This window comes from Oxyura jamaicensis, chromosome 4 (genome assembly GCF_011077185.1).
Source record: "Oxyura jamaicensis isolate SHBP4307 breed ruddy duck chromosome 4, BPBGC_Ojam_1.0, whole genome shotgun sequence".
In the NCBI taxonomy this organism is placed as follows: domain Eukaryota; kingdom Metazoa; phylum Chordata; class Aves; order Anseriformes; family Anatidae; genus Oxyura; species Oxyura jamaicensis.
In genome coordinates this window covers 61,568,366-61,712,544 of record NC_048896.1, presented here as the reverse complement: position 1 = coordinate 61,712,544, position 144,179 = coordinate 61,568,366, and the positions used below count along the sequence as shown (strand labels likewise).

The 144,179-nt window shown below is 38.4% G+C and overlaps 1 protein-coding gene and 1 long non-coding RNA gene across 2 annotated transcripts in view; both read left to right on the top strand.

Moving 5' to 3' along the window:
• Positions 1 to 30,735, top strand: part of FAT4 (FAT atypical cadherin 4) — a 144,026-nt gene extending 113,291 nt beyond the window's left edge. Inside the window, exons 9-17 of the mRNA XM_035325202.1 lie at positions 1 to 767; positions 9,359 to 9,463; positions 10,693 to 11,000; positions 14,361 to 14,446; positions 15,827 to 16,006; positions 16,888 to 17,012; positions 18,145 to 18,362; positions 22,908 to 23,169; positions 27,295 to 30,735. The exon at positions 1 to 767 is cut by the window's left edge and continues 3,583 nt beyond it. Coding sequence (XP_035181093.1) covers positions 1 to 767; positions 9,359 to 9,463; positions 10,693 to 11,000; positions 14,361 to 14,446; positions 15,827 to 16,006; positions 16,888 to 17,012; positions 18,145 to 18,362; positions 22,908 to 23,169; positions 27,295 to 29,165 — 3,922 coding nt within the window. The 3' untranslated portion in view covers positions 29,166 to 30,735. The remainder of the gene's footprint in view (positions 768 to 9,358; positions 9,464 to 10,692; positions 11,001 to 14,360; positions 14,447 to 15,826; positions 16,007 to 16,887; positions 17,013 to 18,144; positions 18,363 to 22,907; positions 23,170 to 27,294) is intronic.
• A 63,691-nt stretch (positions 30,736 to 94,426) lies between these two features.
• On the top strand, positions 94,427 to 120,004 carry LOC118165407. The gene is made up of 2 exons (XR_004750033.1): positions 94,427 to 94,485; positions 119,401 to 120,004. It is a non-coding gene; the product is annotated as an uncharacterized LOC118165407 (long non-coding RNA).
• The last annotated feature ends 24,175 nt before the right edge of the window (positions 120,005 to 144,179 follow it).

The following is a 144,179-nucleotide window of genomic DNA, read 5'->3' as shown; positions in this document are numbered from 1 at the left end:
CGGCGTGTTTGACCTGGCTGTCCTCAGCAATGATGGGTTGCACGGCGCCGTCACGAGCAGCGTCCGGATTTTCTTTGCAGGCTTCAGTAACACCACCATTGACAACAGCATCCTCCTCCGCTTGAGCATCCACACTGTGCGGGATTTCCTGACGAACCACTATCTGCACTTCCTGCGAATCGCCAGCTCACAGCTGACGGGGCTGGGCACGGCTGTGCAGCTCTACGGGCTGTACGAGGAGAGCAACCAGACCTTCCTCATGGCGGCCGTCAAACGCAGCGGCAACCAGTATGTGAATCCCAGCGGTGTGGCCACCTTCTTCGAGAGCATCAAAGACATCCTCTTCCGCCAGAGCGGGGTGCGGATCGAGTCTGTGGATCACGACTCATGCCTGCAGAACCCGTGCCAGAACGGAGGGAGCTGTGCGAGGAGGCTGGCTGTGAGCCCAGCTCTGAGGACCCACGAGAGTGTCCCCGTCATCATCGTAGCCAACGAGCCCCTCCGGTCCTTTGTGTGCAGGTGCATGCCGGGATATGAGGGGAGCCTGTGCGAGACCGACATCAACGAGTGCCTCCCGTCCCCCTGCCACAATGATGGGACTTGCCACAATTTGGTGGGGGGCTTCTCGTGCAGTTGCCCAGAGGGTTTCACCGGCATGGCCTGCGAGAGGGATGTCAACGAGTGCCTTTCCAACCCGTGCAAAAACGGTGCTGCCTGCCAGAACTTCCCCGGAAGCTTCAATTGCGTTTGCAAAACTGGGTATACAGGTACACTTTCACTTCTCTTCATCTTATAGTGAAGAATAATTAGAAAAAGGGCAGAAACGTTACTTTTTAGTCCATGATAAATTCCAGCTGCAATTATCTGAATATGTGCATTTCCAATAGGTGAAGAGGTCATGCAGAAGAAAATATTTGTAGTTATGAAAACTGAGAAGACGAGGTGCCTGTAGTATTATTTCTTCACTGAAAGGGGTTGTGAAGTATTGGAACAGGCTGCCCAGAAAAGTAGTTAAGTCACCATCCCTAGAGGTCTTCAAAAATGTGTAGATGTAAAGCTTAGTGACATGGTTTAATGATGGAGTAGGCAGTGCTAGGTTAAAGGTTGGACCAGATGATGTTAGAGGTCTTTTCCAATCTAAATGATTCTATGATTATTTCATTTTAGCTCTGTCCTCCAGGAAATCTCACTTACCTGATTTGTATTAGAGCAGAAGGATTTTTCAAGAGCTATTTTAATTTATTAAATATGTAGAAATCATTTCCAATGCTTAAGTATGACTTTTTCTGTTCTTGTTATTGTTATGCATACTGTAGTAGTATTTTGAGTCTGTTAGGAGTGTTCCAAGCAAGAAAATCACCCTCTGCCCCAAATTGTTTACAGTTGTACAAGACAGAAAACAGATGAAGGATATGGGAAAGAAAACAAAACTCAAGCAAAATGATCAAACATATATATATATATATATATATATATATATATACATTTATAACAGAGATGGCTTCAGCATTCCTACCTCTTCTGAGTATGTTTTCTCTAATATTTGTTAGATATTATTCCTAGAAAAGCAGACTTGGCTTTCATGGTAACAAGGCTCTAGTGTATAGTGTCATGTGGAAACTACGTGTATTTCATTTGCAGTCATCAAAGGGCACATTTATTAATTAAATTATATTAAATTAAATTTCTGGCTCCTCATGTAAGGGTTCTGGATGCTTTCAGTTATTTTAAGATAAGTATCAACAGATTGCAATTGTAAATTCTCTTAAACCACTACAGTCGCTGTAACATATATAGTGTTAGGGGATGGATGAAAATACAGAGTCCTTTTCTAGCAGAAGAAAACTACTTGGTTGTCATGACTAATTACACCATCAGAACTTTGGCGTGCTGAATTTGCCTACTTGACATTATTCTAGCATGACTGCCTTCCAGCCTTAGTCTTTATTTATTGCTTAGGGTGAGATTTGGGAAAACAGCCCTATGCCAAGTTAAACTTAAGTTCATATACATATACATTTTTTTTTTTTTTTTTTTCTGGCATAATCTTTGTCTGCTTGGGTCTTCCTCCATCTGCGGTTCCTGTGTGTATTAGAAAGTTGTGCAATACGTTATTATTAGCACTGAATGTGAGGCACATTCAAGAAAACAAAAAATAAAACTCAAATGTGTTTACTATGGTGAATCATATATACTTTCTCTAGGAAAATTATCACTTTATAAGCTGATACAGTCTGTCATATATTCTGATATATTCTGGTGCCATTCCCCTCACCAGCCTTCAGGTGTCTGAGCCATGTTAGCAGGTGGCTATGGCTGTGGGATTGGCACATAGGTTCCCGCTATAGTTGGTGATCTCTCTTCTGTCAACAGAACTTCAAGAGAAATTCAGATCACCCTCAAAAAAAATTTATCAGGGGATGAACTCCCAGTCTGTAATTATAATTGCTGAATGACAGTTTCTCAAACCAAAAAGAGACAGGAACTTTGCAATTGGATCTTGGTGCAAGGTTGCATCTAGCCTGTCTTACTGCTGCAGTGAAGCACCCCAGTTGCAAAATGGGTGTACTACTGCAAGGCTTCAGCCTTTTTGTGCATAACCTTTGGATAAAATGCAGGTTGTAGCATGGTCTTTCTATCATCTGTTCATTGTGTGCATAGAAAACAGACACAAATAGAAAACACAATTTACAATTAAACTTTATTTAGGTACAGGGTCACCTCATTCAGACATTCCTGTCATGCTTAGAGCACCCTAAGCAAATAACGGAAAAAGAAATTAAAACATTTTTGTCTGAGTATGTTCTTTAAGAAAGGTCTGAACAATTTTAATTGTTGATTATGGCCAATTTTTAGAGACATAATAAAGAGCCTAACTAGAGAAGATACAATAAGGCTTCCATTACCTCTTCTAAGGTGTATTTCTGTATAGATGCCCTGGGGCAGCCCAGGTTACAACAGCTGTGCTCATTACAGTGTAGATATTTGGGCTTGCCACTATTGCCCCCAAACTTGTCTGTAACCAGTGGAGCCATTAGGGGATTGTTTTTTTTGTTTTGTTTTTGTTTTGTTTTGCTTTTTTCTTAAGCCAGATTAGTACAGGAGATATCTACTTCATTGCAAAGAAGATTAATCTATTTCAAACAAAGGCATGACTATGTCATTTAAGGCACAGCTACAGCAGTTGATACGTGTTCAATGTGAAAGGTCTTATGATGTAGAGGATGCTGATGTGATCTTTTGTGTGAACCTTACAAATGTACTACTGAGCCTCAGGCCAGGAGCAATTGTTGTTAATTGTCAAGCAGTTCTAGTTAAGTTACCGATCCAGAAGTTTATTTTACGTTGTATTAGTACATCCAATTATTTGCCAGGAGCATTGCAAAATAATTCTAGGGCGCCTATCCTCTGTAACTCTTTAGGTCATTAGGACCAGAGGTTAAATGGACATATGTTTGGTATTGCAACTAAGCAAAACACTTCATTAACTCTAGCAGCATACTGTAATATATGCTTCTATCCTACAATTTGAAGCATTAAAGAAATGTCCAGGTCATTTTTTTTTCTGGTATTAAACCTTAATGTTCACCCCTTATGTCAGCTAAAAATAAAGCTCTACATGTGACAAACACTTGAAGAAAAAAAAAAAAATTAACTAAGAAAATGTGATGAGAGACTCTTACAATTTGAAGTGTTCGATTTCTTTCATGGTATGAATTAAATCTGGCATCTGATATGAGCTTCCTATAACTACTTGTCAGCACAAATAATTTTGAAATAGAGTACTACGGAGGCAGCTGTTTATATTTGGGAGTCAGATCTTTTTAAAATCAGTTGGTCATTGCAGAATCAAGAATTATTTAAGTGTCTTGGGATTAATTGGTCAAGACAGAAAACAAATGGCACCAAAGTGTGTAATTAAAAACCAAAATATCTTTGTAGTTGAATATCAGTAGAGCTTATCTAATAAGATCACAATTAATATTGAGTATATTTAGACATCTTATGTCTGCAGAAATGTATTTGATATGCTGCAAATTTAATATTCAATGGGTTCTGCAAATATCAGTATACAGATTGAGAATGTTTGTCAGAGAGAATGTTATGTCATTATTATACTACCAACAGAAAAATTTCACAGCTGTTTGGGATTTTAATAATGATTCGTATATGATTAAAGATAGCTATAGTGAATGTAATAATAAAGCTAGGAACTGTTTCTTTATGAATATAATCCCTGAATGCCTCAACAAAAAAAGAGACAGCCAAAATAGCAGATTTTTAATTCAGTATATCATATACATAGCTTTGCTGCTTCTCTTGGAATGAAAAAAGTCTCATAATTGATTTTGCATGTTCTGTAAAAAAAAAAAATAAAAAAAAAAATACATGGTGTTACATACAATTAGAAATTAGTATTTTCTGAGATAGACTTTGTTCACTGTAAATTTGAGTACATGAGCTATAGACCCTATAACGGCTTACCTGAAAATTGAGAGTTTCTTTACTTGATTTATTATGTTTTGTCAGCTGCATTTCACTTCATCACACTGCAAAGGTAATTTAGTTCATTTCACTGAACAGGATTATGAAGAGCGATTACCTCAGAGCAACATCATTAGGGTTTGAACAATCTGTTATAATTACATCTCTTAATGATGATCAGGTTTTGTTTTTAAAATAATCACTTTCTAGAAGGAATATACTTTGTGATTTACAGTAGTTGTCTGCCCTTCCTTTGAACCCTTCATTTCCTGTTTTCCAGGACTCATTTAGATGAAGGAATTTAGGTTTGTAAAATTGTTTCAAATGCAAGATTAAAATACCAGAACCATTTTAAAAGATGGACATAGAGAACCACAAAAAGTAAAACTCTCAAATCAACTGAAATCTAATCCGAGAGCATTCAGTTGGTATCTGTTCCTCTTACATTTTTCAATTTAAAAAAAAAAAAAAAAAAAAAAAAAAAAAACTGCTTCCAGGGAATTTGATTTTTGTATAAGCTTGTGCATGTGATATCATCAGTTTGAGGTGATGGATGGTAAATGATAGTCCATTATCAATTATTCTGTGTTATCCAAAACTTTGTGTTCTTCAAGAAAGGCCTTTGTGACACAAAGATGAATACCCTGAATCTTTCGATACTTTGTTTGAGAAGAAATCTCCAAAATCATCTAACCACATCATTTACCTGAACTGGAGTTCCAGAGATGGCTTAGGTTTGGAGTCTCTCATTCACAAAACATTGTCTGAGACATTTCCTTCCCCTCATTGGATTTAATAACCTGAAATACTAATAAAGCTTATATGATTAGCCTAGTTCTTTATGCTGTCCTAATGAAACAATTCCCCAGTTGAGAAGTGCATAATAATCCAATTCTGTGAAAATACTTCTAGAAAATTAACTCACATAAGCCATGAAAACTTGTAAACCTCATAATTTTTCAAAGCACATTGCTTTAGTGAGGCAAAGGTCTATCAGAACAGTACTCTTAAATTCATGTTGTAAACCTTAAGTCAGCAGACTGCTGTGGAAAATGACCTGATTAATCCAAAACTGCTCTAGTTGTATGAGATTTTAACAAAAATCATTGGCTTAATCTTTTTGCAAAGTAGTAAAACTTCAGGTTTGGGTTCAAGTGAAGATGCTTTTGAGCATACTGCCAGTTTCTTATCGTCTTCAATCCAGTAAGGTTCCTTGAATGATTTACTTTATCTGTGGGGGAGAAACTTCAAACTAACTTCTGTTTCTGTCAGTTCTCAAGAAAAACATAATTCCCTGAAAGTCCTGGTTTTGTTTGTTTGTTTGTTTTTTCCTCTCCAGAAAAAGTCGTATCTAAATAGAAGCATAATACCTTAGGCAGAACAGGAAAAGCAAGAGATGCACAAGCTGTTTTTCCCCCAAACCTTAACCTTTATTACACACCTTATTGTGTTTGTAACTCATGAAATAGGCAACCAGGTCAAACTTGAATACATACACTTCTCAAATCAACTGCTCACAGTTGTGTTCAGTGGAGTTCTAGTATATTAAACAGGAATATCTTCTACAGTACTTGTACTAAGATACTGGAAAGCCAACACAGCATGCTGCAAGGGAGATAACTGAAAGTGGTAGGACAACATGTTCCCACCTTAGATGGCTGTATGAGCTAGAAGAACAAGGTGTTAAAAGAAAGAAGTAGAAATTTAGTAGAAGTTTGCAGGACCAAGTACAATTTAACTAGTATCACAGCAACTTTCCTGGAGGAATTCCAACAGTGAATAAATGCCAAACAAGAGAAAAACCCTGCTGGGTAAAGCCCTGAGTAACCTGATCTAACTTGGAAGATTGCCTTACTTTAAATGGGGGTTGGACATCATGACCTCTGGGGTCCCTCCAGCCTAAATTTTTCCATATTTCCTTTTGTCTTGGTTCAGACATCCAGAAAGATCCACTTCTACCAATGAAGTCTGGGCAAAGATAACAGTGGGAAAAATAGGAATATAGGAGGAACATAGTTTAGATTAAAAGGGAAGAGTAAGGAGGTGCAATTTGAACAATGGTGGACCATCCAAAAACCAGAAATTGATAGAAACTCTCTCAGTCTCAGCAGACTAACCAATGCAGGCTGCCAATAGTAGCTTGACATATGGAGACCTTTCATTAAAGGAAGCACCTGAGTTTCTGTCTCAGAGGAGTCTGAGGAGGGACTGACTGAAGATCTGAAGGTAGAAGAAATTTGAATTAATTGATAAAGTTCAGGATTTTGGAGAAAAGAGAAAATGAAGCCTTCTAGCAGCAGCTGAATTTAGAAGAAGCTGACATAAGGCAGTTGGTTGCTAAGGTTAACCTGGAGAGAGATGCACGTAGGAAAAGAAATTCAGGAGAGTTGGGATTTTGAAGGAAAAAGTATAACTGAAAATTATCTTAAGGCCATATTAAAAAATACAGCTGTCTAAAGAGCTTTGGGTGGTCATACCAGGATCTTTTTGGATGAGAATAAGTTACATACTGAATAGAAGTAAGTTGCTGTTCTTCTGGTACATATGTGGCCTTATATTGTACAGTTTACCTACTAACTTACCAGTTTCTAGTTTTAAATTCCCATCATCTATTTACCATGTTTTTCTAATAATCTTGCTTTATCAGACATTTACTTTAAATCCTCGTATGGTACAGCCATAGTGACAAAACAGGATAGAAGTCCCAAGTTATACTTTTCTTCTGTTGGTATCTGGCTGAAGGACTCTTGCTTCCTGGAATAAGCATGTTTAACATGCATTTAAAGACAAAAAGTGAGTTTCAGAGACATCTTTTGCTGGATCACTATTCCAAATATAAATAGATACATTTTTCCCAGGTCTTTAGCACTTCAGTGAATGGCAGAGAATAGCCAAAATTTCTTCTTCATTTTAAATAAATATTAGTTTTAATAGCTCTGATGAATTGTTTAATCAGAGTATTTGTCTTCTCCTGTGTCAAAACAGTTGGAATAAATGCAAACACACTTTTATTAGTTTTATGAATTATTCAAACAATTGTTAAATATGAAAAAGATGTTGTTATTCACTGGTTAAAATATGTGCAGCTAAAATAAACATCCATGCTCTGTTGCTGACTCATCAAATATGCTAGCTTTAAGGGAGCTGATACAAAGAAGAGTACTTAGGGCAAATTTTAAGACCGAGTAAGCCCTATTAGCTTAGATATTTTTTTTTTTTTTCTGAAAACTAAGAAACGTCATTGAGCTAATTTAAGCATCTCAGCCTCATTCTTGCTACATGTTCTCTTCACTAAGTCAAAGATCAATGTTATGTGTCATGATTTTTAAATAAAGAAAGTAACATCTAACAGAAAAAACTAAAATCTAACAGAAAAAGCTCATCCTTCAGTCATGCCCATTAGACAATAAAATACAAATAAATACCCCCAGAGCATAATTAGGTACTGACACTGGAAATGTTTCCCGGATTTATGGTGAATCTGCTAGTTACATGTTAACCACAGGAATCCTCCAATGCTCCGTTTCCATCCTGCTTGCAGTCACACAGGGAGGGCTCCTGCTTACATGGAAGAACAGTCTCTAAACTTCTATAGCTTAAACAAAAAAGCACAGAAAAAGGAGGTTTTCTACTTAGGAGATAAAGCTAAAAACCCCAGCAGAGTTAATATAGCACAGTCCTATTTTTCTTCAATTTTAGAGGCCAGCAATCTTCTAAAGCCTGAGGACTGTATATCACTGTGCATTGCTGTCATATGCCATGTAAGAATTATAAAATATATGTGGCACAAAAGGATGGACAGCCTCTATGCAAGTTCATGTGGTACTTCTAACTTGAACATACTTTATGCTTGTATGGTGCAAGGAATAAAATAATTCATTATCCATGCAAGAAGAAGCATATGGAAGCATATTAACCCTTTGTTAAGCGGGCCTAAATGAAGTTCAAGGAGAGATTTAGAAAAGCATGTCTGATTTTACAAATTTTTGCAGAGAAATATGAATAAAAAGCATGATGACACTTTCAAGTTTTTGCTGAATAGGTGGTGAATACTGGCAGTGCAGGCAGAAAGCAAGGCAGGTACCAAGGGTGGCATATAGTGGAAGTGTTGCCAAACTGGTAAAAGCTGAGCAATGAAAAACTGAGAAGTGAAGACAAAACACTTTTGTAGTTAATGTTTCCAGACAAAGAAAATCTTAGTTTTGTACAAAGAATCCCCTTGTCAGTATTCAGCATCTGTTAAAATCTTCACTTCTTCTCTTGGTTCCCTTCCTTGTTGAAATGAATTATGTGATTTCAGTATATTCTCTAGTGAATAATATCTACCACATGTGACAATGCCTGCTTAGAAAAGGACTGTGTATGCAGGGTAACATGTTTTAGCTCCAGAGGACTGTGGTCCCTCTAAGTCAGGAAGGAGGTTGTAATTGATGAGGAAAATAAATATCATATAATGTACAATAGCAGCCTGTGTTTGCCCTGCTGTGTTCATACAGGTTCTAGCAAGGGCTGTCCTTACCCTTGATCCCCCTCACTCTGAGTACATTGCATTCAATAGGGAAAAAAACAAACAAAAAAAAAACTTTTTGTTTTAGTACAGCATCTCTTTTTATTTCATGATCTCTCTTGTATAGACACCAGTTAATAAAAAGCAATACAATACCTATATGAGATAATTGCAGTGAAACACTTGAAAATTTCTCTGGGTTGGTCGGTATGCCCACGACACGGCTGGGACAATGTCTGTGGTTTCATTCCTCCATCCCTCCCTAAACTCCGAATGATCCCTCCTTTCATTACTCTAATACAACCTTTGCTTTGCTATTGACCTGATTCCTCTGACCTGGAAATTGCTTTTGTTCCTTGATCACAGGGAAAACGTGTGACTCCACTGTCAATTACTGTGAATGCAACCCCTGTTTCAATGGTGGGTCCTGCCAGAGCAGTGTGGAGGGGTACTACTGCCATTGCCCCTTTGGTGAGTATGCTCTTGCTCTTTATCTTCTCTTCACCTATTAATAATTCTCAAGCATGCTATTTATGTTTACCTGTATGAAACTGATGGATATGTGTATGTGGATCCCTGTCTTGTTCTCAGTAAGAGAACTTGACTCAGCCAGAACAGCTTTATTAGTCCACACAAGAATTACCCATTCTCTTTATTGCATGTTAATAAATTTTTGAGTTCCAAAACCAGCATATAGTTCCGAGAACTGGAGAAGCATGTAGTACTGCCAAAATAGTTCAATAATTATCAGAATTTTATTATCCCAGATTTGTTTGTGGAATGAACCCAATAAAGACATAAAACAACATCAATATTTTAAGGTATCTGATGTAATTGCAGCACGATTGGTTCTGAATGCAAATCCACCCAGAATTGTCATTGTTCATTTAGAAAAGCATACATGTTATAAATACCTTTGAATATGGTTTTCAACTAACATGTAGAATAACTTTTCCATTCTACTTTCCATGTTTTGCATTTTTTAGAGTTTATTCATTTCCTATATTTATAGTCGTAGTCCATTGTAAATACAACTAATATTCATAAATTATTTTCTCATTGTCACTGCAGTAAAAAAAAACGTCAAAGGAAATTGTGACAGAGAAATCTGAAAAGAAATATATAAAATGCACCAAAATATTCAGATTAACAAAGATACTGAGAAGTAATAACACTTTTATCACTTATATGTTTATATCATAAGTATTAGATATGGATGGCTTAAGTTAGAATTGTTGATTGAGAAATAGTTCATATAACATCTACACAGAGAAAAATCAGCTCAAGCTGAAAAAGTGTTTCTGTATTTAGGTTATCAAATGCCTGATGATAATTAATAACTCTTTTTAATATAGCTATCAAACTTCTTTTTTCCATACTTTCTTAAGAAACCGTAGAGGCTCAGTGTAGTGAATCTTGTTTTTCAATACATTTAGTTGTCATTTCTAAGTTAATTTTTAAGTTTAAACAAATAAACTTCAACACCTACCTATGGGTAATAGGACTCTTCTGTTCAGGTAGTATATTTTTAATCATACATGTTAATCATACATTAGAGGCTTTTTAAAGAGCCTGTGTATTATAACCCTATCTAGAACACATTAATACTGGGAGTATGCTTGGAAGTAAAAAAAAAAAAAAAAAAAAAAAAAAAAAAAAAAAAACTAGCCGCTATCAGATTTTATTTTTTTATTTTGCAGGTGTTTTTGGGAATCATTGTGAACTGAATAGTTACGGATTTGAAGAGCTGTCATATATGGAGTTTCCCAGTATGGATCCAAACAATAATTATATCTATATAAAATTTGCCACTATAAAAAGTAATGCCTTAATGTTATATAACTATGATAACCAAACTGGAGAGAGGGCAGAATTTCTGGCTCTGGAAATAACAGAAGGAAGGATGAGATTCTCCTACAATCTTGGCAGCGGCACATACAAGCTTACCACAACTAAGAAGGTGTCTGATGGACAATTTCACACAGTTATTGCCCGGAGGGCTGGAATGGTAAGAAATGCTAAAATGTGTGCTTAAGACAAGTGCAGCCAAGTCACTTTTGGCTTCCACATGAACTTAGAGGAACATAAAATTAGTAATGTTGCATTTACTAGCAGAACCTCAAACTTTGGGGAAAAAAATAAAATAAAAATCCCTCATTTCTGTCTTACTCCAACTGACTCAAAGGCTTATAATGGTTTGTTTAGTATCATGATAATAAAAAATAATTAAAAAAACATGTGCAATGCCCTGCATTCTAAATGTGAAAAATGAGAACCAGGAATAATTAATGAAGTAAATTACTGCACATGAGGCTAATTAACTGATGCAGATTACAGGAATGATATTAGGGAAAGCTAATTAACTATAGTAACTACAAAAACCCTCAAAATTACCTTAACATTTGGATAGTAGAAACAGGCGAACATAAAATTCTATCTCTGACCTCCTTAAGGCTAGTTCAGAAATTTTGAAAATCTCATCAGACTAAAAGCTTTTTTTTTCTTTTTTTTTTTTTTTTCTTGCTTTAAACCCTGTAAAATAAATGCAAAGATTTTAAAGTTGTTACACTGTGAGGATTTTTCTGAGAGAAAATAAGGAAATTACTTCCCTCCAGTCCTCTCAGAGGGAATGAATTTTGCTCAAAACTGTACAGGGACAATTGATTGCTATATGTCTGGTACCTTGACCCTTCGCCTGCCTTTGTTTTTTTCCATTAAATACTTTCTATTATTCTTTTCTCATTTTTTAATATTTCCAAAGCAGAACATAAACCAAATACTACTTGAGCTCAAGCCAAGCTTTTTGACTCCACAGTGTTTGAGTTAGAAATGAAACAAAATATATTTGCCATCCATAATCAGAAGCTCTTGACCAACAGCTCCCTTTTCAAGCAGATATGGCCAACATATATGGAATCTCATATTCTTCCCATGTTTGAAATTAGAGTCACATAAGAATAATATATGTTGGGGCTCACATTTTGTTTTATATTTCAAACCGGAATTATATATCCAAAAAGATGAAAGATAATTGTGATGTTGAGTTATGATGTTGTTTTAATGTACCTTAATATCAGATACTTAATAATTTGCCTCTCAGCTTCCAAATGGTTATACTCAAAGATGCTCTTAAATCTTGAAAGGCACCAGATTCACATTTTAGCAACTACATTAATGTGGTATATCTATCAATATGATTGACATGGCTAAACGTAGAAGCCCACTTTAAAAATTGCAACAAATAAATGAAATACACTTAAGAAAAAAAATCAAGCAGAAAAAATATTTTACTTGTGGATATGCCAGAGGGCTAGACTACAGAAGAAGAGAGACCATGAACAAGACTATTTAAAGAAAATTTCAGTTATGAATGTTGCAGACTGAAAGCAAGCATTTAAGACAACCTATACTTTTGTGTGATTCTTAAGATTAAACCATCTCATTAATGTCAGCTGTTTACAAACACAGTATGTAAGTAGAATCACCTTTGTCTTAGATATTTCTGCTGCAGGAAAAATGTCTCCCAGGTGTCCAAAACAGGATAAAATAGCCCCCCATCAGGGTTCCAGATCTGTCGTTTGCTACAGCACAGTGGGATTTTATCGGAAACTGGTAAAATCATTAAGTTGTCAGTCCTGAGATATTGCAGAGTGACAGGATAGAAAGTCTCATAATGCAGCAAGGTAACCATAGAGCAATGCTTAAGTAACAAGCAGGAACATTTGACCAACATTAGAAAATAAATTGTATGAACTCTGGTCCAAGTAAAATATATTCTCAAATATCTAGCTCTTCAGCTGGGGTTGCAGCTTGGCTTTCACAGTGCATAGCAAAGTAAGTTAGGGAGATTACACTGATTGAGCTAAGAACAAAAAACTCATTTCATTTTTTGTTGTTGAAGCTCTGAAGGAAAATATGTATGCCTATGATGGCATACAGACCAGTCAGCTTATTATTCTTTCTATGAATTGTTTCATTTATACAGGGCACATAATCTGCTTTGGAACTGCAGACTGACGTTTCTCAGAAGCAGTTTGCTTATTATGTATGGAAAGAAATTCAAGATAAGCTTTCATTAAAATAAATAAATAAATAAATAAATAAATAAATGAACAATTTAGGCATACCGCAGAACATGATTTAGGGCTGAGAGCTATGAATGCATTTGGTCAATACAATGCGTCAGCTTGCAGTATGTATTTGGAAATAGCATGGAGAATCTGTTGGGATTCCAGCAAGAACTTGTTAGTGAACTTCATTGCAGGCAGGAGAAAAAGGCATTGCACAATAACGGCATACTGATAGCTATTGCTGTTTGCTCTGCTCCTGTAGAGTAACCTAAACCAAAATAGAAACCCAGGCATTTTAAAAAGTAATGTTTGATTTAAATTTGCCATAAAACTGTACCACACATCTAGGGGAAATGTGAGAAGCTGATATGTACAACATAGAGATTATGTTTACTTTTCTGAAAAATTTGATTTAAGGATAACTAACCTTCAGGGTTTTTTTTGCAGTGCATCTGTTATTAATAAATCACCAGGAGGAAAATTCTTTGCTAAATAAGAAATTAAATAAAAACTCATTTTTAAATTAACAGGATTTACTTCATGATTTTAGTGAAAGATTTGGTTAGGCTTTTAGTACAGAAATTACAATTAAAAGTGCTGTGATTGGCTTGAGCGTAAATGACTGGTAAAAAAGACAAAGCCTTACTCTTGGGATTGACAGCTTTGAGACAATAATAAGTTAAAGAGGAAGACTGCTCTCAGTGCTGATGATGTCCAGCACTTTTTTGAATGTCAGCTTGGTCCTTCTCACCAAGCATGTTTCACTGTTATCAGTGTGGTCCACCTGGGTTATTATTTTAACCAGTGATCCTAGTATTTGTGCCTCACAGCTCTTGTAAGGCACATTTTTGTTAAGTTCAGGATCAATATGTATAGTATCATGGTCAAGCCCCTGAAAGAATGCCCTTTGTGTTTGGAGGGAGCAGCTCTCTGTTAAGATCAGAAGTAGGGTACAGTATGAGCCAAAATAACTGTAGCTTCAAGCACTAAAGCAAGCAAATGAGAAGAAATCCAAAACTAAAATTTTGTATTTAGCTCTCACTGTATGACCTAGTCACTTAACTCCTTCTCCACTAGTATCCACGTCTTAGTATTCCCTGTGGTGATGCAGAATGGAGTTGGTCAGTGTTTCTGAAACACCTTGTGATCCTGAGTGACATGGTAATATACAAGTCCTCTTGTGCTCAAGTGCTCATTCTAGCCAAGTTCTTGATATAATATATTTAATCATAAACATTTAATGTGATTGGGAACTACACCCTTGCAATAAACAACTTATTTGTGTGTGGCTTTTGCAGGCAGCATCACTGACAGTGGATTCCTGCTCTGAGGATCAGGAGCCAGGCTATTGCACTGTTAGCAATGTGGCTGTTTCCACTGACTGGTAAATAACTCTTCATTTTGTGGGGTTTAGTTCTGTAAAATGAAAAAAAAATCAGAAGTTTGGAATAATAAACATGCCCTTAGCTTAGTCTCTGGGAAGGGATAAACACCTAAGCTTCACACCTTCAGGAGGTGTGCAAAGGTCTGAAATGCCTCCCATCATTGTAGAAGCACATAAAATTTTCTATGTGTCCTGCTGGTTGCCAACTCGGGCCACATTCCCATATGCATGGGATTTGTTCATCACAAGGAGTTTAATAAAAAATTCTCAATTCTCTACTCCATCTCTGTCCCCAGGCTGTGGGCACACACAAAAAGCCCACGTAAGAAGCTGTGGGTAGTCCAAGCTGTGACATAAATGGGGGTAAGACGTTTTGCCTAATGGTATGGGATTTCACATCAGAATCCAGGCAAAATTAACAGATCAGAATATCAGGCATGTGTAATTACTGATAATTTTTAAATCTTAATTAAAGAGTAAAACATAAATTTATTCATTATAATTAAATTGCTTTTAAATATAAATTACTGCTCTTAGACAGTTTGCAATACTACAATATTTAGTGCTACAAATACGGAACAAAACCTACTCCACTTTTACTTTTGGAACCCTAACTACCTTGCCAGAACAGTCTTAGACTCAAAATGCTATTACTGTAGTAGCACCTATATTTCACTCTGGTGTTGTTCATTTTGGGTCTTCTTTTTTAAAAAATATACCTACAATTTCTCATGAAGGTGTAAGAAATAGCATTACCTGATTACTGTTTTCTTTAAATACATATATATATATATTACTTTGACATTTTTTTTAGTACTTTCCAGATTTCTTTTTTTACAACTTTCATTTTTAAACATCAGCCAGTACAGAAAGCAAACGTTGTTGTTGTTGTTGTTATTTACCGTAACTAACTCAGAAGCTCCTTTTTCAGAAGCACTTCCTTTCTTTAGATCCTCTTTACAGGTAGCGAAATCTTTAATCCCAACCATTGTTGCTAATTTGTTACAGTAGTCACAATCATATTTCCTGACACAGGTGGTTTCCTCACTAGCAAAACAGTTATATATTTGTAAAATAATGAATCCATCTTCCAGCTGTTTAAATATCATCTATAATTCAAACCATAAATGAGTGAAAATCGTTATTCATTTTGTTTTCAAGCACACTGCTTAGTCAAGTGAATAGAAATTTTGACATTCGATAACTTAGTGTGAATTTAAATGTCATCGAGACATATTTCTGTCTCCCCTCCTAAAGATAAAATGCAAATTTTGGACGTGGGACTTTAGCCACGGCCCTTGCTAATAGTTACAGTTCCCTTGTTGTCATTGCTATTTTATGTCTGTTATTGCTAAACTTTTCTTTCTGCCTCTTTTATAGGACTCTTGATGTACAACCAAATCGAGTTACCGTTGGTGGCATCAGGTCAGTTGAGCCCATCCTTCAAAGGAGAGGACAGGTGGAAAGCCATGATTTTGTGGGCTGTATAATGGAGTTTGCAGTCAACGGACGTCCCCTGGAGCCCAGCCAGGCTTTGGCAGCTCAAGGAATCTTAGATCAGTACGTCTGCTATATATGGTATCAAATAGACAGCATTTACGATATAGAAAGCCAGCATGAAAGTCAGGCACTATTCCATTCAAACATCATTAGGTATTTCTTGTAAAAAAATGGCTGTAGAATTTATTATAAAGTGTGAAAAATTTAGGAAGAAACTGAATTTGGATGAAGAATTCACAAAAGATTATATAAACTTCAAAAAAGCAACATCATTACATTTCTGTTGCTGATCATTATTAATGTTGCTTCGCAGGCTGAAATCGAGTAGCCCTGTTATTGGATTTCTTTATAAATTCCACCTGGGTTTGACAGTACTCATATAGTTCACTGAACCTCTACTCCCTCTTATTTCTTTTTAATTCACAATGTCTGTTCTATCACTCTGCCTCTCAAGTATCACTGAATTCCCCTCATATGCTCTGAGTGGTCTTTCAGAAATGATCAGCTATTTGATTCTATTGTTTTTCCATCTCACTATTCAAAGCCACAGTTGTAGCAATAATGTCAGTCTTACATCCAAATTCATTGGCTCACCCTTCCTCTTTTGACCCCCAAGTTTGCACTGTGCTTTGTGATATGTAGTCTCCGGAAGTCTGCAGTGTAAAAAGCACCTAAAAAAGTTTACTCATCTCTTGCATAATGGAAGATTTGAATTTTACTGTCTCTAAATTCCTTTCTCTTTCGTAAGGCTTTTGTAACTTGATGCTGAAAGTTGGGATCTCCTTAGAAACATCAGCTGTCCGAGGAGAAAAGCCTCTCAGTTTTTGCACCTCTGGGGGAAAGAAAGGGAATATCATTCAAACACGTGACCCTTTCCATGACACTTGCTCTGCTTGTTTGTATGCACGTACTTCAGTATCTTCTTCTCTGATTTGTTTCAGATGTCCCCGGTTAGAAGGTGCTTGTACAACTAGCCCCTGCCAACATGGTGGCACTTGCATTGATCACTGGTCGTGGCAGCAGTGCCACTGCAAAGATGGACTGACGGGAAAGCACTGTGAAAAATGTATGGAGAGGGTTTCACTCTTTCTTTTTAATCTACACCTAACTATATGGTTGAACTGATTGCTGTTAAGAGTTTCTGTTCAGGGGCACAGGGTAATGAATTTTATGAAATAATGAAAACAAGTAACATGCCTGCCTGTTAAATAATTATGAAGGAAAATTCCACAATGAACTATTGTCCTTCCATGAGTTAAAAATAGCATCAAGTTGCATATATTATGTTTTCTTGTCTGTACATGTCTGTATATCACATTTCAGGTAACTTGCACGCATTTAAAACTACTGCTTCCAATAGGGTGTAATCACTAACCAAAATAAAGCTATCCTGTAGGGAGGGATTTGTCTATTGTTGGGAGGTAAGAGGGTAAGGGAGAAGTCTTCCCTTTGCATAAACACTATGTGCACGTGCTTATGGCTCCTCTGAACTGTAGGCCTTTTTATCAAATGACTGTCAGATTATGTGCATGAAAGTATGGCAAATGTAAGTAAATGCAATGGGATTATTAACTTCAGTATGGATAGCTCTTTAAATCTGTACAGGATTGTCTAGGAGAGCAAAGTGATTTATTTCCGTACAGTTGTAATATAATGGCTGGCTTTGTTTTCTTACATGTCCCATTATTGTTTAGCTGATTTATATGCTTTTATTGTGCCAGTTTACGGAAGAATTTTACCATAATTTTAACAGCATTTGGTAGTCAATGCTCTGCCATTTTTTATTCGTTTTATGCCACCACAAATAGAAAGTCATTATCTCTGCCCTGAAGAGCTTAGAGTTCAATATATCATGAAACCCTGCTTGCAGTAATGGAAATAGTAACATCCCTGGGAAGGAATTACAGTTCCAAGAGCCAAATTTTTTTCCCTACTCCCTCACTTGTTCCCTAGTGAGTTTTAATTTACTATTGACTGATACCAGCAGTAAATTACTAGCACACTCCCACTCTCAAACACACATTCTGGTTCAAGACAAAGAATAGAGGGGGTGAAACTGCCATTCACTCCTGCTCTCCCCACTGACCTGCTCTGAACTTGATCTCCTCCCTGAAGAAAATGGTTGTTATCAGGAAGATGATCACTGTATTGTAGCTGCAATGAGCTGCATACTCAGTATTTCCCTGTCCTTGTCCCAGATATTACTGCCGACACTGCCTTATCGCTGGAAGGCAAAGGACGACTTGACTACCACATGAGCCCAAATAGGAAGCGTGAATACATGATGAGACACAGTGCTAGAGGTGCCAGCCCACGGCCCCTGAATGTGGACCGCCTGGAAGTAAAATTCAGGACAAGAAGCGAGAATGGGATTTTAGTTCACATCCAGGAAAGCAGCAACTTCACTACCGTGAAGGTAAGATTACAGCTAATGCTGAGTTTGATTTGATTGGACTGCCTCGTGCATAGTGATCAAAATCACATTTTTCCATTACTCTTGCTGTTTCCTTTCTAAAACACAAGGTCTTTAACTAAAGCTAGGCACTGCTCCAGTATCATTAATCTTCTCAACAATTCCCTTGCTATTTGCCAAGGTATCAGAAGATCTTGATGGCTTTGTATCTAATCAGTTTTGTCCAGATGCCAAATAGTGACTGTTTTAAGGCAGCAGGAATGGTACATATTGCCATATTTGTTATCGTCATTAAGTTACACTCTACAGATCAAATCGTTTCATCATTGGCCTTTTATCTTCTGATTTTTCAGGCCTCAAACCCAGACCATCCTTAAGCTAGCAAACAATTGCCAAAAAGTTTTCATGAATTCCTACTAACATGGCTCATGCTTATCAAACTAGGAAGTAAGGGATAACTTGACTTCATGAGGTTACCCACAGAGCAACGTCAATATCAAATTATTTGGAGATACATAGCTGAATTAGTGCTTCAAATGCCACACAGTTTTCTTTCCCAAGAGTTTATTGCTGCAAAAGTTACCTTTCTCAAGAGAAAGAGATGGTTCAGTTCCTGGCTATGACTCAGTCCATTTACTCATAACTCTAAATGAGTACAGCAGTGATGTTGGCAAGCCCCTTTATTGGGTTGGTGTAAGCTCCAAGTTTCCTTGACTGCTGTAATGCTTTCCAAGTTTTTTTCCCTGACTTTTAAAGAAACTCATACAGAAATTCACACTTTCTAAGCTTCAGCCCCGTTGATATTGTCCACCTGCCCAAATCCTGTGCTGATCAGAGCTTTTCTGTCACACTGGCTGCTTTTAAGAAGCAAGTCTCCTGTAGTTCACTGGCATATGCTTTTACCATGAGAAAGTTTCTGCCACAGTCATATTAGCTGATAAGATCTAATTATTTTGTGTTCTGGAGTTAAAAATAAAGAACACAAATACTACCTTTTTTATCTGTAGTAGACTTTGTAATGTCAGCTCTCAAGCTTTAATTAAAAACAAAACAAAACAAAAAAAACAAGAGAGAAAAAGAGAGTTGCCTTTCCTGGCCGAAAGCACTAGTGGTGTATTTATGCAAACACTTATTATTGTTAGTACTGGTGTAGTTATACAAGTAAGTGGAGAGTGTCAAGTCCCAGCCCCAGCTGCACAAAGGCAAAGAGCAGAGGTTCGCCTAGTAACAGATGCAGTCCTTTAAGGAAGAAGAGGTAACTTCAGTGTACCGCCTGTTGCCAAAAAGTTCCCCGATGATGCTAGTTAATAAAATAGAAGGTCTGTTTCACTGTAGTTAGTACTGCACCACTGCACTAACTGTAGTTAGTACTGCACTCCTGCACCACTGCTGACACCCAGGGCTTCCTGTGGTGGTGGCCCAGGATGTCGGCGAAGCCAGACATATGTAGGTCTCCTTAGCATCTCAATATACTCCCAGTGCAGAAGATGAGTTTTAAGAACTTCCGTTTATAGCTCTTCTGTCCAGCTTCAAAGCAGACATTTTCTTAGCCTGATTTTGGGGTATTTTAATATGCTTGTTTTCCAAAGTATAAACGTTCAGAGAAAACCTGCATGTGGTTTTAATATGAAATTGTGCTAGAGAAAAAACTATACACTCTGTGACTACCTCCATGCCTTTACGTTTTTCATCTGTAGTCAGCTGAGTTTGGTACAGCTGGGATTGGGATAAAATTAGAGAAACGGTAATAAATTAGACCCACTGAGACTGCAAGCAACTGATTCATTACATGATGGATGTAACCTCCCTTTAAAAAAAAAAAAAAAAAAAAAAAACTCAACCTGGAGAAAAGGGGTCTTATTTATGATATAAAGAGCTCCTTAATCTTGGAAAAATGAAAAAAAAAAACTAGCAGATTAAATTAAGCAATAGTCAAATTCAGATGGAAAATACCCCTCAAAAAAGCACAAAAAGGAAAAAGGCAGGGGTTTCTTTATTAGTAAAGCTCTTTGTCACAGCATATTTTCTAACAAATAATGCATGCTACAGCTAATTCAATTAGAAATAAGGGCAAAAATACGGCTGGTTAAAAGTGAAATTACCTGTCTTGTTTTAGCTGAAAATCTCATATAAAATCAGATTGGATTCACATAATGTACCTCTAAGATCTATGAATTGTATGAGTAGAGAATGTGGATTACACATTGCCTATATATGCTAACATATGCACATATTGAGTTGCAGAAATAAATCAGAACATAGCTCATTTCAACACTATCTTATCCAGTGGGCTATAAATCTGTAAAGGCTAGTGCTCAGATTTAAGACAAATAAGAAGCAATTTGCTCAGTAAAGGAGATTCAGAATATTAGTAAAGTTGAATCATTCTTATAGTTAGAAATATGTTCTCTTTAGTGGCTCTTCTTTTCATTATAGCCTACTTACCAGTTACTCAGCTATTTAAATAAAAACTAGAAATGAGTGTTATTCGATATTGTCAGCATCAGCATTTGTTTCAAATTTAGAAATACTTTGTACTTCAAGGAACCAAGAAGAACATTCCTTATATTTTCCTGGTCAAAGAAGTCATGGACCAGTCTTGTCTCTGGAAATTTTATTTTGTAAAAACCACTGCTATAATATTTATGAGCATTAGTCACATGAAGTTTGAAAGAAACAGAAATAGCCCTTTAAAGTCAGAAATCAGTATGGAAATTATCAATTGGTGGCAGGTAAATAGTAATACAATTCTTCTCTAATATGGAATTAGAAGATATAAGTTTGTGCTTTATCCTTCCATAAGCTTAGAGGGTATTGTCTGATATGGTATTTTCCTTTTTGTTTATATGAAGACCAAAACACAAGACAGTATTTTCATGGAGTGAAAAAAAAAAAAAAATAAAACTAACAAGCCAATGAACTGTTGCAAATATAAATATATGTATATATTCTTCCCAGTTAGTCTTTTTATAAATACTTATGATTATGGCAAAAGGTATTTAAAATGTAATGATCATCTGTGTTACTGCATTTCCAAATATAGGGTTTTCTTTGGGCTGTATGATAATTTAGATGTCTGCCACCTCTGTTTGCTAATACCAAAAAGCATCTTGTCTTTGAGAGGGAATTTTATCAGTGAGTTCCCAAATAGTCCATCTTCAAATAAACCAAATTATGGCAGGTATAAGCACAGTGTGTGCACATATTAACCATTGCTTTTCTTGATTCAAACGGAATACGTGCTAGATACATTTGGCACAGGATGCTGCCAGGACATGAGCATGATCTTACATCCATCTTGAAGCTGATCTGTATGAACAAAGGTTGCATCACTAAAGAATTAAATCCAGAGTATTCAACAGTTTCTGGAAGATGGAACAGCATTCTTGTAGTCGGTGTGTCACCTCACAGTTCTTCCCAGGTGAACATTATTTTTCCTGGAACAAAGCGTGCAAGGCTCAGAGAGTTTTCAACATACCAGTGTCTCTGACCACTCCTGGACAATGCATGTGCACGTTCTGCACGCTCCTGTTGCAGATCAAGGAGGAACACAGAAGGGAAAGGAGTTGTCTTATTTAACACATATGAGCAATGTGCAGAGTAACAGAGATGAATATGGAAGAAAATCTGCAACAAGTTGCAGAGCCACTGTATGAACTTGCATAAAGCTTACAAGTTTGTACAGCCCTTAGGAGGTCAGCTGACATGCCCAACTCTTAGACAGTATTTGACAAACTTGTGTTGTTTTTTTTTCACTCCTTTATCTTAAATCTAATTTGGGGATCATTTAATGCTGAACTGATAAGAGGTTTAAAATCCTGCCACAAAAGTGTGGCATTATTTGCAAAGAAAAAGCAAAAAAAAAAAAATTCACAGATATAATACTATTTTTTTTTCTAATAGCTAGCAAGTTTAAAATCAGTTTGCCTGAGGAAGCACCGTTTGAAAATGCACACAAAATAATAGACTTTACAAGTCTCTAGAAAGATTTTTAAAATACATATATTTTTCTGCAAAATGCAAGTTAGCAGCAAACAGGAAATTGGAATCTTGCTCAACTCCTGACATACATATTCCTATTGTGTCATCATACATATTCCTATTGTGTCATAATGAAAACTAGATGCAAGCTTTTGGGATAAGGACAGCATCTGTTCATTCTGCAGAGCATTTTCTCCACTTGCATTGATGGAGAAGGAAGTTTGTCTTTTATTGGTTAAAATGTTTTGTCATGCGCACACCCTACAGCTGTGTTCTCAATAGGTTCTCCTCTTACGAGAGTAGCTGAAGAATGAGTGGAGCGTAATTCTAAGTTTTCTACAGATGCAGTAATGAAATTAATTGCAGCCAAATTTTTGGTGCTAAATAACTAAAGCATTTGTAATATAAAACGGTTGTTTAGGGAAAAATACACCCAAACGTCTTACTAGAACCAAGGCCATGTGTAACTGTACTGAGTAGGCATTACATTTCTTATGTGTATATAGGGGCAGAAAGTAGTCTGTAACGATCTTTTAAAATGATGCATTTTGCTTTTTTTCTGACCAGATAAAAAGTGGGAAGGTGCATTACGTATCTGATGCTGGAATTGCTGGGAAAGTGGAGAGAAATATCCCGGAAGTGTACACTGCGGATGGCCAGTGGCATTCTGTACTCATTGAGAAGAACGGCTCCATCACTATCCTGTCAGTTGACAAGACTCATAGCCGAGACATTCTCCATACCACGCAAGATTTTGGTGGAATAAATGTTCTTACAATTTCTTTGGGAGGAATCCCACCAAGCCAACCTTTCAAGAACACAGTTGCAGGTATTATTTTTTTTAATTCTTTTTTAAATACAGTGCACATGAGCACATTTGACCAGACAAAGGGTGTCTGTTTGCTTAAAAGTTGCAGAAAGTACTGTAATGCTTTATCAGTAACTAATATACTTCCACACTTTGCCAGGAAAAATGCAATTTGAATGAGTAAGGATTGCAAATTTTGTTCCTTTAATATACACTGCAGCCTTGTTATTTTGAAAAGACGGCATTCCATCTGCAGATCTTGTTGGAGGCAGGGTTAGGTTTTGCTTGCTTGTCTGCAAAAGAGTTGTAATGATTTTGTTATGTTAATGGAGAAGAAAGGACCTATTCTCTACCTGGGTCAGAATCTGGAAAATCAAGGCAGACCTACTGAGGCAAAAATTCTAAATGAGAACTTTGTCTCTGTAGGGGTTTGATAAATACTGCAGGATTTAGCCTGTTATTAATATGATTAAAATATTTTCTGAAACTCCAACTTCCTCCTCCTTTATCCTGCTGTCAGATGAAGAATAGGATTTATTTCTGAGCAACAGAAACCAAGGACAATAAAGAACCACCCTCTGACCAGCATCTAACTGTAAAATCAGTAAATCAGTCTCCCTTAAGAGTTAAAGTAACTGCCTTAGACCCTGGCAAAATATGTAGATAACATATATTTGATATTATTCCCCCAGTAATAAGTAAAGATGGAAGTGATTTTCACTAGAAACTGTGAGATATTCCAGACAATGCAGGCATAGGTTTCACAAAGTTTTTTATATTAAAAGATTTTCCTGACTATAAGAAATGAGACCAGATAAAGTAACTTTGAAAGCTGCAAATTCACACTTCACATTTGTGTATTGTGAACTGGTTTGAAATGTGGTATGAAATCATATGAATGCTATGCTTACCTTTTCCCTTTTTACATGTATGTTTTATGAGCAGCGTATACATGGAAAAGCCAAAGAGGCTTTTAAGAAAGCTGGAACAAAGTAAATTGAAGACACTAAGTTCTCACTGTCTAATGCAGCAGCAGACAAGTTATGATTGTCTGCCTTCCACTATGATAGTATAATCCAAAATCTCATGTTCATATGATGTTTTTTTTAATACTGGATTACAATGTGTACGACATACCAAGGATTTACAAGGGGGAGACATAAAACTCTGCATGAACTCAGATGGTCAAAAATATCTGAAGCACTGTTAAAGGCAGACAAAAAACATACATGGGTGACGATTCCAGGGCTGTGAAGCTGGGATATCCAATGTTTTAAAACCTGGGTAGACCTGACAAAATCCCAGTTGCTGTGTGTCACGTCACTGCTGAAAGGGACCACCAAGCACGAGGCAAGCTAATCCTCCATTTTGCTTGGTCTCCAAAGTGAACCTAAATCCTCAATTTCCTCTTTATTTGGGAATGTGAAAACAGCAGAAAATGAAAATATAAGTAATGCTGAAGGAAAATACAGCTCTTTCAAAATGGAAATAATACAGAAATAACATGCTTGCTTACAAAAAAATCCTTGGACTTTCATGTCCCTTTACGCTATATGACTTGCATCTCTGAGCAAAACTTATTTGACATTGATACCCATTCATATTTCATTTCTGACATCAGAAAGCATTCAAATTTTAAAACAACATACTTTGAAGCTTACAAATCCATAACAGCACCTCATACAACTCGAATATATTTGCTTTTTCGAGACAGTCAATATTCATAACTTTTAACTCTGCATCAGCCATTTTTATGGATATTTACACAACTATTCATGAACTTACTATTCATAGTGGCTATTCTCTCATTCACAAAGTACATTTGCAGAAATTAAACTTCCTCTGACACTAATGATGCATGGAATATTTGCTCCTTTTGTTTCACTCAAGTGCAGTGCTTCAGAACTGAGTAGCGGCACTTTTCCTGCTCCTTGTAGATTGTTTTTGAAGCTTAATGGCTGATAAATTGGTCTTAAATATTACTTTAGTGTAAACCTGGCACTGTGAATGGTATCCCAAGGACCATCCCTCAGAAGTTAAGGAGAAAGAAACGTTTCTTAACAGCAATCGCACATGTTATACCTGGGAGTATAATTTGCAGTCAAATCTGTGCATACCATTTTGTCACAGCTCTGAGCAGAGGCCAGCGTTAGGTTGTACTATTCTAAAACCCTTGCAGAAAGGATTAACTCTTAGGAACACAGAGAATTATTAGGCTGGCAATAGACTTCACACAACTGCACAAAGGCTGGGGATAATCCATCTCTGTGGGCTCTTGCGATGCTGAAACTCTGTGTCACCTCTGGCAAGGTAGCACTACAACTAAGCTATAGGAAGTTTGGGAAAAGCTCCCTTTAGATTCAGAGGCACACAAGTATTGCCATGAGCAGCGCCCTTCCTTAGCACTGTAAGACAGGAGGCTTAGCTGAAGCACAACAGGAAACTTCAGTTCTGAAAGGGTAAACTGGAAAGAACACAAGGGAAATCATAGCTAATGTTTTTTGTTAGCACAGCCAAGCCAGCTGTGAACAGGTTTCCCTACATGTGGATGATAAGAAGTTATAGAAATATGGGAAAATTAGAAAAGGAAAACATTCACATATATTGAATGAAGTCATTAGAGGAAATATTTGTTCAAATTCATTTGAAAGATATTAAATACTATTAGAATAGATGTTTCCCTATAGTAACCATTTGAATTCTTGGCTTATTTACTGAAATAAGTGGAGCCATTCATTTAGCTTCTATGTAATGGGTCTATGAATTGAAAATTAATTGAGTTACTTTAATGATATATTTTTAGAAAATATAATGTTTCTGCAAAATCCAAAGATCTCATTGCTTAGTATTTTGGCAAAATGGTTACTTAATATTTTAGCAAGATAATTTTGCTCTAAGGGGAAACTACTTTGTGATAAAGATCTGAGAATGTTCTTCAGACTTCCTTTGATGAGCCTATCTGTAAGAAAAGCAAGCTACAGGCACCAAAGTAGCTATTTGCATTGCAAAGCTCAAATCTAATCTGCTCAGCAAGTGACAAAGTTGAGTTTATGCGTGGGCAACTTGTTTTTACCCAAAACACATTTTTTCATTTCATTTTGTATTATGTTTTTCCTTCATTTGAACTATATTGCCAGTTTCCAAACTCGAGATACATATTTAATAATCAGGCAGTAGTCCTTTCTCCTGTGCAGCTTAGCTAATTTTCAAAAGCCAGAGCAACATTTTGAATTGTATGTAGGCTTCTGCTAACATTTGCCTGTTCTTTCAAAGCAATGGAAGTGCAAAACATTTTGCAGGGCTTCTAGAAAATGTGATTTGTTTATTTCAGTTTCTTAACTGCAGGTTTGAATACATTTTGTTTATTCACATAAGAATACTTCTGTTGCTTTGAAATTTTAGTGTTGAAGTTAAAAGCCTTGACCTCTTTGAATTCTGATTTGGCAGACTTTAAATAAATAAAAGTGTTTTTGTAAGGTATAAGGGTTACATCAGAAATTCCAGGTATGAGCAGCCTTAACCTTCTCTTGCTTAGAAGCAAATTTCAGCTCCTATCAAATATGTACCCCCCAAAACTGTCAAAAGTTTATGAACAAAATAGTCATTAGAACTAAGAGGAAACTTTTAAAGAAAGCAAGAAAACATTTCATGCACCATACTCTAAATGATTCAACACAGATTGTTAGATAGTGAAACATCTGAACAGTCTGTCCTTCAAGTGAAACAAGTGGAGTTACTCAAAATTACACCAAAGTCATTAATATCACAGATACTTCTACTTTAATTACAACGGAAGGTAAAAGTGTGGGGAAGCAACCATAAGCTCAGTACACCCAAGACGTGTTTGTGAAAATAAGGAGGCTTTATTTAGTAACTAACAGCACAATTTGCACCACATTTTAATACAGCATCACAAAAGAAGGCTGCCATCTCCGTCATGGTCTTGGGATTTGCAATTTGTTGCTTGTGTGTTTGTTTTTCCTTTCATTCCAGAGGGGTAAGATACATACTGCAGAGTTTCTAATCTGCTGATCAGTAGCAGAATTTACCTTTAGCATGGCATCAATGCTCAGAGTTTCTTCTGTATCTTCTGACAGTGCATGCTCAATCTCCAGATCCCAAAGTGACTAGTGCTTTCTTTCCTAGGCTTCGACGGCTGCATTTCCTACATCAAGTACGGCGAGGAGAGCCTCCCCTTCGCTGGCAAGCACAGCCTCGCCACCCTCTCCAAAACAGACCCCTCGGTTAAGATTGGCTGCCGTGGCCCCAACGTCTGTGCCAGCAGTCCCTGCTGGGGCGAGCTGATGTGCATCAACCAGTGGTATGCCTACCAGTGCGTCCCGCCGGGCGCCTGCGCCTCCAACCCCTGCCAAAATGGAGGCAGCTGTGAGCCCGGGCCACACGCTGGCTTCACCTGCAGCTGCCCTGAGGCGTATGCAGGGCGGAGGTGTGAGACGGTGGTGGCATGCCTGGGGGTCTCCTGCGACCCTGGCCATGTCTGCAGATCAGGGCTCAGTGGTGGCCACGTGTGCCTGCCATCTCCTCACCCTGCTGAGCTGTCCCTGCCCCTCTGGGCCGTACCAGCCATTGTGGGCAGCTGCGCGACGGTGCTGGCACTGCTGGTCCTCAGCCTCATCCTCTGCAACCAGTGCCGAGGGAAGAAGTCAAAAGCCCCAAAGGAGGAGAAGAAAACAAAGGAGAAGAAGAAAAAAGGGAGCGAGAATGTTGCATTTGATGACCCTGACAACATCCCACCGTATGGCGATGACATGACAGTCAGGAAGCAGCCCGAAGGGAACCCAAAACCTGATATCATTGAAAGGGAAAACCCCTATCTCATCTACGATGAGACCGACATCCCTCATGCCACAGAGACCATCCCCAGTGCCCCTCTGGCCTCCCCCGAGCCCGAAATTGAGCACTACGACATCGACAATGCCAGCAGCATCGCCCCTTCGGATGCTGACATCATCCAGCACTACAAGCAGTTTCGGAGCCACACACCAAAGTTCTCCATCCAGAGGCACAGCCCACTGGGCTTTGCCCGGCAGTCCCCCATGCCCCTGGGAGCCAGCAGCCTGACGTACCAGCCGTCGTATGGGCAGGGCTTGAGGACGACGTCTTTAAGCCACTCGGCCTGCCCTACTCCCAACCCCCTGTCTCGGCACAGCCCCGCGCCCTTCTCCAAGTCGTCGACCTTCTACAGGCACAGCCCGGCCAGGGAGCTGCACCTCGCCATAAGGGAAGGGAGCCCGCTGGAGATGCACAATGACGTCTGCCAGCCCGGCATTTTCAACTACGCCACTCGGCTGGGGAGGAGAAGTAAGAGTCCGCAGACCATGGCGAGCCATGGCTCCCGACCGGGCAGTCGCCTGAAACAGCCTATTGGGCAGATCCCTCTGGAGTCTGCTCCTCCAGTGGGGCTGTCCATCGAAGAGGTGGAGAGACTGAACACCCCTCGCCCCAGAAACCCCAGCATCTGCAGCGCCGACCATGGCCGGTCCTCTTCCGAGGAAGACTGCAGAAGACCCCTGTCCCGGACGAGAAACCCAGCCGATGGCATTCCCGCACCCGAGTCCTCCTCCGACAGCGACTCCCACGAGTCCTTCACATGCTCCGAGATGGAGTATGACAGGGATAAGCCCATAACCTACACCTCCAGGATGCCCAAGTTATCCCAGGTCAACGAGTCCGATGCGGATGACGAGGACAACTATGGTGCAAGGCTGAAGCCCCGGCGGTACCCCGGCCGCCGAGGGGAGGGAGGCCCCGTGGGGGCACAGGCGGCCGGCGCCGGGGAGAGCTCCTTGCCCGTGAAGCTGGGGCAGCAGGCGGGAAGCTTCAACTGGGACAACCTCTTGAACTGGGGCCCGGGCTTCGGGCATTATGTGGATGTTTTCAAGGATTTGGCATCACTTCCTGAAAAAACAGCAGCAGCAGCAGCAGCAAGTGAAGACAGCAAAGGTGGTACAACGAAGCCTGTTTCCAAGGAGGGGGAAGCAGAACAGTACGTATAGGCTTTGTCTCCAGGTATTGCCACAGGGCAAGGCCATGGAACAGTCAGACCATTGTATGGTTGTAGGAAAGGAAAGGTCAGCATTCACACCCCAGGCCAGTTTGGTTGGAGGAGACTTTGAAAATAATAACCATTATGCTGCTGAAAGAGACTTAAAACATTTTTAATTTAATTATGCTTGGATGAATTTATTTCTCCTGCATGCAATGTATTTGGAAACAAGATATTTGGCATGCAGCTTTTTAAAAGGGTTTCCTATTTACCATTGTTTGGTTTGTGATTCTTAAATTAATAATGCTTTGTTCTGAAAATGAACTAATTTTTTTTTTTTTAATTGTGAAGGATGTGCATATTGTCTCCAGCTACTAACGTATTTTACAATGCAAAAGTATTGAGGATTTAATTTTCCTTAGGAAGTACATGGAAGAAGGATGATGAATGAAGGAATTACAGTAGTAAGGTGTCTCAGAAAACGTAGTTACCATATCCTGCAGTTGCTCACATGTAAAGATTATGGAAGAAATCAGCTTGAGTAATTGCTGGCAACAGTGCTGTAAATCTTATTCCATACAAGAGGTGCTAGAAGCAGCTCAAGCTGGTCAGCACTTTAGGAGATACTGTTCTTTTCAGCTTGTTAATTTGTTTGTTTGGGGGCTATTCTGTCTTCTTTTGGGGATTTTTTTTTTTTTTTTTTTTTTAATTGACAAAGTTGTGTGAGAGCTTCTGAATCTCTGTAAAATATATGGGGATGCTCAACCCTGTTCCTTGCCTGCCCTCCTTCAGTGGTTCCAGTGGGAGGGCAGTGCTCAGCATATGTCAGCACAGCACAGCCAGGTCACCTGGCTCACAGCATCATGATCAAGGGGAACGAGGAAAGAAACTCCATTTCCACATCTCTTGGCCTCTCAGTGTAGCTGTGCAGCTGCTGCAGCCTGCACTTCTCCCCAGATCCTATTGTCCCATCTGTACTCTGGAAAGGTAGTAGTAACACTCACCTACCTCACAGGGGTGTTGTGAGGACTAAATAGTTAACTCATCTGAAGTGCTTAGAAATTATAAAGCACTATAATAAGTATTATCATAATTATTATTAAAGCACTGCCTAGCCTTTTTGACCTTTGGAGTGGCATTTTCTGCATTATATGATTTTCTATGATGAAAACTTTGAAGAATTATTTATTGTATAGAAAATTACTGCACTCTAGCATTTTGGAGCGGATATGAGGGAAAACTACTTGTAGACTCATTAATGTAGCTTACTGTTTGACTCAAATTCCCTTGGTTTTAGGATAAGTAGAACTTCACAAAGCCCTTACATCTTCATGCAGATCTGATGAATCTATTGTACTGTGTAAAAACTGCAATTTTTTTTTTTACCTAAGCTGTGTTTTTATATCGATATTTTCCTATGCTGAATAGTTTTCTTACTTTCAGGGAAGGTAAGAAAAATACCTTTTTTACATTTGTTACTTATGTAACATCCATATTTTTCACATTTTGATAAAATTGTAACATACTGTATGCTTTCTACTTGTAAATGCCAATAATAGAATTAAAATATTTATTTAAAATCTTTAGTGTGTGTTATTGGAAACCTTTCATGTGACTATTTCTCATTCTTTGATCTTCACTTTTATTAACTTTTTTTTACAGAAATTGGACTTTAAGAGGCAAGTTGGTGGCATAAAATATACATTCAGTGTTCAGTCAGTGAAGGCAGCACAGGTATCACTGTGGAAATTAAATTAGTCTCTCTGCAGAGGGGCAGCACCAGCCCAGAATGCTTCTTAAGGTACTGCTATGTATTGTAGGGTTCTTCCTCACAAAGGGATAAATTTTGCCAAGGGTGAGAGAAGCATTTAGTGTATCTGTCTTTTACATCATGAATGACCTTGATTGGTTTAAGAAGTAGCAGGTTTCACCTTTCTCAGGGAGATGGAGAAGAGTTAGTATTGCAGCATTGTGACATTGTCAAAACGTACAGTCTGCTTTCAGATTTCTAATAACATAACAAAACTGCATTTTAGTCCATAGAGGATTATTAATAGGAACCAGTTTTATATTTGTTAATCAAGACTTCTATCTCTATTCAAACCTGAATCTTTCCAGTAGATAGTTATGGGTGTGAGAACAAGACTCTGCTGTAACAAAGCAGCAGTTGGACAATAAATAACTGCATTCCTGTATATTTATAAAAAAGTAAATCAAACTTAGACAACTTGTTGGAGAATACAAACAGTGAGAAAGTTAAGACTACAATACAAGCAAGAGGTGAGTTCTGAGGTTACCATTTTTATTGATGTATTTTTTTTTAAGAATTTAGAAGAATAACAAGTTTTCTTATCTTGTTTGTTTTAGAGTTTTTTGGTCAGCTTATCTTGGAACCAGCAAAGAGGAATTGATACTCTCTTTAGATAAAAATGCTACCAACTTTGTCTTGCCCCACGATAGTGAAAAGATAATGGGGCAAAGTAGCACACATTTGTATATAAGTAGTTTCTTCTGAAATAACTGAGATACACAAATGATTTTGAAGTTTGAGAAGCTGCTGTAATTAAACATCTGTTAAAAAGCTGTACGTTTAGTTTGAATATTATCCTTTAATACAAACTATACCACATCCAAGCATTGACTTTAGTAACACATGAAAACTTTAACAAATGAAATCTTTTAAATATAACACCAAACATATTGAGAGCTACATTATGCCACTTAAACATTCTGAGATGATTAAAAAATCTTGTTAAGGGAAAATAATGGCCTTGCACAAAATTTGTCATACCTTTAATACAGTTTACAGCTTATTGAGTTGCAGTGCATTCTAAATGTTGACAGAGAAAATTATAGGCTTTGCTGATTTCCTTGTTTCTCTGTTTCTGAAAAGCATAGAGTTGTTTTTGGTACTTAAATATATCCATTTCTGTCTCAATTCCTTCATTAAGGGAATGAGAAAAAGGCTCCAAGTGAATCATGTGAAACAGTCATTCAAAACTATTCAAGTTGTGAGGAGCAAGCTGCATAATTCCCCTGCTTCATCGTCTGAACTGCATGGTCCTCTTTCAAAGTCTGAGACGTTATAAATCACATATCAGGAAAGGAAAACAGTCTGCACTGCTCACTTCAGTGCCCAGGAGCTTTCCAATATATCTTATGTCAGCAATGTGACTTTAATTGACTAGTCTTTCTGCAGTCAAGCAAGATTGTACTGTGGTTAAAGTTGTACTATTACTTGACTGTTTGCAGGACATGGTTGATGGTTTCTGCCATCAGCTGCATCGGATAAGACTGATTAATGGACATTGTACATACATTACTCCAGGTGTAACATCTACACATGTGCAAGATCAAAAAAAAAATCGTATTAAACACACTTTAAAAAAATATATATTTTAAATTTAAAATGCTGAAGTAATTTACACATTTAAAAAATCTACAATGAGTACTGAAATATTTTTGAATATTTGAAAAATAGAATGATTACACTGTAAAATTAGCATATAATGTAACTCTTACAGGTAAAGACTTCTTATATCTCCCTGATTCTTATTTTAATCACTCTTCTAATGACTGACTTAAATGTCAAGGAGATCATTCCTGTACTCTCTTCAGCCCTGTGTCTTTTTGAATAAAGTCCTTTCTGTGTCTCCCCATAAATCTCTGAGCATGAGTCTAGTTTCAGTGATGGAGCATGCCATGCAGCCAGCCTTTTGGGAAGCCAGGGCAAGACAGGGTACCCCTGTTCCACAGAACTGTGAGCCCCCCCATGCATGGGGACTAGGACTGGCTCCCATCAATACTCTGCATGAACTGACATGGGCTCAGGCATGGAGATTTCCTCTGTTTTCTGCCTACATCCTCAGGGAGGAGTAGGATTAATACGTTTCTGTTCCCACTGCCTGTTGTCTGGCCACTAGGAGCTTACAAAGACAAACTCTGATTTCTTTCCTGTGGGATGAGGAAGGGAGCTGTGCCACTGTCCAGCTTCTTTGAGAGGGCCAGAGTTAATCTGTCATTGTCATCTCAGATGGGAATGTTTTCTCGTAGTGATTTATCAGATAAAGATAGATTTACTCGGCATTCACTTGGGGTAGCTATAAAAGTGAAAACACAACAGTCTTGAATAACTGTAATTTCTGGTTGGCTCCTAAATTATTAAAGGAAGTGAAATCTAGATTTGTCTGATTCAAAACCTTCAAATATTTTTCATCAGTTATACAACTTGAAACATGCAAGAAAAACAAAACAAACAAACAAAAAAAAAAAAAAAAAAAACAGGCACAATACATTAACAAGTAACATGAAGTCATAAAGTCCCACATCCTTCTAGTGAAAACATCCCATGTCAACAAGCTGACTATGAATATGACTGCAGACTGCAGCCAACAACTCAAACAGTATTGGGTAGCAGTGTGAAATCCATCTGGGGATGTATTATTCCAGCCTAGAAATAAGAAGGCTTGGGGTAGGGAGGAGTTGGAGATCTCACAGATGCCTTCAACAAAAGAAGATGGATCCAGACATTCCTTAGAGGTGTACAGCAAAAGGACTAGAGCCACAAATGGCAGAAAGGTAAATTCCTGTTGGATATAATGAAACTATTCTGGCACTGGGAATAGTTAGGTGCTGCCAAGAGGTTGCCCAGTGGTCGTGTGCCATCCTTGTCACTGGAAGTGCTCAAAACTTGCTTGGACAACAAGCTGATGAACTTCATCCAACGTCAAGGCTGGCCTTGTTTTGGACTGTGTGACCTCTAGATGTTTCTTCCAGCCTAAGCCATCCTGTGATTCCAGGTAAGTCCGGCACCCTCCAGATCCCCTTCTGGTTCTCATAGAAAGAAACAGGAGAAATGCTGTCCAGGGGCACCAGTCCTTCCTTAGCACCAGAACATTTGAAGATCTGTCCATCAGAGGTACAAATGAGGTGTACAAAGGGCACCTTAAAATGATCCCTGCTCTGATGCTCTTCCTCAGACTGGGGGAACAGGATTGGCCTCACTGTCCCAAATCTGCAGTTTCTCTTCTACATTAGGAAAGTAGTAGGCAGACGGCCTTGGATTCTTATTCTTGCCTCTGCTACAAAACCAACAATGATTAGCCAGTTTGCTTACTGGCTGTTTTAAGTTAGCCTAATTTCACTACAGAAATTTAAAGTATTTCATATGTTTCTTCTATGTAATATTGATCATATTTAATTTTTGCCAGCCAGCTCCTGCAGGAGCTGAAATAACTCTGAGATGACAGGATGTGTTGTGTGCTTTTACTGTACATACTGATAAATCTCCTGTGCCACTTTGGAAGCAATGTCTTTTATTATTTTTTTATTATTTTTTTTTTTTTGTACTGTAGAGTATATTTCTTAAGCATAAAATTCAAATGATATTAGCCTTCACAGTGTTTTAAAATGTTGCCATGTAAAAGCCATTTTCTTAACTGAAATCTATAAAAGGCTCCTAATTAATCTTTTGTGTTGAAATTTTAGAGGGAGAATGATGAAAAAAGAGGAATCAAAAAAAAAAAAAAAAAAGTTGCCATATTTTTAATAGAACTGAGGGAAGAAGTAAGTTGGTAAGAACAGGTTGGTCTCTCTCTGTTTTCTCCTGTAAGTGTTCCCCCTTTTATCATTTTCCTTTTCCACGACCATATATGTATTCATTCAACAATCTTCCCTCTGTTCTTTAAAGTCAGTGCGTTGCTCATCCCAACATCCTCACTTTGGTTTCCTGTAAGAAGCACTTAATGAGGGTGACTGACAGCATGTGTTCAGGTTGCCAGTGATCCTCACAGTCTTTTTTTTTTTTTTTTTTTTTTTTTTCCCAAATATTTAGATATTTGCACTCAATTTGCCTTTCCTATACTTTGTATGAACCTCACCTTTCACTAAGTCAAGCTTTACACATTCCTTTCCCAGAAAACCAATCCAGTTGGATTCTTTGTCATTTTTAGTCTTCTCTTTTTCCAAGTGACTCCCAGGTTTCAGCATCCTGCTGTATGGTCAGCAGAGGATAGAGTGTTTCTACATTGGAGTTTGTGTAATAAAGTACCTTTATCTCTATAAAGGCCTTCACAAAGGAAATCTGCTACAGAACCACTCTCCAATTTTATGGCCATGTGCATCTAGGAGCATGTAACATCTAGGAGCATGTTACAAAAATAAATAATATCACTGTAATAGTAGCAGGCAAGTTTCTCAACAACTTCTAAACATAGGGGGGAAGAATCTACAAAAGCAATGCCAAAAGGTTTGGCAACCTGCTAAAACAAAACCACAGGGCATTTCAGTTGATTGCATTCTCCACTGGGGAGAAAATATCGGCAAGCATGTCTACTACTAATGATGAAAATTGCTTGATGTTTATTCGGCTGATGGTGAAACACCCTCAGCGGGGACAGTGTAGAGCCAACCTGTGCGAGGTGTCCGTCAGAGCTGGCCACCTTGCAGGCCTCATCTGGGGTCTGCTTCAGGGAGCACCCAAAGCCCAAGACTCTTACAAGCACGCTTCATGTTTTTCAAAAGCCTTAGCTCAGGGCAAGATCACGAGTAATGCTATCTTGTGCCTCAGACTCAAGCAAAAGGCTGGTTCCCAGGGGTGACTGAAGTGATTCCACATGAATGACTGAATTCTGTTCCTCTAATTTGCCATTTATTGGCGGGGAGAAAAAAGGCTCTCAATCTGTTGTTCCAAGGAAGTGTTAAGTTTTGTGGGACGCAGTTTTCAGAAGTTTCCACCAACTTGGCTTGAGTTCCTTAAGCCTTTTTTCAGCTCAGCACTCATGAAGTTCTGTTTATGGCAATACCCTGTACAGTGCCTTATGCAAGTCAAACAGTGGCATGCTCTGCCTCTTCTCTGTGGCTGTTAGGGAACACACTGTGGCTTCTTGCAGCTCTACATCATCCCCTATCTTACACAATGTTCCTGCTTCTCTGCTTTCGGCACAGGGCAAAACGAGGATCCAGAAGGATGCTGTTTTTCTCTCTCACTCTTACAGTCAGAAAGCACAGCTAGTAATAGACAGAGAGTGAGTCGAAATGGGTCCTCCTTACCCTTGCTAAACAAGAATCTTACTGACAATGCATTTAAGTTTAATTTAAATCTTAGAGCATTTTAGGGAGTCATCAAAAGGTGTCAACTAGATGAAAATCAAGATAAAAGCCCCACACCCCAAAATTTGTTCCAGAGTCAGAACAAATCTCAGCAGCATACCAACTAAAAGCTGAAGTCCTTTCAGTCTTTCTAGACTTCTGCCTGTGTCTTAAGGATGACATGCACCATTGCAGATAACTCACCTTGTGTCAACAGCTGTGTTAAAATTGTCAAAAGAAAGGGAGATAGCTCGGGGTCAAATCATAAAGCAATAGTCAGTGGAGATCAGAAACTTCAGTGTGAAAAGATGTGCCAGACTGAAAAGAACAGAGAAAGAGAGATCCAAATGGGATGGAATTTCTCTGTGTTCTCTCAGGAACCTCCACTCTCACCGAGCACACTCATTTCCAAAGTCAGCATGGACAAGGCAGCAGTTCAGGTGTGTGTGGTCAGCAACTGTTGTGTAGCCCACAAAATATGTTGACTAAAACTGTCTCTACAAAGACATTTCTACTCATACGTACATAAGCTTGTATGTATATATAGCAACATATATACACATTCATGAACATGCTTTCCATATGGCAATTAATACCTTGCAAATTCCCTGGCAAGACTCCATGATTGGAAAAGGGATTAGCAACCTCTCTCCATCCCCCCAGTAATAAAATAAAAATAAGCCACTCTTCAGCATAATTGTGTATTCTCTTAAAATACTGGGACTTTTCCTGCAGCCCATCAGAAAAGGAGCAGGGAAAATAAACAGGTCCCTGTCCTCACGTTTGTTGGTTTATTTCCCCCAAGTCTTTTAAAAGCCAGAGCCTGATTTAGCAATTAGTGTTCGTACTTGCACATCTTGTGCAATTAGCTAAAACAGCAAATTAGGGAATAAGAAATAAACTTTAATATAAAAACCAAACAATATAAAAGAAAGCATACTGGATGAAAAATAGCCATTTTGGAGCCATAGAAAAAAAAAGTACTTTGGTGTTAATGACCAAGAATAATTTAAAATATATATTATAATTCCTTTCAAAATACAGCTCCCTCTGAATAATACAACTCTTTATTAAAACACTTTGTTAAGTCTTAGCAAAGATATCATGTGACAACTCTGTTTTGTAATAATTTCTTGTAGTTTGTAGAAAGATAACTGAGAATTGGAATGGTTTGTCTCTCTTAAAACTACTGTTGCTAAACATACAAAAATAAAAATAAAAAGGAATAATTTTTTACACAGACTATAAAATCAGCTGGTAGAGTTTACTGCTTCCATCAGACCAGGCTGGTTATTGCAGAGCCACATAACATTACACGGCAGAGAATATCATTTTTATAATTATGTGGAGATAAGGTTGATGACATCCCCCATGTTGTAGATGGGGGGTTACAATTGGCAAGAAGTTTTTAGAAAGAAAGGTACTATGCTGTTTTGCCAGAGGCAGGATACTGAGTTTGAAAAAGAAAGGTGAGCTCTGAAACAGAAACACATCCTCAGCATCAGAGCACTTGGACCAGGCTCCTGTCCCAAATGCAGCTGCTTTTTGAGTTATTGCCATGGCAACATTCATAATTGCCTATGAATAATTTATATTCCACCTCATACTTATTTGCAATATAACTGCCTACATGATTATTTGCAAAGGAGAAAATGTTTTCATAATGGGACATAGACTGGCATTTTGCTCTGCACTCATTATTGTTACCAAGAAAAAGGGCAGGCAAAAGCTTCTCATCTTCTCAGTGTTCCTTTCATTCTTGCTCTTGTCCATGCTCTCCTTCAAGAGCTTTTTGGCTGAATAAGTCACTTGATCACTTAGTCACTTGAAGCACCACAGGTAGAAAACAATTCCTGATGAAGCGAGTAAGTCCCAGAGGATGACAATTACTCCCTGCTTCTCTGAATGCACATTCCTGGTAACTGCCAGTGATGCTTGAAACTTGTCCTCTCAATTTTGTTAGGAAATAACTTTTCAGCTGGGGCAAATAATGCGCTGTTGTTGTTTGGTGCTTTTCTAATCCTGTTATATTTATGGTTTTGATCCATTTTTCTCTTCCAAAGAAGCTTGCAGCTTGAGTCATGTGAAAGAGGTGAGAAATATTTTCATTACTTCAGCATAACTGATTTTTTTTTTATTGAAGTTTTTAGTTGGAGGGAAATTTTAGGTTACCTTAAATAATATGCACTTTGACTTCTTTTTCTTAGTGTTAGCAGAAATTCTGTGTTTTACTTTTTTTTTTTTTTTTTTTTGGTACCCACTTGGTTTTATCAATATAATTTTTGCTCACTTGTTCTTAACATTAAAACCTGCAGTGTTTTTTTTAGCAATGCAAGTGAAACCTTTCAATGTTGTTCAGCAGATTGTGGTGAAGGGGGCCCTTCTCTTTGTCTGATTTGAGTACACCTAGTGAATGATTGTATCTGACAAGTTTCTGAAGCTTTGTCAAAGTTTCCTTTGCCTTCTGATTTGCATTGCTTCTGTTTTAATTTTAAGATGTCCCTGGATGTTTGTCACGGGAAATGAACTTGGCTGTTTTTTTTTGTTTTAAGTGACATTCAATACTCTAGAAAAAAAAAAAAAAAAAAAAAAAAAAAAAGTGGAATATGACAAGTTTGTAATTCTGACAATTTTTCTTTTTCCATCCATTAAATGGCTAGACATGTACATATCTCACTGTTCTGCTAGTGCAGTACACTATGTCCTAGATTTTTAATAGTATTTGTCTGCAGCCAGCTTAGGAGTCTAGGCTTGGGTTTTTTTTTTACGTTTATAAATGAACTTTATGATTTTTGTAGAGCACAAAGAGCACTTAACCTGGCAAATATCAGTGACAAGAGAAGAGCACATAAGAGAACATCTTCCATATTGTCTCATCAGCATTTCCCTGTCCTCTGTCTGCAGACACTGTCACTTTGTGAAAAACAAAACTGCAGAGTCTTTAACATGGGAAAAACAAAGGTAATAAGGAAAACTGTAAAGTTCCAGTATAACACGCAACAAGTTACAAAGCTAACACCTGCCCTTAGTAAGTGTTTCTAATGAGACCAAATAGTGCAATAGTTCCTGGGTGTAGCTGCCTCTCCTGTGCTTTGCTCTGGAGGCTTGGTAAAAGAGGCACCTCTCCGCTGAAAGCAGGGGCACTCTGCGAGGTATAGCACCTGAAGGGGTCACTCCTGGTGGGTAGATAGAACAACAGCACAAAGTGCCTCTCCTCCTGAGATACCAGCTGCACAAAATGTTGACTGAAATGTGTAAAGTTCCCATATTAGCAATTATCCTAGTGCAGCTCAGACACACCAAGTGTTTCTCCACTAATTAACTAGCGCCGTTATCCACATATGACTGTTGGACACAGCTATTAGGCAGAGCATCGGTGTGTCAGCTGCTGCCCATTCCCTTACAGAGACATGGACTCACGTGGTCTCAGTGGCTACAAGCTGCTGTATTTCAGAATCAACACAGCATGGGCTCAGTTGTGCTTCTGAAGCAGCGAGTCAGAAAAGATGCAATCTGGCAACAGGTGGGCTCACAAGCAAGCAGAGAAGCAGCACGTCAGGGAAAATCTGTGCCTTTCGAACCCACGTGCTGACACACGTGGTAATTGCAGGATTGGACAAGATGCTCCAGCCTCTTAAAAAGGCAGCTGACTTGGCAAAGGCACAGCACCCACATCTGCAAAGGCTCGTTTACCTCCCCCCCCTGCTGCCAAAAGTTTAGTGTGTTAATTATGCTCCCTGTTGCTATAAAGGTGTGGTGGAGCTTTTGTAGCAGCTTTTTCAAAACAGCTCACCAAAATGCACCAAACATCATGTTTCTGCAGACCTTTGCTTCTTGTAACATATCACTGTTCAAGTGCTTATTTTATTTTGTTTTAAAAGTTGATGCTAATGCCTGAGCTGATTTATATCCACTACATGTCTGGTCCTGGTCTCAGTGGGAAGAATAAGAAATTATTCTTGACAAGGCAAGCCAAAAGATTTCCAAGGTTACAAATGAAAATGAATTCCCAAGTTACACACATCAGTGGTCCACAAATGTTATCATTTTCCACTGAGTGGCAAAGGGGTTATAAAGATGAAGAACTTATTCTGAGTCTAAGTTACATGTACGCTATGCTACACGCCTGTTGACTATGTGGCATGACAATAACCCTGAGCCTCAGCTCTGGGCCTGATATCTGGCATGTGATTTTTGATGTCTGGTAATGCTCCCATTGCTTCACAACATCCACTGCAGTGGCTCTTTCTTTGCACAAGTATAAGGAAGAGATTAATCCTCCCCACCCCCTTACTCTATATTCTATACACCTACAGCTGCAGGACATCTGCTGAGACAGAAGATTCTACATAAATAAGATGTTAATGTAAAAAATGTTATTTACATTACCTAAAATGAGAGCTGTTAGGGAAATGTCTAAGAGGCTGTGTATCTTCCTGGTGACGGCTGGATGGAGGTTCCTAAACAAAAAGCAGTAGGCAACCTAGTATTTTCAAGGGTTCCTTTACATTTGTTGTAAACTCTAAGAGTTCTGTGGGAAGAAAGCCTTTTCAGGTTCCTTTCCATAGTTCTTTCTGGTCTTAATTGCTCTATTGTGTTTTCCTTGCTTCTTGCTCTGGTGGGAACTTTCCTCTGCTTATTGAGACTTAAAAAAATTATTGGGAAGGTCACACACAACTTAGAGATGACATCACATGCCAGACCAAACACACATGTAATAGAGAAATACTTGTCCGTCTTGAAAAGGCACCAGGGCTCAGCTTCCCCCCTGAGCATTTTCTTTTGCTTGCCTTTCTTCTAGACCCAGTCTGATGTGGCCATATTCAGCCGTTGCACTGAACTGAATTTTCTTTAGCCTTTTTACTGACCCCAGGTAGAGTCGTGTGATCATGATGTACATTCAAGGACTTGGGCTATACAGCTCAACAGGCACAAACTGGAACACAGGAGGTTCTCCCTGACCATCAGGAGGCGCTTCTTTACTGGGCAGGTGATGAAACACTGGCATGGGTTGCCCATAGAGGTTGTGGAGTCTCCCTCCTTGGAGATCTTCAAAAGCCACCTGGACATGGTCTTGGGCAGCCTGTTCTAGGTGGTCCTGCTTGACCATGGGAGTCAGACCAGATGACTTCCATAGGTTCCTTCCAACCTCAGCCAAACCCATTTTCAGAAAACGCAGATAACATGAACAACCACCGCAACAAGGTTATGGCCATGCAAAAGGATCTCAGCCAATTTCCTGGCTACAAGATCACTAAAAGCAACAGCTTATGTGTGTTCACAGCCAGCACCAAGAGGCGAGGGCATGAAAGAGTGAGCAGTTCTGTGCTGTCACAGCTGCAGCTTCAGCCAGAACACTGTGCCACCATCTTCTTCTCTGTGCTGCAGGAAAACACTTCAAAGTGACCTAAATATTCACGGTCCCTCTTTCTTGATTATAATGATCTCATATCTAGACACAAGCAACACGCAAGGGGCTGCCTATTGATAATAATCACTTTTGTTATCGAGAACGCAGTCTTCAAGTTTGCCAGACATTAGCACTGATACAGCAAAGGCAGCCAGCAGGGGAAAACATGCCGTGTCAGCAGCATAACACGAACAAATCAAACCCTCAAATTATTTGTGGTTGGATGTTTGCTCCATGACTCTTTTGTCACTCAGCCACCCTTCTCTTCATCATGTTTTTTTTTTTTTTTTTTTTTTTTTTTTCCCTTCTAACTACTTTGACACATTTTCCTCTCTATACATCACCAGAGATTGCTGTCCTGGGAGCTGCTGTGGTAGGATGATGCATTCATTCCTCTTTCTTCATGATTTCTGACACTTGTAGCAACCCAGAGTGTTCCTGAAGATCAGTGATCACCCTCTTATCCTTGACATCCCTTCTGCTGGGGATGTAGGCTAGCCCTTCATACCTACTTGCTCAACACAGAATTAAAGACAATACGAAAAGAAGCACACGCAATGCTTGGAAGTCTCCTCGTGGTGTGGTAAGATGTGAGGGTCTGGTGACAGTGTTTTCTTGCTTGTACAAAGTCTGATCATTTCTGAAGTATGTCAGTCCCAAATGTTTAGACCATTAAACTTCCATGACGTATTCAAGGTGTTTCAGCTTTTTCTGGACAGAGCCCAGCCATCAGTTATCTGGAGCTTCTGTGGTGCTTTTGAGCCATCTTAGTGAAGAGAGGCAGGCTTTGTTCTCCTGGGAGCCAGAGCAGACCAGAGACTTTGCTGCTGGATATAACCTTGGTGACTGGAACAGAGCAAGTAGAAAAACAGAGGGGAAGGGGTGCTTCTTCAGGGCAAGGCAGGCAAACTGCCTGCCTCAGTCACAGAGATGCACGCCCATGCACACATACACAGCCCTCCAAGGAATCATGTTCATAGAAATCAGAGGTGCATGCACAGGACACTGTCATATACACAAGTTTAGGATCTTAGAGGTGCTCCTGAGGATAATAAGCATGTCCACAAAGATAGAAACACAACATAATTTATTCTTGGTTTAGTGGCAGAATGCAGCTTTAAGCATTGAAACTCTCTCTCTTTTTTTTTTTTTTTTTTTTTTTTTTTTTTTTTTTGTCATGGACAAAAATGTTGCATTAGCCTTCACAAATACATCCAGTGAGTTAGATTTTCCCTGGGCCAGAGGGCTTTTAGGTCAAGAAAATCAAGAACAAAGAGAGAAATTTACATAGTCTATGTTTTACGCCCAAATGTTCTGGTCACCCACTAACCAAAAATGCTGAAAAAGCTAAGTAAATGAATTCGTCTGATGCAGAACCGCATGAAAGGCTGTCTTAAGGAGCTCCCCACTGCAGACTTGCCACTCTCTGTTTTTTCCCCTAAGGACACCAGCTGTGGTTTATCGTCTCCTCTCCTCCTTTCCCCACTTAAAAAGTGCTACATTCGAGTTCAAATCTCTGTTCCCAGAGCAAAGGGGATCATTAGTTACCAACACTTAAAAATGATTAGATCTTCCTCATCTGAACCTCATCTCTGTAATATATTGGGAGGATGTACCACTGTTTTCCAGAGCAAAGCTCATCTAAAAGAACTAAGGCTATAAGCGTCCTACAGAGACACTTTTCTGCTTTCTTCTTAATACCATATAATTCTCCAACTGTTTTCCAAATTCCAGATATAGGCAGTGATACGTGGGCAGCATTTAGGCCCACTTCCTAGCTCCACAGTCTGCAAAGAACAGAGGTAATTGATCTGCACTTTGTTGTTCAGTCTTTCCTGGCTTTGGATGACTTTTTCCACTTGTTCATACTGTGTTTCTTTTAGTGGTTTATGTGATCTGTATATGGCTGATCAATTATAGCTAGAAGTTGTAAATCTGTGGGAAAAACCTCCAGAGAAAATGCAGCACTTAGCACAGTGTGATGGAGGCACACCCAAAAGGAGTTTTAACCCTCTCTTCTCCACAGAAAATCCTCCGGGGTGCTCAGCATTGCTTGACTAGGCAATGACTGTTCCCCACTCCTCCCCTTACTAATTAAGGGCAGATTTATTAGGCTTCATTGATGCTAAGAAGGGTTCGAGATGCATGGATGTATGTGAATTTTGAGAGAGCATTGTTGTTTCTGAAGGACTGATACCACATGCGTTAACTTTGCTGCTTGTGTCAAGGCACCTAAGGCTTCGTGAAGAACACTCTGATGTGCTGTGGGAATAATGCAGGTCATAATAAGAACCATTCAGTGACTCATACCACTGAGTACAGTGGCTTCTCTGGTGTCCATGTTCAATGCTGTTAAAAATGTATTGTATTGTCCACTTTTTGAGATTTTAACTGAGAGAGCTGTTATGTTCAGCTAGTGAAATCTATCCCTGGTTTGAAGTCTCTTCAGACTACAGATAGAGACCATCAAAAAAGCAGTTGCTCAGGTTTGAATGTTCTTGTTGAAGCCAGTCTCAGGTCTCCAGTTTACCCATGTGGTGCCTCAGAGCTCCTGAATCCAACAGGTAGTGATGACTATCTTTCAGACTTTCAGAGCAGCCCCACTTTACCCTGTGCTCCTCTCTCATGGCCCCTAAATAGCATCACATAAAGCAGGGCCATTCAGTGTCCTACAAGTCATATATTTCCTTGAACAAACTTCTTTCTACAACAAAATTAAGCCAGAATCTAGTGATTCCAAAATATGGAGTTATCAGAACACAATTAATTTTATCTTGGTTTCCTAAGAAAGGGGAAACAGTAGAGTGTTGTCAAAGCGGCTTATTGCTGTAACTGCTGTTGGACGGTCCTACTGGCATTTATATTTTGAATGAGTTCATTGAAATAAAGATAGACTTCTTATGGATTAACTGGGAACAAAAACTTTATCTTATAATAGCAAAAAATAGCAACAGTATGCTTGCTATCTGCACATTGTCTTTACAAGAGAGGTTATCTTTGTGTTTCTGGGTGGTTCCTTCATTGGAGGAGAAGGGTTGTTTTTAATACTCAATGATAAAAAGTCCTTGAAAAATAAATAAGTTTCCTGGGATTGGAGGGAGGAAGAGGGGCCTGCCCTCAGTAAAGCATTGTGTTTCTAAAGCTTTACTCTTTCAACAGCCTGGATCTGGAGTCATGACTGTGTATGTTTATTATTGTATTATCATTGTATATATTGCCAGTCTGACCAGTAAAACTTTACCAGCATCATTCCAGAAAATGCTAGTGAGAGAAAACAGTAATGAACCATCCAAAACAGTACTTGCTGAAGCTATTTCCATCTGTCAAGGAACTAGCAAGCTGCAGTGAGTTTGCTCATATGGCCCTTTTCTTTCTATTTTTTCCCTTCTGTTTTGTGCTTTTCTCTTCTCCTGCCACTTATTTTCTACCCACGTGGTGTATGTTGGCATCACACCAAGCCACAGAATACTTGGTTGCTGCATCTTTGGGTGAAGGGGAGAGCTAAAACCTCATCCCAAATTCACCATCAGACTTGATAAGGCTCTGAGATGGTGGCAAGGATGGGAACAGAAACTCGAGAGCAATTGCTTTCAAATTCCCAGCACTAAATTGCAGTCAGGCCACCTCTGAGAATGCATAAAGTAGCTGCCCTGATTAAATCATTTACAGTAGCTTCAGCACAGTTTCTGTATGGCTTGTCAGCCTGAAAGACACAGACAAAACACCCGTTTGGTTCTGGAGTGGTGCTCTACCGCTCAGTGGGAAGTCTTCCCTCTGCTTCCCTACCAGTCCTTCCTTGCAGCTTTCTAGGCTATAAGGCCTTTTCTTTTTGCATCCTTTTGCTTTCTTTCTTGATGAATTACAAACAGATCCTGGGCTGGTCAGAGCACAGACCCAGTGAAGACACCTTGAATTTCTACAGCTTGAATCTTGATATGCAAGCAAGGATAAAAACATCCTGCCCTGAATGTTTCTACCTGCTTTCCAAGGACAGGGCCGGAGCTTTCCCCCATGCATGTGCCCAGCCCACGTGGCACTTGTTGCTGGCTGTCCCAGGCAGAGCAGCTGCTGGAGTGGCCGGGCTGGACTGGGCCACTGGGAGTGGGCCTGTGTGGGTGCTGTGGGTGATGCAGAGAGGGAGACAAGCACCAGCTGGCTTGGGTGCTCCACCCCAGGCTGCTGCCTCATAAGGAAAACTATGCCTTTACAGAAGGCAGTAATCAGCAGAAAATAGGGATGAGGGAGAGCTCAGACTGAGTTTTAAATTAGTTTTAAATTAGTGGAACTCCATTGGCTTGGCTGGAGTTATTTCTGATTTGCACAGAGATAACCAATATCAGAATCAGATGCCAGACATATGAAAACCCATTGTGTTTACAGCTGCATGACAGTCCTACAGAAACAGGCCTGGTGGCACTTCGTGGTGCTGGGCTGTGGCATCCCGCATGCCCTGCTGGCATCCTGGGTATCACCCTGAGGGTCACCATGCCTTCTTCACAGAGGTAAGGAGAAGCCATTAGCAGAATTACTCTCCGCTTTGAGAGGCGGCCTCTCTGCAAGGAAAAGTGCTTGCTCAGTCAAATGCAGCTTGCTGATAAATAGTTTACGATGGTGCTGAAGGCTGGCGTTGCCATGATTGTTTATACTGTGCTATAGTGTAGCTGCTACAGACAGACTGCACTGCTGGACCTTCAGGCCTTATTTCTCAAAACGAAACGTTCACTCAGCAGCCAAGCTTGTTTGGGGAATTAATAACATTTAAAGTGACAGAGGCTTAGCGTCTCCCTACGACTTTTCTTTCAGTGCCCTTGATGCTGCAGAGATTCATTGGCTTCTTTCAGTCAGTGCCAGTTAACTACAGCCTGGCGTTACTGAGGTTTGCTGTTCCTTGACTTTTTATACAGTGCTTCAGTCACACTGATTGCATTTTAATCGGATAGGAAACCAGCCGAGCCTGGAAGAGGCTGAGGGGTTGAAAGTAAAGCAAGCCAGCATCTCACAGCAAGCCAGGCACATGCAGCGCGCTCCCAAATGTACGGGCTCTCTCCTGACAGACCGATTTTTCTGAGCATGAGCTTTGCCCAGACGCACATCTGGGCTTCTGTGGCACTGGGTGGCTCAGGCTGCTGTACCTCAGCTGCGCACCAAGGTAACTGAGAGCAGGATCCGATCTGTGAATTGAACTTAACAGTGGAACCAAAATAAAGCCATAGTGGAGTCATTAACTTCATTCAAATTGCTTTAGTGTGTTGTGAGTAAAATTTTGGCTGTTCTGCTTCTGTGCTGATTCAATATTGTCAGAAGAAATAAACCAGTTTGAAGGGAATTGGAAGTGATACATTTTTTAAAAATATACCAAATGTTTTTTTTAATTATTTTTTATTCTGAATATCTGATTGTTTTTAATAGGTGAACATATTACAAAGAAAAATATGTATATTTACATATCTGTATGTACATTCTCTACTGCCCTAGGCTTGATTCTCAGACATTTGTAATGATTTAAGGATCCAGCATTATTGAAATACAGCAAGAAAAATTGTTCTAGGGCCTTTCGTAAAAGAAAAGGGTCTTAAAATTAGCAGAAATCCTTCATGAACATGTAGTCCAAAACTTACCTTTTAAGGAAGTTTGTGATGATTCAGATAAGACTGGAAATAATATCCCAGCTTTCAGGCATTATCCATTTCTATAAACAAGCATAACACCAAAACTTGTGATAAATTACTCAAGGGTTTACCATTTAAATGCACTTCAAAACATTTGGATGCTGTACTGGTGTTTTCTGTATTTTGTACCTGATAAAGGAGGTGAGGGAAAAGTAGAATGTGCTGCACTGTTTTTGTTGTCTGAGCCATAGTTACCCATTTTAGTGTATGCTGTTGTGTTTCAAGAGCAGAGCATAACCACAGGACTGTGATTCACCTGGAAAAACAGGGTTTGTTTGCAGTGATGTTTTGGGTAGCCTTAAAATCTGCTTTTCCCCAGCCTCAGCTGCATGAGCTCACTGACAGCCTGCCCCAGCATTTGCATTACAGCTGGTCACCGTATGTGTCCTGACCCTCCAGCGGATCCCGAATTTGACTTAGTCCTGCTTCGCCTTCTAAGCTTGTCTGTGTCAATCAAAATTAGAGATGTGAAACATTGTATAATGACATTATAGCATTAGAAGAATTTTAAAAAAAAAGGGGGGGAGGGGGTTGGGGGGCAGGAAATTGGAGCTAGGTTTTGGTCTAATTTTTCCTGGCAGAGGGGCTCTGTGTTTGGGGGAGATTACAGATGGACTGGGACAACAGCTCCTGATGTCTTCAGTATTGCTGTAGTTCCAGGCTTGGGCAAAAAAATGCTTAGACTTCAAGTTTTCAGTTTAGTGTGCTCATGAACGTGAGGTTGATGACCTTAAATTTATTTATTTATTAAGCTTAATTTCAGTTCAGACTTAGTGTTATTACTTTCTGGTTTGAGAGGGAGGAAGGGTTATGATTGTGTCTGGAGGCAGTGAAACCTTCCCAGAGGGACTCTCTTACAAGGTGTCCCTATATATTAAGCCTTAGTATTGCAGGGCCATCCCTGCATGTTGGGCATGTGAAGTGGTACGTCTCTGACTCCAGGTCTGAAGGCAAAGTATTCAGTGATGTCTGTATCTGGCTGCTGGATGCAAATGGTCATATTCTGCTAGAATATTCTGCAAAGGACAGGAAAAAGTCCCAAGATTTCAGGGGCTCTTCAAAGGCTATGCCGGCATATTAACTGCTACTGCTGCTTTGGTCTTCACAGAAGGAGCTTTAAAGAAAACAGGCAAAGGAGGAGAAATGAGCAGAAGAGACAAAAACCTGTCCATAGTTCAAATGCTCCTAGCTCTTATGCAATGTGTATGGTGCCAACTGCCTCCCTTGCTCCCAAGGCAGCTCATTACTTCTGAAGTTTTGCATGAATCAATGTAGAAAAGGGTTTTCTATATTTAAAAAAAAAAAAAAAAAAAAAAAAAAGGCCCAACAAAAGTTATTCTTTATGGTTTCACACTTAATTTCAGTTCAACACTTCACTTCCAAACAGGAAAAAAAATACAATACTGTAACATGTTGGGGAAAACAAAAGTGCATCCTACATCAAATCTAGTAAGAGTCACTCATATATGTAGATCTGGGAACATATTTTTCTGGCAATTTATAGTCAATTTGTCAACCACTGACTGAGGGTCTCTGCGTTAGTCAGCTTCAAATGGGCTGAGATCACACTGAAATTTACTTACTGGTGAGTAGACTTGGATTGTGTGTGCCCTCCTGTCCTTGAAGACAAGGCAGTACAGGCAGAAAAACAGCTGTTGCCCTCATGAGGGATATTTCATAAGTAACTAATTCATGATGTAAAAATGTATGAATAAAATTTTGACATTCGATGCCTGAGTCCAGAAACTGAATGGCTGCTGGATATTTTGGGCACCTGGCAATTAGGAAAAGTATGTGGCAAATTCTTTCCTGCTGTGAATCTAGCAATTCTACTGATTTCAGCAAAGCTAGATTGGCTTATGCTACATGTGTGGGTAAGTATACTGGACCTCTTCAAGCTATCAGATGGGCTATTGGAAGGCTGATATCCTCCTACTCTTTTTTGAGCATGTCCAGCTCCATTTTAGAAGCAGATGGGTTTTTACCACTGCTGTTCCTTTACAGTGAGCAAATTTAATGTGAAAATTGCTGGAAGACATTAAATACAGACTTCCACAGTACCACTCTGTCAGGCTTCTCGGTAACAGCACAGCCACGCTCTGTTGTGGCTTAAATGGTATTTGTTCTTTTTTGTACTCTGATCTCATTCTAGTTTCTCCGTGATGCTCAAATAACATTGGTCTAATTAAAATCAGGCAAATATTTCGTGTCATGTGTAATAGGTAATATAAAGTACGTATGCAATGATTTAACTAAACATCTAAGCTTTGGATTAAAAAAAAGTTTTCATTTGGCATTAACTTCCCAGTAGACAGAGACCAATGACTCCTGCCAGTCCTGTTGAAGCTGCATGGGTAGTTCTGGCCTTTTGATAGTAATTATTCAAGAAAAGAGAACTCAATCTTTTCTTGCTTGCTTGTTTGTTTTTTCTTTCTTTTTTTTTTTTCTCTCTCTCTTCTATTTTTTTTTCTTTTATTTTCTTGTGTGTAGCTTTGGTTTGCATGGGAAAATTATCATAAGAGATAACAGAGGAAGATAGAACAACAGTGGTTTTTTGTGATACTTCTCCAAGAGGGTCCCAATCTAATCTCTGTTTGGTTATGGTGGTTGGATTAGTATGAAACATTGGCAAATGGTGTCTCCAGCCTTACAAAAACAAACACAAATATTTAACCTGGCAAAGGATTTTTCAGTAAAAATCATCTAACAGTCTAAGAGAAAGTAGGCCTTTAAATACGTTTAAACTGATAAAATACTCATGTGCCAGGTTTCAGCTACTGCTCAAGACCAGCAAAGATATCTGTTCAGAAACAGAGATGTATTTCAGTCCTGTATGCAGGCTAAGAAAGAATCCACATAAATTTCTACTTCTTCTATTACCTCTTCTGAATTTGAGAAGTGAAAATTTAATACAGGCAATTTTATATCTAATTTTCTGCACTCAGCATATCCAGATTTTAAACTGTTAAAATGAGAAGAGATGGCTAAGGCAGGCTGGGACCATCCACTGGAGGAACAGGTAAAGGGAGAGCTATTTCACTGCTGAAATAATTGTGCTAATAATTCTATTATCTGCAAAATGTATGACTTTGCAGCATAATATTATAAATTCCTTCTCCTTTTTTCCACTATGTGTGTCTCAATGGTGTTTTTCCTATTCTGTTTCTAAGTAACTTTTTGCTGCTATTTCAGTTTTTCTTGGATAATTAAACAGAATCATCCACAAAACACAATGGCAGCATTTTAAAAACAAAACAGAAATAATATATGCATGCACACACACATGCGTGTATCTGTATATTATAATAAGTATGTAAAACACATTCTCAGAAGTTATTACCAATATACAGAATCTGACAGGCATTGATTTAAACATTTATGTAAAATCATATTTGCATTATGCAGGAAGAAAAAAAAAGGAAGAAAAGTAGGATTAAAAAGAGAAAGGAAAAAATCCTCATTCCTTGTGGCATTAGCCAACCATTAATTCACAGTGCTTTCCCTGGGGACCTTTTTTTTCTCGTTGTATTCTCTTTTGAGACCTCTCCTATTGGCTCTTATTTGAAAGAAAGAATAAAGTGGTTGGCTACTCTGAATCAGTATGGGAATTTTTATGCTTATATTTCAGATTTTCCTCCCACTCTCCAGCCTCCTGATTTGGATAAAGGTGGGAGAGCCTACAGCAGGATTCAATGTTAGCACAATTTCCCACAGAGTCCTGTCACATTCGGAGTAATGTCTAAGGAACTGGTTTTGTTTGTTTGTTTTACACTAGGAATTGAAAAACACTATTTTCATATTAGAAGTCTTTCCCTAGATTGCTGTGGGAGTTCTTTTTTTAAAAAAAAGTAAAATAAAAAATTGGCAACTAAACTATTAAAAACCTCAGATCTGTGAATAAAATTTTCTAGATCAGAAGAGTCTGCATAGAGAGTATTTGGCAACCCCAAGGAGAATTCATTTTGATTTTCCTCAGTTGCATCTCTTCTTCTCCCCTAAAACTGTGGTCTGAACATGGGCTCTGTTCTCAGGCTTCTCACTTTCCTGCTTTGCTGTCTGGAGAGGGATGAGAGTCAGGCAGTGCAGTACCTTCACTTGCTTCAACAAGCTCTCTGACTTCTGTGACAGAGCCCATGCTTGCCACAACCAGGGCATGCTGTCAGGAGCATACACAGCTCGGTCCCCTCAATTTTAGGAGCTTCTTCACCTTCAACAGCTGTGGGTACATCTGGTGGCACATCCTGAAGCAGACCCCTCAGGACAATACTGACTTTCATGCTCTCCACTTCTTGAGGCAGGGCATCAGCTGTAGTGATACCAGGGATGTTTTGCAAGCTTCTCCCTCATTCTTAGCTGCTTGTTCCCTCATATATATTATTAGCACTTGTACTGCTCTTTTGGGGGCTGTGGAGGAATGAGATCACAGAAGTGAGGTGAGATCAAACAACCTACCTTTTCAGACCACATAGTTTTTAGCTTGAATCTGTTCACCATCCACATCCCCCAGACACTTGTACCAGCACAGCGAAGGGGACAGCTGGGTGGAAACAAGCAGTGACTTTGCTGTGAACTGCATGAGCCCTAGAGTTGCCTCAGGCCAAATGCATACCCAAACAGCAGAGAAATATAGTTATCAAGAGCCCAGTTCTGTAAAGACAAACATCTCTTTTTATTAAAAACTATGGACTTTTAACCCACCTTGAAAAGAGTTTAATTTGACTTTCAGGGACTGTAAATTGTGTGTCTTTATATTTAACCAACGCTCCAGTCCTTAATTCCCAATACACCTGAAATTCTGTTCACAAGCAAGACCAGTCACACTAGTCATAACAAGCTGCCTTTTTCTTATGGCCCATCAAGAACTCCAGTTTCAGCATACCTCTCCCTAGCTCCTCAGTCTGTGGAGCCTCATCTGTTCCCCACTAGGTTGGAGCTGCTGCTTTGTGCATGGTCCAACTGCACCTTCGCTGAATGGGAGTGAGGGGCCAAGCAACTCTGATGAGAGTGTTTTCCAAGAAGAAGGGGATCAGTGAATCCCCAAGGCCTGCTCCAATGAAAAAAATAAAAAAGATAATCACTGGAGTAAGGGATTGAAACCTATATCTGCCCTCCAGGCGTATACCCTGACATCTGTTTCATAGAGCTGCACCCGTTTCCTTGGATTGACTAAAGAAGGACATATGAAGGGGAAGAGCCCTTTTCGATCTCAAATTCCAATGGCTCAGCAACAAAGCACTGTTGTGAGATAAACTTTTGGTGTTAAGCTCAGAGGGCTTTGAGAAGAGCATTGCAACACGTTGCTTGTGGTGGCTGGTGACACAGATGTTCAGCTGACTCCTGAAGATCTGTCATCGATCACGCTGTTGTTTCCAGCAGTGAGGAAGCAGATCAGAAGAGTTTTGTGGGGACTTATAGTCTCAAAGTACCAAAATCAGGGATTCCAGGAAAGAAGAAGGGTAAATTTAACTGGGTGTTTTATGTTAGATGTGAGCTTCACAGTTAATGGTAAAAAAGAGAAGGTGGGCACAGCTAACTTATTTTTCTGAAATGAAAAATACCCGCATTGGCTTTATTGCCCCCTCTAAAAGCGAGCTCAAGCCCATGAATTGTAACAGGGTGGAGGTATCTTTGCACACTAATGAATAAAGGATTTAGAGTCCTGGATGGATTTCAGGATGCAGAAGGGTTAGTATGTGGCACGTCCAAATTTAAAGCAGGTCTGTGCACTTAGGTGTAGACAGGCATGAATTCTTCTGCTGCCACTTCCAGCTCTCTGGACCCCTGCCATCTCCTGCCCAGACGGGGTGCAGATGTTCCTGTGATGGGGATGCCTGGATTAGTGTCAGGGAAGGGAACATGTTGTCCCAGGCACAGCACTCATGTCTGGCTCTGAAATGGGAACTGGCCACATCGAGACAGTCTACACCTCAGACAGAGCAAGGATGCACACACCAGGTGTGCACAGCTTATCTAACTGGGCTGTGGGTCCATTCCATTACAAGCAGGTTTTGACAAGGAGAGGGTTAAAAGAGAAACCCTTCCCAGGGAGGAAAAGAGGGGAGCCACCTGCAGCCCATCCCTACTGATGGCTCTTTTGAGCAGCCTGAGAAAGCTGTGCCTGCAGGGTTACAAAGCAGAGCCAGGAGGAGCTTGGAAGAGGGAGTGTTTGTGCTTTTGTAAGGAATTGTGAAATGAAGTGCTTTGTTTTGGTTTTAATTATTATTATTATTTCTTATTTTTCTTGTCTCTTTTGCCTTTTTCCATGTTGGAATTTTCTTGAATTTCAGCTTTTTTACTCCTCTTTATTTTCTTCAGATTTTTTGTTTGTTTGTTTCTTGTAACAGATTAATAGAAAAGAGGATTTTTACCTTTGTAATTTGGACAAGAAGATATTTGAAAGAGGAGTATAACTCTGTGGTTTTGTATGGTGCTTGACTTAAGCAGAGCATGTCTGTAATCTCAGTTATTAAGGTTAGTATGTCTTTAAGCATTCCAAACAAAAGAACTGATAAAGCACTGCACTTCAATAAATCCCCCAGATAGTAGTTTGCAAGTGTACATTTTGCTCCATGTTCCTTTCTGACAGCTGTAAATAACTGGCTGAATAACAGATAACCTGCTTTTTCTTTACATTTGACTAAGCTCTTAGAAATTACACAGATGTTATGTCTGGCTCTATGCATTGCAGTTCATCTATTTTTTTTTTATTATTATTATTATTATTATTTTTATCATTACACTCAATCTAAAAAATAACTTGGATTAGAATGAAACGTTTAAATTATCTGGAAATGTAGCTGTTATTCAGAGATGTAGATGGGGATGTACCTGGCTACATTTCTCTCACATTTCTGCCTATCAATGAATGAATTAGATATATCAGAGGCTTACTTGAAAGTCAGTCCCCTGAAGCACATCTGAGGAGTAAGATTGTGGAGGGAGAGCTGTGCAAGGCTTTCTTTGACTGCTGTTGAGGAGCAGTACAGGCTGTGTCTAAAGTATTGCTAAGGGCTGCTATAGTTATAGTCACCAAAACTGTTTTTTCCCCAGCTGGGAGAGCTAAATTACCCAAATGCTGTTTGGGTAGACAAAGTATTTAAAAAGTAAGAAAATGTTTGGCTGTGTTTCATATGGCAAATACTGTTGCCAGTCTAAGACAGAGGACTTCTAGAGGAAGGAAGCTAAACATTTACTGATGCTGATTATGTTTCTAAAAGGATTTAAGAAATCTGTTTATACATGGGCTGGTAGTGATATCATTTTTTTTTTTTTTATGTCTGTGGGGGAAAAAAAAAAGTTTCTTATTTTGATTATTTGGTTATCAAAGTCTGAAAGGTAAACAGACAAGGCACCACACTGCTTCATTCCACCAGTCAGATTCTCAAATAAAGCATAAAGCCACATAGTAAAGAAACAACAGGAGCAGCCTGACTTTGAATGAGATCAAAAGTCTATTTCTGGCTCTCTGTTTAGGCAGGAGTCTGAGAGTGCTTGGGCAATGTTTCTGCTGGGCAGAGCAAGGCAGCAGAAAGCCATTCTGCAGTGCCTGCTGCATACCTATCTGGCTGTCTGCCTCCCACTTCTACCAGGCTGCTGGGGAGAAGGGTTTTAAAAGCAGCAGAGCAGGAGCACTGCAGAGCTGAGAAGGCCAAGCGGCATGTGGCTTGCAGAAATAACACACCCATTATAAAAATAGGTGTAAAAATCCTAGGGTTTGTATTTATAAAGAATGTGGGCTAAAACATGTATTAGAAGAGCAAAAGCAGAAACATGGAGGGTTGCAGGAGGGGAGGCTTGCCTTAGTGTGAGGTTTTTGGTGAGCGCAGAGCATGGCATAACTTGCTGTCCTAAACTGAGAGTTGGACAAGCCTCCTAGCACCGCAGGGCGCAGGGGTGACAAGGGGACAAGTGCAGTGTAGGTTAGAGAGGACCCTGGAGGTTCAGGGAGGAATGAGAATTCATGGATGGGTTAGAATACAAAAGAGCCTGTCAGTCAGATTTTAAAATAGAGTTGTCTATTTTGTAGACAACTGTGATTTTGTATTTACAGGTGCTGGGGGCAATCAGCTCTGGTTTTCTCAGAAGGTGGAGTTTCAAGAAGCTAGATGTCTCAACACTCAAAATATCCAAACAATGTGAAATCCTAGCCAATATTGGTGCAATGAGTCACTAATCAATACAAACTGAGGAAGTCCAGGAAAGAGCTTAAGAGCAATATGTACCATCTCCTTGAAAGAAAATGACTGTTGTCTCACACAGGCCACAGAAGGCTCAGCCTTTGATTGCAATTAAGCTGAAGACACTCCTCCTACAAACCTAATCCCTCAGAATGTGATTGCTGCTGTGATATGCAAAGGGAAACGTTTTTTCCATATGACTGTGGTCAGAAGTTGATTGTTATTCTGTGAAGAAGAATCTCCCCCCCTCCCCCCCTTTTTTTATTTTTTCTTTCTTTGTCTTGGTTCAGGATCTCTTAATGTCTGTTTGTATTACATCAGTTATCTTTCTCAACTGTAGCACTAAAGCCTGGATGGAAATGCAAGACATTCTGTTCTGGGGACCCTTCTACAATGTAAAACATTATCTATGCTTGTCTGTAATATCTCCTTTGTTACATGGTCATGCAATTTGGCCTTTCAGGTAGCAACCTGTTCAGCAGCTCTCCTTTATGATTTTGAGGTAAGCAATAACATGATGAGAATGTAATAAATCATCAGCTAAGGAAAATGCAATGTTTGGTAAATAACAGACACAAGGATTACATTTTATTGGGGCGGGGGGGGGAGGAGGGGGGCAGGGAGAAGGTGACAGAAGGAAGCTTAGGGCAAGAATACTTTTTAAAATACTGGCTCCATGTCTATTGAGCTCTTAATTAAATCCTGATTCCTTCTAGCCTTACGCATATGTTTAAGTGTCATTGAAGCCAAAGGACTTTTAGAAGACTGCTCAGCATGTGACTGCTAGCATTGCTCAAATTGCTGCTGTAGTTGCTCATGATAAACATGTTAGGAAGGATCTGAAGAATTACATATTTAAATACTTCTGTTCTATATGGTTCTTCAGTGTCACGATGAAATGTCTATTCTGTGGGGGTAGGTGAAACACTACTGAAGCTGCCTTATTCAAATTGTCATCTCTCATCTCTGGTGGTGTGTAGATATGGGAGGCAGTAAACAAAAAATCCCAAAAGATCATCTAACTCCAATCCCCTTCCATATGCAGGGATGCCACCCATCAGGTTGGCCAAGGCCCCATCCAGCCTGGCCTTGAACACCTCAGGGATGAGGCATCCACAGCTTCTCTGGGCAGCCTGTACCGGTGCCTCTACACCCTCTGAGTGAAGAATTTCCTCCTAATGTCTAGTCTAAATCTATCCTCTTTTAGTTTAAGACCATTCTCCCTTGTCCTATCATTCTCTACCCAAATAAAGAGTCCTTCTCCATCTTTCCATCTTTTTTTTTTTTTTTTTTTTTTTTTTTTTTATGAGACCCCTTTACATATTGAAAGGTCACAATGAAAACACTTCTATACTTTTATTGTTACAGGAACATACTGAGTACCCAAGGAAGAGTCCAAGGCTAGCTTGTATAGACTAGACAACAAAAAAAAATGGGAGTTAGAGGTACCACATCATTGATTTTAGATATCTGTATTAATAATTGTAAAATTGATAAAACTTTGAAACTAGATTTACATATAGCAATGATACTTTAAGTTTATAATAATTATAAAGTTTAGCTTAGCTTATTTTGCTTCCCTCCTTCATTTACTGTGTTTGCATCCATTATTTAGCCTGTTTACAGGAAATGATTTGTGTGTTTTTAAATCTGATACATGTGTTTTTAATGTGTTGAGGAAGATAAAATACTCTATTTTGTCAATTGCATTAGAGGCTGTGGCCAAATCACATACAACCTTGCAGAGCAAAAATGAGTTCCCCGTTATTCTGGGGATACGGAATCACAGAATCACAGAATTTCTAGGTTGGAAGAGACCTCAAGATCATCAAGTCCAACCTCTGACCTAACACTAACAGTCACCACTAAACCATATCCCTAAGCTCTACATCTAAACGTCTTTTAAAGACCTCCAGGGATGGTGACTCCACCACTTCCCTGGGCAGCCCGTTCCAGTGTCTGACAACCCTTTCGGTAAAGAAGTTCTTCCTAACATCCAACCTAAAACTCCCCTGGCGCAACTTAACCCATTCCCCCTCGTCCTGTCACCAGGCACGTGGGAGAACAGACCAACCCCCACCTCGCTACAGCCTCCCTTGAGGTACCTGTAGAGAGCAATAAGGTCACCCCTGAGCCTCCTTTTCTCCAGGCTGAACAAGCCCAGCTCCCTTGTAAGACTTGTTCTCCAGGCCCCTCACCAGCTTCGTAGCCCTTCTCTGGACTCGCTCAAGCACCTCCATGTCCTTCTTGTAGTGAGGGGCCCAAAACTGAACGCAGTACTCGAGGTGCGGCCTCACCAGAGCCGAGTACAGGGGGACGATCACCTGCCTGGCCCTGCTGGCCACACTGTTTCTTATACAGGCCAGGATGCCGTTGGCCTTCTTGGCCACCTGAGCACACTGCTGGCTCATATTCAGCCGACTGTCAACCAATACTCCCAGGTCCTTCTCTGCCAGGCAGCTTTCTAACCACACATCTCCCAGCCTGTAGCTCTGCTTGGGGTTATTGCGCCCCAGGTGCAGGACCCTTGGCCTTGTTGAACTTCATGCAGTTGACCTCAGCCCATCGGTCCAGCCTATCCAGATCCTCCTGCAGAGCCTTCCTACCCTCGAGCAGATCGACACACGTACCTAACTTGGTGTCATCTGCAAACTTACTGAGGGTGCACTCAATGCCCTCATCCAGATCATCAATGAAGATATTGAAGAGGACCGGCCCCAGCACCGAGCCCTGGGGAACGCCACTAGTGACCGGCCTCCAACTGGATTTGACTCCATTTACCACGACTCTTTGGGCCCGGCTATCCAGCCAGTTTCTAACCCAACAAAGTGTGCACCAGTCCAAGCCAAGAGCAGCCAGTTTCTTGAGGAGAATGCTGTGGGAAACGGTGTCAAAAGCCTTGCTGAAGTCAGGTAGACCACATCCACAGCCTTTCCCTCATCCATCCAGCGCGTCACTTTGTCATAGAAGGAGATCAGGTTCGTCAAGCAGGACCTGCCTTTCATAAACCCATGCTGACTGGGCCTGATCGCCTACTTGCCCTGCAAGTGCTGCGTGATGACTCTCGAGATAATCTGCTCCATGAGCTTCCCTGGCACTGAGGTCAAACTGACAGGCCTGTAGTTTCCCGGGTCAGTCCTCCGGCCCTTCTTGTAGATGGGCGTCACATTTGCTAGCCGCCAGTCAACTGGGACCTCCCCCGATAGCCAGGACTGTTGATGAATGATGGTAATCGGAATGATGGAATCCTTTTGTTGTATTACTTTATGCCTTGATACTTTCAATTTCAGTTACTGTGCAGACATCTACCTTTTCTTCCTCCCAACCTCCTCCTGGAGGAATCATGACTGTTGGAACTTTTCATCTTTCTGAAGCATTTGATAGACTTGAGAGACAATGCAGGCAAAGAAAGACCTGAGGATCATGAAAAGATCATTATGTGAAAGAAGAAACACTATTCTCTTCTAAACCAGAGCACTCTGAATGCAATACCATTTTTTTATTTTTTTTTCTGAATTATATCTGGTATTTTACTAAGGATATTTGCATGCTATGTGCTCCTGCTCAAACACTATTGCAGGTGCTTAAGATGTTCATGCAACAAACGTGCAACAAATTCATGACTAATTTGAAGGAAATATGCTTGACTGACTCAAAATGCAAAAACATCTTTTACTGGCTCTCATGCAAGCAAGAATGTCACATTTTTTGACTCTGAATCTGTATGTGTTTTGTTTTGTATTTTTTTGCTTATTGGGTCAAATGCTCCTGTGCATCAATGTGAAAAACACTAAGGGCTCGAGATCAGCTGTATACAGGGAAAATACTCTGGATTTGGGCCTCGTCAGAACTCATTGGCGTGTTAGGTGAGCTTAGGCAATTCCCTTTATCTCATTCAGCTGTCTTCAATACTGCCTGCTTTTTCTCTCTCCGATAGCATTTCTTCAGGCCATGGATATCCTTGCTGTCAATACAAGCTGGTTAGCATCGCTAAGGACTCTGAAATATAAATAACATTCATGGCTGTGCTGAAGCCTTGTAGACTTCACTGGATACCTGTAAAATTGCAAAATTTATCTGCATTGCTCTAATAAAAAGCTAGTGGCTTCTTACATCATGCAAAAATGTATTCACTGTTATTTTTAAAATTAAAATATTTTACCAGACAAGTCTTTCAAGACTGATTTTTCTTTTTTTCTCTTTTCTTTTTCTTCTTTTTTTTTTTTTTTCTTAAATAGTGTATTGGGAAAACAATGTTTTATAACCTTGATGCATAATTTCCTAAAGAGTATATTCATAGGACAAATGCCAATAAGCCAGAATGTTACATAAACAAGAATGCTATAAATTGTGTGGACTATTTACATAAAAACTTCAGTTTGAGAATGCATACAGTAACTCATTTTTAAGTATTTTACAGCATATTCAGTAAGAAAGAGAAAGGTAACAAAGAGAAATGCCTTCTTTTATAACTCAAAAGTTTAGAAAGCAAGGTTTATTAGAAGGTCAGTCAAATTCTGTGTAGTGTTGAACCCTAAAGTTACTACAGCTGTAGTGATTTGATAGATGATTCATGTACCATAAGCTAGTAACACTAATTGACGAGTTGTTCTTGTTGCTGTAAACAAGTGTTCATGGGTTAAACTCTAGTGACTAGAGGAAGTAATTCTGTAGGGTATCAGGAATTTCTTGCTTAATATTAGTGGAGTTATATATGTACATTAGAAGGGAAAAAATATATTTTTGACTAAAATACTTAGTCAAAAATATTTTTGACTAAGCTCAGTTCTCCGCTACTAATGTTTCTTAAGTTTGACAGAGTTAGACAGCAATGAACTCAGATCCAAAGACTGTCTCCCTTGCTCTCATGAGTGATGCAGCTAGATAGAAATTTTTTATGAACCTTTTTATCTACAAAAATGCTTCCCATTTCTAGCTACCAATGCCTTTCTTTCAGTTTGCATATTCCTGAGAAGTTAACTAAAAAAGTCTGGTGTAAGGATTTCAGCTGTGTGACTTAACACTGATGCTCCTCAAAACTTTGGTGTAAATCTGAAGAGCCAGGCTGCTTATAGGACAAATTAATTATTTACCTGCATGCCTGTGTAACTAGAAAGTGTAAGTAACACATCAGGAAGCTGGCAGAGCTGTGTAGCATCTTATTTTATCTCTGTCTTGTTCTTTTCAGAGTCAGAGCTCCAACAGTTTATCATCTGTTTTCTTTCACCTCACATAACAGGTTTAAGCCCATTACAATAAAACAAGTACAGCTGTGATCCAGTCAAACCTACTATGCTGGGAGGAGAGAGAAATGGTTTTTATTACAGCACTTTCATTTATGATGAAATCTTCAAAACTTGTGATAATCTAATGGGTTGCAACAGTCATTTTTCTTCAGCAGTATGGCCACATCAACCCAAGAAAATGAGTCTAAATGATACACCCGGCCACACTGCTTGAATGTTCTTAAAAGGAGGGAAATGCCATCTTATTCCCCTGTTCTATATTTTAGTTTTTATTCCCTCTATCTTTGTGTAACCTGAATAAACTTTAAAAATTTCAGAAGCAATATTCTACCATTCCTAAGCACTTCTAGTGTTAATGAAGTTGTTTGAAGTTTGACTCCTTACATCTTAACACACACAAAAGCTATTTTTAGTACATTGCCTGACCCCCAAGAATTTGTGTATTCTTTGACAACATTTCTATTAAACACAGTTTTCAAAGATTTTTAAAAGAAATGTAGAAATGCACGTTGAAGATAGCACTTAATATTGATGCTGCACATAGCCTATATTCTAACAAAAAACTCCTGGGAATCTCACTTACATGAAAAAGAGTGGTTAGTAAATTTTGTGTTTTGTTTCTAGACTGCATTTAGATTTCCAATGTCTTCATTGTGACTAGATTACACATTCAATTACATTCAATAACTAAAAGATATATAACTAGGAAAGAAAATATGCTCCAGAGGGCAATATCCCAATTCTTTTTTTTTTTTTTTTCCAAGTAAGTAATTCTGCAAGGCTTGTGAATAGCACTTCAAACAAATAAGGGTTAAAAGAATTATGATATTCAGAAATGTGTTTTTGCCTAGCTCTTTAAAAAGAGAGTTTTGTTCTCTTTTTTTCTCCTGTCAACTTCTTCAGAAAGAAGTACACAAATATACTAGCACATAGATAAGGCTAACGTTTATACAGGTGAATCTACATCTGTTTTGTGCAACAGGAGGGATTTTTTTAATTATATGTAAATGTATGTAATGAGAGTGAAATTATCAAATTCTTTTGAACATGTGACTGACTAAAAATTGTTGTTTGTATGTTTGCACAGATCTGTTTTGATTCTGGGGAGTGTTTAGGTTCATGTCAAGCGGTCTGGAAAACTCCTGAGAGCTGACTCCTGATGAAGGCATGTATAGCAAGGAAAAGGCAAACGAACTGCAGAGAGACACTTTTTCTAAAGTTAGACAGAACTGATGGTCTAGTGATCCTTCATCACATTTTTCTTCTAAAATGAATCCTGGTTTTGGCCACTCTTTTGTGGCATGCCATCTTGATTTAATGTACAAAGTGCTTGATCTCCTGGATATTACCATAAACCTTAGTTTAAGGTTTTAAAATTTATCTCAGTAATAAGCACCTACATTTCATTACAAGTAAATGGGACTTTCTGAGTATAAATCACTGCAATTGTTTTTGCTTCCTCAGTAGATGAGTAGACTTCAGCTTGTTCCACATTGCTCAAGTGCAGGGATAGGACCAGAGAGAAAACTGTTGACTTGAGTCTCAGACATAAATACAAAGCCATGCTCTTAAGGATAAACTTTAGTCAGGGTTAATCCTAATTTAAATTTAAATCTGGATTTGGCCAGCACTTCAATGTGGTTTTAAGTATAGCAGTCATAAATAAAATTCCAGAAGAACAAATCACTTTGAATGACATCTCTCCTAGTTTATTCCCTGAAGTTCATTGTCCCAGCTCTGATGAAATATGACCTCTTCTCACAGGCTTCTTTTTAAGTGTTTCTTTTTAAGTGGTAAGCATACCTAGGCACAGCTGTATTTAATTAGATTCCCATTGGCACACCTTGCTGTGCAATGTCTGAACCTTGGCTGGAGTGAAACTTTCCAGTATTGGCAGCCTCAATGGAGGATGCCCTCATAGAGGAGGACATCTATGCTTGATTTACCATATTTCTGCATTTGCTGTTCTTCTGGGCTGCATGTTCTTTGTCCAAGATTTCCCAGAGTTTTACGGCTGTGTCAGTCTAATAAAAAGATATTACATCTCCTTACTAATGATTCCTCTACTATACCCTTCAACTGATACAGCTGCAGCAACACGACTGCTGTTAAAATGTTTGTATTCATATCTCTTGTTGTTAACAGTTTTCCAGTGAAAGGAACTAGATCTTACTCTAAATATCTTTTTCTTCAGGAAAATAGTAAGTCTGTAGTTACATAGTACCTTCATTTTATTTTATGTAGATTTAAAACTTTGTTTTTCTTTTTTACCCTTGCAGGGAAGGTTAATGAATTTCTAACTAATTTATCTAAGAAAAGCAACTCTTCTTTTTGAAATATTTTCTGTTTCTTCCTTGATGAGTACTAGTTGATGTTGAAATGGCCCTCATAAAACGCTAGAAAAAAAAAAAAACAAACTATTATATTTTTATAATGCTCACAGAATGCTTGTGCTAAGCAGGCAAAGACAGATAAATCTTTGCTCTGCTACTCAGTAGTTACATCAAGAAGGCCAACTGAAGGTGCCAGGTTTTTGGCAGCGGCTTTTCTAGATGCTGAGACTTTTAGTTTATCATCTTCAGAGTGAGGGTTTTGTTAAACCCCAGAACACCTGAAGCTAGTACTTTATCCTCATTACCTCCATGTAACTAATAATATTTTAGCTCCTTCTTCTTATGTAGGTTTCATTTCTACAGCTCTTTCTCCTTTTAACGTAACAACCTTTCTTTTGTTGTTGTTGTTGTTGTTGTTGTTGTTGTTGTTGTTGTTGTTTTTGCATGTTTCATTTAAAGACTCAATAAATCAGATGTGATTCATATTGAAACACCTAAAAGGAACAATAGAAGTACTTGCATATGTTATTCTTCTTTCTCCTCCTCCATGAGATCTATATACTCATATTTAGCAGACTTCATTTCTTAATCTTGCTGTTAGTTCAGGTGAACTTGATTGGAATATTCAAGCAATTAAACTTACACAGTGCTTATATGTTTGGAGGCTTCAGATTCCAAAGTAAAACCTCACCTTGAGTAAATAACTTCAAAGCCAAAGGTCTTCCATGGACATTGGTCATGTGCTTCTCACAGATAGTGCTTCTCACTGTGTTTTCAAATGGATGTTGTATTTGTTTGTCTTGACCACATTCTCCTTTTTTTTCCCTCTGAAAATGCGCGTACATGAGCAAAGGGTGCATGATGTTAAGAGCAAACAAAAAAAAAAAGTTAAAAACTAACTTCCTGTCTAGTTGTAACTGAATCCCATCCCAATATTCTTAATATTTATGGGATGGCCTGTATTTATGGAGCACTTCACCAATTAAACTCCAAATATAATATATTGAGTTAAACAACAATATAACATTTGCATGTGCTTTTATTTCTATGCTTAGGCACTCCAGCATGACGCTCAACAAACTGACTTATCCTTTCAGCTTCCTCTCTCCCTCTCTTTTTTAATCTTATGAATAGCATCCATCTATTTCAAAAAGAAATTTTCTCCCTTCCTTATATTATTTCCTTATATTACGTGATAATATAGTTACGAAATCAAAGCAATGGGTGGTCTACTGAATTAAAATCAGAATTCCAGGCAAAAGAAATGAGGGTCAGATATTTTTTTAAAAACAAATGAGAAGTGTTAAGCTCTACAAAATTAAAATTTACAAGAGGGTTTAATATAATATATTTTTTTAAAATGTAGCAGATATTATCTCTGCTCCACATATCCTAAAAGAATCTGAAGTTACAACTTTGCCATGGAAAGGCAGAGCTCAGGTTTTCATAATCTGACCTGGTGAGTACAGAGGTTACTAACAGAGCTTCAGATGGTGGTGCATTTTTGTTCGTGTGGAGCAATTTAATCTTTGCTTATGTCAGCAAACATGGTCCCTCCCTTCTCTGGTTGGCTGAAGTCTGAGTTTTGTCCCCCTTGATGTCATGGTGGGGCTGTTCAGCATACTGAAATGACTTTCTGTTCCTACAGTGACATGAAAAACTTGAGGAGGGATCCAAGCACAAGAAGTGATACCTAATATATTGACTGTATGTTACCACTATGGCAACCAAACATTTGGTAACATGAGGGTTCAAAGTATTTTCAAATATATCAGAGATCTGCTTGAATTCTCTTACATACCACCAAAGATACCATAAACAGACTTTCTCAGTTTGGCTATGATTTCAGATTTATACTTTCATGTATTTACTGTTAAAGAATATAGCTCTTCTACTAAAAAGACTTATATCACACTTTGGAAAGAGAAAGTTAGGTGGCAGTTTTTACTCGCACAAAAAGAGAAATAGCACTAAGTTGCAAGACTACTTTCTTATCTCAGTGAGGAAAGAATAGATCAGTATGTTAGGTTATTATTTATCTGTAGTGTGACTGATGATTGAGTGCTGTTGCTTCTTCTAAGGCTGTGAAGGTTTCCAAGTCTGAACAAATAATGCCAGAACAAAACCAAGTCAGCTGGCTGGAGGGAAAGGTATTACAAACAATTTTGAATGATTAAATGGCTTATAATAATAATAATAAAAAGAATTAAATACAATTATTATTTGTCTTTTTTGCTTTCAAGACCATGCTAACAGAGCCTCTCAGCCTCTAATGTCATGTAGTCACAAAGGAGCCATACACAGAAGTGATCTTATTTCAGGCAGGCTGGACTATAATTCAATGGAAAAAGAGACAAATTTTGAATTTTTGGTATTCCATACAAACCTCCCATAATATGTATTTTTCAGTGGCTTGCTCTTCTCTTCACTTCAGGGTTTCTCCTTTTAATTTCCTCCCTCCCCCTTTCTGGTCTCATTATCAAGACTGGTTGTATAGATACTATATTCTTACCTACACTATTGGGAACTGTAGAAAAATAGAGCTAAATATATAGCATAAGTATCATGTTTAAAAACACCCTGTGATTTAAAATAACATTTTATTTTCTTCTCATACTTGATCAGGCTTTAGTTTTAATGTAACACCTAAATTATTTATGCATTAATAATGCTACTGTATTTTGGTGAGAAATGCACTGTGACTGGTGCAGTCTTGTCCACTGCTCAGTCTGACTGCTGTTTGTGATCCTTTCCAACAAGCTCATCTTCCTTTTCTTTGAGAGAGAGACTGTGCCTTCCTACCCACCCAACTTGACCAGTGACAGATGTACCGTGGTTTGAGCACATGAGGGTCACAGAAATGGGAATCTTGACACCTCATTGCTGCTTCAGTTCATAGCTGGTAGTTACAGACACTCACTGTAATCTCCTGGTGTGATAGGCAGTGTTATTTTTGCTGATGGCATTCAGCAAGATATTGCTTTTCTTCCTATTGTTCCCGCCAGCTCAAAGAAGGAAGGAGTCATCCAGGAGAAGATGCAATGAAGTATGCCTGGAGAGACAGACAGGAAAGTGTGATAGAAGAACCAGGTGTTTCCACTTCTACTTGCTGCTTCCCAGCTAGCCTCTGACACCACACCTTGCAAGGAGGGTGCTCCTCCATGTGAGCTGTGACTGTGTCTGCACTAACTGGTAAGGCTGTGCCTGTTTCCTCAGACACACAAGCAGCAGACGTATGTGGGTACTGATCTAATTTTGTGTGGCATTGGTTCACTGCAAAGTGTTTTGTCAGATCAGTTTGGACATATTGCTGGGTTCCCTGGCACAGCACACAGCCTTAGAGACAATTTCATCCCAACAGATCCCCAAGTGCTCTGGCTACAAGCCTTGCCCTTCAGTCAGATGAAGGGCTGGTTTAAATGGCCATATTTGCTCAAACAGCATGTTACTTTCTCCTCTACCACTGTTCCTCATGTGGGTTGCTTCACTCGTTTGGTATGGGTGCTGAATGTAATGACCTGTTGAAGGTCTTAGACTATTAATCTTGGTACGGCTAATTGAGCAGCACTTGGCTGATAATTTATTTAACTGGTCAGCCAGCTACTCAAAACTGTCCTCTGGTGCAATTAATGTGTTGAAAAGAAGACATCTCTTTATGATTTTAAAGTGCCTTGGGTACCATGTAGATCTTGAGCAAGCTTCTGAACATGGCATCACAGAAGACATATATGACTTGCAAAATTAACAATGTTCAGCTACAACACTTAAATCTCTTTAAACAGAATCATTGGAAAAAGATGCAACAAAGTCTTTGTGGAGGGGTGCATCTATATATGTTATCACAAGTATTTTCTTTTTAGCAGAGAAAATGCTAAGCTCAGACTGTTACTAACAACCTAATTTAGCAGGGCATGTGATATTCATGAGGAACAGATAAAAGAAAAGATTTAATAGTTTCAGTCCTTGGCAGTATATTTTGTTCCAGTAACCACACAGAATTTAAGCTGTTTGTGTTGAACTTGAACAAAGCTAAACAGAAGAAAAGAGAGATCATGCTGACTTTCACAGCCAGGCAGAGGAATCCTTTTTGGAAACTTACAAAAGGATGAAATATTCCCTTCCTCAGAATACTTTCTTTAGGATGAGTAAGCTCCCATTTGTGGGGTTCCTCTGAGGTTGTGCAGAGCAAGGTGTCTTTCTTCTTGATCAGTTGAGTGAGTGCCAGGTACTGAATGCCAGATACTTAAAGCAAACAGACTTATTAGTATTATTAACAGAGTTATTTAGAATAAATGGTGTAATCTCAGACATTATTCCAAGTGTAAACATACAAACAAGTTTTCTGGTTCCTCCTTCAACCTGAGTTATGAATTTGCAAAGCCTTTTTTTTTTTTTTTTTTTTTTTTTTTTTTTCTGAATGCACCTTTTGTCAGGCTTTTTAATCAGATTGAGTCTAAGTTATCTGCTTAGCAGAGAGAATAATTTGTGAAGGTATCGACACCACTAACCTGGAGGGTGTATTAGGGTTTATAGATGCACCAGAATGTAGAGGATGAAAATGTGAGAGAACTACTCTGAAAAATCAGAAGAAAAATAATAGCTGAGCAATAAGTTTTTGCTGTCTTGAGACACCTTTACTTTGATACCTGGATGTGGCCAACCACACAGGAAAGAATAGTCTGAGCAGCTCTTTTTCTTGCTTGCTTTGTCTGACTTCCCTGGCTCTGCTGTATGTGTAAAAAAAAAATAACATTTTGTGCAGAAAGGAATGGAGAAGAGGTTTTACAGTAAACCTGTGATTAACCTACCATGAAAACAGGATAAAGCAGGTTGATTCTTGGTCTTTCCTATGCTTCCTATTGGCAACCTACCTATTCTTTCTTGTCAGAGCAGAAAGTCATGAGCCAAAGAAAAGACTCAGGTGAAGGATTTCCAGCAAAGAAAAATGAATTAGTGAAAAAATACAATATTCAGACAAATGTTGGTAAAGAAACATTTTTGAGAGCTTGCTAAACTTCTTCTCAGCTCCCAGGCACTTGAAATTAATAACATTTTAGTATCGGCTGGAAACCAGGGAACTTCTATAAAGATGAAGTAACTAAGAAATGAGGGGGAAAGCTCGCATCAGAACATAATGGCATTATAATTTGCACAAGAACATTAGTCAGAGAGGAAATTATTACTAAATGCTACAAAAGAGTCCTATAACAAAGGAATCTTATGGGAGGAAATGTTCAGAGTTTTTAATGGTCTGTTCTCTATTTCAGTGTCTGATGTAACAACTAGCTGTAATGTGCACAGTCAAGGTCATTCAGTAGAAATGGAGCCAGCAGCCCTCTATTTCTTCCCAGGTCTTACAGAATTCCTAAAAGATTTTCTTCCCATTGTTTAACAGAGGCTGTGTGAGGTCTAGGAGTTGTCTTCTTTTCTTTCTCTCTTTCTTTCTTTCTTTCTTTCTTTCTTTCTTTTTTTTTTTTTTTTTTGCCTTCTTTATAATTTCTTATTCTCTGTTTTCATTACCCCTACACACTTCAATTTCTCCCACAGACTCTATGTGCAAATTCTCTATGTCCCAAATGGATAAAAGCTGCAGACATGCATGCAAATTTTTATCTTTTTATTTTCTTTCCCCCAGTATTTTATGCACCTTCAAAATTTAATTGCCTCCGTTGGAATTTCTCTAGTGTGCTCCAAAACCAGAGTAAATTTCTCTAACTTAATCTTTCTCAAGCCAAGAAAGCTGGCTAGAATGATGTTTTTTTTCCCTCCAATATGTCTCCACACCTGTGAGTTCTTACAGTATTTTTGTGCGATGTAATATTTGGAACATAGTTTCAGACAATTCAGCATTATCACCTTGGTGAGACACACTGAACCTCAAGACTGCATTGCCTGTTTTCACTGTGTAAAACATGAGTCCTTGAATTTCATATACATGATTTTTTAAAAAAAACTTCCTCTCACTTAGGCTTGTCATTGCTGCTTTTTGGAAGCATCTGAACACACCAGTTTCCATCTTGGAAACTTGCCGAAGATCCTAAACCCAGACCAGCAGTTGCAAATTTAGCCTGCAGTGGGGCTCTTCCTTTGGCAGGACAAAGGGAGCCAGAAGAGGCTTGAGCACGAAAGCCAGTCCTGTCTGTTCCCTCCTGGGAACATGGCTCTTTCCTCCATACCCAGAGAGGTGACAGAAGTGAGCCACTAGCTGAGGCTACTGGGAACCACACAGGAAAGGGTGAGGAAGTCAGTCAGTTTGAATTTACACTGTCAAAAAGAAGCAATACTTCTGAGCAGTTCAAGATATTTAGACCGAATTAATTAGTCCAAATTCTTTCAAAGAATGGATTACACTGGAGTAACTATGTTCACTCAGCAAGTATGCATTTTAATTACTAGTTGCTATGATTATAATTTGCCATTGTTTTCCTGATTATTTCCTGATTATCATATAGCTCTGTCAGAGCTAAATTTAAAAATGGTATTTTCAACATGGAGTTTGGAGTCCTGGTTAGAAAAATAACTAAAACTTTTCAGACTTAGTCAGATCAGCCCAATCTTTAATCCAGAATATAAAAATAGATAACTCTCTGTTTCATTTTCACTTTCCCCTGGAAATGACCATGTAACTAAGGTATCTTCCAAGCTGCTGACATCCTAAACACCTACATGTGGAAAATAGGTAGTTTATAAAAGTCTTTTATCCATTTCTAAAATTAACTACACCTGTTCTTATTCAGGGAAGTGAGTGCCATTAAATCATGAAATTGCTTATGATAAAACCAAAGAAAGCGTGAGTGAAAACGTAAACACAATGAAGACTTGGTGGTGCCAAAATTAAACTTATATTACACCAGCTGATAGCTAGCTGGAAGTCAGAAATACGATACATTAAAATAAACAGTTTGAGATTAATCTTTAGGTATCTGGCAGAGCATGAATTAAAGCAAATTTCAAACAATGTCAACATCAGTTTAATTCTCCTTCCCTTACACCCTCTTTTATTCCCCAGCGTTATATAGATGCTTTTGGTTGACTTGCAAACTAGGGATGGACTTTCAGCTGGTAGCCAGTGGACCCATGTTCATGTGGCCTGGGTTGTCCAGACATCAGGAAGCACAGTATTTTAACAGGAAATTCCCCAAGCCATCTGGAAAAGGAGTGGGATTTTCTGTCATTTGCCAGCCGTACTGCTTTCTGAATAGGTCACTGTGAGACTTTGGAGTTGTTTGGGTTTGCTATTTATCTCAGTTTGTAGGAAAAAAAGCCATTTGCTGTTTGAAAATCAGGTTTGTCTCAGAGCTCTCACTACTGTTTATCACCTACGAGAAAGCTTTTTGGTTTTGTGGCAGAGAGCTGCATGCCAAACAAAATTGAGTAGTGTTTGGATTTAATATTAGAGCAAGGACAGATAATACAGAAAATAAAAAGCACTCCCCTGTTGTGCAAGATATACTTATATGGCTCTGTTCACTTGAAAATCTGTTCTCGTTGATCTTAGTCTGACTCTCGGCAGGGTTTCCTTGGTCAAGGAGGCTAAAATTGATTCAAGACCCAAAGCTCTTCAGCTCAGTGTTGACAAAACCTAGAATCCAACGTTCTTGTGTCAACACACTCTGACTTTCTTGGATCTTCCAACCACATTTTGCTGTATGACCAAAAATGGAAGGTGGATTGCAATGAGAAACACATGGCTGAGAATGGAATTTCAAACTGGGGAGAAGAAAGGAGGAGGAGGAGGAGGACAGAGATTGAGAGAGGAAAAGAGCAGAGGAAAGTAGAAAATGAAAAGAGAAATTAAATTTAGGCCTGTCTATTAAGAAGAAGAAAAACAACATACTAAACTCTTCTGGTGACCTTCCATCAGAACCTGATAGAGCTTTGTTTTTATGACTTCTCCCTATTGCATTTATTTCCTTTTACTGTTATTTCTATAATATGTTAGGCTTTAGATTTAGGGATAAACTGGAAAGCTACAAATTTTGATTTACCCACTTTCCAAGGTATTCCAAAAGAGTGTGTGATATGTTTGAAAGCAGGAACAGTATAAAGGCAATAGCAAATTTAAAAATGAAGAAGTTTGGCTATGAATCTATAGTTCAAGGCTATTCAGAGAAATGTCTAAAACAAAAAACTCATCCAATTAGTTCATAATTAAAACTGACTGAAGGACAACAACTGTTCTGCTAAGTGGCAACTTGTGAGGTCCAGAAATTTGGTTTTGCTCAAATATGGCCTTATCTACTGGGAATTTAAAAATTTCCACTTTTCATTCTGACATGGAAAAATGTTTAGGGCTTTTTTGTTTGTTTTTGCAAAATATTTTTACGTGGAAGGGAAAAGACTTTCAGTGATCTGTACTTCATAAGGCTCAGTTGCAAGAAAGGGTGGTGCGTGGGCAGGATTGCATCCAGCCCCTCCTGATACGTGCAAAGTGCTCCCTTGCACCTAAAGATAGTGTTGGCCCTTGCTGGTGGCAGCTGTGGGATTCCTCAGATGGGTGCCATCAAGCCCACTGGCTCTTTGTGAAGCTCCAAGGCATGGCCAAGGAGTCCTGCTGAGTGGCCATGAGATTCTGGATGTGACCAAGCATATGAAGGTGAAAAATTGTGTGCTGCAAGCCACCAACCCCATAAGGACCTTAGGATCTACTCATCACCCCTAGGAGCTGGGAAACCATCCGGGTGATGAAATGACTGTGGCTGGAGACAAAGTGGGGTATTGCAGGGAACGGAGTGATGTCCTTTCTAGACACTCAGGCAAATTCTGCTGTTTATAAAGAGCTGAGAAAGACCTCATTGTATCTTTTATAGCTACTGTTATTGTGTGTTAGGTAATCTTATTTTTATCAGGGCCACAGAAACCAGGACATTCTTGGCTGGACTGAGGCATTATGTCTCTTGCTTTAGCTTTCCAGACTGCATCATACAAAGACAAAGGGCAAACATTCACAAGTAAGAGAGGCACAGGATTCACACCAAATTCCCTGTTAATAAAAATGACAGTACAGTGAAGATGTTACAATTATGTTGCTTCAGATCTAATAAAGCTTGAGAGCCATAATCACATTCCTTACTTTGGCAACATTCCCTGTGGATATCATGGGAACAGCATCTCAGAGGTAAGATTTCTAATGCAGTGGATCCTGATGGACTGTGCTTCTAAATATACCATACACCAACCCTGCCATTATCTAAATTAATAACAAAGTTCCCATTGATTTCACTGAGTGGTGATAAATCAGCTGATTATAAGTGATTCTTGATATATCAGCTGGATTTTAGAAGTAGAAGAGAAAATCTGTCTTCTGCTGACAGATGCTTTTTCACATGATTTTGACAATATAAAGAGACTTGTACAAATGTAAAGAGCGTGGTTAAACACTAAAGTAAGTGTTGATCAGTGAAAAAAATTCTAATAGGGAACTGGAATAAATCCTTAATGAGTTGGCATTGCTAGATTCAATAAACTTACTTCAGATTTTGATTTACCAAATTAGCTTGATACAGAACTGGTCACAGTTATATGAATGTTAACTGTTCTATGCAATTGTTTGTCTTGGGGCATTCCCCATTTGTTTGCTTTCAAAAACAACAACAACAAATCTCATCTGTTTTGGACGATCTATTAAATACTGTAAAGTACAGACTGCTTTAAAAATAGCATAAGCTAAACATTGATGGTTTTTAATAAACCAGATTTAAACACTGAGTGAGTTTAATAAAGCAGATACTTAAGACAAACATAATGAAAGGTGAAGGTCTGTTTTCTTTTTATTCCATTTCTTAACCTCTACTCTTCAATTCTCTGTTTTGTTTGGGGTTTAAAATAAATTATTCTCTTAAATGAAGTAATAAGAGAACTAGAGTGAGGAGCCGACCTGTGCAAAAAAAATTTATTGCAAAGAAACTAACAGGCAGTAAGAAAAAAAGTTCCTATATTAACTACAAAACAGTAAGTGCTAAGACTTTAATAACTTTATTGCAATGAAAATGTTTTTCATAGAGTCAAAACAGATTAGTTGCAAAAAAATAAAAAAAATATTTAGTTCTTCCACTTGGAGCCAAATGGTGAAAATTTCAGTTAATCTAAATAGATTTATGTCTCTCATCATAGTCTGCTCCATCTGATGATTTGGCACCTTTCTGCTGTAACCAAACACCTTGAGACAGCACTCAGACTAGAGAGAAAGTGATCGCACGTGCCCTGCTGCCCTCTCAGTCTCATGTCTCTCATCTGTAGCTTCTGATCATCATGGGTCATTGCGACCGTGATGCTCTGGCACATCTCTGAGTGTTGGTGTGGAGGAGACAAAGGTAAACTGATGCCTCTGCTGTTGCATCCCCCACCATGGGACTGTGCTTATGCATGGCCCAGTGCAAGCCCCTTGGGAAAGCAGGGCTGGGTGAGGTGTATCAGTAATCAGCAAAACTGGTGGAGGTCCTCGGCAGTGCCATCAAGGACTGTGACTGCTTAGCAGGACACAATACCTCTCTTAAAAGAGAGCTCCTTAATTGCCGTCTTCCCAGCTTCTACAATTTGGGCAGATGTTTGACTTCAGATTTTATGAAGCTTTGCCCCCTGTTTGCATTAGTAATTTTTGCAGCTGCTCCTGAATTTTTGCCAGCACTACCAGGCCTCAGTAAATGCAGAGAATTTTCCCCAAAGCTTCTGTCCATATTGAAAACAGCCTTGCACTCTGAATATTTCAAGCAGAATTGTTTCTGGCAAAAATGCAGTTTCAACATGAAATGAAATAGAAAGGAATAATTTTCATCTATCATTTTACTGATTCCTGAAAAAAATACGGAGAGACATGCACATATTAAATCTAGATTAAACTTACTTGTATGGGAACAATGGTGAAAAGGGTTTATTCATCATATAAAAATATTGAAGTATTGTGTAAAGAAGCTCTTTAGAGACAGGGTATTGTATAGTTATAAAGTCTGTAAACAATTTTATCTTGACAAGTGTCATGTGAAGGAAAAGGAGAGTTTTGTTTTGTGTACTTGTGTATGGATAAGCTCCCACTTACATTATTCATGATCTTTATGAATTTTTATCAGGAGTGACCTCTTTTTATCACATACTTTTGCAAGTTATAATTTGCAACTATTGGATGATAGCACAGGAGTACTGTTACTGCACACTTTTAACTGTTTTATTTATTTCTCCAATTTACTTCATATCTAAGGGTGGAACTGAAAATTCTCCTAATGATGACAGTCAACTTAGGGCCACTGGCATTAATGGAAAGAGTTGATTACTCTTCTCAGGTGACTCTGAGAAGTGACTGGAAAAGATTGACAGATGTGTTTTTTCGATTTATGGAAAGGAAATTTTACAATTTGAGTTTCTTTTCCAATTTTAAGATTTTGTTGTTAAAACAGTGGATATAAGAAACAGACTAACTCTGCTGAAAAATATGTTAGTGAGGTTAACTAACCAAGTTACCCAACACAGTTTTATAATTAATATATTATTTTTGGACTCTCTTCAGCTTTCTCATATTTAGTCTATTGGCAGGATAAGACATTCTGTTGAAAACAAATCAACAGATTCCATATGTTCTATGTGACATACTCTAAATAACATCTCCTTTACATGAGTTTAAAAGTTACAGATATATGTAAAAAAAAAGGATTTTTACATCTTTGTCAGTAAGGCAGTCCATATGGCATGAGTGTTTCAGCTGAATTTCTGTTCCTGTAAGTAGGTGTATAACTCCTCTCATAGATATCCTATGCAAGTTTGGGGTTCAGTGCCTGAGAAAGGCTTAATTCAGTGTCTGAGAAAAAAGGTTAATCAAGCTTTCAAAACATATAGGCAAAAAAAAAATAAATAAAAATAAAAATCAAAAGCATTCACTTTTATGGTGGTATCAGTACTCTATCTGACCAGAAGTTGCATTCTTACTTCTGTGTGTGGAAAACCATTTGCTATGCTCCTATTTTCAACAATGTGCTCCAAATATCTCTGTATTTTAAGTGGGAACATGTGTTTTCTGAGAGAGAGCATTATAGTTCCTGATGCATTTCACCTGTTCAATGCATTATTCTGAATTCAAGAAAATAATTTACAATTGCTGTTTTCAAGAAACAGAGAGAGAACCTCACTTCAAGAAAGATAAACATGCCTGTCAAGCTTATGCAAGTAGGACAAGGGATGGCTTTCTTCCTGACACACAAGGCGAAGCACAGATGGACTGCTCCCAGAAAATACAGCCCCGATCAGAGCTGTGAACAAGAAATTGGTGTTCCTTCTCTTTAACACTGTGCTCAGAAGAAAAAGAAAAACTTTTATGTTTTTCCAGCCAAGTTTTCGTAGGTAACTCTGGGAAATTCTGGTTTCAAGTCTGCAGTGGTTTGGGGAGTTTTTTTTTATTATTATTTATTTTTTTTTTTTTTAATACGTCACTGTGACAAAAATCTTATGCATTAGGGAGTGGCCCTTTCTGGAGACGGAAAATTTTTGGAACTGTGAAGAAGCAAAAGTCCTGTATAGTATCACTGCATTGATTCAGACATTGCTTTTGACCAGTCTAACTGTGATAACATGCAGAGATAAAGTTCAAGTGATTGTTTATACAAGATAATCTTGTTGTAGAACATCAGAAGGACATGACGCCCTCCCCTCCATGCACGGTTCCCAGCCTCTGAGTGGGAACTCGTGTGTCACTTTATGTAAGTCTTGCTGTCTGCTAGGTGGAGCAGTTATTTCTCCCACTGCAGCCACCACCCCTGAATTGGGCATGGGGCTCATTAAATAACCCCACTCCTCATCCCAAAGTGGTTAACCATTGAGAACACTCAGGGCAGGACATCAGGGCTCAGTTGGAGGGGATGCAGCATGCAAAACAGGGGGGTGTTCATCCTTCCTCAGGATATTCAAATATTCCCAGCTGGAACAGACAAGATGTAAATGTCTGCTGTGTCTTCACATTATGGGAATGGGGGAATGCAATGGAAGCCTTGGGCAGATGAATTATGACTGAGCTCATATATCTACTGCAGAAAATATATTTGTCACATACGGTAATCATTTATTTTTCTGGATTATTTTTATTTAAATCACTTTTATTTAAGTTTATTCTACCTGGAAATAGCACAGAAACATTTTCATATTGATTCGCCTATGGTGGCGTATATAACAGCTTTTGCACATCGTAAATTGTGTATCATTTCAATGAGGGATCCTGATCGTTCAGTTTTTGAAGAAGAGGCATTTAGGCTAATCTGATTTAAGTATTATGAATTTATTTCTTGAGGTGTTTTTACATAATATGGAAAAGACTGAGAAGTAGTTTTCCTCCTAGTTGTGTGATAAATGTACAGTTTATGATAAAACTTTTTTCCCCTTTTACAAAAAGGTTTTTACAAAATTACTTTTTAATGCATTTGTAAAGAACTTGGAAAGCATGGAAATTGATGTTGCAAATTCAGACTACTCACAATACTTAGCAAATGCCTTACACCTCTTGAAGAACTGCTTTGAGCTGCTTGAAGACCTCATGGGAAAGAAACAAAGCGGCTATTCACTCCAGCCACACTTTTCCTTGGGGGTGACACAGGGACTTTTTACTTGCACAGCTGGACTGTGGCTGGGGAGGTGGTCAAGTGTGCAGCTGTGCTGACTCAATGTTGAGCTGTGAGGGTCACACTTTGCAGTTTCCTCCTTGGTGCCAGAGGGACTCATCACCTGGCATACCTCGGAGAGAACAGAGGCATCCCAAGGCAGGCTGTCTGTGCACAGATGCGCACCCAAGACTGAGAGCTCTAGTGCCACATTGATACTATGCTGGGCTCAGGTCAAGCAGCCTGCAATCAGAGCTGTACAACTTCCACCTAACACTTGGTTTTGCAGGGTTGTTCTTGTGCTATACCTTTTGGTAGCCCCATACATTTCACTCACCAACATCAGTACATGTGGCTGTCTGCCTCCTTTAGTTTTTCTCTCTATCTGCCTCCTCCTTCAACTCCATGTTTTCTTTTCTTTTTCTCTTTTTTCTTTTTCTTAGAAAGCTAAGTTTGTGGTGGGCATAATGGAATGAGTTAAAAGGTGCCAAATTAAATTAGTTCACAAATCTGGAAGAAAGCCAGTCAGGAAATAGCAATTGCTCTTATAAGAGAGCATGAGAGAGAGGGAGACGGGGAGGATCTGTCTGCCTGTGTGCATGTGCAAATGGAAACTGTTCCCCAAAACAAAATTAAATAATTATAAATGCTTTGGATCAAAGCAACATATTTGTGAGTGATTTCTAATACTTCTCCCTGGAAAAATCACTTATTTGTTCATAGGAACATCCAGATGTACAGCACTTATTGGGAAGAGGATTAATTTCTGCACTGGTATTTTGTATATTTAAAAGTTGTGTTGCTATGCTGATCCATGAATGAGCTACCATTTATACCAGTTAACTTGATGTAAAAGTGTATAATAGAAATAAGGGCAATGTATGCAACATAGTAACTACATAGTAATGGTCTACATTACTTTAGCTCTCCTCTGAGCTTAGTAATGCTGCAGCCATGAGGAAATCTTTCCAGCTACAGCTTGCCTTTACTTTACAAGTTGATCTCATTTCATTTGCTCATGTGACTTCCAGCAAAGTTAAATCTGTGGAGGCTTCCTCTCACTTCATTTTGTCCAGAACTTAAAATAGTCAAAAACCTTTTATATGTCTTGCAACAGAAGACAGCCATGGTGGCTTTCAACCAATTACATCATGATTATGCGGTAATCTGTGTTTTCTCTGTGTTCAGAAAAGTGTTTTTTTTTTTTTTTTTTTTTTTTTCCCCTTATGGTAGATTTATGAAAGAAAAAGAGGCACACTTTCTGCTTTGTAAACTGGGTATTTTATTATATTAGGGGATTGCCAAAGTTCTCCTAATATATTTTATGTTGGACTATTGTGGGAAATTGTACGAAGTGGAAGACATTTCTTACTTTCTCATGATTACTAATCTCTGAAGAAAAGTCTGAAGTAGCCTCTACCAGCTTATTCTCAGTGCAACACTAAACATCTATATGAGATTATAACTCTGATAAATTTACTGTATTCCTTTAATTCGCCATTATCAATGGCTTATAATGCATTGAAATACATTGTTTGAAATATTTAAATTGTGGTTATTAGGTGTGTTTTGAATCATTCGCATATATGCACTTCTACTGGAGGTCTTCAGAGTTTTTTTACAAACACTGACATACATTTTTATTATACATTTATAAAGTATGTATTGTATAATATAAGTTACATCATATTTATTAGATGTATTGTGCATCTTATATTAGTACACAGTAAAAAAAAATAAAGCTAGAAACCAGGAGAAACTAAGTAAATGACTTGACAAAGCCAGAGAATAACTGTGTGGCCAAGTTAACAACAAAAATCAGGAACTGTGATTCTTGGACTGTTATTCAAAGTAATGAACAGCTTTCAATTCTACATTAACATTTTAAAAAGGCTTGTTATTTTGGAGAGGGAATACATAAAAATTTTTAGGAAGTCATTTTCAGCTTCCCAAATCTGAAGTACTTTTAACTGAAAAACCATATGACAATTGAATCTTTTGAGACTCAATAAAGATAAAGTAAGTGAATAGATAGGATAAGACAGCATGCCTTTCAAAAGGGGATAGATAGTAGCCCAAACAGGAGGTATCTTGCTGCTCTCCCCTTCCCGTGGTCTTCTCCAGCTTTTAGACTCCTAATGACATTTTACACTGACCATAAAGGAAAAAGAAGGTCACTTTCTTTACATGAAACCAGAAGTGTTTTCTAAGGCTGAGATGAGAGGGAGAGAAAAAATAGTTATTCAGACTTTTCTAATCTTTGTTCATTCTGTAATGGATTAAGTGACAAATGTCAAGTATATTTGCAAATTATCTCATACCTAAGAGTAGGGATGGGTGAAGATCATTCAGCTTAGTTCAGAAAAAAATCTGAAGTCTCAGAAACTGAATTCAATACTGACTGAGCAGTAAAATGCAAACTGTTGAGATGACAGTTTGCTCTGAAAATAAAGATGGCCCTAAACAAAATGCTGGCAATTTGCTGGGTGGATGAGGAGTTGCTCCACTAAAAGGAGAAGTGCATATTTCAAAAGAGAAATTGTTGCAATGTTCAGGAGAGGACCTGAGACTGCTGGGTTCATCTTAAGTCTTGGCTTTCTACTCATGCTTCTCATCACCTTCCTTCTCAGTCACTTTTATTTTTCCAGTGAAGGTCACTAATAGAACTAAATGCTAAATAATTTTTTAAAGCCTAACTAAAGCTTCCGGCCTAGCACTCACTCACAATGGTTGTGGCTAAAATCCTTTCATGAATGACTCCAGAGCTTGGAGCTTCTTGTAGTTAAGGAGGAAAAAGTTATAAAACAGGCTGTGTAGCAATATCAAATAAGACAATTTTCAAGTGTTGCAGAACAAAGACTCTCTTAATCTACTTGGTTCTGAAACATCATTTACCTCTTTCACACAGCTGAATGTCCAAATTCTGGGCACTTTGAGGAGTTTTGCTGTAACAGCACTTTTCCTCACTGACATCAAATGCGCTACTTCAATCACTGTATGGAAAGTGATAAAAGTAATTCATCTGTCTTACATGGTGTACAAAGGGAGCTTGTCTGTCCACAACAAAGTAATGTTTTTGAAAAGTATTTTGTGTTTCAATGTTCCTTTTCTCAACCATACTGTTGCATCTATTTAGAAGCACTCATCCAAAGGGGCTAGCTCTTTTCCATCCTACACCTGCAGCCTTGGAAATGTTTCTAAAACAACCAAGTCATGTATTTGAGCATCTTGCTTCAGGTGGATCCTATGTTAAATCAGTCCTCTGAAGATGTCCAACTGGTAAATAAAAATCATGTAAACATATGATGTGTTAAGCATAGTGCATTTCTTATGGCAAAAGAGGCTCCTGAGTTTCTGAGACTGGGAGAGAGACTGCATTTCTTTCAAATGAATACTTTTCTTCCTTACTTATATAGACAATCTTGGGAAAACCTCATATTCTGAGCTTAATTTCATTTAATTATTTATGTGATTATTTTTCTTTCCTAGGTACCACCTTTCTATATTCTATAGTCTGACAGTAATTAATATAGTTAATATGCCTGTACTCTTGGACCAAGGAAAACACACTCAACAGTGAACTTATTTTTTGTATGGCAATCAAACTTCAATAAATATAAAGAATTAATCCATTATGCATTTATACAAGCACAGAAATGCATTTAAGAAAATTCAGCTTACTTTATGTTTCACACTTTAAACTCCAACTTGGCTTTAGTGACTTTTTTTCCCAACTTAAAACCTTGTTTGCCAAGATTGAAACTGAGTGAATTTTTATTGCACAGTTATAAACCATGGGGGAGGGGGGATTATATAATGGAAAAAAGTTGAAATAGCCTTAACTCTAAAAGTGCAAATAGCATACATCACCCATTAGACAAAAAAAAGGTCGTCACCAACATATTCAGTGACACACTCCTATAATGCTTCAAAATGTACCCAAGGTACATTTCACAGGTGGACTCAGTGAACATATTTAGGGAGTAATGACCAATAGGGAGGGCATTTCCTTACTGCTAATGACTATCTGGAGTGAAAAGTATGGTGGAACTACGAAGCCTGAACTTCACAAGTCATTAACTGACAGGAAATGCCAAACCTGAAGGTTGTCATTACAAATGCAAGCTGCAAAAATCCAAAGAAATAAATAAAACAGTTAATATTTTTAGGTATTGGAAATGTAGCTGTGGGACCGTCTTTGCCTCTGATAAGTTTATGGGGGAAGCCTTCTCCTTGTTGTTTGCAGATGGCTCAGGAGTCAAGTGAAAAGCAAATGCGATATTGACTGCTCACTTCCCATTGAATTCATGGCGTGGGGAAAGACTGATGGGTGAGACTGTGACTTTGTTCACAGTCACCATGAGAGAAGATATATATCATGTGAAGATATTAGACACAGGAAAACATGTTTGCAATGTTTATTAGGCTTAATGTTAATTATGAACAGAAAAAAAGAAAAAAAAAAAAAAGGTAAAATACATAGTCTAAAGGTCAGCTTCCAGTCTTGAATTCAAGCTCAAGTCTTATTGGTCAGTACCTTGTTAATGCTTTTCTGCAAGTGAAAAAATTCTACTTATTGCCCCTCTGATTCTCCCTCTGAGCAAGTTTACCAGGAGCAGGTGGGTGCAGGCAGAATGAGGACACCTTGGAGAAGAGAAACATTGGGTTCTGATGACATTCGGAGCTTTGATTCTGGTAGCCACATGGGCGTGCTGATGCTCTTAATGCTCCTAGCTGTACAAGAGGAGAAGAGGGCAAAAATGCCAAGGGAGATGTCAGCTTTACAATGACCAGCCAGGAAAATCTGGAGGATTTTTGATCTCTGGTAACAATGGTTTGAGTAAGGTGTTTTTTTTTGTTGTTTGTTTGTTTGTTTGTTTGTTTTTTCATTTGTTTGTTGACCCTGAGAAAAGCAAAGACTTTCTCTGATTGTGCCTTTACATACTGGCATGTCAGAGTGTCTCAGTGATATCTATCTCAGCAGATCATAGCCTCCAATATTTTTCAGTATAAATTGTAGAGTCAAATCTGCTGTTTCTATGACTTAGATTGGAATACCATCTGGCAGCAATATGAAGTACAGTGCAGTCATTGATTCTGGTGAGAGATCATGCTGAAGTGTAGGAAAGAACTAACTAAAAAGATACGAAAGGAAAAAAAAATGTTCTGTATCAGTACAGGATAATATAAGACCCTTGAGTCTTGCTACTGTCAAGATATTCTCAGACATCAAAGTCTCTTGAACAAAGTTTACAGTAAGTGTTCTTGGTTTTCTCTTATGGTTAAGTTTTATGAGGGTACTGTTCATGAAAGAAAACATATAGTTTTGAGAGAAAGAACCAGGTTTCTCCTACCATAGGAAACTATTTTCCTTTGGTGGAAGATGACTATTGCCATTTACAAATGCATAGTAATGAAGGGGAACAAATAACATTCATTATAATTCTCTTGAATCAACAATCAGAGTCTGTTTAAAAGTCAAGTGTCTAGCAGTACATGAATTAACTTGACAGAATTAGGAAAGTACTATGGAAACTGGAAAATGTAGTACATAAAGCAAACTCTGTTTTCTCAATTCATACTCCAATACATTTGTATAATTTCTATACATAAATGAAGCATTGTGTAATCTGTGTAAATCATGTATAAGTACTGGGAGCTGTAGTATTTAGAGTGTGAAGTGTATGGAGCCAGAGAAAAAGCTTGGAAGAAACACTAATGTTAATGTGACAACTGAGGAGTAATCACATATCTTAACTGTCTGTAAAATAGAAAAAAGTTAGCTGTTACAAAAGAGAAGTTACAACACTTCCCTTTTAAAGAAATTTTGAAGGTAATACTCATTTCTTCATGACTGTGTAGCTTTATGCATCAATCTGTGCACTAATTCAAGAGCAAACAGCTTTTGATGCTTTTATTTTTTTATTTTTTATTGTTTTTCTATTATCACTTCATAAATAGGATAAGTACTCAGGCAGCTTCACATAGCATTTGTTAGCATTTGATCTTTAATAAATAAAAATACATTTGTAATAGTCCTTTGCTTTGAATATTATTATTTTTTAAATGAATTCCTTCAAGTTTCATATACAGTGTGTTTCAAATGCACTTTTCCTAATGCTTTCTGTGTTCTGAAAGACAGTGATCAGGACAATAGGAACCTTAGGTTTTGTTCTTTAAAAGAAGTCATCCTTAAGGGGCCTCAGCTCTCGAGTGTGTTCAGAAAGCAAGTATCCAAAGGCCTCAACCTTTGCATGTTTTTTGGGGGAAGAAAAAAACTTTTGGAAAACTCTCTTAGGTTACAATGCACAAAACCTTTTCCTTATTCAATATACATCTTATAATTTGAAATAATAGAATCTTTACATGCCTGCTCTTGTCCAGTAAATAAGAATAATTATTATTTGTAACAAAAGTGATTTTTTTGACAGGGCATTCAAGCACTATGAAATTAAAACAAACAAACAAACAGCAGCAACAACAAAAAACTAAAAACTATGTAGATACAACAACCTTACATAAGAAAAGAATGGATCCTCAGTAAGTTTTGGTATGAGAATACCCAGAAGCTTAAAAATATGTTGATATTTAGTAAATCAAATCAGTTTTGCATGTTGCAGAAAGATTGATGTTTAAAGAATTTGAAATAGTCACTTCATAATGTTCACTAATCAACTGTCCTGTTTGAGGGCTTTCAGATGGTCCCCCTTAAAATCACATTTCCTTCTTCTCATTGGATAACTGCAGTCTGCTCTTTATAGACTGCAATTCTTGCTTGACATCCACAGTATGAGCAGTGGTCCAGATATCCAATACAAAACAACAGAATAACGCTTTGTATGGGTAAGTAAAGAGGGACACCTGAGCTGAATTACCTTTAAGTGAGCTTACTTGTGAATTTTTCTCTGGCAATGTTATGGTACTTTAGTCTCTAGCATAGCTCATCAAAGTCTTACCTGTTGGGTTTCAAGAATATACTGATTCAAAAACCTTGTCTTCTTGGTTATATTTGTAGTTCATGCAAAGACCAACCACTTTCTCCAGCTTTTGGCAAAGTATGAAGTACCACTATTCATTTCCAGGCCAGGGATATTTGAAACTTAGTTGTTAATAGACTAATAAAAAAATTTCTCTTGAAAAATTTAGAATATTGTTTCAATTTGTAATTCATATTTATGTATTAATAATGACTCCAAAATCATAATTTCAGTGCATATCATGACTGTAAAGGCTGCCTGACTGTAATGAAAACTCATGTTAGATTTTTCTAGGGTATAGATATGAATACGGATTTCTTACTTGTTCTTTTTTAAGAGTATGAGGAACAAGGAAACTAATTCCACTGACTGATTTAGAGCTATGTTTTCTATAGCAGACAGCTGCTGAGAAAGCAACAATCCACCCATTCACTAACCAGAAATCAGATTAATCAAGAAATTGTATCTTCCCCCCCAGTATAAGGCTACATAATCTCCAACGGAAAATGATAGGTAGGTCAGAAATACTTTTTCTAGTTAAGGGGATTGCTATAGGACAAGGCGGTCCTACAGCAAGTAGGAGAACATTTCAAAGGCAAAATTCTTGTTAGAGTCTTGGCAAATAAAACATGAGCAGCCTCTGCCAAGCATCCTACGTCCAAAGGTGCCTAGCATCTTACACAGAATGAAACCTAGTGAAACTTTGAATACCTTAGCAAGCTAAAGAGCCCGTAAAAAAAGTAGTGTTTATAACATGTACTTTGTGCCAGAGACCAAAATGAATCCACTTGTTCTCCCCCGGTGCAAAGGATAAAGAGGGAATTCATGGCAGTGAAATAAAAGAAATTACCTCAGACTTTCAATTATTTTTTTTTTTAATTACTTAAAACTTTTTATACGATATCAATTAATTACATTATGGTAACATTACGTTATGGTAATGTTTATCAGTGTTACATTTCAGTGGCAGTTCTGGCTACTTATGATTTAAATCCAAAGTAAATGTTTAGGCCTTTTCGACAAAAATGACAGAATATACTGTTTCATTTTGTTGTTGGTGTTGTTGTTGTTGTTTAAAAAAGCTCTAAAAGTCATGTAAACAGCTTTTACAGACTCTTCAGTCACCTGTGTATGATTCTGTAAGTGGAGCAAAGGACTCTGTGTGACAGGCTGGTGAGGGTTCTAGACCACCCACACCCTTGTCCTTCCTCAGCTGGCACTGCAGCCTGTGCCAAAATGAGTGGGCAAGCCTGCTAGGAGCTCTGCAGTGCTCAGGTAGCCTGTTCTCCATGGAATTCCCTTTTTCCTTTAGCTTTAACCATATTTTTACATTTTTAATATTATTTATTTATTTTTATGTCTTTATTTTATATTTCTTACATTTATTTTGTTTTTTTTTATGTATATTTACATGTATATAATATTTTCTTTTATCTATTTCTACCATGTAACCAGTAACAGAACACAAATAAACCCTCAGAAACACAAATGTTCTTCTCCAACAGGAAATTATTCATAGCAATATAGCTTGTATAGAATCATAGAATCATTAAGGTTCTTCTCCTCCTCTTCTCCAGACTAAACAACCCCAGTTCCCTCAGCTGCTTCCCACAGGACTTGTTTCCAGGCCCTTCACCAGCTTCATAGGCCTTCTCTGGACATGCTCTGGGGCCTCGATGCCCTTCTTGCACTGCAGGGCCCAGAACTGCACACAGCACTTCCTCAGTGCTTTACCAGCCAGGAGAATTAAACTACACCTGATATTCAAGCAGATAGAGTGAAAACAGTGCAAAATTTGTGAGCAAATAAAACAAAAATCTGCAATGGTTGGGCAGCAGCAGGGAGGCTGCAGACCTGGGGCAGGCCTGAGGTATATGTGCACACATTATGCCATCTAATTTCCCTATTTAGCTGTTGTTCACAGTGTCAGTAACATGCTGACTACATCTTGAACATCAGCCTCCTGAGCAGTGTCTTAATCTGTGCAACAAAGGTGTCATTGTAATGGGAAGAAAAAAAAAAAAAAAAAAAACTTGTTTAAGATCATGAAAAGCAGCATGCTTACACAGAGGAAGAGGTTGCTAATACTGTCAAGGAATTATTATTATGAGAGCATAAATTTGAAAACTTAGAATGTCTATTTGATTTACTGGGTAAGACTAAGATGTTCACAGTGGTTTTAAAGCTTTCTGTGGGAGGGTCTGGTGTCTATGTACAAAAGACCAATTCAAGCAAATCACCTTTATTGCTGTTAACTCCTGTAGGTCCAGAAGAAAGCAAGAATCTGGGCTGATCACTCCTCCGGGTCTGCTCAGGACAATGGTCACTCTGTCTCCTCAGACTCTGGGCTGGAGCTCTGCAAATCAAATCTGGACTTCATAATCTGTGTGCAAAGATCTCTTTGTAATGAAAATAAAAACAAACCTCTTGTCCAAAGCAGTGCTGACTGTCCTTGCAGCCAGAGAGGTTGGTAAATTCCCCAGGTGAGGTCTGGTGAACTTGCTGGCATGGTCCTCAAAGGTCATGGTGCTGGTGGCTTGCCCTGGCTCTGCTGCATGTGTGGTTTGAAGACTGGAGTATTGGTTCAAAATCAAAGCCTGCTACTGCTTAAAATCAAAATGTAAGGCTGTGATTGTGCTGTCTGAGGAAAAAAAGGACCAGAATGCGTCCACTAGATTGCAACAACTAGATGTTTCTGCAACAAGGATCTTTGACAGAAGGGCATAGGGGACTCTTTTGAATATGAAATCACATTCAAGTGAATCTTGAATTAGATGGAAAAATCTGTCAGGTAGATTTCCTCTGCTTAGGGTTGATTTGCTTTGATGGAAGTATGTCATGAAACACATTGTATAAGCCATGCTCTAGTGGGAAATATGAATATATACTGTCTTACCATGCATTTATGGTATTTTGAAGTAAAGTCTTAAGGACATGTTAAATGGGCTTGCCAACCGTGTTCAGTCTCTCCATCCCTTTCTCCTCTTGTTAATGCAAGCTAAAGGCCTGAAACCTGTGCTTGCTACCTCCTTCAGGGGGGTTAATTGTCCCACTGCAAGGGAAGTAAAAAATTAAAATAAAAATCTTTTGTCACTGTTTTTGTGCACTTCGTATTTCTTAAATTGCAGCATTGGCTTTATGTTGCTGTTATGAAAGCTCTTTCCTCACTGAAATAATTTCTATTGTCTTTACCAGTTTAGTTTTGTTCATAGCTACAGGTTTCTCCCTAATTTTTCTCTTCCATTCATCCTTTGTGCTCAAGCAATAGTTTTAGGAAAAAAGCTTCATTAGTTTGTTGTCCTTTTAGTTAAAAACTCCTGCTAGATGAGTGTTGCCACTAAGCTGCTCACCAATGCCTACCATGTCAGGAAGTCATCAGGGCAAGCACTGAGTAGCCTTGCCTTTTTGAGACCCAAAGAACATTTGCTGACATAAAACACATCATTGCCACTTGGTGTGTCACTCCCCGTGCTAAAGAGCCCTGTTGTGAGGGGCTGTGCTCTGGATTTGCTCTGAGAAGCCACCAGTGCCATGAAGATGACAGTTTGCACAGGGCATGTGAATCGCTAGCGGACAAACTCTGGTGGTCTGAGTCTGTTTAAAGCCTTAGGTCAGAGTTTCCATCTATAAACATTCTCTTGCATGTTTATATTTTTCTACAGTTTGATTTATTGGAGGTGAAAAACACTGTATACTAACTTTTTAAAGCTAACTGATTAATTGTTGTTGATAGAAGAATATGCTCATCAGCTATAACTCAGATGATCAGCATGTAACACCATATTATTAAGTTCATCTGCATGATGTACTCTTTAGTTAGATGTCAGAAATGTGGCTGTCAATTTTGTCACCTTTTGAAAAAAATCAATTTCATAATTATAATGTTGTTTTAAAATATATATCTCCAGATCAGATGAAATACCTCTATTACATTTCTGTCTGGATGAAACCTTAGAACTCTTACACTCACTGGGTGTTCATTCGCAGATTTTCAGTATGAAGAGAACTTTATTTGGGGAGTGGGTAGTCATTCCTGGGTCATCTCTCTAAACACACAGGCATCCTGTGTGTCTAGAGAAAGACATTTAAACTTTGGTCTGTTATTACACTTCCAGTAAAATAATGCTGAACTTCTGCTTGTAAAGTACAATAAATGCTTCAAGTTTGTTTTAAAGTTAAATATATCAATATATAGCAAGCTGGTTTTATTACACGTATACCTACAGCGTACCTCCATGTATAAGACAGTTCATGAGCTACAGCAAGAGCTGTGGAACAAGCTGTGTGACTCAGTCACAGCTGAGTGCTTTGTTCCCAAAACAGAAGTGGTTCCACACCTGATGGTCAGACACAGAGGTTTATGGGGGCCTGTCTTGTGCCCACACTTACTTGCCCAAGGACTAGATAACCAGTTCGTGTGGTGCTGACATCCAGTATGACTTTGTTTTCCACTTTTCTCAAATGCAGAACTTTACCTAGTAGCTAACTTGAATGTGGAGCAGACAACATCATTGTTGCTGTTTGCTTCTACACAGTTCAAGCTAAGCTCCAAGTACATAAATATAATGAAGTGATAATGCAGGGATGAATAAGATTTCTTCGGGTGTATCTAGCAACCAACCGTTTGCTAATAAAAATTAAATCACCAAGAAATGTTGTTTTGAAATCTAAAATCATTAATTTTTATTTTTTTAAGTTGTTAATATCCTACTCTGGAAAAAAAAATACTCTAAACATTTTTATTTTTAATCCATTTGTGGGCAGAAGTGTGTGTTATTTATTTTACGATGTGTGATCTGATCACAGGTACAAACAGTTTATGGCACTGCACTCATACATAGGAACCGTCCAACATCAAAAAAACAAACAACCTCTCTGACTTTTACTGTTACATTATTCGGAAGAAATTTAGTTCCTGGACCTGAAGTGGCAAGCAGGCATGAAATGTGATATTGTTAAACGCTGAATTTCAAACCTTTTGCAGGGGGAATCCAAGAGAAAAATGACCTCTGAGCAGCCAGAAATCACTGGCTGCCAACTGCTGACATCTGTACTTCTGGTGATGCTCTGAAATTCCTTGCATATGATGTTGAGCAAGCAGAGTAAATTAATAAAACAAACATAACTCTGTATTTCAACCCAGTTTCTTCATATTAAAAATAGTGAGCAGAGAGGTTTAGCATGGCAAATATTTCTGAAGAGAACATGTTTTACTTTGATCTTACTCAGACCCAGGTTCAGCCCTATATTCAAATCAGTCAGTGCCTCCAGAATCAAACTTTTATGCCACGGCAAGGAAGAATTCCCTAGCTGACCTGATCTTGCATTCTTTTAGTGTGAGATTTTTTCAGTCTTGAGATATCTTTTACTAGCGACCCAGAAGTTCGGGGCCCAAATCAAAGCTTTCAGCACAATAAGCTCTGCTCCAAGTGTAAAAGCTCAATTTCTTTTTGTTCATGACTTTCATACTGAAGCTTGAATAGCTACAGGGAAATCCAGTATATAACCATCATTTTCCACTTTCTGCTACAAAGTTTTTATCTTTCTCTGTTTGTTTTTATGGTAGGATAGTTTCTGGTTTGAATTTTATCTAGCTTAAAAACTGCCTAAAAGAGCAGACCTAGATAGTATTCTATTATCCCTTTCAGATTTTGGCTGAAACTGAAACATGGAGGAAAACCAATTGTCCTCCTTTTTCCTGTTCTAAAAGATAAGTGTGACATGAAGCACATGCCTCTCTTAAACATTCTCGCATGTGCCTAGCATTTTCGGTCAATAAACCCAAGACTGGAAGAAGGTTGAGGCAAGCATTATGGATTAAGGATTTGTCAAGAGGGCCAAATTCCAGGCAGAGGTTTCTTTGTTCCTCCAGAAGGGTTTATTCATATATCTTACTCCTTTTTTTATGTCTGCTTTTCCATGTTTAGTTGCTAGATAATAACAGAATGCAGCCATGTTTCTGCCTTATACGTTCCCCATGCACTTCATCCTTTGCAACACAAACGTTAAAAGGATGTAGATACAGATGTTCACATTGAGTCTGCTTAGGTACTCTGGAGGACACCATCACTTCTGTGTTTCCAGGGCTCCCAGTGCCCCAGAACTTGCACCTTCTTTGAGTCTTTTACATTTGTGTTGATCTCAATGGGAATCTGAGGTTTTAAACACTTGAGAGCACCTAGAAGCGATTCCTGCCAGCAGAGGTGCTCCTGATGGCACTGCTTTTAGCCAGTCCTCAGTTTGGACCCAATGCCCGGGGTTGGTGTGACATTGCGTGTTACCTCATTGTGGGCTGAGAGACAAAGCAGCATGGGTGCTACCCAAATCACAGAACATAAAGAGGCAACAACAAAGGGGTGGTATTGAGTGCAGCCAGATGAGAAGCAATTAACTTTTTATTTATTTATTTATTTATTTTAAAAAGACTTTCATGTTGTTCTAGTCAGCTGCTACTTCACGCCTTGAGAGAAAGCACACTAATACGAAAAAAAAAGCCCTTTTGTACTCCAGGTAGTCTCTCACATTTATACATTTCTGTTGTTCTGCTCTGCTTCAGTGAAAACCTTTGTCTTCAAGGAGAGGCTGATTACAAGTTTGCATTTGTTGTGGCCTCTTGGAAAGCAGCCATCTTCTGTTTGAAGTGAATTGTGTTATCCAAGCAGAATCTGTCTAGTTAGCATTTGCTGGTTTTCCTTTGTTACCTGCCTAGGGATACTGGGAACATGCACACCAGACATTCATATGTCTACCTTCATCAGCTAACAGTTGATCCAGTCTTTCAAGTGAAGACACAGAAATTAGCCCATAATTTCAGCTAGATAAAGCAAATTGTCTTTATATCATACAAATGAAATTTCTTAGGTGGCTTTTAAATCACCTCCACTTTCTGCTGCTCCATTTCCAAGTGCCCCGTTCTCTTTTTCCTCTGCTAGTTTGATTTTTTTTTTTTTTTTTTCCTCTGAAGGGAGAGGGCACAAGCTCTGCTCAAGGAGCAGAGCGCTCTGGGGCAAGGGATCTGGGAATGCTCATATGAAGAAAGGTTCAGCTTTGCCTTCCAGTGCCTCCACTCATGGGGATTTTCTGTTACTAAATAATGCTCTCGTAAAAAATAATTAAATTAACTCTGTCGAAAGACTGTTTTCATTTCTGACAGTAAGATGGGAGATTAATGATCAATTGATTGCCTGTTCCCTTCTCTCACCCCTTTAAAAATGTTATAAATATAGATTTAAAAGGATCTGAGAAAGGCGAGAAATGAAAATTATGGAAAGACAGTGGTCTTGTTATACGTCTGAAGCACAGCCTGTGGCTCACCATAGGAAAAACTGAGTTGCTAGCATTGACAGAGCTGCTTGCCTCGTGCACTTCCTCATGGATTTGTTTAGCTCTTATCCCATATTTTTGCCTTTCCCCAGCCTTAACAACTATATCATTTTACTTGTCCACTAGTGTCATTGTAGTCAAAAAATTTCTCCTTGATTTCAGTCTCATGAAGTGGTTGAGGATTAGTGTGCTGGAGGCAGAGACTTGAACAGCCTTGTCCATGTGAAGGGGTTGGAGCAAATAACTGTGCAAACCAGTCCTAGAGGGATCAAAACCAAGAACTAGCCTATGAAAGCAAGAAATCTCCTCACACAAAGGCAGGGAAAATGAAATAGAGTACTCTGAAAGAATTCAAGTGCCTTGAGGCTTGGATGACAGCTTAACACCCAGACAATGTTATGGAGCATTGCCATTTTCTAGCTGAATCTAAGCTACAGAGAAGACATGTCCCCCCATGTGATGCTGTGACCAATGTGCTGACCTCACTGTCCAAGGAGAAACAGTCTGGTAGGAGAAATAACAGAATAGACCTGTATATATATATGCCATTAATGCTGGGTGCTGACAACAGTTTCATTTTATATCAACAGGATCAAACAGTGAAGTTTAAGTTGCAGTTGGGGTATCCCGGAGAGCAAACTAAGCCTGCATATTTTGCACAGGTCATAAAAATTGTCATGGGACAAGGTATTTTTAAAACTGTTACAAGCAGCTGACCTGGAGATGAGACTGTGCCTATCCATTGTTCCAACTTGCCTCTTTCTTATTCAGGGTATATTGACTCTTTCCTCCACTGCACTGTTCTGCTGTGAGCAAAGTAGGACAAAGCAGTTCCCTTCCAGTATGGGATATTCTATGATTCTATGTCTGGAAGCTCAGGTTCTGATTTTGCCTTTAAAGTAACTGATAACGGTGTTCCTTAAATTATCCTGCCTGAATGAGTGTACAAATATATACCTACATATACAGTGTGTCTGCCGTATTAGACTTCAAGTGAAATATAGCAATGTTCATTACTTTCTTTTAAAATATCTCCCAAGAAGAGGTGGAAGCGGTACCCTACTCGTATGTTTTACCATATGGTAAAAAGTTCTCTGCTCCTATATTGTAGCCATAAAGTTCAATGTAGGAAGTTGTACTTTAAAGAGACTCTTGCAGGTAATGAGCAGCTGGAAGGAGGTTCACCTTAGAGTGTGCTCAGTAGGTGGAATTCAGATACCAAAGGAAATATTTCTTCTGCGGTTATTGAATGGGACCAGAAGTAAATGACCGAAGAAAAATAACCTGATGTGGAAAACTGAATCAATAGAAAGCTCCACCAAAGCAGGAGGATTAGATAAAAGGATTCAGCTGTTTTTGCTTTTTAATAACATCTACAGTTAATAATTAAATTAAAACAAAATCCTGGTGATAGTGTTGTCTGTAACACCTGGATTAGATCAATGCATTTCCTGTTCCACACAGAGGACATAAAAGGAGCAAACTGAGCTCAGAGGAGGGCCTGAAGTTCAGAATGGAGATTCTCTGAATTGGTACTCTATCAATGTCTAGGCAAAATTTGTATGCTTTCTTATTGACTTGCTTCTTTAATAGAAGACAGGTTACTATTTTAACTCCAACAAATAAGAATGTCTCCATATGCCTATTGGAATAATAATAATAAGGAAAGATGGTCCCTGTGCTGCAGCTTCTTATGGGGAATTCTGGTCTGTAATTTCTAAAACAGGTAGTCTGGATTGTGGGTGTGATCCACATAATTGTGTGAGAGTTCTCAGAAAAGGAAGAGCACCAGAGATAACGGGGACTACTGCCTTAAAGTGTAAAGCAAAAGCTGTGTTCTTTACTCCTTTGTATTGCTTAGCAAAGTAGATCTGCTTTATCAGTAGCCCTATTGTAGCTGAAGGCATCATTTCTTTATTTTGTATTTTATGATGCATGTGTCCCCCGAGATATAGAATTTAAATCTCCTTCATATCCTCAATGTTTCATATTGAAAACTGGGCACTTGCCTATGCTGCAGTTCTAGCATGCTATATTGTGGTAGCACCTTTTAGATCATCTGGTTTTAAAGATCACAGTCAGAGTCAAGTTACTTACCGAGTATGCATATGCTTACAATAAATAGGGAGCATGCATGCTTAAGTGAAAGCTGTGAATCTTTATGTAGTAGCCAAAAAGCTGTAAGTTTAGTAATGTTGCAGTAGTGACAGACAAAATTACTCTGTGCACCTAAATCCTAACTTTGTGACATCTGCACTCTCTGCTTAGCTAGGAGCTTTTCCTCTCCATGGGGAGAACACGACAAATTGTATGGCTTTATCTGGTAATAAACATTAAAGAATAAGGGTCTAATTTTTCCTTAAAATAATAATAATTAAAAAAAAAAATGATTTGGTCTTGAGATTTCTTGTATGTTTACTTTGGCTATAATGTAAAGAAAGCAAATGAAATTCATTTCTGAGAGGAAATACTATTACTTCTGCTGAGAAAGGAAGTTGCATACACTCCAAGAGGCTTTCTCAAAGCTAATTATCTCAGCAATAGCTAAAGTCTTAATGAACAGTCCTTGCTTCTTGTCATTTAGGAGAAACCTTTAATAACACTGCTCTTTGAAGAATCTTCTGCATAATTTTATTATCACAGCTAGGATTGCCTGCTGATTATTTAGCTGCTCTTTGAAGAGTTCCCCTCTCTCCAATGCCATTTCCTAGGGCTACGGAATTGCTTCATGATGCGAACATATCAGTTTTGACACTAGTTTAATAAATGGCTACAGATGCTACAGGTACTTTTGCTGGCTGTTCTCTAAAGATGTCTCCTGCAAAAATAATCCTGGTCTGAGTCTGACTTTGCTTGCACCAATCACCTAGTTGCAAAGGTCCATAAAAACCAGTCAATTCGTTTTTGACCAATGTAGTCCAGAATGAAAGCAGTAGTTTATATCTCGCTTTTAATATTTCTGATAGGTATCGTACGTTCTTGAATAAAACATTAAATGACTGATTGTTGGAGTTACTGACTAAAATGTTTAGGTATGTTCATTCTTTTAAATAACTTGTAAATTCAGTGTTCAAAAATTAAAGGTAAATTTCATTTAGCCAAATTAATACCTTAAGAATTTATCTGTAAGCAAAGGCAGCAACAAGACAGCTACCACGGCATATTTAATAGTCTGTGTTATTGCTGGCATTTTCAAATAGTTACTTACAAAAAAGTTCATGTACCCTTCCTGGTAATATCTGGTTTGCCCCAAGGTATTGGCTGTCAGTTATGAACATATGAGGTCCAATTTTTAATCAGGGGCATGCCAGAACGCAATGTTTGCCTGGGCACACAGTTCTGCCTATAACCAGTCCTTTGCATGTATCTGTTGTTCAGTAATGGCAAAGACACAGAAATAACTTCATGCGCGCGCTTCTGAAAACCATACCAGTGCTCTGAATAATGAACATTTGTATTTATTCCAGGTTTTTGTATCCTGCCTAGCACTGGCTGAGGGAGCAGAAAGACAGAGTTGCACTGCACATCCAATGTAAGTAAGTCTTGGATATAAGACCTGGGGATAAGGCATGTCATTTTGCTCTCTAGCAGTCTATTGAGCTTAAAATAAACACAGAGAAATAAATCATGTATAAATCATTTGGGAATATCTAAATATTAAGATTATAGCTCCTTCAAGTCTTGTATTGTTTTTTTATTCTCTTTCTATATTCTGAAATACATACTTAAACCACATACATATCTAATTAATCTAGGCTAGTGAAGGCAAACTTCTGGCTGGTACACCAGCATTATCACATCTCCCTAATCGCTGGCTGCCCTTCCTCCTCCTCCTGCCTGCATCCTGGCCCTGCAGCTGGGAAGGCTGATCTGTCCTTGGGTGTCTGGGGAAGGGGAGTTTCTTGATATGAAACACGCTGGCATGAAATTGCTGATAGGATCTTCTGGTCACATAGGTAAAGCACAATGAGAGGAAGCTCTCTTACATGGAATGCTTGCAGAAGTATACGGGACGTGGCCTGACCACCCCGAGTCCTGCTGTATCTGCAGGATTTAAATGCTAGTCTCGCAGCAGCGGAATAGGACAGGATAGCCAAGAGGTCCAACAAGCACCTCCTCCTCCCTTTGGTCCAGCACAGTTCTTGCCAGGGCTTTTGTTTGGCTGTGAGGGCACATCAGCAACAAAGCAGAGGATGTCATAATGTCATAAACTGAGGAAAATGAGCATACTCAAGATCCAGGTATCTTAAACCAGTGTGTCTCATGATGCAAGAGCATATACTTTAAGAATATACTTTAGTTTAGGACTTCCCAGAACAGTCTCCTTCCAAAGAGGGTATTTCTATAGATGATGTAGACGTGCCATAGTATTTTTTGTTTACCTATAGCTAAAAAGAGGGTATGTTAAATTGCTCAGTAGCAGCTAGGATAGCTTTGTCCATTTTGTCTTTATTAAATTACATACCAAAGGAAGTTTAAACCATTTCAGCAAAACAGTGAATCAAAGTTCAGAGCTGTTGCAAACTCCACTGATTTCAGCTGAGTTATATCACTTTCACCAGGGCTGAATTATTTGTGAAAGCAAACCCTTCAAGGTTATTATTGTGGTAAAAGGAATGGAATCCTACATTATTTAATATATGATATTGTATCTGTTTTTTCTACTTTAAGTCCTGTTCTTTACAAATGTCTTTAGTTTAAGTGGCTTCATAGAAGAATTTGCCCACATTTAAGTTATCAAAACTTTAAGCAGAGCAGATAGGAGTAAAGCCAATTATTTATACTTTATTTTTAGTGGACCAAAATAATGAGAATATAAAAGGCAAAAAAATTAACCCAAACTGTCTAACATTTTAAGGTCTCAAAAAAAAAAACAAGATTAAGATATTGAAAAACATCCAAGTAATAAATCTACAGAACCAAAATACACAATTTTAATATTACAAAGAAACACAAGAGCTGATGGGTACAGATGCTAAGCTAAGCTGAAACAACTTTAGCAGCCTTTTGTGTTTGTGGACTTTTAAAAATAAAGCAGTCAGATGTAATAAACTGATGATGCAGTTTATTTCTCTGATGCCAAACCCAGTGAGGTGCTGGGGGAGGGTAAAAGAGGTGGGAAGAAAAATGCTCCCAGCCTCCTGCCCTGTTGCTTCAAGCAATATGCAAAGCCTGTGCTTTTCCCTTCTTGGATAAAACAAACTGTGAGATGTAAGTCTGTTTAACCAGAGTGTCCTGACTGAAGTTATAGAGTACCTAGGTGCAATAGGCTGCTGCTGAGGCCATGACCATCATCCCTGCCCTAGGAGAGGGACCAAGCTCCAGGTCCACCCAGAGCAGTGCACGTCCAGGGCAGAGCCCCACGTATGGGAGACCGTATGAGTGTGTGCGCCTCAGTGAGATTTATCTACTGCTTCTGCTTTCAGATATAAATATAGTCACAAACATAAGCACTGGTCAGACACCTGAATTTTACCAATATCTTTTCTTCAGCAGGTATGTTCTTGGGTTTTGTTTAAAATCATAGCTGCTGGCTTTTTGTGTGTGTGTGTGTGGAAGGAGGGTTACTTTTTATTTTATTCCTCTATAGCCCCGTAAATGTAATTCAAAAATGAAATGAGATGATGAAATGAGATTATTCCAATTCTGAAAACCAATAGATCTTTCCCTGTATGTTGAATATGGTATTCTTCTGTAAATCCAGTAGAGATGATTTAGTCTGCACAAAGCAGAGGCACCACCTTTGCAGTCACTTTTCAGAGTAAAATGATGTTTTACATATTTTCTTTATTATCAGGCTGGGAGGTGGTGGATCTTGTGTTTGCTTTCCCTCAAGGAACATTTCATGTGACAAAAGCAAAGGAATCAGACACCCCACCCCACCCTTTCTCTTCCTTATAGCCTTTCTTTGTACTTCCTGCTGCCACCAAGAACCTGGTTATGTAGTCAAAGGAGCTGTGTCCTTCATCCTATGGTTGCAACTAACATTTGACAAAATATATTTCTCTATCATTCTTCCTATTTGCCATTTCCATTCCTTCCTTTGTCATGTTCCCATTTATTTAGGGCAGCAACTAGATCGAAGCACTTAGAAATGAGGGACCTATTCAGACCCAAGTGATGCATCACTGAACATGGCATCACATTTTCCTATAAATTTATATTTAGCCTCTGTACTTGAATATCCCACTTAAGTTATATGGGTAGCACAAACTGACAAAGGTGTTAACTGATTGATTGGCGCAGAGGAGTAACTTCTATTTCATCCACATCCTCCACCAGCTCTACATTTTCCTTGTGGCTGGGCTGCCAATTCTCACACCTAATGGGTCAGCCCGTTATTTTCTCTTGCTTGAGCAAAATTCCATCGGCATTTCCAAACTGATGCTTGCACCCAGGCATTTCCTAGCTCACTGGGCAAGGGACTAGAAGGTGAAGGAGATCCCACATGGCACAGTCTCACTTACTAATTATTCTTGGAGGTGCTTCTTGCAGCCTTTCCAAGCAGTCCCAGAGCTCCTTGATTGTCATAGCCTTCTGACTGTTCTATTTCATAACTATTTTAGTTACTATGGTTCTTTTTAATTATAGCAAATGGGATGGCAAAGAAGCATGGATTCCCTTCTCTAACATGTCTCCAGCCTTATCGGGATCTCCTTCATGGGTTATTTCCAGAACCTGCTGCCAGCAGAGTGTTTTGAATAATGTTTTCCTTGTCAAAAGTATTCAATGCAAATCCTGGAGGCATTTGGCACTGACTGCACATGAGGTGGCTTAACACTAACAGATGAAAATCTAAATCCAATACTGTGCTGGAGCTAATGGCTCCAAAGAAAGATGAGGATATTCTGTCTGCTCCAGTTGGTTGGTTTTTGTTTTTTTTTTTGCAGTGCTAAGTGGTATGATCTGAAATAGGTATGGTGCTTCCATGGGTATAGCATACGGTCATATATTATTAAGTTAAAATCTCAGGGATCTGTGTTTGTGAAATGAGAATTTCATCCCAGCAGCCCACTCATTTTGGAGGCACACCTGTGTATCCCATCACACCTTATGCTGCAGCGACAGCAGGGAGAGCACATTTCAGGATTGCTGCCACACCATCCAGCAGTTTTTGCTCATTGACTTGGGGAGAAGAAACAGGGCTGGTCAGTCAAAGGAAGGATGCAATGGACCAGGGGGGTTGTAATTTTCTCTGCTTCAGTTGGCCAGAGAGCAAAAAAGTGAGTTTGGAAAAGCCTGGAAAAGACAGAGGCTGATATGTGACTGGTCTAGGCCATAGTTCTAAATGTTTTTTCAAGTACCAATGGAATTAAGGGGTAAAAATGTGCTTCTAGTTGTTTAATAGTATCTGAGAGGCTCACGACATGAATTCTGTTTTGTTAATCCCCATTTTTAGTTTTCCTGTGCACTGAGAAACAACTTCTACCAGCCCTGTACGTTTTTTGTTTTTTTTTTTTGAATATAAACTACAGAGATTATAACATACTGATTTATACATGCAAAAATCATTTCCCAGATGCAAATTCAATCATCTGTTTAGCCAGGTGTGAGAATCTATCAGCTGTATATGCAGGTGTCAATGCTTGAAAAATGATCCAGTTTACTCCGTAAAGAGTCCTGCATCACCTAAGTCTGTCTTAAGCTGAATTTTGAGGATTTAAGTGGAATTTGAATGGGGCTTTCTGTGCTGAAGGGCCTTAGCATAGGGCAAATGCTTCACAAAGTGTATGCACAGATGGGCAAATTTGGCGTCCCATAAGTGAGGCTGGGCTGGCAGCCCAAATCGATAATCTTGCCCCAGATGTGTCTCCTCCTAAAATGTGTCTAGCTCTTGTCAAGCTCATTAGAGAGGGGTGGTTTTGGCTAGTTTGCCTTTTTTGAGTGAAAACATAGCGTTTCTCAGTGTATTATCAACATTCCTAAACTGAAATATTTAATAACCTATGCTATCTAATACCTGACTTGGCTTTGCATTAGAAACAATTGCTTGCAAACTGTTTATCTATTGAGTGAGAATGATTAAAAGAAAATAAAAAGTTCTTCATATACTATTTTTGGGCAACAAAATGACCTTGGTGCTATTTTAAATATTTCAGTATAATTTATATTAGCTATAATACCATCAATAAGGCTGCTTGAAAATTAAGTGTCATTCTTGGCTTGAGATGCTGGGTGTGTTGTGGGACTGAATGCCATGTGCCAGAAAAAAAATTAAAACCAAAACCGTGGTCAAGTAGCTAAATTTATGGAGAGAGCAAGCAATGTGGGCCTGAACAACAGAGCAACATTGGACAAACAGCCATGCCTAAATCTGGGGAAATATTAAAGTCCCCATCAACCCCAACAGCTGCACAGCTATGGTGGGGAGAACAGTGGCAAGATGGCAAAACCATAGCTGGTGCTGAAGATGTTATCCTCCTGCTTGGTAATGCACGTGGTGGAAAGCTCTGGGGAGTGGATGTGAACTTGCTGGCACTTATGTCCCCGTGTATTGAAATACAGTGATCACCTCCCCTCTAAGAGAAGGCTAAGTTGTCTACCAAATTCTTTCACCCATTTCCTCACTCAAAGTCTCTACCCAAGTAGCTCTTGCGTCTACTTCTTCCAGTGCAAGTCAGATTTTGTTGAATGTGGAGGACGTTATGTACACCATGCCAGACAAGGCCCCTCTAAGGCATTAATGCTTCCTTATCTCTGCTAGAAATCCCTCCCCTGTTTCATCCCAGGAGAACATTTTGCCTTTTTCACAGCTGCCTCACACTGATGGTTTCACGATCCTCCTGCGCTCTGCTAAGACGATGTGAATATTGTGGGATTTGGCAGTGCTTCCCAGCTCCTGGGTCCAAGAGCAGGTCCTGGACACATCCCAGCTCTGTGCTGGGATAAGATCTGGATGTGTACTTGAGACCTTTTCCTCCTACCTGTCCATACCATACTTTCCATGGAACTAAATGCAGAAATGCTGGCCAAAACACAGCTTCAGCACAGTACATTTTGGCCTGTCTAGATAATCAGTGAACAGGATCTTGGAAAACACTGCAGCTTATATCAGTTGTTTTGACACAGTCATATATACTATATCTTTTTTATTATTTATATTTACCTCAGGTGTCTATAACAGATTCCATTATTTTCAGCTGATCCTATTTGACATCTTTTTTCTCTCATGACATCTGCATGACATAAGATTCTGTCACTGCTCTTTCTACAAAACAGCAAAATCCTATATTTTCCCTCCATTTATTCTATGTATCTCCTACTTTGTTTGTGAATTTCTCTTCTCTGAGGCTTCCTGAAGAACCATCTGCTAAAATTATTTTTTGTACTTCCATGTAACCTGGTTACTCTACATTTTGAATCCACCGTCAATTTCTTCACACACTATCAAATTTCATCAACTTCTGTTGCTTTAATATGCAATCTAGACTGACATTGTATAGCTGACTACCTTCTTTGTACAGTAACCTCTTCATAATCCTCTGCAGACGATACTGCTTAAAAAGTTTTCTAAATCCAGTCCCTTAAGTGATTTCCCTCTACTTTTAGAGCATCTAAAGAAAATCCTACTTCTTTTGCAGTATCTTCAAAAATTGAAGCAATGAGGATGCTAGGAAGTGTAGTGCACTGCTAAAAATGTTCATGTTCCTAATGAGGAAATTGACCTGCTCCTAGAGCTGATCCCTTTACCCGCTTGCAGTGCCAAGTCTAAAATTAGGACATAAATCCTTTGAGGGAGAGATGTATTGCATCATATTTGGAAGTGAGATACATTTGGTTTCCAATGTATCATCCTAACAAGCATAGCTAATCACTTATAAAAGTCTATTGCTAATGACAGTTGTTTTCTTACAGAAATGAAGGCATAATTCTGCCTTTTTTTTTTTTTTTTTTTTTTCTCCAAGAAATCTCAGAAACAATGTTTTTGTAGCTCTGCAGTTGTCTCTATTTTTGCAAATTTGGCAAACCCCTAACCTTTTAGCATGCACAAAAGGCTTGTGACACTGAGATTTATGGTGCAAGCCAATAAAAAAAAATATATATATATTAAAAAAAAAATCTGGTGGTATGCAAAATATTCAGGGGGTTAGGAAAATAATAGCTTAAATCTATATGTGGCAAACAGGTTTTTATAAGTTATAATTCCCTCAAAGAAAGCTTTAATTAAAATGTAGTAATGCATTTTACCTACAGAAACAGTCTAGAAAACATTTTTTTCTCTTGTGTTCACCGAAAAGGTGAACACAATCATAAATACTTGTCACTACGCTATCATAAATACTTGTGAAACATTACAAAAGAATTTTCAGGGTATTTCAGACATGTGGAAGTAAGATATATAAAATCTCACACAAAGCACTGGATTCACAGCATCACCAACCCACTCAGACACTCAAGAGTAATATAAGAGCTAAGCTGTGCTGCCATGATATCACAGTGGTTTTTTGTTTGTTTGTTTTGATTTTTTAAAAAAAACTTCAACTCTTCAAGACATTTTGCTTCTCTGAAATTTTCTCTAGTGTGAGTGAAGGGTGGATTTCCAGTGTCCTGCATAAAGGTCTTGTACCAAAACTCCCATTAAAGTCAATGGGAGTCCTGTGGCTAACTTGTCCATATAATGCACTTGAAGTCTGGGGCTAAATGTCTGACTGCTACATGTTATACACGTAGGATTTTTAAGAACTTTTTTTTTTTTTTTTTTTTTTTTTAAACAAAGCTAAAATATTTTGCCAGGAACATAAGAACTTCAGCACACTAGTCTTTTTCTCTCTTTCAATGATCCCGCCTGGATCAAGCAGGCAACACTAGAGGAGTCTCAAGCTCACACTGCTGGAAGGACTTAATTGCCCTAGGGGACAGAAAACAGAATCCAGCTACAAAGTTTTGGTCTCCATCCCAGATACTTAGTCTATTAAATGAGTCAGGAGGTTACGGCTGAAAAGAAATAAGCCCCTCAGCAGAAGTGCATTTTGCAATCTGCTCTGTTTGGAAAGGTGCTGACGCGGAGCCAGGCTGCCAGAACTGGGAGATGTACTGATCGCTGTTGTACCAGATGGGTAGGGGCAGGGGGGACAGGAGAGGGGAAGCAGGCATTTGCAGGCTTATTGAAGAGGGCAAAAGTCATGCTTTTCTACACCTTTTAGATACTTGCTTCTCCCCCCAAATGTTAACATATGGTTTCAGCAGGACGTGACTGGAGGCCGTAACACTTTCCTGATGACACAGGCTATTGAGTTTCTTTGTGACTTGGCTAAGGAGAGTGGGAGGTCTTGCAGCTGGGAGCAGAGGTCTAGGAGCCACTCACTTTGTCACTTAGGGCAAGTTACTTGACCTTTCTGTGTGCACTTGAGCCATGTCAGATAAAGTGGCTCAACACCACAATTTCATGGAATACCAGGAACCTAATCTGAAATAAGTTTCCTTTAGTTCATTGAACAGGTCATCTGTATAATCTTGAGATTTCACCCATGTTAACTGAGCTAAAAAGCTGAAAAAATCATCAGTCCACTTTCTTTCTTTTGAAGTTGGAACTACCTATAAATTCTAGCAGACAAAACACTACATGTTTAAAAGACACAAACAACAGAGTTTGTACAATGCAAACAAGTGCATAGAGCAGCTAACTGAATTGTAACTCAGCACGTGTAATTGCATGTTCTTAATAATTAAAATTTGATGACTTGTAATCATGCAAATCTAAAATTAAATGATTCTGAAGAAAAGTGTCTTTATAGATTTTTCAGTCTAAGTAGTTTGTGACTGGAAAAAGTTCATTATTAGGTTACCATCTCCGTCCAGTTCATTCTGTTATTATTAGACTATTAAACTATCTGTGTCAGCAGATAGTTTAGTTATTCTGAAAGAAAGCATTGGAGCATTTGAATAATTCACAGACATAAAAATATTGCAGTTCTTGTTTTTCTTTGCTTGCTTAGGTAGTTAAGAAAATCATAAATCTTCAAATATCATTCTTGCTTGAAGTGCTTTCCCTCTGCTCTTACTGAAAGGGTGGATATGTATGCTCTGGAGCTTTTAGCTGAAACTGCTCACAGGAATTGCGCTGAAATTGATTTGAAGGCACAGTATAGGTAGAAATAACTCTTATAATTCCATGGATGTTTTTGTGAAAAAGGAATGGATACTAGCTTGGCCTTTTTTTCATTTTTTTAAACACCATGTTAATTGGGGGGGTAAAAAAAAATAAATATTTCAAAAGAGAAAAGGAAAAATTGTGCAATATTTGGGCTTGGGAAGTAAAGTCCAATTCCTCTTTATTAGATACACAGCCCATTTTTAAAGTAATTTTCTCCCACTATTCACAGTGAATGTATGCCTGGTGCTCACTGTGAGGAGTACAATCAAATGGTTGTGTTGATTAATATACTTGCTGCAACCAGCTCCCTAAAAATCAAAACCTCTTATTCTCAAATATAAAGAGCGTACTATTTCAGTGGTTGAAACTGGTTCCATATGAATATGCTTATATACCAGACTTACACATTTAAGGTCAATTTTAAACCTGCAGTCCTCCATTGGGACTGCAATTGGAGTAGAGGAGATAATAAAAAAAATTCTGTGCTGCTACAGTACAAATAAAAGTGCTATGTGTATGTTCTTTTTTTTTAAAAAAATAATAATAATATATATATATATATTGTAAAGGAAAAGCCTTTTCTTCACTTTTAATTTAAGCAACAAATATCTTGGAGAAGGTATTTCTTCCCCCTCCCCACATCTTGTTGGCTTACATCAGTATAGCCTTCTCTTTATGTTTCATACCTGTTAATGTACTGTGTAGAAAATACTGAACAGTAGTCATGTGTTACAATTGACCTGTGTTACAATGCAGACCTGGCTTGACCTGTTTGATCACATAATGTGTTTCCATGACTCCTTCAAAAGCTTTTGCAGCTCTGCTCCTCCTGATGCCTTCTGCCCATAGTTTGGTGGCTTCAGTTAGCAAAAAACAAAAATTACTACGAGGGCCATCTTGTCAACAGTGTGAGTTAAAGAACATGAGATGCTCGTGTATCTTTGCTCTGAACATATGGCATTTTCCACTAGTTCTACTAGTCAGCTATTACTGTGCAACTGAAGAACAGAGGTACTGTATACCTTGCAGTTACATAAAACACTGCTTGTTTTATTTTCTAGTAATGATCCCCGTGCTTCTTTCATGGATTCAAACTCTTTGTTAAGATTGGAAAATTGTGTAGGTTATGTTTTCAAATTGCCTGAAGGCTCATAAAGAATAAGTACCTGGGGTATTTCTGCTCACAGCGCATAGGTCACTAGAGGAGGTGTGTGTTGGGGAGTCAATGGTTTTCATACCTAAGTATTTGTTCCTTAGGCCAAGAAAAGATCACACGATCAGCTAGCACAGACTTGTAAAACACACCATTATGCATCTATTTAATAGTCGATGTCAAGACCAAAGACTTCAGTTAGTCTGTATATTAATACTCAAAAGCCTAAAACATGACTTTGCAAAGACACAGCTGTGGGATAACTGGTGGAATGAAGCAGGGCATGGCTGGATGGATCCCCTGGAGGTTTTTTTCCCATCCGCATGCTGTAGTGAAAATTTAAAGCCAGAAATGTCTCTACACCTCTGACAGGTGGGGAGAAAAAAAAAAAAAAAAAAAAAAAAAAAAACTTCTCAGTAAATATGAGAGTAAATATCTAAATTCGCTAGTAAATATTCAGGATACTGAGAGGATTTCTGTCTTACTAGATCACTGTCTCCTGGGCTCAACACCTTTTCTCCTGCTGTACACAGTATCTGATGTTGGGGAGAAGAAGAACAAAGCATTTATTCCTTAAGCAAAAATAATTCTGCTTGACCTCAGCAGAGAGCCGTCAGGAACAGGATTCAATTACAGCTGTTCTGCAAAGATGTAGCCATTTGTTGTGAAAGTACATTGCAAGCACTGCTGTGTTTCAGAGTGAAAGTGAGCAAAGGTGATAAATTGAAGGATCTCATCCCAGTCTTAGCATATACACAGGCAGAAGAAACTCTCCTGTAAACTGATCAAAGCATATTATAGGAAGTTATCTGATCTTACATCAAATCTCCTCAGTGATTCTAATGTTTAACCTTCGCAGTTTTGAAGGTGTCCATCTCAAGGCTGCACTAGCCTAAATTTAGCTCAAAGTTACTCTATGGCTTTAATAAGGAAGTCTTAACAGCCTTTGCCACCAAACCTCTTGTTCGTGCATATCATGTTGTTAAGGCTTTTCTTGCATCATCTCAAAAAACAATGTTCTAATTCTGAAATCTTCGAATTCTCACTGGTCCTGGCTACATCTTCCTGATGTGCAAACACCAAACCTGAACACAGTGTTTATGCAAGATAACCAATCACTGATATTCCCATTAATATATTTATTAAATGTATTTAAGGAAAAGAAGCTGCAATTGATACAACTTTGTACCAGAAGCTCATGTGTAGGTGATTATCCATAACATCCCATAAATCCTCTTCTGAGTCACAGCTTCTCAAGACAGTCCACCATTCTGTGTAAGTACAATCTGTCTCCATGTTTCCCAAGTGTATTACATTGCATTTAGTTGATTCAGAGGGATGTATTTTTAATACATGATCATATTACCCAGTGAGCTAAACTGTTCCAAGTGGTAATCTGTACTCCTCTCTTGCTGCCCCACTAATCTTTGTATCTGTTGCAAGTTTACCAGCAATCGCTTCAGTACACTGTTCATCCAATTTTATAAAATTCCTGAATAACAGAGATCATGGATTAGGCCCTGACAGGTCACTAAAAGAAATTTCTTTTTATTGAATCTGTTGTGGTACCTTCTTATGGTTATGTCTCACTACCTTTGGCATTCAAGGTGAATTAAGGACTCAGGCGTCTGCAGAAAGGCTATGGGCAAAACACCTGGGTTTCTTCCACTTAGGAGCATAAGATTAATAGGAGAAAGAAGAGTATATCTGTATATATCCATATTCCTGCACCTTGTTTGGATGAAATTCCTTTTCTTTATTGAGGTCTCAAATCTGAATCAAAAGTAGGAAACCTGGATGTGCTAAGAGCATCAGTCATTTTCTCTTTTCTACATGTACAGAGATGAATCATTCTTTAGGCTTCTAGTTTGCCATCAGCTTAAGCAGCTCTTTTTCTAACTGCCATGCAGTGGTGCAGCTGGCTGTACAGATATGCTTCCCCACCTCTTAAAGTGGATGCCTATCAGGATAATTTAATTTTCTGCCTTGCATACTCAATGAAGTGTTTTCAAGTGTACAAACTGTCTCAAACATGAATACAGTTAAACAGCTCGCACAGGCCAAGTCTGGAGTTCTGCTGTACAGGTATTTTTCAGTTATCCTAAAAATCTGTGAAGAGTTTACTTTCTGTAGCCTTCTGCAATAGAAAGAATGAGAGGAATTTTAATTTATTTTAATCCTTTCCTTACTAAGTTAATGGAATGTAAAGTATTGAAAAAAAGAATCTGCTTTCCAGAAAACAAAATAAGATATCTAGGAATGGATAAAAGAGAAGAGTAAAATACTTGGTAGCCCATCAATCGTGAAGTTGTAATCAGGTCACTGTGATAATATGCACCAGGATGTGACTATCCACAGAGATCAGTGCATTGCCAAAGCATCACACACCTCTGTGCTTCAGTGCTAGCATTCTTTGCTCACTGTGGCCTAGGGAAAATTAAAATGACTTTTATACCAAGCTATCACACACCTTCTTGCTTCAGTGCTAGCATCCTTTTCTCACCATGGCTGAGGGAAAATTAAATTGACTTGTATACCAATTGCTTCAGCCTTTCTTGCTGTAGTTCCCACAGGGGTGCTTCCCTGTCTTCCTTTTGGTGCCTGGCACCGTGCATGTCAGGAGGCAGTCTCAGCAGTGTCCCAGCTGGGCTCTTGGGCACTCTGTTGACTGATGTAGCTCCAACCACCATCTGCTCCAATACCCTGACCCCAACACTTCCCAAGGGAATCACAGCCCAGGACTAGCAGCACAACCAGAACTTGGGGGACTAGGGGACATCAGGGAAGCAAGGGAAAGCAGAAACAGCATTCCTACTTGCAGTGTTAAATTCAACACTTGGAAGATTCAGTGCTGTTAGCTGACAGAGAATAGATGCTGGAAAATACTTCTGCAGCCAGAGTGTCTAAGTGCATGTTGGTCTCCAAGCTAGTGATGAATGTAGCTAGGCAAGGGAAACTTTTGGGACTGGAATCTTTTTTAGCTTACTGTAAAAGTGTCTAGCTTACCAGGCTTTCTAATGATTTAATACATCTTTACTATTAAAACTGTAACTTGTGTGAAGAGTATAAGGTTATTTTTGGTGTAGTGGACTTACTTTCTGTTCCATGAATGTTTTAAATAACAACTCAAGAAACAGCTTTCTTCAACACTCCTTAGAAATGGAACTAGAACTTATCAGCAATTCCAAGTCACCAGGAAAAATATGGCTAATTGTCTGTTTCATGTGTTTCCTGGAAAGCATGCAAACCTCACACATTAGTTGAAGTTAACTCCTTATAACCTCGACGTATGCAGTTAAATTTGTTGGACACAATATCTTAACACTGAGAAGACGTGCAGGGGAAAAAAAAGAAATTAGTTTGGTATGCAAGCAGAAATGGTAACTAATTGTTGTCAGGTGACCTTTATCAAGCCAGATACTGCACAAAAGTCCTCCTTGCACCCCAAGCCAGTGCCTTGGTCAGCCAGGTAAAACCAAGTGCTTGAGTGCACACCACTCCCAGAAAGACGTTAGTAGTGTGTGGTAGCTATGTGTGGTAGCTATGGAGGCTGCAATAACCAAAGGATTACGTGGAAGTGTGATTGGATATTGCAAAGGGTCTTTGCAAACAAGCAGGAGGAGGTACTTAATTTGTTTAAAAACAAAAGCTCATATTCTGAGGAAATCTACAGCACAATCTGTGTGAAGACCTAATTCCCCAGTTCCATCTGTGCTTCCACCAGCACAGAGAATTACTGACCCTAACAATGTCCCAGATGGCAGATAAGGACGCAGAAATGAATTGCTTATTTTATTAACTGTAGCTACCTGGGGGAAGGGTGTGTGTGTGCCTGCTATACCCACTGTTTTAGACTGAAGAAAGAAAATACACTATGACAATTAAATCCAATGACACTATCTTTCACAAGAAAGCTTGCTATTTAAAAATAATGTCAGAAGGGTGATTCTAGTATCTTCTTCTCTTTTGATGTGACTGGCTTGGAGAAGCATGTGTGTAAAGATGAAGGACTGAGTCCTGCATCATAAATGGTAGAAGATGATTTGATAAATGTTGCAACCAGAAGGGGGAAAAAGGCTATTTCTTTTTTGATTTTTATCTGGGAGTTGAGAATTTCCATGAAGTTTGAAGTTTCATTCTCAGAGCCTTAATTAAATGCCTAGTCTTTCCATATAATTATTGGAGAGAGAAAGTCTTCTGCATATGGACTATGAGTCTTCAAATGAGGACTTTTTGATTGAATGGGAATGTCAGTTCCTGGTAAGGGTTCACATGAGATATGAAAAGGTAGAGTGTGAACATGCTGCAAGTTCTTTCAAGGTCTTTAGTTTCAGGAAAAAAAAAAATAAATTAAAGAAAAAAAAAAAAGGTAGAAGTCATGTACAATCTGAGATAAGTTGCATTTGCTACAACAAACACAAAGGTTATTTCACCTACAAAATTATATAGAATGACATATCTGCAACTATATGTAATGAAACACTGTTACATCCTGAAAGTAATCTTTTCACTTATGATCCTGCTTTGCTTTGCTAGGCTTTTAAGTATTTTATTTTCCAGTAATCAAAAAACTATTTGAGTCACTGATGTGAATTTCACAGTTTTGTCATTGACAAGACAGATACAAAGCTGTTTCATCAGGCTAAAAATGATTTGCTATTTACTGACAATGTGTTTGGAAAATAATATAAAGCAAATGTTTTCTTCTAGCTTTTTCAAATTGTTTCAGTGGTGAAAGGGAAAACAACGCATATGATGTGGGTCAGATTCTGCAAATTTCATTAAAGAAAGTGAGTTTTGAGCAAGAAGACAATGTGGACACACTGTGTCTTACGAAGTCAATAAATATAAAGACCAGAAGGAAAAAAATGTGAGAGGGGAAGACTATGAGATAAAAACTGCTGTAAAGTTGTACTTGCCATTTGATAGCGTCTGAAATGAACCCATGGTATTTTCCTAATACAGTTTAAAATCACCCATTCTGCTTAGTTTACCGCCCACATCAACACAAAAAGGCACTTACAAAAACAACTAGGATTGGGTTGGATAGGGGAGTACATTTTTACCCATCAGAAAACAAAAAACAAACAAACAAAAAAAAAATCATAATAGAAATGTTAACAATAAAGGCATAAAAATATTTTTATTTTTATGAGGGAAAATATGTGATGGGACAAAGAATTGCAGTGAGACAAAATTATTGCTGTGGTTTTTGTAAAAATAACATATGTAATCTTCATCTTACTGTGATTTTTGCCTAGTATCACACTTACTCTAGAACCGTATACTTTGAGGATGAGTGACATCTGGTAAAAAGCAGCACTCTGAATTAAGATTGATTTTGACCAGTCAAAACAAGGCAGATTGGACCGTGTAAATCTCTTTAATGATTACGAGTTCAGCTGATGCAGGATGGATGCCAAATGTTAGTATTGTGTTCAATGAATACTTTAGTGTAGTATTTGCCTGATGGATCCCACAGAAAAGACATATGAAGCAAACAAAACTGATGAACTTTGGCCTCCCTTTACTTTCGTGGAAAATGGTTACTTTTGCTGGAAAGGTTTTATCTTAGTTTACTCTCTTAGCAAAAAGTGGATTTTTTTTTATTTTTTTTTTTTAGCTCAAGCTTTCCTTATTGAAAATAAACTGTACAGAATTTAAGCAGAAAGTCAGAGTTTAACTCCCTCATGCTGTTCCATGCCTCTTTGTCTGAAGTCACAGCTATGTGATCAACAGCATTTCAGTTGGGCTTGACAGCCCCCAGAAGAGCAGACACGATGGAAATCACAGATCTTTCTAGGCTCCTGCTGAGAAGGAGCTGTTTGGAAAGTGAGAGACCTGCACAGGTGTTTTTTGTGTACATTGTTTTCATATATGGAGCATGGAGGAGAAGGAGGCTGTAAGGTCTCCACGGGTGAGGAGATAACGTACATGCAGGCATCACAGCAGAACATTTTCTAGGATCCTTCGAGACTGGGCAATTCTTTCAGAGCACTGTGCATGCACTGTGTGCATCACAGAAATATCACTAGACTGGCAGAGGTGCAGAGGTACAGGGAAAAAATATTTCCACTGAAACAAAAAGTAAATTTAAAATGGCTAGAAGGTATTTAAAAGTTGCTTGCATTAGGACTAATTCAGTGTTCTCTCTTCCAGTGGTAACAATAGGAAATGTTTTAAGGCTAATGCCATGAATACCATATGCCAGGAGAAGGTGGCACTCCAAAGGAAGTATTACTGGGAACAGTAGGGTGAAACTGAGAAACAGGAAATGTAGGCTAAACAGCAGAAAAAAAAATAAAAAATCTGTTTTGTTAAGTGAACAGTGAATAATCTGTTGAGGAATATAGCAGAAATTCTATCCCTTGAGTCATAAAAGCAATAAAAAGATCTCAAATATGTTTATGGGAAAACATCACCATGTTGGTATGAAAGTGACTTGACAGTAATTTTCTAGCTGTAGTCTTTCTTTGGTTCAGAAAGACCAGTCCAAGTAGATTAAGCTTTAAAATTGCAAACAATTTATTTTTATTTTTTTTTCTTATTTATTTATTTATTTATTTTTATTTTTATTTTTTGCACTGAAGTAGCTGCTGGTATCAAATGGGCTTCTTGGGGGAGGAGTTTGTGCCTAGGCACAAACATAAAGGTTTGTGGCACTGACATATAGGTTTGGCTGGTTATCTGGGATCTGTCACTGCTCACTGAAATAAGACTTTTTCAAATTGGCCTTTTTCCTTTGCCAGCTGTGAGATAGTCCCTCTGTGCATCCCTGAAACGAACCATACCATGGGCTGGCCTAGATAATGTGTTTCTCATCATTCTGGGGACTACCATACAATGACTGTGGAAAGTGACCTCCTGTCTTTACCAAGCAATGGGGAGAAAGAGGCAAGGTCCTCCTAATGCAAGGAGTAGATTCCTATTTAAAGTGGCAGAAATGTGAGCAATTCATTTTGAGAGAGACAAAATAAAAATTATGAGAATGTGATTTGTAAATAAGCTTTGAAGGAGAAGAATGCATAATCAAATTATTTACCCATATTGTCATCCTTGATGGTTTGGTATTTTGTCTCCTGATCACGACTGAAAATTAAGTTGTCATCTGTCTCTCTTAAGCATTGTGCCAGGGTGCTAATGATCATACCAGAGCCAAATGCTTTATAAATCAGTTTAGGAATGTATTTTCCTACATGAATTATTTTGTTTGTCCAAAATGATGGATTTCGCTAAAAAAATAAGTAGTGCAGTTGCTTCCAAAATCTGCATGAGTGTAGAATTAGGCATAAAATAGGCTATTAATGTCTCCTTTAGCCAAATATCTTCCTCAGACATGAGTACAAGAAACATTGCAATAACATTTATGACATCATAAACAAAGATAATTAACACGTGATTTTGCATTTGATGGTTTTATTTCTCCCCCCACATAGGCAGGTATATAGCTCTTAATAGTTTTTGTTCCCCTCCCCCACCCTTTTTAATTACTAGCTTTATCTAAAGTAATATGGTTGTTATTATCACGTACGCCAAAGTCCATTTGTGTTAGGTAAACTGTCATGCCATTCTTTTCTTTCTGGATTCATGACTTCTCTATTTAATCATGCATTCTTTATTGTTGAGTGATGCCCAGGAAAGATTGAACTACAGGAAAAGGTCAGACTAGTTTGTTTTCACTGATGTTTAGTCATTACTGGAATCACCCATTAGGAGTTGTTCAGGAATTGGATTATCATCTTGGGAGAAAAAGGTTTACAATGATTGTTGGCTTCTCTGAAGCCTTTCTGTTCTTCTGCAGTGAATACCAAGAGACTGCAGCTAGAAGGGAATGTACAGGGCCTGTGGAATATGGGAATACTATGAGTGGTACTAACACTGCTCCACAGAAGTTAAACAAAGCAGAGCTGCCTTGCTGAAACCTGAAGTCGTCTAAAGAGGAAAAAGGACAGAGGTTATAATTGCACAACTGAGCTATGCTGATAAAGCTACCTTTCAAAAACAGCCATGAATATTTTTTTTTCTCCACCAGTGAAATCTCTGGAAAGCCCTAAATAATTGACTGTTCGGGAGCCAGCAACTGAAATAGAAGTTGGAAGTGCTGTTTGCACAGGTGGCTGGCCTACTGGGAGACTAAATGCTTACCCTGTCACCTATATCAATTATTCTGAGACTCTGTCTGTTTAATATCTGCCAGTTTTGATAACAACAAAATCCTTTTAAAAAACTGCTGATACAACATTTATCATGCTATCTTTATGGGACCAATTTTATTTCATTCTACTTTTGCGAGGATGTGGTAAGCTAAGGTACTGGAAGAGTTGTCAGGACATGAACTAACAAGCCAATTAAACAACTACCCCAAATTCTAAAGTCTAAGAATATACAAGCCAAGACATCCCATGGTGATCTACTTTGGTTTACTTTAAAAGTGTGGCATGGGCTTCTGTACTAACACTGAAATTCAACTGTTCATCCTTGCTGTTGTCAAGGGACTTACCTGTCTGCAGGCAGACTTCACTGCCTGCTCCAGACACTGCAGTGTCTCATACCACACACAGAGATTTGCTTGAAATGAAAACTGCAACTTTTACTAGCTCCTCCCTGTGGAAACCAGTTACTGGGACAAACCCTGGGAGATTTCCCCAAATAAGCAGATGCTGAGACCACAGCAGTCCTTAAAAGGAGGAAATGCCTCATCTTTCCACTGAGATCCACAAGTAGCAAGTGGAAAGTACCCCTTGGAGCAGATGAGACTTTTGGTGGCATTGCACATCTGCACTGTGTGGTTCTCTTCAAGCCTGTGGGAAATGCATATCCAATTATAAATTGCTAGTTTTCCTATCTAAGGAGGAAATCCAGGGAAGAAGAAGAAGAAGAAAACACCGTACTGTAATTTGTGACATCAGTGCCAAAAAAAATGTGCAGATTTTTGGTTCAGATTCCTGACTGCGAAACACTTGGGTTGCCAACTCTGTGCAACTCAGAGCAGCAATAGGGATTCAAGCAAATGCCACCCACCAAGTGTTTGGACTCAGCAGCAGCTCTGTTCCTCTTGTTACCTCAGTTAACCTAGACCTGCTCCCTACCCAAACTGTTTGTTTAACCTAAAGAATAATAACTATCCAGTGCCGCCAATTTGTCATGTGGGAAAAGTTATTCAGCCCCTTTCAAGGAGCTCACAGGCCATAGCCTTGGAGAAAGCATGCAAGAAGAAAGAAGTGAGAATCAGGAAAGCCCCAGAAAAGGAAAAATTATGGCAGAAGAATGCTACTAAAGTCTATTAACATCTTGAAATAAATTTGAGATGCCATTTTAAAGTTTCACCAGTCTTCTCAGCCTTTCCAGATGCAGTCATTTCACATAGAGTCACATGCACTAGGACAAGGGGTGGGGTGTTGATTTGACATTGCTTGCCATGGGATGGAGGCACCTTAGGGCAGCCACGGCAGAGATCATTGCTTGTCACAGCTCCTCTATACCGAAGCTTGTACTGCTGTTGTTGCAGTGCACTGTTTGCTCTTGCTCCTTGCCCTGATCCCAAATGCCTTTTTACTTGGCTACATAGAGTTGGAGATAATCTGTTAGGTGCTGGAGAAAATGTATGAGCAAAGGAAAGATGTGGAAAGCAGGGCTGAGGAACAAAGAAGCCATAGGTAATGAAAAAGGACTTAAAATGAGTTTGAGGGTGGTTTCTTTCCATAAAGAAAGCAGTGATATTGGAGCCTTCTGAAGCTGCTGATGTGAATTCAGCATATACAGGCTACTAGAAATGCATAGAATAGTCCGTTACTTTTATTATCCCCAAATCATATTATTCATATAAGGTCAAAGTGGAAAGATCTGGGACTGTGGCAAGCCAGTTAGTGTACTGGCAGATATTCTTCCCCAATAATGGGAAACTTAGAAAAGATTACATTCTACAAATACGCAGCATTTAGGAATTCACAATTATTTCATGCAGTTATTTATTCTTCTTTGTTCAAACTGAATGTTTAGGAAGGATTTGACAGACTTTTGTGAGATGGAATACTACCACCATCCTAAAATCCTTAGTCACATATTTATGGCTAAAGAGGGGAAATTAGCCTCTGCTGATGTTAGTTCTGCACACTGCTCAAGTCTTTGCATTTAGACTGAAAATATAATGGAGATTAAGTAGTAATGTTTTCCCTATAATATTTTGTTTTCAATCCAGCTCCCTTTTCATGAGGACACATCCTTTACAGGCTGTCATCAGGCTCACGCAAGGTAGGAATGAGAGCACACCTACCTCAGTGACTAATCTTTGTCTTTTCGACAGGGCTGAGTGTGTAGTCTCCAGGTCAGAAAAAGCATATCCTCAAAGGAGAATGATTCGACTTGTGGATTTCCTGTACTTTCCTATTGTCTGGGAGCTAGTGTCAGTACTGTGCCTAGTTATCATCAATCCACAAATTACATCATTAGAAGGCCAAAAAGTCCTCTCTCACAATGCTGTTTGGTTTAAATTTCTGAGGCAAACTTTCTCATTGGTCTGTGATAGTCTGGGCAGCAATGACTTTTTCTTTGTAAATCATACTTGAAAGTTCAACCTATAATCAAGTGAAATGAGAATTATGTCCTCCAGTGTTTCTCTGAGATAGTGGGTTTTATGCAGTTACCAGTGAGTCAGTGTCAACTGGTCCTTTCTAATCATTATTGTCCAATTGCTTTGTAAAAGAAAAGCACATTTAGCAAGTAGGTAAAATGACCAAGAACTGAAAGAGGAGCACCCATCTTCCTTTCACAGTTTACCCTTCTGATGAGATAATGGAGTATGCTGGCATTACCAATGCTTCTGCATTGTTTTGTGGAGAAAATAAACCCTGCTATCTCAGAAGCTTGAGACAAAGAGACAAAAGGAGAATCTTATTTCCAGTTCTGCTTTGGACACAGATGCCTAAGTACAAATTGGAAGAAGCATTATACCCACAGACAATCTAAGCAGTAAAATAACAATTTGTTGATGTCAAAACTGGATATGTAGAGAAACATTGCCAGTGCCTGTTTTGTGCTTGATGTGTATGATCCTGGATATCTTTCCAGAGAAAGAACAGAGTCCTCTGTGTGTATCTTTAAGTTTATAAACATGCATATACTGAATCATAGAATACCCCAAGTTGGAAGGGACCCACAAGGATCATCTAGTCCAACTTATTCAGTATTTGTTACAAAACACCAAATAATCTCTGCATGCATACGTTGTATATAACATGCTAGCCTTAATAACAGATGCATTGTGATAATTATGTCTGCGTGACAAATTGCAGGGTCATTTGATAATCTGAGCCCTCCTGGGCTAAAGAGCAATCACTTTTGACCTATTCACCTACAAAATGTTTTTGTACTAGGACCCTTTCTGGGGGACTCAAACCAGTGAGGCAGCCTAACAACAGCTGCCTTTGAAAATTAACCAAAACATATCCATTGCCCCCTCTCACACAAGGTCTTCATTTAAGATAAATATATTGCTCTAAACTGGAGTGTACTGCAATAGTTGGCCCTTGGTTTATTACAGGTTTTAGACCCAACAGACCATTGCTTTTAGTGCTAGGAATTTGTTGTATCCTGGTCTGGTTCTCATTCATTTACTTTAAGTCTATCCATGATCTTTCTTGTGATCTCAATAGTACTAAAGCACAACAGAGATCCTAATGACTAGTGTGCAATCTGGAAAGGACGAGACATTTATGTCAGCTATACATGTTTTTCTGTTTCTGAAGACAGTTCACATACTTTACTGGTACAGGAGTTCACAAAAGAGGCACAGAGAACAAAAGCCTGTAAAACATATTTTGAGCTTTTTAAAGAATGTCCAAAATATGACCGTTTTAAAATATGACACATATAGAAGACAGAGCCATCTCATTCAGTATCCAGTTTTACTGGTGGTTGTTTAGTTTGACTTACATGACTTCCCTGTGGATGTCTAGTCTTCAGAGAAATTTCACTGTTTCTGCCAATAAGTCTTTCTAGGCTGCTCTCACAGTGTGTGGTGTAAAGTACCCACTTACAGCAGTATGGTTTTAGGTTATAATCTCTGTAATAGAGTGAAACAGAAGCTTTCACTAGAGAGCCTTTAAAAGACATAAATCAAGCTATTGAAAAATATGGGGTTTAGGTGATGGGCACGGTAAAAGTTCTAATTTATGTGTAAGTTCCACAGGCTCACAAACTGCAGTGCAAGGAATACAGAATATTAAACTTTTTTATGTTTTCATTGGTTAGATGCTTGTACTCTTCTCTGTTACTTCTTATTGGCAGAGTAATGTACCTCCAACACTGTCATAATTAACAATTATAATGGCAAGGATGCATGGATGGAAGCAAATGTATCTCTTCTCATGAAAACTCCAGTGATCGTTATCCTAATTATTTTTAATTCAATTTTATGGGTTTTAGGAGATGCATTTGAATTTTCAGCTCTGAAAGAAGTGTTTAAGTCTTACTAAAACAAGCATTTCTCATGTACTTTTTTTTTTTTTTTTTTTTTTTAATAACATTGTGTTCTGATTATTGTTCCTTAAACTATTAAAAATTTTGGGTTACATATTAGCTAAATAGTGAATTAGAGGGACCTGTAGATTAAAGCATAAGACATTTAAGTTCAGTTTTTAAATCTTGGTATCAGACAGCTTTTGCTTGCAATATGTTTTAATGTAAGAGGTGTCAGATTGGAATAGATACCTAGTTTTTCATCCACCTTTTCACATTTTAGTGCTAGGATGACAGAATCTTTCCTGTTTCCTCACAAAGCTTGGTGTCAGCTCTTTAAAAGCCTGTCACACAAAGAGGTTTGGTTTTGTAATTCCGAGAAGTATCTTTTTAATGAAATTGCCTAACATGCCTTGCAAGGAATTGGCAGTAACAGAAACTAGTATGGAAACATTAGTGAAATTCATTATAATTGTGACTAAAATCAAAGGCCACGCATGCTGGCTCTGAAAATAAATATTATGTGACATTATGTAATGTCCTTTATAATTTAGACATTCTTTCTAACCCTTCTTTAGGATTTCATGATATTCCCAGTTGCCACATCCATTCATTTGAAATAAAAACCAGGGAAATGCCCTTGCTTGCTCTATTCTGCTATGGCAATTTATCTTAAGGACGGGGGCTCACCCACTGTGCACAAGTTAGAAATATTTCAGTACCATGCCCTGGGTTGCAGGATAGGGAATAATGATACTGCTCTGTAAACCCCAGACCAGAAGCATCTCTGAATGTCAGAAACAGACTTTGGAAGGAATGCATCCTTTAGTGCCACTTGCTGTACAGAAGATTAAATGTTGGGTGGCTTGGATGGGTTGGAAAATCATCTTCCTGTGATGGAGAGGCTCCACACTTGCTTCTGCTGTCATGCAACTCCTGTAGTTTGGGGTGCCAGAACTTTGTATGAAAGAGGATGATGTCATTACAATAAATGAAGTTACAGAGAAAGGTAATTTTACCTAAATTGTCAAATGCTAAGATTTTGATTTTTGTTTTTCTTTTTAAATTATAGAAAGATGTATTTCCTCTTACTCTTATTTCCTCTTGTGTAGTGTGCACATCTACACTATGGTAGATAGGGACTGTTCTCTAGCTGCGACAAAGTGCAAAGGCTTTTTCTTTTGTAGTATGCTGGACACTGACTAGCTGACGTTGCTTGTAGTGCCGTAAAAATAACTAAGGACTGATTTTCAAAATGAGATACACAAGGGCAGTTGCGAAATGTTATCTTTCATCCTGGTAGAAACACATAGACAGTGACTAACATTTTTCTTCAGCATCCATTGTGTGCTTGGTTAACCTTGTTTTCACAGACAAGGAAAATATTAAGCAGCTGTCTGCTTTATTCATCCCCTAATTGCACATGCAGCTGAAGTAGCTGCAGTACAGATTTCAAAAACTGGGTTCCTAGAGCATTTCTAGAAGCATTTCTACAGAGTAGTTGTGATGTTGATCACATACCTAGCATGAAGACAGAAGTGTGACCATGACACTTGTGCAAGCACATTTGGAACGGCTGCTTTTTAATTAGTGACTGTGAGTGCAGCTTGCCAAATCCTGGGGCCTCTCAGTAAAGAGGCAGTTTTATTAAGGTCAGCATCTAGTCGTGTGCACTGCTAAACATTCGCCACTTCTTGATTGCCTACTGAAAGCTTGCAATCCTGCAAGTTTTCTCCATTCATGTCAAGTAGAACAAAAACGTCTTGTCAGGCAACTGCAGAAAATGTGTAAGGAAGGCACTGTGATAGAATTTCTCATCTCTGCTGTCCTTCCATGAAAATGGTGTTTTTTAACTTGGCAGGACTTACAGCCAGTCTTCTGTGAAGTTATGTCAGCTAAAGCCCTTTTGACATTTCAGCAAGCAGAAATGATTTAGTAGTGTTTCCTTATACTTTATTGGAACTTAGAATATCACCCATGATCTGTATAGGGGTTGATTTCTGATGTAGTTAAACCACTGAAAATAGCTGGAAATGCATATAAATATAAACCTCTAGTGTCAACTTGGTGGTTGTATGTGCACATGTGCTTTTTACAGCTTCTACACTAATTTTCTGGTAGAAATTTTAAGGAAAACCTGCTCTACTTCCCCAAATGCCTTATGCTAAAGCAATGTCTTTAGAAAAGAAATTGAGGAAGAAAAGGTGTTTGGTCTTCAACTTCTGTTCTTTAAGAATGTCATAGTCGGTTGAAGAATAAACAATGAAATGAAAATACATTGAATTAGGTGTTTTCTGGGGCCTTAATTTTTACAGTTTTTTTGACACATCTTCTAGACAGACTTTGAGGGATTTGGGACTTGTCATGGTGATTTGTGGATGCCAAAACATTTAGAAAACCTTAGGGATAAGATTTTAGAACAAATGTTTTTGTTTCTGTGCTTTGGTATGGTCAACACAGAATTATTAATGTTTGTGAGGTTCTTGAAGAACAAAGTATGCATTATGGACCATAGTTATGGAGTAGCTTTATTTTTCTGTTTCGTAGTGTCTGTGAATAACTCATCCAGCTGAAATGATACAGTGAACTAGACTGCTGGGAAACCCAATGTAGGCAGGCTGTCGATACAAGCAATCAGTGAAGAAAACAATGTAAAATAATTTTTTGCTCTAAACTGAACTAAATTGTACAAGAATTTGCATCTGGAAACATCTGAATGTCTTCATTTATTGCTTGTCTTGCAGGCCTGGAGGCATGAATACCAAACACAATGGGAAAAGTTCTGAAGTTTCTGTAACTAAAAGCTTCCAAGAAGTGCATGGAAACCAAACTTCATAATACTTTCAGTAGGTTTCTAAATGCAATAGCTTCAGAGAAAGAAGAGTTGGCAGCATCTAAGAGACCAAATGTGTCTCAGAATAGTTGGGCAGATAAAGAATTTCAAGGGAATAGAAATACATCCTCAAAGAGAATTTGCAACAGTATGGAAAATGTAAAGACTGGTCTGTTAGGTAGAAACAGTTGAGGGCTAAGTTGCTAGAGAAGATGGCTGATGTTTATTTTGCAAAGCTAAAAAGATTGGAGGAAGACATAAGCAATTGGAAAGGGGGAAAAAAAAAGAAGAACTATTAAGTCACTGCTCACAAACCACTGGGACCAGAATTCCCAGCCTGGCAGCTTCTAGCTCTAATTTTCAGCTTGCTAGTCTTTTCTTTTTGTAATGGTTCTATTATTGTGATTTATAAATAGAAACCAGCCATTTCCAAAGTGTTCTGAGCAAAGGTTTCATAATCTTGACATTTTGTCTTTGGATGTAATTTGTACATAGTGAAGAAATAGTAAAAGAGACTCTTTTTAAAAGTCTGGTATATTTTTAATTGTTTTCTATCCTGCCTTCCTTCACTGTTTGGCCAAGGAAAAGTTCTTTCTCAATCAGTTAATGACACACACACACACACACAAAATCCATAAAACCTAAGGATTCCTAAGGAGATGGTATAGCTTATACATTTCAGAGCTGAATATGCTACAGCCAGGCTACATGATGTTTTATTCTGTCAGTACACACTATCAAATATATGATAGCTTCACTTGTCTTAGGAAAAAATGCAAACTCAACTGGAGCACACCAGACTTAACACTGATCTAGAACTTGTATGCAAGTGCTGCACTGACAAAGCCACTTTCATGGTTCTGTGCACAGGAGGACTTTAGCTTACCACCTCTTTGCAGTTTTCCTTGTGCGTGATGCACAAGGCTTTGGTGCCTCTCAGAGAATAAAGTGGAAGGTAGTCCGGGAAGTGACAAATAGAGTGGAAAGGGAGAATTAAAGCTATGTAAGCATGGCATAGTTTTGAAAGGCTGAATATTGAGCAGCCACAGTATTTACAGGGTCTTGCTATCTTCAATTTACTGGAAATATATAACAGAAAAAGCAACAAACTATTATAGGTGACACTTTGTTGGAAAGACTGCTCTCTTATGACAAACATTTTTGTATTAGCACAATCTATTAAGGTGTCTATAATCTGACCACTGGTATCTTAGAATACAATGTTTTCCCTTTTTTCCCCTTCTTGAAGACATTTTTGAGTCTCCCCTCTCCCCTCCTTAACAAATGAGTTCACGAACTTCACCCATAAACAAGATTGGTGCTATCTGAACTTTTGGTTTCCTTTCAAGAGTTTTGTTGAGACATCTGTGGTTGAATCTTCATGAGTCTGGACATACACTATTCCAAATCCTTTTTCCTAACCCCTAATATGGCAAAGCCATTCCTACTCAGTAATGCTCATAAACATTTGCATAAAGTGAATTGTGTACTTGAATTGAGACCTCCAACATATCCTGTTTGATATACTAGACATCATAAAAACAAGGAAAGACAGACATAATTTGTGCCCGTCTGGAAATGAAGTGCTTCTCTGTTTCACTAACATAAGGATCCCTCTCTCAAAGGGAGCATAACTTCTGGGCACTGCCTGCTTTTGAAACAATCATGGCAAAGGAGAAATTCTTTTATAATTCAAGCAAGTAATAAGTATGAGAAAAATGTATGTATAAAAGATAAATAGCTTCTGAACAGTCCAAAGAATTTTTGTCTCCCTTACTGATCAGCTGACAGGGCTCTTTTCTACTTGGTCTTCCTCTCTACTTATTCTTCCTCTCTCAGAAGCTGCTGAATATTGTAAGGTGTGAAATAAGTAATTGCAAATGACTGTTGAGTCCTGTATCCTGTCTCCAGCAACGGCTTATACTGAGTATAAGGAAGAGCATAAGAATAGAAAGTAAATGGAGTGGCATGTTGATAATATTAAATGCATGTGTATCTTTGCCTCTAACTTCCAAGCTCCGTCAAGGCTTGAAGTGTGAAGAGTGACTGAGATGATTTAAACTTTACTTGATTGATTAACAAGCAGACAAGAAATGCCTGTGAAAGGGAAAAGACCTACAGAGTTGCCTTTTTTTCCTTATTTTATTTTATTTTATTTTATTTTATTTTATTTATTTTTACCAAGCATGGAAACAGGAGCACTTAGGCTAGGTCAATGTACTTTCCATTAAACTCTCATCAGTAGAAGTGTAAGCAGTTCTTAGAGCAAGAACTGCAGTCCATGATTTTGGTCTCCTCTTGAGTGTGCTTCAAGGCCATGTTAACTCTTACTCCCTTTCTTTTCTGTCCCCATGAAGTTGTCTTTCTTGCAGTGAAAAACTACATAATAGGAAGGTGAAGAAAATCCCAGTTTTGGCAGCAGGGAACTTTTTTAGTGATAGGGAAAGCATCTGGAAGTCTGGTAGTTGGAACATCATCAGGCAGAAAATCTTCTGTATTATGGTAGTTGCTACAACCTTTGCATTAAAATGAACCCACCACCACACAAAACTGTCTTTTATTCATTGCTGAATTGGCTGGATGGTCACAGGCTGTGAAGATGTGACAGAGATGCATTTAACATACTGAGCACCTCCCTAGTCTAGAGAGTCTAGTGTTAGAATCTGCCATCAGAGACTTGTCCTTGCTCATCTTTTCCTTTTCAGCTGGCCTAGAAAGGTGGTTCTTATGCATACCATGTGAAGTATCACGCTCTTCTTCTTCCCACTGGTGAGTCACAAGTAGCAAACTCCAGGTTATCCAGCCCTTCCCAGGGAATAGGCACCTAAAAACATAGGAAAGACAAACCTTACATGATTTAGTTATGAGTGAATCTCACCAAGTGTGTGCTGCATTTGGTAATTGAACCTAGATTTCTGGAAATCAGGTTGTACCACTAGCCCATCCTGCCTTTATACACGCATACGTAAAGGGTGATCTTAAGTAAATTATTTGGCTGATACCAAAATTAAAGAGAATAAACTAATTGCAGTTCTTTTACTATCTGTAACAATAAAGTTCACTTGATTAAAGTTTAATTATTTGATATCCCACAAAAAATCAGTGAGGACAGTAGTATTTTATGAAGAACTGAATAGTTTAGGTCAGGTTTTTTGACTATTGTTTTAAAGGAGAGAAACAATAGTAAGGTAGCCAGCCAGAAAGCCTAAGGGAATCATTCACATTCAAGGTGTTAGTATTAAAAGGCACAATAGGAAGCAGATGTGCAGAATAAATAAATAAATAAATAAATAAAACTGCAGGCAGGAAGGAGTACCTCAGGCTATGGCTGTTCCTACTGTATGAGTAAATGAGAACTCAGCAAGGAATTATTAATTTAATTACAGTTCACAAGCAACATGTTAGCTTATCTTTTATAAATGATGTATTAGAATCATTTGTGACTAAGAAATACAAGATCTTGCACAGTACAACATGTAGTAAAAAAAATTCAGCCTGCATTTAGCCCACCAGCTGCTGTAGAGCACAGAATATGTTATCTCATTATTATGGCCTGGCATTCGCAACAATTTTGTTTGGTGACCTTATCACCAGATGAAGGAAAAGTGCTTATACAATTTTATGAGCACTTGATAAGGATAGATAAGTTTTATTTTGGATATGCCCATCCAGCTGGAGAAATGGGGTTTGGTAGATCAGCATTTGCTCCTGGGGTGCACATTGGATGTGTGCTGCAGTGATCAAAATCCCTCTTCCCAGCTGTCCAGAGAAGAGCAAAATGATGTATGTCAACTTATTTCATGATGCAGGGCCAGTCACAGGGCATGTAACTGGGATGGGGAGCACCGGAGTGACTCCAGGTGTCACAGCTGCCACCAGGTCAACACAGATCTCAGTGTTTGCCCAGAGCACTGTCAGTTCTTGTCCAGGAGTTGTGAGGATGTCTGGCAGTGTTTCAGTGGTCTGCCCTCTGTTTTGTATGGTCAACTGCTAGTGCTGAATTAGGACTACAATAATTAATTTATCATGTGTCCAAGTACTATAGCAAAATAAAAGTCATAGTCTAACTCAAGATATACTGAAATTGTCAGAACTCACAAAACACTTTGAGTGAGATTTCAGGTCATTCTCAAATTTATATGAATCAGTGGTTGTTCCTGAAATGGGACCACATCCTTGATGTTTATACTGAAGAACAAAGGTCAAACCCAGGTTTGATGGACAGTTAGTTTAGAAGCCATGTCCATCCTCAGATGAAGAGAAAAGAAAAAAAAAAAAGTTTTTGTTTGGAAGGATATTATAGGTTATTTAATCCAGAGATTTTCCATAGTTCTTGCTACTCTCATTGACCTGATCCAAAAAAAGGGGAAGGTAGAATACTAAAGAAATAAGTCTGGTGCTATGAAATGGTCTCCTGAATGCAAAAGATGCCTTTAGGAACATTAAAGAAGAATTATGTACAGCTCCTGTGTGTCAGGCTCAGGTTTTTCCAAAAATTTTATTGTCCAGCTGGATGCAACAGAAATTAAACTGGGTGCAATTTAGTGCCAAGAAACTGATGGTAAAGAGCATCTAGCACTGTATATCATTGGGAAATCATTCTGGAGGGGATAAAGATATGCAACAACAACAACAACAACAAAAAGAATGTTTCACTATAAAATGGGGCTTTAGAAGCATTTTTCTGTTATTTCTTATAAAAAGGGCATCTTAGTAAAAGATTATGAGCTCTCAGTATGAATTACTATAAAGAAGAAAAAGGGCCACACTAGATAGCTTATGATAGGTGCCATGTAATGTATCACATCAGTAGCATGCTATTGGGCCTGAATCTGGGAAGAGACTCCCACTGGGTAAAAATATTTATTGGTGTTATTTATTTGTTTTAATTAAAGAAGTTGCATACTAATACATGTAGTCACTCTTCCCTCCCCCCCGCCATGTGCAGACAGACCTTATAGTATGGCTAAGAGATTTCTGTGTCAGGATTATTCTGACATTTGCTCCTCATGAGCTGGAAAAGAGCCAACTTGGAAAAGCTGGAGAGAAGAAACTTCCTTCCAGGAGTTTGGGGTGTTACAGAGACTTCTCTTCTAGTGTTTCACTCTGTTCCCTTGACATAGGGAGGGGGAACAGCTCAGATTCACTTGTCCTATTTGTGACTCAAATTAAAAATCTGTTACTACGAATGTTTTCTTGGGTACAATGTGACTCAAACGGGCCCTTGGGTGTTTGTGTCCTGAGCTGGGTGGAGAAGCTGGCTGCTCTTCTGCCCTCCTACACATTCTACACCCTCTGATCATGCGAGATGTTTATATAGAATTCTACACATGCAATCTGGAATCAATTTTGGCACCAACAAACCAGATTTTAGTTTGTCGGCAGCCCTGAAACTAATGTGTGTGTGTGTGTATAAATTTAGAAATATAAATATATACTGGCAAGCTATGAAGCTGTCTAAGGTGATTGCACAGTCCTCATCGGTTCGGAGTGACAGGTGGAGATGCAGAATTGCTCTAAATGTTCTCTTGCTCTAACTACAGACTGTGTGCATATAACTGGACCCACCTTTTCTGCCTTTTCTAACATTCCTCTGGCTCTTCAGGGTTTGTTGTTATCACTACAGCACACCAGATGGAGATGCTAATGATAGCACGTGGGTCAGTGCCATACTGTTTTAGAGAAAGGGTGAATGCAGAGGAGAAAAACAGTTATTGAAAGTTAACACATATTTCTGCATTTAATTCATGGCTGATCTGTCTCCCTTGCTCATCTTCAGAGATATCAGCTTTCATTTTCCCACTATACCCCAGCTTGCTCTGTCTGAATTTACAGAGGTGCCTTCTAGAAATCAGACTGCAATTTTTAAGATCACAGGCTTTCTCTGGAGATGTCTGCTGATTGTAATCCTGCCCAGCTCAGAAAAACTTCAAGCTTTCTAGTAGAGTTTCACTGGTCCCTTATTTGAAAGACATGGGTCAGAAAAGGTCTAGCAATTGTGATCAGACAGAGCCAACATCCACAGCTAAACCAAACTGCTTGCAAGGTCAAGGAGGAATCGAACTTCACAAAATTGTGTTCATGTTTTGTTTGACTATCAGAAATGTTACTTACTCTGTTGTTAGTCTGTATCAATGTCATTACCGAAATATCTTGATTGTACCTTGGGTCCTTTCAAGATGAACAAGCCCCAGATATTTTCTCACAACCACATAATAAATATTTAACACATAGAAAGGTGGTGCAGAGCTGTACTGGATGCTATATTCTATTGTCCACTGTGTCATAATGAAGATAACTATCATTTTTGCTAACTACATCAGGATAAAATCTTTTCCTTTTTTTTTTTTTTTTTTTCCTCCATTTCATTTTTAAATGTTTATTTAGAAGAGAAAGGCTCTTAAATGTTATTTCCAGTGCCAAAAGTTAGACTTTGTAATCCATAAACAGATAACTATGGAGCTTAATTTTGTAAGGTTTTGGACAATCAGACAGTAAACCACCTCCTCTGAATAGGTGACTAAGAATGAATGAGGCTTGCTATGTTGTTGTTCATAACTTAGGCTTACAAATCTCTTCTGCAAACCAAAGTAAACTACAAAGAACATAGTTCACGAGCCCCAGAAGCCAAGCCAGCTGACGCTCTGTGTTGATGTTGTAATATACAGTTCAGCTGGTGGTAATGAGTGGGGTGATATATATTTCTCCCTTTGCTTAAACTGACTAAATGAATTAGGGTTTAAGCTTCAAACTGTATATTTGCTCTAGAATTTCATCTAATTCCACTCGCAACACAGCACAACATTTAAACATAAAATAAAATAGTAAACTCAATCTTTCCAAGTCTATAGCTTGTTGACATTGAACCTCACACAGTTCTTATACTGTCTGCTTGGGCCGACATGGCGCTATTAGATCAACAATACCAGCTGTTTTTTTAATTCTCTTGGGAGCCAAAATTTAAATAAAGCTAAATATTAGGTCTGTGCTTAGATCTACTCTATAAATATTGTCATTAATTTTGGAGACATTTGTGCCTTTTTTTTTCCCCTTTAATTTTTATTGTTGATCTTTGCAATCTTGCATTTGTCATTGTTTTTTAAGGTACTCATAAGTGTTTTGTTTATCATACTTTTGTAGTGCAATTTTTCCATCAAGTTTAAATGTTTCTAATAGGCTTCAGGGTTTGTTTGCTTTGCCCCTGTAATAACTTTAATTACAGGTCCACGTACTTTGTCACAGCATATGTCAGATAGAGCATGGGACTGAGACTCAATAGGATTTGGAACCAGTTGCCCCCCTTCTGAGTGCCTTTATGATGGGTTTTGACCAAAAAATAATCACATGCCTATGTGATCTGAAATGTGTTGTGCTCTCAAACTGCTAGTGAAGATACCAGAAATGGAATATAGTCTGGTTATTTTTGGTTTTATTTGTTTTCTTTCTGTGTCTCATTTCTGCTGCTTCATGTCACAGATGAACACACTATGGGTATTACAGGCTTTTCCTTGGTTAAACCCATCTACAGTAGTGCTCCTCTATTTACCAAATACATATGTGTATATGAATAACACCAAGCTACTCATGCTTGGTACAGGTTGATCGTCTGAATCAGGGAGTGCAAGGTGAGCATACAGTTAAACTGACCAGTACTCAATACCTAGACAACATGTCATGGGAAAATTTGGCTTCTATATACAGCTTTCCTAGCAAAAGAGTAACATAACAGTTTTTAAAACAGAATAAATTAAACTTTTTATAGCTTGCATGGTTAATCTGCTGGGATGTATCAAGGTGAGATATATCATGGTGTCTCACCAAGGTATCACTGACATGAGTTTGAAACAGGAACCCTTGACCAGTCCTGCGGGTGGAATCTAAAATATTAACTTACCCAAAGGCTGGGAAACTTACTCAAACCCAACATTTGGATCTTACCTTTGTAGTACCATTACAGCATAGCTTCATTTTGGTGCCTATTTGTGCCTGTATAACATACACCCATTCACGTATGGTTTGCCTTCTCTTTTATCTTCAGTTTTCTTCCTCTTGTTTTAATATTGATGTTCTGTTACAGAGCTGACACCACTCTTCATCTTTGTGAAATTGCTCAGATAAACAGTGTATCTTCTCTCTGTAGCAGGTATAGTAGTTCAGTATGATGCCATGTGAGGGAAGAAACAAAGCATGAATATATAAGTGTAATGGTTATTTGATAAAGGTCACTGGGTTTTATGTATGAAGATGTAACAGGGTTAATTACCTTTACACCCAGTGGACAAGACAGTTTCGTAACGCAGCTGATAAAGTATCTAGTGTTATTTGTCCTTTAACTCAAAGCTCATGTGTTGTATACAGATTTATCACACACGCTTGCTGTATTTTTTTCTTGGTATTATATCAGGCCATCCAGGTTCCACAGAAATTATAGCAGTGTCTTCCTGCCATTGTACATCAGGAAGTGCTGGCAGATCTCTTATGTCCCATGGTCTGCAATTTCCCTCCTTCATTTTGGGAACATGTTATTTTTAAACAGCTAGAGTAACAGGAAAAGAAAGTTGCTCCTCCACAACACAGGAACAGCTGTGTTGCTGGGCTGGCTGGTGCTGGTATTGTGATAAATGATTGAGTCCCAAATAGGATTCCAATTAAAGTTTGCAACTTATTAAACGAACAGAGGCAAGCAAACAGCACTGGGTGCACCGGGAGTCTCTGCTGCACCAAGACACACACACACAACAGTCGAACTCTCTAAATATATAGAACACTGCTTTTACATATTCATAAGAAACCCGAGGACACCTGTACATATGCATGACCTATCCCGCTTCGTATTATAATTAGTATTTGCACAAACTCCCCCCATCTGCGCCTGCGCAGTGCCTTATGGTGGTGGTCGTCGGGGGGGTCGTAGGGATGAAGGTTCACGGTGCCCCATCACCGCTAGCAACCTTTTGTTCCTGCGCAGACCCTGTGGGTTCCTGGATCTCGTCCAGACGGCAGGGTGAGCCTCGACCGGCTCCCTCTTCGTGCTCTGCCCTCCACAAGGTTCCCGAAAGGAACAAAACGTGATCGACACCAAGCCACGCGAGGCCGTCTTTTCCCGCGTTTCGTTAACCCTTGAAGCCACACTAATAATATGATTATCATATAACATTAAACGACAAATTTTAACAGTTTCAACCAGAAAACCCCCAGCAACTTCCATGCCTTAACGGCGGGAGAACAAGCAACCCGAGACGGCAAGGCGTCTCTTTAATCACCCTTCTTTGTTCCCTCTAAACTCTTCACATTCCTGATGGCCTCATCGTTAAGAGTCTGATGTTATCACCAGCCATGGGGCTTGTCGACCCCCATGGCCACATTCCCACATCTCCCCCTTCTTTATTAACATCAACCATTTTCTTGACACGAATTAACACTCCATATATCACAGTATCCCCACCACAGCACCCTGGATGTTGTGGATCATGTTGGGTGACACCAACATCTACAGTATGCACCTTCAGTTAGTGACAGGAGAGAGAGACGTGGCCATAACCGCCCAGTCCGTTACTCTTTTGTGCTTGGCATTTGCCAGCAGGCTGCCTTTCCATGGGAAAGGAGCATGGTCCACAAAAGAGCAGACATAAGGGACTTGCACACCTCCTTGCCTTGCCCCCGTGTACCTTCACCCACTGTGTTTACAGCTTACAGTAAATACCAATTAAGACACAAAAAGAATTTAGTGGTAGACCTACATAATTTTATGCTTATAGCATTCTCTGGAGGCTATTAAATGTAATTTACTCATTTTACTAAATGTGGAAAATGAAGCCTACATTTACAAGAGCTCTTCAGGGTGAACACCTGAGGCAGGATTCACAAAGACGCTTCTTTGTGAATCAGTATAAAAATCAAAAGCAAAGTTAACTTTTTATTCAGTCCTTGCATCCCTTCACGTGGCTTTTTGACCAATGTCTCATACCACAGTGAACTATTATCCCCAAAGCTCAGTACTGTCTGTCAGTGCTGTTTCCTTAAAGATTAAGCTATCATTTTGGTGTAGAAGTTTGTAATTTGCAGGACCTCAACAGAGATAACTGGATTTTGTTTGTTTCTGCATAGAATGGGAACATGGATAAGATTTAACTGCAGCAAATAGCTTAATTTCTGAAGTATTAAGGAGGACAAAAGAAATCTTGAGAAGAGAGGTACTAAATCTGACTCTTTCACCATTTACACAAGTGCAAATCCACAGCAATTGTACTCATATCAATTCTCCATCAAATGTAGAGGCCCACATTCTTAATTAACTTATGAAACTATGAGGAAAAAAAATGTCAAGATATGAAAAGAGTACTAAGAAAGAGATGTAAAGAGCTTTATACAGAAGAAAATTAAGAAATAAAAACAGTGTGTTTGAGGGTTTGAAGTATCAAATATTTATGCACACAAATATTTATATCAGTTTATATGCACTAATAAAAAGGAAAAATACACTCAGTATGCTCCAAATAACTGAGAGTCATCTGGGAATTAGTGAAGTGCTTCACCACATAAAAGAAATGCATAGCTAATACAGAAAGAACTTGATTTCAAACTTTTACAGCAAATAAAAAAATAAAGGGTCTTCTGTTAATGATTTGACTGGTAGCCAGATAGTTCTTGAATGCATGCTGCAGTTCACAAACTGATTAGAGAAATGGGATTATCAACTTAATTCTTGTTTCTGTTATAAAAATAGAAGACTGGGAATATATATATATATTTTATGTTTTAATTGTAAAAAATTGTGAATAATGTAACTGGAAGAGATTCTGAATACATTTTATTACAGAAAAATACAATTGTCTGGTGGCATTCAGCGTCAGGCAATATTTCTTCATGTTCATATGTTTTGGTCCTATGTTTATGAGCATACAAAGTATAAAAAGGGATGAAATGGTAAGAAAAAAGAAAAAAATAATAAAAAAAAAAAACTGTTTTTAGCCAGATTTCTCCTCAGAGGTATGTGTTAGAAAGAATTTTTCCCTGTTCTCACAGTAGTCCTCCATGCAGAGCATGATGAAAGCCCCTCAGCAAGGCATGCTGGGTCTCTATGCAGGATCTGCATATTCCTGCCTCAGAGAAGTGCTTACAGCATTGTGGATGCTACAGAAAAACAAATGTTAAATAATTATTTTGTTACTCTGTCAGGCCACTCGGGATGAAGGCATTTCACATCCTGAACCTTTTGTTTTGCAAATTCTTTCACTCGCAGACCATTGTGCATTGCATTGGTGGAAAGAGGCCCCAAAGTGCTTTGGCAGAGATTCTTAGAAACACTATTTTCAGATTTTTTAAATCTCATCTAGGAACATCATTGTCTAGCTGAGCTGCCTAAAGCGTGTTTTTGAGGCTCCAGTGTTATGCATTCTTGTTTTTGTGATGCTTAGGTTTTGGAAAAAGCAGCAGAAAATATCTGTCTAATGAACAGAATCCAAGATTTAAAGACATCTCAGATTAGACATTGCAATTAAATCCTTAGCCCCCCAAAATCCATGCTAAGCTGCTAAGCAGTATCAGCAACAACAGGAAAAGGCTTTTCCTCTGTTTGTCTCCAGCACTTTTAACTTGGAAAAGGCTTTTACTGATGAAGCTGAAGTAGGATTTAACATTGTGGGCTAGAGCAAGGAGGGTGTCACAAAGGTAGGCTGATAAATCAGATGATTTATCCCAGCTGAGGATTTGGCTCCTAATGCATTGTTAGCTTAATAGAGACATACTAAAATAATAAAAGGCAGTGAATCAACAGTCTTCACAGAAAACCAAGTAGTTCTGGCTACAGAAATTTCAATCCCCATTAGAAGGGTTGTTATTTTATTATTATTATTATTATTATTATTATTATTATTATTATTATTATTTCAAACCGTTGGACATCATCTCTGTCTGCTAGGTCTTTTTGAGTTTCCTCTCTCTAATTCTGAGAAAATTACTGCTGTGAAGCTACTTCCATATTGCAGAGCCAGGGTCGCACAGCAGCTGTATTCAGGATATACTAGAAACAAGCCCTGATGCAGCATTGCAGCAGCTGGTACAGCTGGGGAAGGAGCAGCCTGCTCCCAACAGGATGCACTTCTCTGACTGTTTGCACAAAAGCCTTGGGTTCCTGAAAAGTGTGATGGTCTTCGCCCAAGAAAAAAGTGTCGTTTGACCTTGTAAATGACTCTTCCTGTAGAATTCCTACAAAAATTGCTTTCTGTTGCAGGAGTAATTTGCAAGTTAATGGGGAGAGAGAGAATAAGGGGGTCTGCCAGGCTGTAAACACCGGCAGCCTGAGCAAAGAGCATCCTTGGATACCTCAGTGCCACCTTGTCTCTATCTGAAGCTGAAAAGTGCACATGGATCGTTACACCTTTCCCTTAGTATGTTTTGTTTTCCCTTAAGAAAAGGAGAAAAAAAAAAAAGTGTGTGTGTGTTCCATGATTTCTCGTGCAAGATAATACACATACGTCAGTCTCAGGAATGTAAGTTCATAATTAAACTGGGAACTTTGGCATTTGGAACTTGTGGAAATTTACGGTAAATGTATTAGGAAAGTAAGGATATATGCTCATAATCAGGATTCTGTTAGCAGTGTGTTTTATTAGCTCCACAGTGTTACTTTTTCCTCTTTATTTCCACTTTTCTTGGCTTGTACATAATGATTGAGTTCTGCTTTTGAAACTAAAATAAATAGCTGTGGGTGAAATTAACCATACTTTTGTGGGGGAAAAAAAGGCAAAAATCCTCAGTGTCCCATTTTACTCTATTATTTTCTGCAGTTAATCAGTTTTAATGAAAACATCTTTGATGATGGATAACCTAACTGGCAACTAAGACTGGAGGAAGTAGACAATAAATACATTTGTTTTGGAGAGTCATATGTTCTTAAGACTTTTACCCATTAACCATATATTTTGAATTTGTGTTACTTCAGGTCTGGTAAACTGATCAAATAATTCTTCCAAATATATTGAACTGAATGAATGTTGCATGCAGAGATGTTTGTTCATGTTAACTAGAGAGAAGTGTTATGTTCACTATCACTTTAAATCAAATCTGTGTGTATTAACCAAGAGAAAGTAAAACTAATTACGACCTCTATTTAAAATGGAACTATGTGTTTGTGAGTATTTTTATGCATCTATTTAATAGCAAAAATGTAGGAATTCTGCATACTAAACCCAAATAGTATAGTGTGCTAGTGTTAGACATTTAAGAGAGCCTGTGTGGGAATTATTTTTATTAATGTTTCTGAAGTCAACAAAAATACTGTTAATAGTAACAACAGGGCTTTTTCTCACAAAATCTGACTTGTTATCCCTGAGATATTTCTGTGTTGCTTTTTCATCATTTCTTCATGTATTTAAATTTTCAAAGAAAATCAAAACACTGCCTTATCATGTACAAAGATATTATTCTTGTTACACACATTTTTACAGTACTGTAGTGTTTATAGTTCAGAGGTGTCAATAGCTGTGTCTCCTGAAAACAGAAAGATTTGCTATAGCTTTCCTTGCAGTATGCAATTTTGCTTAATGAAAGATATCTCAAATATGAAACAACCTGAAAAAAAATAAAAAATCAATATAGTTAAGCATCATCCAATTTTTGTTCGTTTTCATTTATAAACAGAGGATAGGTGATATTCAGAATTAACTGTGACTACTGAAAGTAGAACGACTGTGCCTTTGCCTCAACTAAACAAAAATAATTCTGGAGTATGGTGAGACATCACTAAATTCTCATGATGCCAAGTAATTTAAATAAATAATTATTAACAGAAGAATACTACAAGACGAGCTGTTTAGAAAAACTTGTTCCATGTAACACAAGACTTGCTCATCCTTGTTAAACTTCAACTAATGAAAAGTTACTAAAAACTGTTGAAGATCACTGTTTTTCCAACCCGGCCCTAAACCCATGCAGGTTAGCAGCAATGGAGAGACCAGCCATCCCCACAGAATCCCCTGACCCACATTATCAAACAGTGCTGCAATTCTAAATAAACCTGCACCTCAATGTCTGCCAGCTCTGTTAGACACCATCTTTAAGTTTTTGTTTGTTTGTTTGTTTTTGTTTGTTTGTTTTGTTTGTTTGTTTGTTTTTTGATTTGGTTTGGTTTATCAGTTCAGCCCTAGGGTACATGCCAGACTGAAAAGCAGACTGAAAGGGCTCACAGAGTGAATACTTGGGGAGGTGTAATAGCTGCTGCTGCTCTCCTGAGGACACTAAGTGCATTCATTATGCTGCAGGGCCAGGGGATCAATCCTGGGGTTTATTGTTTTTGCAGTGGTGAGTGCATGCAATAGGGAAATGATGAGTGGAAAAAAAAAAAAAAAAAGAAGAAAAAAAGAAAAACAAAAAGAAAAAAAAAAAAAAAACACAGAGGAATTAAAGTCATAGGACTGCAAATATACGAAATATGGCCGTAACTGTCCAGCCTCCATCTTTCCCTAAATAAATAAAACTGACTTCCAAGTAAGAGGGTTGGGAGCCAAGAAGTTATGGAGACAGTAAAAAAAAAAAAAAAGAAAAAAAAGAAAGTCTCTCTTCCATCTGGGCACTGGATTTATATCCATAATCTCTGAGGAAACCAAATAAAAGAAGGATGCGTTTTTCATCTCTCTCCCTCTCCGTGAACTGTAATTGTGGTAGAGGTTCCTACCCAGTTTCACGTGGGAACAGAGACCAAGTTCCACCACAGTGTAAGGAGCCATGTCTTCAGTATTCTCCAGAGATGAGAAAAGATGGAACCAGAAAAACCCCATCAGGTCTCCTTATTCCTGTTGGAATGTGGGAACTGGAGCTTTTAGGTATTGTGAAATCTCATCTCCTTCTACCCAATGAACTTAGAAAAATTTATTGCAAGAAGAGATGATATTGAGGTTCAGTTTTATTTGTATTCAAAGATCTGGTTTTGAACTTGGCAGAACAATTTTTTTGTAGGGCTTGGCTGTTCTTGCAGGACCTAATCCAAAGCCCATTGAAGTCAAGATGAATCTCTCCCTAGACTCCAGTGAATTTTGGGTCAGAACCCTACAGCAACATTGATTCTGATGTTCGCAGAAGTTGAGATTTTATTACTGTAATCTACATAAAATATGCCTGGGATTCATTTTAGATATTTCCCTCTTTCTTTCACATAGTGTTCAAGACATAATACATTTTTATCTGGGAAAATATTATTTTTTTGCTATTTGAAATTATGAAATAAATCATTATTATTATTACATGAAATTATGGGGAAATCCACAAAAGGCTGGACTCTCTTTTAATTTTCTAATGTCTTTTGATGTTTATTACATGTTTGTATTGTAAGACATGCAGTTTTTAATTCCTTTTCCAGATGAAGATTATCTTGCAGAATGGGAAAAAAACTGAGACTACAACGTACTTTATCCAGGTTGTGGTCCTAATTCTTCTGAATACTTCTGAATATAGCTTTATTGACATGAACATCGAAGCATTTATTACTCAATGCATGCCTAGTTATCACTGAATATACTTCACAGTCTATCAAGCCATTTTGATGCTGTTTTAGTCTACAATGAATCAGAATATACCATGGCAAAATGGGTGAAAGCCTAGTGTCAGCAGCACCTACGATTCTCCCTCTTTCTCCAGATCTGTGGTTGACTGCAAGTGGAGGAGCTTAAGCACATTTTCCAACATAGCACGAGATAAAGTGTATGGAGAAACCCCTCTCCATCAGATCTTCACTCGTTATGAAGGTTAATGAGAGACAGATCTAACTAGAGTAAGCTGTCATAAAATCAAATGTAACTATTTTAGCAAAAGTCAGAAGGCAATACAATCAGACTTGTAAAAGGAACGAGGTGATCAAGATGCTGACAAAATCATTACTTTGGATGTGAGCCACACATAGGGCAGAAGTACGTATGTGATGGCTCCCACTCTCCAATCTCAAGGTGTTAGCTGAGACTGGGGCACCTCCTAAGGGAAAGCAGTTCCCTTCTGCAACACTGAGTGATTTCTTCTGCTCCATAGAAATAGCTGGATAGAGACACATTTGCTTTCAAGAACCTCTGTGGTGTGAAGCAAGTGAAGAGTTCAGTGATGGCAAGCCAAGCAACAACAGTCCTAACTTATTCCTCTATGAAGATGATACATGTAATCAGCCTCACAAGCTATTTTGCATATTTTTTTAATGCTTTTTTTTTTTTTTTTTTTTTTTCCTTAATGCATCTGAGCAGCACTGTGCAAAGTCCTAGGAAAACTGCAGGTTTTGGGGCCTGAGGGAGGTTATCAGGTCCCCCTTGATTTGAAGCTCCCTGAGTTAGATTTGTTGTTGGATGTAGTCATTTCTTTCATTTCTGTTACCCCTCTTTGCTCTCATGCTCAGTATATAAGGAGAGGTTTTAAACATCTGTCCCACTCTTGTGATATAATACTCAGATGTTCCTTTTATCATCTTTATAATTTTATAAATTATAAGGTAAACTAAAAGACTAAATAACACTTTACAGTTTGGTTTAATATTTTCAAAACTTACAGCACAGCTTGACTTTCAAAAATTCTTATTTAGCCTATATCCAAAAAATGGTGTTTTGTCTGATTAGTCTATTTTCCTTATTTATTTATTTATTTATTTATTGGGGGGGGGGGGCAGGGAGGGGGAGTCTTTTTTATCATTATTCCCATATCTTATAATTAATTATCAAATTAGAAATTTATGACAAGGTTTATTCCTATTTTATTGGGATATAAACATTAAACATTTTCTGCATATGGGCTTTAAATATGCCTAAACCACATTCCAATCCTCATGCCTTCTAACCAGGTGAATCCAGTAAGCAGTGCCTTAACTTTTCAAGGCCTGCAATTTCAAAAATGAAATCATTATTAGGGAATTTGGACGGGAATGAGGGGGTGTAAGAGCTGTCTATGTTCTTTGGTGTTATAGTCTAAAAATCTGCACAACACAAATATTAGGTGTAACTATTCCATATTTAGCAATTGTACTTTTCTGAGAACACAGCATGACAAATTGAAGTAGGTGAAATTGCCACGTTCTTAATATCACTGGTAACAAATGTGGGGTGATTTTATACCCAGTGCTTAATTCCCAAGGTTGCTTTCAGATGGAAGAGAAACAGAGAATTAGTGTTGTGGAGCTCAAGAAGTGATGGATGGTGCTGCTGTAAATTCAAATCACGCGGTCCTTGATTTATTCAGGAATTTTCAAGAGCATGGCAATATATATTTCTAATTTCCACTGAGGATGAATTTGGTGAAAGGAAAGAGAAATTATTTGCTAAGAAATAAGCTGGAATCAGGTGTAGGGTGCCAATATTAACACTCCTAAAGAAGAGTTGTTTCCTGAACCAGACTGTGGTGCCAGCAGGGCTTTCGGCAGCAAGCTGCCAGAGCTGCTGACAGACACCTCCCTTACAGGAGAGTTGTGTGCTTGGTTAAAAGACGGTGACGAGGGCTTCCACTGCCAGTCCTGCTAGAGCACTTACCCTTCCGGGAGCCTCTGCCAGCAGAGAAGGCGGCAACTTCATGGGCAGGCAAAGAGGCTGTGTGCATTTCTCTACCCTTTTTATTTTCTTAGGGAAAAGAAATTACGAATTTCAACTGTATTAATATGAAAAGTTACATTTGCTTTGACAGCAGTCAAATTGGGGTTTGGGGGAGGATGTTCAATTAGCTCAGAGCTCTACATTCAAGCAGGGGAAAAAACGCCTTTTAAAATTTATTATTATTATTATTATTTTAACTATAGAGAGCAAACACAGCTGACTATCAACCATTATTTTCAGCTCTGAATATAATAATCTGAGTGTGAATAGCACTTTTCATTCAAGGAGCTAAAGTGGCTTACAGATATTAACAAATTAGCTCCCTTACTGATAGAGACAGGAAGCATTGTTATTGCATTTGGGATTTGGGGAAGATTATGATACTGAGAAATTAGTTTGTTCAAGATGGCAGAGTGAATCAATGGCAGAGCTGACTAAAAACTGAGAAGACTGTGAGTGCATTGTTGAATCCTCGCTGCTTCTCTGGAAAGTGTTTTCAGAGAAAAGGCTCTCTTTCCTATTCTTTCACAGCTCATTTTTGATTAAACACAAAGACTTTCTCATATGTCAGACTGTAGCAAGGGTCATGTGAGGTATAAGATGACCCTTGCTGGCCAGCAGTTTAGGACTCCTTTTTTTACGTATGACAAGACTGAGCATTATAGTAATTTATAACTTTGTATAGTGAGCACAAAATAAGCCAAAGGCACTGTGGCCACAACATTTTCACTTATTATTCAATAAAGTGGAAGACAAGGTCAAGGTCTTTTACAATTGCAGTCATTTTTTAGAAATAGTTTTATTTTTTTATTACTGCTGTGAGGTGTACCAATAGAGTCCAACTAAGCACATAGGAATTCCAACTCTTTATCTACCCTAAAATCTGTAAATCTGTTTTAAACTCTCACTCAAAAAGAAGGTGGTGAACTTTCTAGGCTGTTGAAGGGTCCTGTTTTGCTTCAGTTCAGACCTGGTCAATTGAGGTCCCTGTGACTGATCTCAGTACACAATAAAGAAAACAGCTAATGCCAAGCCTGGGCATAACCTGCGCTGGTTTTGTTCAAGTTTTGGGAGAAAACTAGAACAAAACGGCAGGGAAGGAACAGTCGGTTGCAATCAGTGTTTAAACTACAGATTATGGCTAGTCTCTGCCAAAGCCTCAGGTCCACAGCTTAACTTTTCTTTTAAAAAAGACTAAAGAGACAAGGTAAGTGCATTGGTCTAAATTTCTGGCTCATCTATAATTTCTTATGCTGTCAATGAGTAAATGTCAAATACCATACATATATGTGTATGTGTGTATGCAGGAATATAAATATATAAAAATAAGTACACATATGCATGTAAATGTATGTATAAGGATTTTCTGCAGCCTTCCAAGTCCAAACTTTGTGTCTGTTGGCTCTCTCTGCACCAAGATTTAAGAAACAATAGGTCTGTGCTTTGCAAGAATGTTGCCTTCATAAAAGTCATGTGTTAAATGAAATTTAGCTCATTACAGTGCAGAGAAGGGTGGTGGCAAGCAGCATTCTCTTGAAGGAAAAAAAAAAAAAAAAAAAATGTTGGGAAAATACGTATTTCCAAACTTTGAGAATCTGTTTACAGGCTGTGGGGAATATAAAATAACATGCATTTATTGAAAAGGTCTTGATGGAGTCTGTTTGAAAGCCTAATCCTGAAATAGTCTGCATTTAAGAACCAGAGCACTTTGTGATTTGCTTCCTCAGAATGGGGCCTATCGTATCTCCCAACAGCAACCTATTTTTGCAGAGGGAAAGAAATGTTAAATGCTATGACTGCTAGACTGGGAACTTGGTTCAGCTAACACCAGGTTTATGACCTAAAATGGAGGTAAATGGCCAAACCCGATCAACACCCCATTAATCTAAGGATGATCAAGTAACATTGTATTTGGCAAAGCCACAAATAGCCATGTAATAACTTTGTAATTCTATGGTAATTTCTTACACATGGTTATTGATGCCCCATAAAATAGTGTGTTACCAATAATCCCATACTACCTCTCTGCTCTTAAATATAAGGTCACTGACAGACCATGACTGTTTAATGTACTTTCAGTCTCAAACAGAAATCTTATACAATGGTTATAAAAATGAACCTTAGTGGGTGACCCTCTTTGCTCTTCTTTAATATATATATATATATTTTTCCCTCAGAACATATCACGTATACATCAGTGGAACTCTATATAGCTTGTGGGGTATTGCACTTACAGTAGACTTATCCCTTCCTTTCATTTTTTCACCTACCTACAACCAGAGTTTTTAACAAGTTTGGATTGTTTAGGCCCTACCTGATTTCAGGGGTAAAGACCAAGGACCTGGCTAAAGAGGCAAGTCGTAGAATTCAAACCACCCAAAAAGCAACCAAATGCCATGGTACAGTGGCATACCATTTTAAGTCACTGGTGAATTGGTAAAAATAATCAGATGCTTCCATTTTAATCTCTTATTGTAAAGACACCAAGAAAGAAGCTATGTATAGACCTCTCACAACATGGAAAGCAAACACAGAGGCTGGCCTAGAAGATAAACTGGTGCTCTTCTAGGTTTATGTCTCTCAGCCCTGGATGTTATTAGACTTAAAATGATTGTAAATTTCACTATAAGCCTTATTTTTGTACCTGCATGCAGAAAAACCTGTATTCTTCCAGAAGTTACTTTTTCTCTATTGAATAATATTTAGGTCTTTTTGTGTGGTGGATTTCAGTTATACTTGATTTTTTTTTTTCCTTCATTCCAGTTAGAAAAGATTAAAAGATGAGATAAATGCTTACTTTAATCCTTTGTTTTAGATACTCTTAAAATTATAAAACATTTGGAACTGAATTTACTGTGCATTTCAGGGCTAAGCCTCTTGTCTTAGTAAACCAAGCACTGGAAAATATGTATCTGGAGTCAAATTTGATTTTGGCAATTTACATATAGCTCTAATCAAGAATATCATGTAAATTTGCAATATGGTCATACAAAGCTCAGTCTTGCACTATTATAATGGATGTGGAGTTCTGCCACGGACTGCAAGAAGAGCAAAATCATGCAGACAATCCAAAAACGCAGGAGCCACCACTGGAGCAGGTCTGACCATATGCTGAGCACCCTAGGGCAACCACAATTGCTCAGCATCAGCTAGGTCTGGACCTCTAACAAATCCATAGTATGAGGCAAGGAAATGCTTGTGCACTTTCGGGGGAAGTTAACATTTCATTTTTTACTTTTGCTTATGTATAGTTTTGAGATTGTTAAAGTTATTTTTATGTCTGTAATACATCAGGGCTGCAGTGTTTTGTAAAGCAGGGCAGCAAAATTTGATTGCAGTTATCATTCCTACACAGGAGATGTGTAATTGCGGGTTTATAATGCTCCCTAAGCAGCTTTTGTGGACAAAACCAGGTCAGCCTTTTTAGAAAAACAAACAGTAAAAAGAGTGCTATTAGATGGAAGATGAATCTCAAGAACAGCAGATTTCCTCTATGCACAAACTAGCGTGCTTAGTCCTGCAAGCTGGACCCTCATGTAAATAACATGAGCTGCCCCAGTATCACAACCCTAAGGAGTGCAGTGCATAGAGATTCATTTGCAAGGAACTGTTTGCAGGATCAGGCTCCCAGAAACTTCATATTCTCTTTGGCCTGGGTGTAATTAGCATATGACTAGACTTCCTTTCACCAACTGTGATTGTCAGGTAAACAGACAGAGGGGAGAATAGAACCATCTGTGCCTGGAAATAACAGAGAAATCCCCTGGCCTATAAACCTACTGGAAACCACATATACTGGGCTGTGCTGGGTGCTAATGAATAAGAGCAATGTCTCAGTCTCTGGCTGGAAACGATGTTCTTCAAAATACACTTCTGAATTTAATTAGGTTTTAGAAGTCTGTTTATGTATTCTGTATACAGCTGTGGAGCAAAAGGAATCATGCGGTTTTTGTGACCTTCTGTTGCTCCTTGCAGTGTTTTCTCTCATGTTGCCTTTCAGCTATTCCTTTCACCCCATCATGTTATCACATGCATTGTTCACATCCCTTAAAGACGCACTTTGATGCATACATTATCTGCATGCTTCACAAGATATGTTTCTATTTTCTGTACCAATGAGAGAATCATAAAACTGCTTTCCAGTGTTGCTGACTGGGTCATAGATGGTGTTCTCCATGACGTGGAAATCCCTGCTGACCCTCAGTGCTACTGGCAGCTTTCACTCATTATGCAGACCCTTATTAAACAGCTTTCCACTTGGGCAGTAGGCGGTTGCTTTTGACTTGGGCTGTCTTATACTGCCAGAATCCTTCAAATTATTCTCCCATTTCAGTATTTTTTCATCTTCAGACAAGAAATAGATATGGAATTATGCAATTTCTCACAAATAACTGCTATCTAACGCAAGCTTAATCACGAGTTTCTCTAATAACATTTGTATGTGAAATAAATAAATAAATAAATAAATAAATAAAAAGGAGAAATAAAACCAGAAGACTTATAAATATATTCAGATGGAAAAGCAGAAATGGTGACCGGTCCATTTAGCCTCCCTCCTTAAGCCCTGTGCCAGGAAGCCCAAGGGAGAGGTTAATTACTCAGGTGAAAGTCAAATGCTTAGGGCTCGGAAGAGAGTTACTGAGGTCATTCTCCAGAGCAGAGACCAAATACTGAAAGCATACTTGGTGAGATCATGGCTTAAAAAAAATAAAAAAATAAAAAAATGAAGTGACAGAATGGATTGTTAACATTTCTATAGTACTATTTTACTCATAATTCCATCTATTCTTTGTAGTACTTACCTGGCAATGAATGCATTTTTCTCTGACCCTTTAAGGAAAAAACACCATTATTGTAGCTTAAAAATGTGTGCAAGAGACTTCAGACAGAACACTAGGCAAGAAGATCAAGAATCAAATAAAGTTTTATTTCAAGTAATGTTCAGCAGCATTCCAGAAAAACAAACAAACAATGAAACAAACAAAACAAAAAAACCCAATGTTTTAAACCATTATTAGAAAGGAACTGCTAAATCCAGACTCTTTCAAACTTTGACTTTTGCATGCGTGTATTACAAACTCTGAGCAACCTTCTTTTTACTCAAATATTGACTGTCTTGGTATGGTGTCCCCATGGTCCTTGTTCTTCAATTCCAATTGGGCTACAAAGCTGCTTGTAGTGGGACTCATTTAATCCTCAGGAATGTCCTAATGAACCATATAAAGCCTAATCTAATTGTGCTCCAAGTTCAAAATGTATTCACACTGTTGAGGAAGAGAAGGTAGTACTTCTCTTCAGCTACTGTGCCCAGACTCACCTGCTGGTAATGAGCTATGATGGATATTAAGGGTCATTCTCAAAACCACTGTAATCTGCATTTGTTCTGCAATGTACACCGACAAGGAACACAAGTAAGCAGGTCTCTTGCAAACATAGATTTTGCCTCACTTTGTATAAAAGTATATAAAAACAATGTTCTTGTGATGTTAAATCATGATTTTTCACTGCAGAATGATGTGATTCCTCTACATATTTTGATTGTTCCCTATATACTGAGTCAAATAGAGTATTTCAAATTTACGGTTACCTCTAAATACTATACATGATTTTAAAGGACTGAATAAAGAGATTAAGTATATCTCAAGACTACAAGTCGAGTTTCTCAACATGCAGATATGTAACATAAAAAATCTACTTTTCACACTAATTTTGTCTACTTTTCACACTAATTGTGAGGTGTACGGAGTTATCTGTATTTACTAGGTAGATACACCAAAAGTCCATTCTCAAATTTGATGATCAGTAGGATCATTTACTGGTATGATTACTGTTGGCAGCAGCATTCATTGTTTGTTTTGTTTTGTTTGTTTGTTTGTTTGTTTGTTTTCTGCAGCTTCCATCCCTCCTTCATGATAATCCCTGATCTTATCTTTGAAAACTAACCTTCTCCCAGATAGAATAATAGTTGCTGCTCACCCCTCATAATGTTTATTCTGCATAATGTGCATTCTGTTGGATGATTAGAAGAAAATTGTAAAATATGCATTTTAAAATTGTTTAATGAGGAGGTAAAATAACTAAAAGTTTTGTTTATGTTTATAAGCCACATTCTACTCTTAGGCGTATACTTATACATAAGGATGTAAAAAAAGGTTCTTCGCCCCAGGGGATTTAAAATTAGCTTCCAGACACTTGCAAGTAGTGAAGTACTAATTTAAAGCCTTTTGATGTGGTGCAATTCACTTCAACTTGTGGAGACTAGTGCAGAAAGAGAAAGCACCAGCCCCCTTGGATGGGACAGCATTCCAGCTCCAACAATGCCATCATTGTTCTCCTTCCCAGAGAGGCTGGAAGCAGTGGTGACCCCAAAGCAGTCCCTTTGGAAAAGTAAAACTACTTTACAATAATAATTATTCCTTGAGTTCAAAAGACTAAGCCTTCCACCGAAAGAAATAAAGTGATTGCAAATTCACACAACAGCTGGTTGAAGTTGAATGAAGATGTCAGTTACTCAGATAAGGAAGAAAGAAATGGTCCCTCAATATCCTTCAAAGGAACAACTACATATAAATGTGTTTGGGTTTTGTAAAAATAGATCTACAGTGCTATGATCTGCCCAATTAATGTTTCTCTTTTGTCTGCCACTCCTTTCTTAAATGTTTTCTGTTCCTTGAATAACCACAGGTTTCTCTGGATGAATAAATCTTCCCATTCCTTTTTAAAAGTGTCTGAAAGCCTGATCTAAAACATTACTTGATCCTTTCTATCATTTTCAGCCAAATAGTTGCTGTTCACAGACTGATCAGTGTGTCATGCTTACTTTATCAGCAGGAAGAATAGGCTTCTCTACCACCTTCCCTGAGGAATAAGGACAATTTATTTATACTGCTATATAATAGACATCCCCTCCTGTAGTTAGAAGGATGGTTCATGCTACAGTTAGTGGGCATAAAACATGGCTGAAAGACTCAGGACGCAACTGAAACCTGAAACATAAGAATTATAATAATAAAATAAGAATTATTTTAAGAATTACCTTTTAATCGATGACTACCATGAATGTGCAAAGGGCATTTTCCACTTAGATTTAAATGTTTCTTGTGTTTGTAACTACTGTTCAAACCTCTGAGTGTGGCAA